Consider the following 144,179-nt stretch of genomic DNA (forward strand, 5'->3'; position numbering starts at 1 on the left):
CGCTGTGAACCTGTCCCTTCTGGGATGAAATCTCCAGAGATGCATTCCACATAAATGTAGTACACTGCAGAGAAGCAGCAGGGTGTAGTGGAAAGCATGTGGGGTTGGAACCAAACAGACTTGGACTGCTGTGCTTTGAAACATTATGTTCACCAAAAAGACTTGCCCAAGAATGCTCATAGCAGCTTTATTTATAATAGTTGAGGTGGAATAATCCAGGCGTCCATCGGGGAGAAGGGCTTAACTTTGGTATATTCACCTGTGCTATACTATTCAGCAAAAGACAAAATGAGCTAACAATGTACACAAAAACATGAATCTGAAATCACACTCAGTGAAAGAAGTTTTACCCAAGAGTGAATACTCAACTTCACAGTTCTATTATGTGAAGATTTAGAACAGGCAAAGGCAGTTTAGGTGGAAAACAATCAGAACATTGGTTGCTTCTAGAGGTCGGTAGGAATTGACACATGAGATACGAAGGAGCTTTCTGGGATGAACGTCATGTTCTGTAATGTAAGAGGGGTTTGGATGGTACATGTATGTGTATTTTCTGAACACATCTAATGGTATCCTTAGAATTTGTGCTATGCATTTTAGGTAAAACTTGCCTGAAAGAAAAAAAATAAACAAATATTGATCTCTAGTTAATGCTATTCATATGAAGTATTCCAGTTTGCTTTAAGATACATAAAAACTAATACAGATCAATGAATAGGTAGAAGCATCCGTAGGTAGGTAGATGGGTAAATGGGCAAGCACAGTAAAATATTACAGCAGCTAGGTTTTTCTCTGTGATTAAAAATTTTCATAAATCAAACAATAGAAAATGTCTTTTGATCTTGGATCTGTTTCATAAGCTTCTCAGTTTTGATTTCTGCAAAAGGAGGTCATAGTATTTACTTCATGAAGCAAAGCGCTTCCTTCACTGCTTTGTCAGTTTATAAGCCATGATGAGTGTTTTGGGATTTGATAGCATTGCCTATGAGCAGTGGTCTAAAATGGTATGTAGCTAAATTATTGGGGTTATGAGCAATGAGCTGTCTGTCTGCTGATGGCTGATTATATGTTCCTTGAGTGGAGAAATAGCTTTTAATGATGGTAGTGGCTCTCACTGCAGGGAAGAGTGTCATCCTGTGGTGGTACTTGCTTTAAAGATATGGGCAGAAAGGAGAGAGGCAAGACAAAGTATCATTAGTGATCATCATATGGGGTTTGATATTAAAAAATCTAAAGAGTTATTTGTTCACTAGAAGTTCCATTTGTGAGCACTCATTTATTTAAAAAATGCCTGATATTGTCCTAGGAACTGGGCATAGAGAGACAGATGAATATACAGACAGATAGAGGTATCTGTCCTCTTGGAACTCACATTCTAGTAACGATAAAGTTCACTGGATCTACAGGGATCAATTTGTTAGCTGAAGGGGTGGAAATGTGGGATACCGTTCCTCACCCATATTAAGGGTCATGGCTGACATGACTGTAACAAAAGTCAGAAAAGCATAATACATTTATTTAATCAAAGTTTTGCGTGACATAGAAGACCTCAGAAATAAGAACCAAAGACCCAGGTAAAACTGTCCATTTTTAAGCTTAGGTTTGATGAAGAGTGGACACTTCTATAAAATATGAATGGACAAAGGTGTGTGATCTCATCATAATAAAATGAAGGGGGAATCACAGCATAGCCTGTCCAGATTCCTTTTTGCCTCTCTGTGCAGCATTCCTTCCTCCTGAGTGTGGGGCAGGACCCTCTTCCTCTTCAAGGAAGAAGGGACAATGTGATCTTTTTAGGTTTTAAAGCTTGCTTTGGAGAAGAGCAATTCTAGTTTCAATGACCACCTCAAGGAACAGGAATTCTGATTTCTATCACTTGTTTTTTAGGAGGATGAGGGGTGGGAGACAGGAGGGTAGGAGAAGGTCAAAGAAACATTGCTTCTGAGTTCTTTCCTTTTGAACTTTCAGTTCAAAGTACCCAGCATGCCACTGTGCTAAGCTGGAGTATTCTGGTCTGACTCCCAACAAAGCCAGGAATATTTACCACGTATTTACTCTGTACCAGGCACTTGGAATGCCACAGTAAACCACATGGGCATGGTCCATACTTCATGGAGATTTTGACCTACCAAGAAAGGCAGAAGCAACCAAATCACTGCATATAACTATAATAAATTATAAGTATGCAAAATTCTGGGAAAGGAGTATAGGGTCCTGAAGGGACGCAGAGAAAATGTCCCTTTTTTTGTTTGGATGAAAGAAATGTCCTCCTCAACTTTTCTCTGAGTTAAGAGAATGCAGTGAGCTTAAGACAGCTAGTGGACCTTGTCGGGTCAACAATAGAAAAGGAACAGTATTAGTATCTGTGGACAATGTGGTCAGTCACATTTCCATATTCCTTTTGACTTCTGATTGATGTATGCCTGTGGAGAACCTATATAGTTCAGCTACAGAAAGCAAAAAAGAGAATTGTTGAATTGTTCCTAACCATGATTTGGTAATCTGGAATCAGGTTTATTTCGTGCCTACTCAATTGCTCTAACAAATACCCAACACTTCCACACTGCCAACAAGTTGCTAGAGACACAGGTTCCAAGGGTCATGAAACAAAGCAATTACATAACTCACCCATGGCAAGAACATTGTTCCCCCATACCACCACTAAGGTCACTGGTTCCAAGCAGTGAGAAGATGGAGAACTGATGAAACACATGGGTGTCTCACAGGTAAAACCTCCTGCTCCTACTATCATAACACACCTTGGAACAAATAAGTGCACTTGGCTCAGCATTGTTGATGTTGATGTTGTTCAGTGGGGACACCTGATATGTGGGATTTGAACTTCTACCCTGTTAATCAGAACAGGCCATGCTGGGAGGACTTCTGCTTTTCTGCACTATCAGCAGATGTGTCTGATTCCCTAAAGGATAAGAAATATATAGAAATATCTAGTGATGAGCAAAGAATTGAAAAAATGGTGCTAATGAAGAGCTTGGTTGTGATCCAGTCAAAATGAGGAAAGTAAGCAAAGACAGTCATCTTTTGCCTACACAAACATGGATTGGTTCCCTGTCCAGAGGAGTGACCAGAACTATCAATCACACTTCAGGGCATCTTCTTAGGGTCAAGAAGAGGCAAGTTACTCAGCCTCCATTTTCCCTTCTGTAATAGCAGCACCTGCCTCACACGTTATTTTTTATATTTTTAGAAGAATCATTTGAGTTGATGAACTTAGCATAATTTCTGGCACATAGGTGTTAGATATACTTTGGTTTTCATTCAGAATGATTTTCTAAGATAATCTCAGTTTCCTCTATAAAATTTTCAATAACTATGATTTGCTAAATGTATACTGGAAGGTAAAAAAAAATTCATAGCTCTATAAGACAGTGTGTGTGTGTGTGTGTGTGTATACATGAATAAGAAAACAACCCTCCCTCTCACACTCTGATTTGTTTCGGATTCTGTGACCATCGCACCCACACAATGGATTATTTCCACCAGCCTCCCTGAAGAACTGGAAGTTCCTCCTACCCAGGCAATCAAGCAACCTGACAGAAAATTCAGGGTTAGTGCCTCTCTTAAAGACAGTTACACATTAAAAAGCAACTTTGTTATAATCTCAGGATATAATAAGTCTAAAGAATCTATGAATTCTGAATTGGTAGCAAGATTTGATTTGTTGGACAGGCCTTGGAAAGAGGAATATAAAACATTTACCTAGACCCAACTCAGCTGAAACAACAAAGACGTTTTATGCTTTGTTTAAGCTGGTAAGTGTTATGATTCCTGGAACAACAGACTTGCTGAAAACTTGACACACTTTTCCTTCTGGTATGTCTTTGCATAAATTGTTCCTCTTCTGCAAGATTAAATGATAAAATCTGAGTTATTGTGTCCCCACTCTCAGCTTGCATTTAAATCTGTTCCTTTTCTCTGCCTCTTTTCAAAGGTGCAAGCATACAAGAGCTAGCCCTAGCTAATGGCCAAACACTGTGTCCGAGTCCGGTCCCAGAGTCTTTTAACCTCTTGCTTCCAAGTCCGCATCTAAAGGCAAAAACAACCCTGGAGACACGGCCCTCCCCCTGGCTGTGATAGGCTGCTTGGAATAGCAACAGCCTGTGTCACCGAAAAGGGCAAAGCCTTCGGAAATAGAAACAAAGTTGGTCACAAATCACATTGGCTTTGCCCGAAGTTTTTTTTTTTTTTTTTTCCCCCCTCACTCTTCTTTAGCATGCTACCATGGGACAAGTGACCACTCCTGTCAGCGGGGGAGGTCGGGGTGGTCTGCTGGCGAGGGAGAGGCTGTAACTTCTGCGTGACCATGGTACCTGTTGAAAACACAGAGGGCCCCAAACTGCTGAACCAGAAGGGGAGAGAGGCGGAGACCGATGGCAGCTACGGAGCCTGCGGCGGCCGGCGTCCTGCCTGCCGGGGAGGTAAAGCGAGACGGCCGGGCTCGGGTGACAGACCAGAGGGGGCAAACTGTCCGTTAGTGTGCGTGTAGGTGTGCGCGCGTGTGTATGTGTGTGTGTGCGCGCGCGCGCGCTGGGTGCGTGGAGAAAGGGGACAGTGTCCGGTGGGACGCGGAGTGACCCAAAGCTGTAATGCGAGGATGGAAGTCTTTTTAGGACTTTCCGTGGTAAAATATGGAAACAATGAGTTACATACCCGCTGCTGGTATGAAGGGTCCCATCAGTTGTGTTTACATAACCCAATGTATCAATCTTTTTCATTTTGGAAAGTTTGGTCAACGACTTTGTTTGTAAATGTACACACACACACACACACATTTTTCATTTATTGTTGCAAAAAGACAATACATAACAAGTGAACATTATAAGCACCTTTTTTAAAAAAATCAGTTTTTCAAAGTAGGGTTCATAAAAATTATTTGTTATGTAATCAATGAACACAACTTTCTTTTAAAATTCCTAGCATAATTGTACTGAACTTGTTATCCCAAGCCTGAACCCCCTTCTTAGCTTGTTCCTGCTTTCTTTGAAACTAGCCTTTCAAACTGAGGTTTGTTGAATACATTTTCCTTCCCAAGGTGAAATTGGAAAAGTTTTAATTCATTTCAGTGGTCTTTGCTAATCCAAATTCTTTCCTTTACATACACATTTATGATTTCCACAAATACACTACACACTCTGGCCACCTCTTCCTATTTATTTAGTTTGCAAAGAAATAGAGACAAGTTGTACTATGAAATAAAATCACTGACAAGTAATTCTGTCCCTTCCTACTGCTTTCCTCAGCTCTTCTCCTCCTAGCCATGTATGATAGTCCCAAATTACATATGGAAATGTCATAAATAACCTAACATGCTAAATGACACAAGACATTTGCCCGTCACCCTGAAATAAGTCTACATTCGCTGTTTGCATTATGGGTTTGCCTGATTTTGTTGTAGCGTCCACATACCCTCCCACCAAGGTGAAGTGGCACCTCCTCGGGAATGAAGAAACTGTCATTCTTCCTTGTCTTGTTCCATGCTCAGTTTCCTCTTGCTTTCTCACTTCTAGTCAAACAAGAAGGGAGAGCTGGGGCCATTTTTCAAAATGGCCTCACCCTCTTAAGCAAAGCTGTTCCTTCCCTAAGGGTTTGCTAGCTAATTCAAAGTTCCCTGAGAGCAGGCAAGAAAAAATTTGTATTGGGGTGGTGGGGGTAAAGAGAAAGAGTTGCACAGTTCTTTTCTCTGAATCCCCAAGAAACTGAACTGCAGTGTAGACAGCAGAGCAAGCCGAGGTGATGGTGACATCCGCAGGGTTAGCTAAGTGGAGTCAGTGATAACATCACAAAGATGAAAAGAAATTCTTTCCAGGAGGGGCCTTTACAGTAACCATGAAAAACTGACTATTTAATTTTGCTATGATTTTTGAAAGCATGGTAGACCTTAACAGCTGATGTTGTACAAGTTTGCAGTTATCCCCAAGGAATGCAATATATATTTATGCTTATAAAGGTTGTCTCCATGCTCATGATTTAACTTCAAGTGCAATTGTAGACAAGTGATAAATGAATATTGTAAATTATTATTCAAGTTTAATTTAAAGTGAACCTTCATTATATAGAAGAGAAAGCCTGTTTCCCTAAAATCTCAAATGAATACAGCTTTGATTTATGCTATATGTAGTTTAGATTTAGATGAATACAGAACCTTTATAATTACTTTTGTAAATTTTCCTAACTTGTCTTAAACATCTCTTGGCACCCGCAAGCAATTATACACATAGTTGTGTAAATGAATGCATATGCAGCCTTGCTATATGGTTTCGACAAGTCATTTAGTACTACTCATTAATATTGGGGTAATATCTTAGTATTTTATGAAGATGTTGAGGTTGGATGAAATAATATTTGTCAAATACTCCTTTTGGCTTCTTTGCATGTTAATCTTCCATAATTTCTTTCATCCGGGAAATTCAAAGGATTTAAAATATCCTCAGTTCATGAAAATCAAAGGGAGATCAGTCAAATAGAGACTGTTCCTCTGTCCTTTTGGGAACAGAGGAAGGGAAGAGAGAAGAGAAAGAGGTAACACTGGGGAATGATATTGGCTAAGTTATATTGTTCCATTGTGTACATGTACAAATATGTAACAATGAATCCCACCACTATGTACAACTATAATGCAAAATAAAAAAATGAAAAAATAAAATAAAATATGCTCAGTAATTATCATCATATTTCTGCATTTGAAGATAACAAGTTTTCTATATACCTAGATGTTTCAACCATGAAGAGGGATGAGTTACATAACCCAGGACAAGGTGATTAAATCATGTGAGATACTGAAAAACAAAACAAAATGAAAACCCTAAGCTCTGCAATCAAGTCCGTCTTAATATGATTACACATAATGAAACATTTTGGCAGGTTTTCGGTGGCCAACTCTCATTAATTGGAAAGAATGCTTTGTTCCAATGACTAGAAGCTAATGAACTTAAATTCATTTTCAAGCTCTAACTCAAAGTGGTACATTGTTAGTACAGTTTTCAGTGTTCATGGACCTGTTCTAATTGATCTTTGAGCACAGGGTCAAGTTCAATTTGAAATCCTGGTACTCAGAGCAGAAGAAAGATACAGGGGAAGCCAAAAACTACACAGCAGAGAATCTCACACCTGGGGAACGTGGGGCCAAATGATGGGCCATTAGCCCAAGTTCACGCAGAGGCAGTGTGAAATTGACCTGGTGGCTCCTGGCCCAGGAATTTTGATGTCTTCTAAGGAGTGTGAGTTCCCTTAAGTCTCCTTTTGCCCCCATTAGCAATGCCTTTTCCTCTCCCATCTGTCCCAAAATCAAAAACACAAGAGCAATATTTACTGTATAGTCAAAGTCCTCAGCACTGCAAAAAACCCCCTGGAATCTAGAACACCCAGAACTGGGCTCCTGGGCCCACCTGAAAGGGCTGCCCTTTTTCCCTCAGAAAAATGCCTCAGTCAGGAACTTCAGAAATAACAGAAGGAAACTCATAAGCAGTTGTTCTCAAAAACCCTGTGGATTCCTGTTGGAAGCTGAGAGGTGATCAGTATGTAAGATGTGGCTGTAGGTTGGCTCCTACTCAGTGCTGTTCTCTTAGGTTTAGCTTAAACTGGGCCTCCTTAAATTCAGTCCAGCCTGGCTTTCTCAGAGTTCCCTGGGCAGCCCAGAGGAAGTCTTCTTGTCAAGAAATGGAGGAGACTTCTGGGAACAAACTCATCCCCAGGGAAGAGAAAGTAAGGCCAACCAGCTCGCCTGACAATAGAGCTTTGGCTGTGGGAAGCAGTACTCTAACAACAGGTCAGTTAACTTGGGCAGAGTCAGCCTGGGGCCAGGGCCTCTCCAAGTTTGTGAGATGTTGGGTCATTCCCATTTTCCCAGGCTTTCTATATATTAAAAACTCAAGTGCCAAAACTTGTGGAAAAAAATTGTTAATTCTTTTAAAAATGTGGGATTAACAAATGGGTGACCGATAATGACAACAACAACAAATTGTTGCGTGTGTTATGATATTCCCAAGAAAATGACAGGATGTATAGACATATTAACTTGTGAAGAGCTAGGGCTTCGTGTGTCTGGTAATGAGACCAGATTTAAAGATAAACATCTCCCTCTTCCGTCCAGTCAGCACCTCTCTGAGACTGTATATTTAAACTTGGAAATCACATCAAAAGTCTAAATTTGAGACGTTGCACGACTAGGAGGCTTGAGCAAATGACCCTGAAGGCTCTAAACAAACATGGTGGGATTCCTTTCACCACAAACTCCCGGTGGTTTTTGGCACATGCAGCAAGAGCAGCGTTCTTGTTGTTCTCTAAGGACACGTCACCTAGAGAGGCAGAGATGTTGTCCCTTGCCACAGACCCCTCCCAATGACAGCAACGGGAGGCAAACAGGCCTTGGCAGGGCCTGGCAAACATGGATGCGGCCAGCCCAGGAACAGCCAGCCAAGCCCTGGGGCCCACCTGCACAGGCTGAGCCTCAGCCGGCACACACCAGCGTGCCTGAACTGGTTCTCGCAGCCAGTGTCCATTCTGATCGCCAGCGGCCTCTGTCCCAGTCGTTGAATAGTTTCAACACCACCCTGTTCTCTACCAGGTGGGCAGCAGTAGCAGAAGCAGCCGAGGTCCTAGGAAAGGAGTGGCTGATAGGACCCTGAGGTGGACCCACCAGTAGAATTCCTGTGTATTCTCAAGGGGGGTATTTTTTGGTGTTCTATCTTACATCAACTCATAGAAACAGAACTCATAATAGAGTGACTCCACCGTGGGACACCCTGAGGGAACAAAACATAATGTGTATATATGAAAGACGAATCTGCCAATTTTAAAATATAGCTTTTACTTGCTGTAGACGTGTGGGATTTTTCATTCAAGAATAGCTAGTCTTTGAATCATAATTTTATAGGTAGCATTTTCTCAATAGAAAGAACCCAAGTACTATTTAGCCTCAGAGTTAAAAGAAAGTTCTGAGGGCTCCGAAGGGACCCTCCATTAGGGTGCAGTTAGCCCTGATTGCTACGAGTCACAGCTGTTTACCCAGAGTGTGTGAGCAAGAACTGGTTTTATATGACTTTTAAGTTGAGCGGAGTTGAAGCTTTCTAGTTCATGCTTTTTCCCCTCATGAACATTCTCTGCCAGAAGGGTGAATTATTGAATAATTTAAAAGATGCCGCATTATGATGGTGAGAAAGGAAAAGTTGGACGGCTCCTTCCCAAGGGACTATTTGACCAAATACCACACAGGACAATTTCTCATCCTATCTTCTCTCAAAAAAGAACCCAATCTCAGTTAAAATCACAGAAATGAAAACCTCTCAAAATACTTCCCAGTTGAAATGGAGTCAAATAACCTTCATAGTAAATCATACATTTATGTGGGTAATTTCTGTTTTCTTTTCTTTTCTTTCTGCTTGTTGGCACTATTTTCTTTTCCATGTTGTAGCACACTCATTTATGTACTGCTAAATGGCTAGGCATGGGCAATATGCTAATTATTCTGTACAATTCGTGTAAATGTGATTGTAAAATAATTGATCACATCAATCTAAATTTAGCAGCTTCCATTGTTTTTGAACAATGACTCACTTTTCAATGACTCTGCCAAAGTATCAGGGAGAAAAATACAGTCCTTTGTTTGACTTACAGAAATATTTTTTTTTCCTTACGTAAATCTAGTTTAACTTTGAACTGTTCAATTGTGATTTCCTTGGAAGTAATTATTTTTCAAACGATGCATGACTCAGGTCTGCCTGGCACTTTGCAGCTGTTAGCAACGTCTATATCATTATATACAAAATGTTTCCACACTTTGTAGAAGTTGGATTTGGGAGCTATGTGTTAAGCTCATTTAGAAACTTGGCTTGAGATTACATCTCAGCTTCAGAGGTGCAAGACTTTTTAAGAATGGGGATAAGGTGCAATTTGGATCAATTTGTATAATGACAGAGCAGCCCTACACTAATACAATGCTGATTTTTCATTTCTACTAAGAAACTGAAAATATAGAAATCACAAGTCAAAATCACATGAAGAAACTTTTATGATGCAAGTCCAGTCATGTAGGTACTGCCAATTTCAAAAACAAAGGAATTCAAGAATTTATGAAAAGGCACAATTGTTACGCTGGAAACAAGGTATCATTTTATTTCCTTTGCTATCAACAAGAGAGACTGTTTCAAAGTTTTACTTTTATATTATGAAGATTTTAGCACATGGATTCAGATTAAACAAACTTTCATTAAATGATTGTGAACCAAGTGCTTCCGTTACTATTTTTCCTTCTTATCTTTATTAAGGAGTCCATGAGGTAGTACTACCCCACCTCACAGATGGGAATAGAGGCTGGTGGTAGCTGACATTTACCAAGTGCTGACTGCCTTCTTCCATGCATTCTTCTAGCTCATTCATTCTCACAACTCTACAAATTATATAATACAGTTATCTTTGTCGTACTAGTGAGGATGCAAAGGAATAGAAAGTTTAAGGTCTTTCTGGACCTGTCAAATTCTAGCCGGCAACTATGGGCACTCTGATTCAGACTCTTCACCTTTCAGCCTAGAAACCTGCTAGAGAAAAAGCAACGTGACTTGTCCCATGCAGAACTGATAGTAGGTGACAGCATGGGGATCTGAACTTCAGTATTCTAAATCCACTCCAGGGTTTTGCCCTCTTGACTGAAAATATCAGTTTGTACTCTTTACTTCCGATATGTCTAATCTGGGAATTTGGGAACCAGTTACACTCATTTCAGAACTGATTGCATTCTATTTTAGCTAGTTCCCTAATTTTTTCATGTGGCCGTTTTTTCTGTAAAATTTTAAGTTCCAGGATAAAATATATATTATTGTACCTATCAGATCTCAGAGCTGACTCATTGTGCTTAGAAAGATCTGTGTAATCCATAGTAAATTGGAATTATGCCCCCTGTATCTCCAGCCTATAGATGAACGGCATCAGATCCAGATGTGACCCAGGAAACACCTCAACACAGTGCTCATCCCGACACCAAGGCTGGCTGTGGGGACCATCTGCATAAGCCTTGTACATACATGCACATAGGACATACCCTATTTTTACATGAACAAACGAGTGAAGAAGAGCTGGTTAACCTGAACTAAAAAGCATTTTAATTCATCAAACATTTATGAAGCAACTGTGTGAGAGGCACAGTTGAATGTTTCAGAGTAAGAAGGATATTGAGGACATTATCCCCATCTACAGATTTTACCAACCCATCAGAAAGATAAAAATCTACATAGCTACAGTCATGCACCGCATAATGATGCTTTAATCAACAATGGACTCATACATGACCGTAGTCCCATAAGATTATACTGTACCTTTAACATACCTTTTCTATGTTTAGATACATAAACACCATTGAGTGACAATTGCTTACAGTATTCAGTACGGTAACATGCTACACAATTGTGTAGCCTAGGAGCAATGGGATATACCATATTAACTACATATGGAGTAGGCTAGATCATCTAAGCTTGTGTAATTAAACTCCACAATGTTTGTAGGAACAATGAAATTGCCTAACAACATACTTCTGAGAATATATCCCTGTTGTTAAGCAAATACAGAGAGTCTACTAGCAATCAGATATGATGCTGGGCCTCGGAGTCCAATAGTAAATAAGAGACATCCATGCAATGCAGATGCTGATTGAAAACTCAGAAAGGGAGGCAAGGGGTCAGGAGGTGGTCAAACACATAATACCACGATAATGCACAGAGGAATGAGTTTGACCTGTTTCTGAAGCCTCTTGGAAGACAATGTGACTAAGTTGAGTCAAGAAGGCATAATGCCACATAATACGGTCACCTCATACTAGACAAAGGTGCCAAAAACATACACTGGAGAAAATATAGCCTCTTCAACAAATGTTCTTGGAAAACTGGATATCCACATGTAATAGAATGCAAGTTAACTTCTGTCTCTCACCCTGCACAAAAATCAACTCTAAGTGGATCTAAGACCTAGGAATTAGACCAGAGACCCTGCACCCACTAGAAGAAAATGTAGACCAAACACTTTAACATATCGGCTCAGGAACTGACTTTCTTAACAAGACTTAGAGCACAAGAAATAAAATTAAAAATCAATAAATGGGATGGCACCAAACTTAAGATCTTCTTCACAGCAAAAGAAACGATGAAAAGTGTAAAGAAAGGCCACAGAATGGGAGAAAACCTTTGCTACCTGCACCTCAGATAGGGCATTAATTTCCAGGATATAAAAAGAACTCAAGAAACTTAAACCAAAATAATAATAATAATAATAATAATAATAATAATAATAATAATAATCCAATCAATAAAGGGCAAAGGAACTGAACAGACACTTCACTGAAGAAATATGAATGCTCAACAAATATGTGAAAAACAGTTCATCATCTCTAGCAATTAGAGGAATGCAAATTAAGACTACATTGAGATTCCATCTCACTCCAGTCAGAATGAGAACAATTGAGAATACAAGTAACAATAAATGTTGGCAACAATGTGGGGGAAAGGGTTTGCTCATACATTGTTGGCGGAACTGCAGGCAGTACAAAGATTCCTCAAAAAACTAGGAATGGAACCACCATTTGATCCAGTTATCCCACTCTATGGCATAAAACAAAAGGACTTAAAGTCAGCATACTATAGTTATGTGGCCACATCAGTGTTTTCAGCAGCTCAATTCACAATAGCTAAGCTATAGAACCAACCTAGGTGCCCTTCAACAGATGAATGGATAAAGAAATTGTGCTATATATATACAGAATGAAATATTACTCAGCCATAAAGAATGACTTTATGACATTTGCCAGTAAATGCATGAATCTGGAGACTATTAGGCTAAGTAAAATAAGCCAGTCCCAAAAAACCAAAGAGCAAATGTTTTCACTGATATATGAAAATTAAACCACAATAAAGGTGGGGGGAGGGGAAGAACAGAAGTTCAGTAGGTTAGACAGAGGGGAATGAAGGGAAGGGAGGGGGATAGGAATACAAAAGACAGTAGAATGAATTGGACATAATTTTCCTGTGTACATATATGAAAATACCTAAGTGAATCCCATTGTGTACACCTGCAAGAATGGGGTCCTAATTAGAATAAGATCTATTCCATGCTTGTATACCTTTGTCAAAATGGATTCTCCTGTCATGTTTAACTAAAAAGAATCAATAACAATAATTAAATAGATAAAGGATCAAAAAATAAATAAAAGATAGAAGGTGTAACTGAGGCCAACAGGTCTACAGAATATCTAAGCATAGAAAACAGCATAGATACAAGTTTGGAGAAGGGAGAAGGCCAGGTTTGGGGAAGTGGAACATCTTGGTAGGGCGGGAGCACAGAGGCTAAAGAGGATGACCAGGAATCTGGAGCTGCACACAGGGACCCTGCTGGGAAACCAGGGTGGTGACGTGTGAGTAGGAATTCCTGGGAAGGTGACCATATTCATTTAGAGAAATCAAGAAAGCTGCTGCAAGTGATGGTGTAGTGACAGAATCGAGTTTTCTTTGAAAACCCCACCAACGTGTCTCCAAATTCTCCAGCTAGAAGAGGTCACCATTCTTTCAATATCCAAATAAAAATGGCTGCAGCTTCCATGTAGTGAAACCCACACACACCTCTATACCTTCTCCGTCCCTGCCATCCCATCTTGCCCAGTACACCTGCTGTGCTGGTTCTTCCGATGCTTCCTGCACCCTCTTTTGCTTTCCCTGGATTCTTGTCTTCACTTCCAGCCACTGGTCTTTTCCCTTATCCCCACTCTAAACCATAAATAGATTACAGGCCTTAGCCCTTCACATTCCCAAACCCAATCTTATAAACCCTTTGCTGATTGATACTAGTGATTTGAAAAGGGCTTTCCTGCCATGTACTAATAGGTGGGCCCATTCTTTCAAATTCTCTTGTTGAATCCACTCTAGGAAACTTCTCTTAAACTCACTTTTCTAAAATCAGCAGGTCTTTTACTACATTGCTTCCTAGGCCTCTCTCTCCATCCTCATCCACACAACTGGACAACTTACCTGACCTTTTTTTCCAGTTCTCCTGTTTCTGAGCTCTCTTAACCTTTCTTTACTGATATCAGTCCCATTCTCTCTCTCTCTCTCTCTCTCTCTCTCTCTCTCTCTCTCTCTCTCTCTCTCTCTCTCTCCAAAATTCTCCCTCTATATTATGTAAAGCACCTCAGCCTTTTCTCCCTCTCCCTTCTTGTTACCCATCTATCATGAACATGCCCTGTGAGCTTCTGCCTTCTTATCCATGTGAACATTCAAGCCTTAACTGTAATAAATACAGTGCCCTTCCTAAAAGGACCTCTATCTATAGGATTTGCAGTTTTATTTATGTTCTTTCCATTTTATCTCCATGATTGAAGAATTTTAAAAACACAGGGGCAGTGATTCTCAACCATTTTTGAGAAAAAGAAAAGTGATTTTAAATAGAAAAACAACTTCAAATTCTCACATTATTGTCTTTGCAGTTTTATAGTTACCAACTAGAAAATAAATTTAGAATGACAGCTATTGTGTATTCCCTAACACACTGATTTTTTAAAGAAGTTTTCATCACCTCTATATACATTTGAAATTTTGAAATACAAAAAAAAAAAAAAAAAAAGTTACCACTTCTTCCAGTATTGAAGAATCATCCATGGAGATACTTTATAAGCTGCAGTGGATGTTTGAACGTCCATGGCTCACCGAAGCTCACACACATGAAGACTCTCCTTCCTAGAGGCATCAGAGGTCTCTAGGTAGGATGGCTGCTGGTTCTTTATCCTGATTCAACTTCTCTTAACCAGTTCTTGAAAGTCTCTACCAGAATTGCAATAGAGTTAAAGGTCAGAAATATTTGTCAGAGTTCACACTTAACACTAAATGAAATGCAGATGTGACCCTAAGTACAAGATCAGACAGTAAAGTGTTAGAGATCCCATAGTGCATCCCCATCTGACAGGTGCAGAGCTTTGACCACCCAGGAAGAGGGAAGACAGATCTATGGACTCTTTTTTTGGGTACCATGGATTGAACCCAGGAATGCTTAACCACTGAGCCACACCCCCAGCCCTTTTTATATTTTATTTTGAGACAGGGTCTAGCTAAGTTGCTTAGGGCCTTACCAAGTTGCTGAGTCTGGCTTTGAACTTGTGATCCTCCTACTTCAGCCTCCTGAGCTTCCAACGGTTGGAAGGTTTTGCCCTACAGCTCAATTTTTCCCATCCCATCCTGTCATTATTACTTTTTTTCTGTGTCTCTTCAGAGGGTAGCAATTTTCAGGATCTCAAAAACTTGGGACTAGATAGGAAAGAATTTGGCTCATTGCATTTTGGAATATAAAATCAGTCAAGAGGGATCAAGTCCAGAAGAGCCACTGGAATAGTGTATTCTATGAGTTGTAATTCTTCATATAGCGATTTTCACAAGCAAAGAACTGTAGATGGCTTTCAATGATCCAGGAATGATATCCCCTAGTCATAATCAGACTAACAGTAGTTCCCCAAATAACAGTTTCTTTCTTGGTGCAGCAGATTCACAATAGAAAAATAACTTTAGGAATCAGAAATTTGGCCTTCAGTTGTGCACATCAGTTTTGCCTCTAGTTTCAGATCCATGACCAACTGCAACCAGGCAAACAGAGTCAGGTGTGTCAGACATTTGCTATGCAACAGCCATTCCAATTCCTTTCTGATTTTCTGCCTTTCCTATCTTGGTAACTAAAAGATTCAATATGTGCTTCCCAGTGCCTCTTGCAGCCAAGTTTGACCAGTGATCTTCTGGGTATGCCAATGAGACATTAGGGTAAATCTTCCAGGATCCTTCTGGAAAGGCCCTCCGTGATACAAGTAGAGAGGTACCTGCTCTGAGCCTTCTTCTATCACCTCCTGCTTTTGACTCTGGTGGTGTGAGAACCTTACTTCTGGAGCTGTGGCAGCCACTTGCAAATAAGGTAACAAGTGGGGGGACAAAAGAAATCCTCTGCAGAGGAGACAGAAATAGAAGGGTGGGTAAATATGACTCCATAGAGACACCAAATCCAAGGTGGTCTTTTGTGAATTCAAAAAATGCCATTATGTAAGTCCCTATTTTCCAGGTTTGGGGGTTCTTATAGTCAAAAACATCATATCTGACTTGAGGGTAAAGAGATTGCCACAGATCTGGTTTATTGATGAGTGCTTTTCAAGTAAAATAGAAAAGGTTGCATTTTCAGATGTTCTGAATATAATTTTTTTAAAAAAGATTCTTTGCTTTCTTTCTCCCTGTGAAAAAAAGATGTAGGACATCTGTGTTAGTCTATTTTTTCGTTATTATAATGAAATCCTGAGGACTGAGCTACCCTACCACTGCGCTTCATCCCCAGCCCTCATTATTTTTTATTTTGAGACAGGGTCTGGCTGAGTTGCCCAGGTTGATCAGAAACTTGCAATCCTTCTGCCTCAGACTCTCCAGTTGCTCCAGCAAACTTTATTTTTAAAAAGGTTCATAGGTCACGGTTTTAGAGACATTGGATTTGTCTCTGATGAGGACCAAAATGCAACCACCGGTGGGAAGAAGAGATCGCATCTCTAAACAGAAAGGCAGAAAGGTCAGGCCCAAGCTTCTCTAACTACTCACTCCCACCAGAACTCGTCCCAGGAGCCTTCATTCCCTTCCGAGGGCAGCACCCCATGACCTGACATCTCCCATTAGGGCCCACTTTGATCAAGTTCCCGCCACCTCCCATATCACTACACTGGAACCAGAACTCTGACACATGAGCCCCTGAGGGACAAACCACATCCACACCATAGCAACCTCTGATGATGAAGAGTAAACTAAGGTGAAGGTCGAGCTGACTGAGAACCGAGATGCCGACAGAACGAACAAGACAGGTGGGGGAGAATAAAATCGCAGAAGCAGAATAACTGTCCAAAATCTGTGCTGTGGAGGATAAATATGAGAAACTATTCTAGGGTATAGGTGAAAAGGACAAGAAGATAGATATAAAAAAGAAACAGAACATATAAATAATTACGCCTAAACAACTGGACCAAAAATACAAAAAAAAAAAAAAAGAAAATTAGAAGACTTTTTTTTTTTTTTTTTTTCCTGAGCAGAACTCAACAAGCACCAGAAGAATTTAGAGGAAATAAGCACCCAAACTTATCCTGATGAAATTGTGAATGGAAGAAAGAAAAAAATCAAAGGAAAGAAAGAAAGCAAAGAACAAAAGTCATACAGGTAGTCATGCAGGGAGAGAGATAGAGGGGGGAAATCAACAACAAAGCCAAAGGCAGGCAAGTACTAATACATCAACTGAAACAGCGAGATCCCTCCTATCAATAGAATTGGAAAATTATTAATTTTATGAAAGTATGTCTGTGAAAGCACTTCAAATCAAACTTGGGATTGGAAAAAAAAAGGGAAAAAGAAAAAGAAAGAAAGAAAGAAAGAAAGAAAGAAAGAAAGAAAGAAAGAAAGAAAGAAAGAAAGAAAGAAAGAAAGAAAGAAAGAAAGAAAGAAAGAAAGAAGAAAAAAGAAAGAAGAAAAAAGAAAGAAAGAAAAGAAGGAACGAAGGAAGGAAGGAAAGAAGAAAGAAGGGGGAGGGAAGGGAGAGGAGAGGAGAGGAGAGGAAAGGGGAAAAGAAAAGAAAGCTGCCTATCTTTTTTGTTTGTTTGTTTCTGGAATGTCAAACAATAGTTGGTGTTGAGGGAAGCCAAATTTCTGTTGGCCTGAGTTTCACTGTGTGCTGTAGGGAGGATTAGGGTTCAGAGAAGGGGTTGGGAATAATGGCTAGATAAAGGCTAGAGCCTATATTTATCACCACATGGGGCACAATATGTGGTGCAGGGCCCAAAGGCAGTGTCTTGGACTGTTGGTGGGCTGCAAACCCCATAGCATTCTCTCCATGGACTGTTCTCTGGGAGTTTGTGTTAGAGCAGTCTTAAGCCAGAACACCTCATTCATGGGCTTTCCTAGAGCCTCTTCTGAGCATGGCCTGTGACATAGACTCCTGCTCTCAAGGTGATCCTAACCTAAGGCAGGAGACAGAAATAGCTAAATATAATCCAAGTTGCTGTGATACAAATGCAAGAGAGAGGAGAGATCAATGCTAACCCAAGAAGGGAAATCTGGAAGGTTTTGTAGAGGTGGACATATTCGAGCTAGATCTTCAAAGACGAATCAGGTTTCACCAGGCTGTGAAGGAAGCTGGAAGACACTGAGATGTGAATGGGGTGGCAAGGGGCAGCATAATGAGAAGCACAAGTGAAAGAAGAAGAAATTTCTGGAAATAGTAAATGGTGCAGCTGGGCCAAAGAATTGGTGTGTATATAATGATGTGGAGTTAGAAAACCTGGATCCTGAAAGGGAACTGCTAAACACTGAATTTCATCAAAGTAAAGCCCACCATTACATAATGCTGTGTACTGACCTTAGTCTGACAATACAACTGTGGGAGGCGGGGGCCTAGGATCAGTACCCAGGAGTGCTGTTCCTCTTCATTCAGTTATTAACTCAACAAACAATGACTATTTTCCTTGTGCCAGATGATTGCAGGTGAGAACACAGATATGACTAAAGCAGGGTTTTACCTTCAAGGAACTTTGAGTCTGATAGTGAAGCAAACAAGTCCTTCAGTGAGTGCCTTACCACGGGACAGGCCCTCTGAAAACAGTCTGTGTACAGAGGGAACATGAAGGGGCTGGGAGCAGCTCAGCAGAACATAGCGGGGCAGGGCCAGGAAGTGACTGAAGGGTGGTCTTCCAGGGGGAGGTGGTGCTTGAGATCACTACTGAAAGATGAGTTGACATGAAAGGTATTCAGGAAGAAAGAGCCAAGAAAGGGGAGACCACAGCAGCAAGACTCTTTGGGACAACTGCAAGGTTTTTTTTTTTTTTTTTTTTTTTTTTTTTTTAACAAAACATGAAGGAGAGGGGTTCTTTTAAATTTGTGAAGCATTCACACTTGATCAAACTGTATGTATAATTATCTGGCTACCTGCCAAAGCAACCTGTGAGCCTGCTCTTCAGCCTGCTGCAGGATTTAGTCAGGTGGCAAGTATTTATTGTGTGCCCATTATGTACATATGCCGTGGAAGGCATATGGGGGAGAAAGGGAAGGAGAAAAGTAAGCAGAAACTCAAATATTGTGGAAAATGGAGCGTTTCGTGATGAGTGTGTTTCCAGTTGGAGTTCCATCTGACTCACCTTGAGCAGGGACAATGCAGCTATTGTGGAAGCCAGAGCTGCAGTCTCACGGCTGGTGCCTGCCGCCCTCTGTGCTTGAGCTTGCATAAAGCCTCTTCTTTGGGAGCACATCTTCATATTACCTTAGTGAAGCCAGGTCACTACCTCCAGAGGCACGTTGGAGACCTTCCTATTGCTGCTGCTGGTCATCCAGCCAAGTGGCCAGGAGACACACATACAGAATGAGTAGAAACAATAGTCTATGGGCACCAGACAGCTTTGACTTTTGTGATGTCCATGGATAACTGAGAATCCCTTATGGCACTTTAGGGGAGAACAGGGATGTAACCAAAGGGACCCTGGGAAGCAAGGCCATGAGCAAAGTGGTTGGCATGTCGAATGTCACTGTACCATCCAGGGCAGACCACTTGACTTCAGGACTGGGAAGTTTTTGAAAATCAATGCCCATTTTACCCTCTTCTTTAGTCCTGGCTGTTCCTTCTCAGTGCATCCAGGTACCCTAAACTCTTAATGTTTAGGCAACACAAACCCCACCTTCCTGCCATCATTTCAGACCACATCCTATCTTTTCTGTTCACTGCCAGATCTTTTGGAATAGTTCTGTCTCTACTTTCTGGCATCCACAGAATGACATCTTGCTTCTGTCATCATCATTAACCAAAAAGTAGACACTCTTCTTGTTTTTTGTGGGAAGTAGCAACAGCTTCTGACACCTCAAGACTTTATCTGTAGCTCTGATGAAGTCTTGAGGTGTCAGAGGCTGCAGTCTTGGGATTGGGTGACCTTACACACTGAATTAGAAACGCTGAAAGGGCAGCTAGAGGGTTGTAAGTAGAATATCAGCAGTTTTAAGTCTCCGTAGTAAGGTGTCTTCCGTAGTAAGAAGTCTAGTCTGAGGCAGCACCCCGTAAAGCATGGACTAGGGAAGACAAATAAAATTCAGACTACTAAAACCTTAGCTTAATTCTGTAGCATATAACAGCATGTTGGTAAACTCTCCACATGGGACTAAGGTCATAGAATGTCCCAGTTGAAGTGTGTAACCTCACAGGTCTAGAGATAGATAAAAGAGAAAGATGGATAAGGGAGAGTAATATGTTATATAAAATTGAAGGTAAAATGTTTCATACTAATTCATGTGGAAAGACCTTTATTATGTCTCTGAATGGATATACTCAGTATTAAGTTCAGGGACTCTGACAAACTGGGATGGCTTCCAGACCCTTTGCACACATCCGCATTTGCCAGTGTCCTACAAGCCCTGGCTAAACAACTAGGCAAATGATCTAAGTCCAGAAAGCAGAAGTAAAAAGCCAGATCCCTCTTCTCTCTGGAGGCATCTTCCCCAGACTTCAGGAAGCAGGCTTTGTGACCCCCTACTCCTTTAACGCACTTCCTCTAACCCTGTCCAAGATAGGATAACAGAGCATCAAAGGAAGGAATCCTTGAACCCTAAGGAGTCTTTTTTTTTTTTTTTTTTTCCATTGAAAGAAATGCTATTTCTCAACTAATAAAAGGAAAAGCAAGGAAGGGGAAGGAGGACAAGGTGGCAAGGACAATTTTCTACTACACAAGCAGTTCTGGGATTCATCTCCCTATATCCTTAATTCAATGGTCCCGGTCCTGACTGTCCTTGGTCACTCTAGATGTCCTTCTAGTGCCTCACTCAGTGTGTCTCCCAAGGGTTTCAAGCTCTAGAATTTCTCCAATCAGAATATCAGAGACCAATTACCAATTGCCAAAGACACACAGGAATCACACACCAAACATAGGTAAAACGAATAGCAAGTAAAGGTAAGAATAATACAATATTCTTTTCCAAATGTGAAGGCTCCACCTACTTATTCTGTAGTAGAGGAATTGTTGATGATGGTTTTAAGACTATAGAAGAAAAAGAATATGTGGAAATTGACAGCCTGAATCATATGGAATGACCTGAAAGTACTCTATATAAGAGAGTGCTTTAAAGTCATTTTGCATATAAAAATAAAACAATATATGATAAATAATAGATAATGGAAATATCACCAGATACTTAAGTTTCTTGGGAGCAAGGACCATATCTGTTTAATACCACTACATATATACATATTTCAGCACCTAGGAAAGTGCCTGCTATGTAGTGGTGCTAAATACTTATTTTCTCATTAGCTAGAGAAATTGCTGATTTAATTTTAATTTAATGCTCTAATTCTCATAAATTGGTTTATTTAATAAGAATGGTTGCATTCTTATTTGTTCCTCCATCTAAATAGTCAGTGTTTTCTTTCTTTCTTTTTCCCCTTTTGGTTTCTATTTATGGATTTTTGGAATCTCCCAATTACCATATCCTACCAGTATCCTGTAGATCCTGGAATACTTTGGAAATTTGCAATGAGAAGAGCTTTAGATCACCTTCATTTGATCTGGTTATTTAAGGAGAGCTGAATAACATTTCCAAACTATACCCTCCTCTCCTCCAAAAAGGCAGGGTTAAATGGCTTTGCTGACTGTCTGCCCCAAGTAATTGTTTTTGGCCCATGTGCTGCTTCTTCCCCACCTCCTTTGCTGGATCCTTCTCTTTTAATGTTAAAGTTTCCCAAGTTCCAGTCCTAATCCTACTTATTCTTTTCCACTATTCTAAGTGATCTCTCCCATTCTCTTGTTTCTGACTCCCAAATACATATATCTAGCTTTGATCTGTCTTTGCAACTCCAAAACAGTATATCCAGTCCACTACTGAACATTTGTACCCAAATATCTTCCAGGTAAAAAAAGTAAGGCATTTTAGTAAGTCCAAAGTGTAACTTGCTTTTTGTTCCTCTTTTCATCACACACAGTCAGTTCTTCCCTGTGTTGGTCCCACGTGGTATATAATTCTGTACACAGCATGTCAAATACTGTGAATATCACCTCAAAGCACAGAGCCATGTTGGGTCCCAACACACTCTCCCACCTCTAATTCATGATCAGTTGTTGTCATTTTTAGCTCACAGAGAATGCTTGCCTTTGTCTACTTGTCTCCAGTTCCACTTTGAACACCCAGGTCTAACCCGTCATCTCCTTTTATGAAAACCAAGGCAACATACTTCTCTGTGCTCTCAGACTTGCTCCTTGAAGAGCTAGTTTCCAAGCAGCAGCACAAAGGAAAACAAGAAATCCATAGTGTAAAACGTTTTGAAACCAACAACAGGTGTCGGTCAAGCCTATACTTGAAATACAATGAAAAGGTGTCACTGTGACCTGCAAGGCCTACATGAAATATTCCCTCCCAACCTATCCAAGTTCACTCTCTGCCTACTCTCAGCTATCTCTCCAACCCCACCTTGAGCCCCACACACGCTGGGCTGACCATCCACAGTTACTAAGACATGACCAGAGTTTTCCTGTCCTGCACCCTGGAAACTGCCCTCTCCTGAGCTAATAGGCTCTTCCCTTTGCCACTTTAAAAAATTTTGATTTTTATTTTGACATGTAACAAGCACCTGTGCACCTACTACCAGCAATTAATAACTGTTCACCTTTTGACATTTTCCCTAGAATTTTAACATTATAAAAGAAAGTTCTCCCTGATTCATTCTCCTTCCTTCTCACTGAGTGAGTAGTGGATATGGCTGTTTCCCTACCCCGCACCCATGTCCCCACTCCTTCCTTCCAACACAACCTGGACTTTGTGAAGGTTTTTACACTCTTTCCATCCACCTCCATTCCCTCCTTGACATCCTCAGGTGTATCAGCAGAAGCCAGTTACAGCCTCATCATGGCCAGGGAGGCAGGAGGGCAAGTGTCCTGGAGGTTAGTTTCATTTGGTCCCCATTAAACTGAAGGGAATTTGTGGCCCTTCTAGAGGCTCATACCCAGCCCATCTTGCCCTCAGAAGTTTATCTTTAGAGAACTGGAGAGGAACCAGAAGAGCCAGGCTATCTGACTTTCTAATCCAATGCCAAGGCACAAGCTAAGCAGTATCCTTGTTTGTTCAGTCTTTATCATCAGTCATCTGCTTATCTCACATGACTGTCTGCTCTTAACTAAAAACAACATCAATATCACAGATTGAAGGAAACTGGACTTCCTGAATATCTCCATGTCTTTCCTCCTCAACAAGAAAGAAAAAAAAAAAAAAATCCTTCTATAACTCATCATTGGTTTGTGTGTGATTTTCTTTTCTTTTTTTTTTATTGTAAACAAATGGGATACATGTTGTTTCTCTGTTTGTACATGGCGTAAAGGCATACCATTTGTGTAATCATAAATTTACATAGAACAATGTTGTTTGATTCATTCTGTTATTTTTTCCCTTCCCCCCACCCCTCCCACCCCTCTTTTTCCTCTATACAGTGCTTCCTTCCTCCATACTTGCCCCCCTCCCTAACCCTAACTCTAACCCTAATACTAACCCTTCCCACCCCCCATTATGTGTCATCCTCCACTTATTAGCGATATCATTCGTCCTTTGGCTTTTTGAGATTGGCTTATCTCACTTAGCATGATATTCTCCAATTTCATCCATTTGCCTGCAAATGCCATAATTTTATCATTCTTTATGGCTGAGTAATATTCCATTGTATATATATACCACAGTTTCTTTATCCACTCATCGATTGAAGGGCATCTAGGTTGGTTCCACAGTTTGGCTATTGTGAATTGAGCAGCTATGAACATTGATGTGGCTGTATCTCTGTAGTATGCTGATTTTAAGTCCTTTGGGTGTAGACCAAGGAGTGGGATAGCTGGGTCAAATGGAGGGTCCATTCCAAGTTTTCTAAGGAATCTCCACACTGCTTTCCAGAGTGGCTGCACTAGTTTGCAACCCCACCAGCAATGTATGAGTGTACCTTTCTCCCCACATCCTCGCCAACACCTGTTGTTGCTCGTATTCTTGATAATCGCCATTCTAATTGGGGTGAGATGGAATCTTAGGGTGGTTTGGATTTGCATTTCTCTTATTACTAGAGATGTTGAACATTTTTCCATATGTTTGTTGATTGCTTGTACATCTTCTTCTGTGAAGTGTCTATTCATTTCCTTAGCCCATTTGTCGATTGGATTATTTGAATTCTTGGAGAAGAGTTTTTTGAGTTCTTTATAGATTCTGGAGATTAGTGCTCTATCTGAAGTATGATTGGCAAAGATATTCTCCCACTCTGTAGGCTCTTTCTTCACATTGCTGATAGTTTCCTTTGCTGAGAGAAAGCTTTTTAGTTTGAATCTATCCCAGTTATTGATTCTTGCTTTTATTTCTTGTGCTATGGGAGTCCTGTTAAGGAAGTCTGGTCCTAGGCCGACATGTTGAAGATCTGGACCTACTTTTTCTTCTATAATCTGCAGGGTCTCTGGTTCCGAGGTCCTTAATCCATTTTGAGTTGAGTTTCGTGCATGGTGAGAGATATGGGTTTAGTTTCATTCTGTTGCATATGGATTTCCAATTCTCCCAGCACCATTTGTTGAAGAGGCTATCTTTTCTCCATTGCATATTTTTGGCCCCTTTGTCTAGTATGAGAAAATTGTATTTATTTGGGTTTGTGTCCGTGTCCTCTATTCTGTACCATTGATCTACCTTTCTATTTTGGTACCAATACCATGCCGTTTTTGTTACTATTGCTTTGTAGTAGAGTTGAAGATCTGGTATTGCAATACCCCCTGTTTCACTCTTCCTGCTAAGGATTGCTTTAGCTATTCTGGGTTTCTTATTCTTCCAGATGAATTCATAATTGCCTTGCTCTATTTCTGTAAGGTACGTCATTGGGATTTTAATTGGAATTGCATTGAATTTGTATAGCACTTTAGGTAGTATGGCCATTTTGACAATATTAATTCTTCCTATCCAAGAACATGGAAGATCTTTCCATCTTCTAAGGTGTTCTTTAATTTCTTTCTTTAGTGTTGTATAGTTCTCATTGTAGAGGTCTTTCACCTCTTTTGTGAGATTGATTCCCAAGTATTTTATTTTTTTCGAGGCTATTGTGAATGGGGTAGTTTTCCTAATTTCTCTTTCTGAAGGTTCATCACTTATGTATAAAAATGCATTGGATTTATGGGCATTGATCTTGTAACCTGCTACTTTACTGAATTTACTTATGAGTTCTAAGAGTTTTCTGGTGGAATTTCCAGGTTCCTCTAAATATATAATCATGTCATCAGTGAACAGGGATAGTTTGAGTTCTTCTTTTCCAATTCGTATCCCTTTAATTTCTTTGGTTTGTCTCATTGCTCTGGCCAGAGTCTCAAGAACGATGTTGAATAGAAGTGGTGAAAGAGGGCATCCCTGCCTTGTTCCAGTTTTTAGGGAGAATACTTTCAGTTTTTCACCATTTAGAATGATAGTAGCCATGAGCTTAGCATAAATGGCCTTTACAATGTTAAGGAATGTTCCCACTATCCCTATTTTTTCTAGTGTTTTGAGCATGAAGGGGTGCTGTATTTTATCAAATGTTTTTCTGCATCTATTGAAATAATCATGTGATTCTTGACTTTAAGTCTATTAATATGGTGTATTACGTTTATTGATTTCCTGATGTTGAACCAACCTTGCATCCCTGGGATGAAACCCACTTGATCATGGTGCACTATCTTTTTAATATGTTTTTGTATGTGATTTGCTAAAATTTTGTTGAGAATTTTTGCGTCGATGTTCATTAAGGATATTGGTCTGAAATTTTCTTTCCTTGATGAGTCTCTGTCTGGTTTAGGTATCAGGGTGATATTGGTTTCATAGAATGAGTTTGGGAGGGTTCCCTCCTCTTCTATTTTATGGAATACATTGAGAAGTATTGGAATGAGCTCTTCTTTAAAGGTTTTGTAGAACTTGGCTGAGAACCCATCAGGTCCCGGACTTTTCTTTGTTGGTAGGCTTTTGATGACTTCTTCTATTTCAGTACTTGAATTTGGTCTATTTAAATTGTGTATGTCCTGCTCATTCAGTTTAGGCAATTCATATGTCTCTAGAAACCTGTTGATGTCTTCGAAATTTTCTATTTTGTTGGAGTATAGATTTTCAAAATAGCTTCTAATTATGTTTTGTATTTCAATCCTGTCTGTTGTGATATTTCCTTGTTCATTCCGAATTTTAGTGATTTGGGTTTTCTCTCGTCTTCTCTTTGTCAGTGTGGCTAAAGGTTTATCAATTTTGTTTATTTTTTCGAAGAACCAACTATTTATTTTGTCAATTTTTTGTATTGTTTCTTTTGTTTCAATTTCATTGATTTCAGCTCTGAGTTTAACTATTTCCTGTCTTCTACTACTTTTGGTGCTGTTCTGTTCTTCTTTTTCTAGGGCTTTGAGCTGTAGTGTTAGGTCGTTTATTTGTTGAGTTTTACTTCTTTTATTAAATGCGCTCCATGAAATAAATTTCCCTTTTAAGTACTGCTTTCATAGTGTCCTAGAGATTTTGATATGATGTTTCTTTGTTCTCATTTACCTCTAAGAATTTTTTAATTTCCTTCCTAATATCTTCTGTTATCCATTCATCATATAATAGCATATTGTTTAATCTCCAGATGTTGGAATAGTTTCTGTGTTTTACTCTTTCATTTATTTCTAACTTCAATCCATTATGATCTGATAGAATACATGCTAGTGTCTCTATCTTCTTGTATTTGCTAACATTAGCTTTGTGGCATAATATATGGTCTATTTTAGAGAAGGATCCATGTGCTGCTGAGAAGAAAGTGTATTCGCTCTTGGTTGGATGGTATATTCTATAAATGTCCATTAAGTCTAAATTATTGATTGTGTTATTGAGATCTATGGTTTCTTTGTTCAATTTTTGTCTGGACGATCTGTCCAGTGGTGAGAGAGGTGTGTTAAAATCACCTAGTATTATTGTGTTATGGTCTATTTGGTTTCTGAAATTGAGAAGGATTTGTTTGACATACATGGATGAGCCACTGTTTGGGGCATAGATGTTTATGATTGTTATATCTTGCTGATTTATGCTTCCCTTAAGCAGTATGAAACGACCTTCTTCATCCCTTCTGACTAACTTTGGCTTGAAGTCCACATTATCGGAAATGAGGATGGATACTCCAGCTTTTTTGCTGAGTCCGTGTGCATGGTATGTTTTTCCCCATCTTTTCACCTTTAGTCTATGGGTATCTTTTTCTATGAGGTGAGTCTCTTGTAGGCAACATATTGTTGGAACTTTCTTTTTAATCCAATCTGCCAGTCTATGTCTTTTGATTGATGAATTCAGGCCATTAACATTCAGGGTTATTATAGAGATATGATTTGGTTTCCCAGTCATTTGGTTCATTTTTTAAATTTTATTTATTTATTTGTTTGACACAACTTGTTTCCTCCTTTATTTGACAATTCCTTTAGGATAATTCCTCCCTTTTCTGATTTGCTTCTTTGTTTTTCATCTCTTCCTCATGGAATATTTTGCTGAGAATGTTCTGTAATGCTGGCTTTCTTTTTGTAAATTCTTTTAGCTTTTGTTTATCATGGAAGGATTTTATTTCATCATCAAATTTGAAGGTAAGTTTTGCTGGGTATAAGATTCTTGGTTGGCATCCATTTTCTTTCAGGGCTTGAAAAATGTTGTTCCAGGCCCTTCTAGCTTTTAGGGTCTGGATTGAAAAATCTGCTGAAATCCGTATTGGATTCCCCCTGAATGTAATTTGGTTCTTTTCTCTCACAGCCTTTAAAATTCTGTCTTTATTTTGTATGTTAGGCATTTTCATTATAATGTGCCTTGGTGTGGGTCTGTTGTAATTTTGTGTATTTGGAGTCCTATAAGCCTCTTGAACTTGATTTTCCATTTCATTCTTCAGATTTGGGAAATTTTCTGATATTAATTCATGGAATAGATTGTTCATTCCTTTGGTTTGTTTCTCTAAGCCTTCCTCAATCCCAATAATTCTTAAATTTGGCCTTTTCATTATATCCCATAGTTCTTGTAGATTCTGTTCATGATTTCTTACCATTTTCTCTGTTTGTTCAACTTTGTTTTCAAGGTTAAATATTTTGTCTTCAATGTCTGAGGTTCTGTCTTCTAAGTGTTCTATCCTACTGGATATGCTTTCTATGGAGTTCTTAATTTGGTTTATTGTTTCCTTCATGTCAAGGATTTCTGTTTGGTTTTTTTTCAATATCTCTAACTCTTTATTGAAATGATCTTTTGCTTCCTGTATTTGCTCTTTTAATTGTCGATTGGTGCGATCATTCAATGCCTGCATTTGCTCTTTCATCTCATCATTCAGTGAGTGCATTTGCTCTTTCATCTCATCGTTTGCTTCTCTGATCATTTTAATTATGAACATTCTGAACTCCTTTTCTGTCATTTCTTCTGCCATGCTGTCATTGGGTTTTATTGATGTAACATCTAGATTTGTTTGCAGCATTTTCTTTCCTTGTTTTCTCATATTGTTCAGGTATCAGTGGACCGCTGAGATATTGCAGATTTCCTCTATTGACTTACAATGTCCCTGAAGATTTCTATATATATCCTCCCTTAGCCTTCAGTAGCCTGAAGTCTTGGAGGAAGTTGATAATGCGGCGCTCCACAAGGAAGCTGCCTCTCTAGGAGTGGTGGCCTTCAGGTGGGGTATAATCCCTGCTAGTGGGCAGAGGTGCCTCCACTTGTTGACCAATGGTCATCCAAAGGGGACCTAGGCTGCGGGCTGAGGCAAGGCCTGTTTGGGCCTGAGTCTCTGGTTTTACCGTCCTTGTGGGGAAACCTCACCCGGCAGGCAAGACTTACCCGGTGGGGAGGTGTCACTGGTCAATTCCCTCCTAGAGGTTCCCCTCAATTTACAGCTACCGCCTGGGCTGGGCTGCCTTCCTCTGTAAAGTTCCCAGGGGCCCGGCCCTACCTCCTGGGCCTGGGAGCCTCACCCTTCGCAGATGAATCTCCTTAGGCTGCCCCTCCTCAGAGAATCTGCCCGCAGGCCTGGAACCTTCGCTCCGCCCCTAAGCCTGTCTCTGTGCGACTCTTCCACCCAGAAGCCTCCTAGATCCTGGGACTCTGCTCTGCTTCTAATCGCCTGGCTATGCGGCCCCTCCTCTGAGAAGCCACCTGGGGCCCCGTACAATCGCTCTGAGACCCAGAGACCCGTCACACGCCTCTTCCTCCAGACAGCCGCCCAGTATTCCGGTGCGGTCACTAGGAGTCCAAGAAACTCACTTCGTGCCTCCTCCTCCCACCAACCACCCGTAGCCCTGGGCAATCAATCACTCCGAGTCGAAGTGACCCTCCCCGTTCCTCCTCCTTCTCCAGATAACCCCTCGGGTGTTCAGGAGCGGTCGTTCTGAGTGGCTCTGAATCCACGTGATCTGCTGCACGCGTCCTCTTGGCAACTGCCCAGAGCTCTGGTGCGGCCACTCGAGACCAATTGACCCACCACGCTTCCCCTCCAGGCAGCCCCCCTGTGTTCAGGTGCTGTCACTTTAAGTCCAAACAACTCACCACTCGCCTTCTCCTCTGAGCAGCCGCCTGGAGCACTAATGCAGTCACTGGGAGTCCAAATGCCCCGCCGTGCTCCTCCTCCTCCTCCTCCTCCTCCTCCGGGCAGGCCCCGGTGTTCAGAAGTGGTCTGAGTCCAAACAGCTCGCCACGCAGCCCCTCCTCTGGCAACCGCCTGTAGCTCTGGTGCAGTCACTCCGAATCCAAGTGGCCACGCTCCTCCTCCTCCTCCTCAGGGCAGGCCCCGGTGTCCTGAGTCCACACAGCTCTCCTCGCCACTCCTCCCCTGGGCAGCCGCCGGAGCCCCAGTGGTTGCTCTGAGTCCCAGTGCTGTGCTGAGCGGCCTCCTTTACGACGCTCCCAGTTGTCCGAGTTCACTGCTCCAGCGGCGGGAGGGGTGTCTCGCCGGCAGCTCTACTTCACAAAGTTTCCTGCGTTCCGGGACCACCGTCCCATCCGGGACGCCTTCCCAAGGGGTGAGAGTCACCCGGCTGCTTTGAGTTGGTCCCAAGTGTCTCAATATCTCCTCTTTTGAATCCTGAGTCCTGGAGCAACATGAAATGCAGCCACCCTCTAGGCCGCCATCTTGAAACCGCCTGTGTGTGATTTTCTATAGTTGTGTTTAAACTCAATGTTTATAAGGCTAAATCTCCTTTAAAAACACACAATATTTAAAATTACAACTCGGAACCAACCTCTGTTTTTTTCTTCTCCTGTAGGTTGCAGCCTGTTTACTTTCCTGACATCTGTCACCGCAGCTCTCAGTGGCCTCCTGGTGGGTTATGAACTTGGACTCATCTCTGGGGCTCTTCTTCAGATCAGAGCACTACTAGCCCTGACCTGCCATGAGCAGGAAATGGTTGTGAGCTCCCTCCTCATTGGGGCTTTCCTCGCCTCTCTCATTGGAGGGGTCCTGATAGACAGGTATGGAAGAAGGATTGCAATCATCTTGTCATCCTGTCTACTTGGACTTGGAAGCTTGGTCTTGATACTCAGTTTGTCCTATACAATTCTTATACTGGGACGCATCGCTATAGGGGTTTCCATTTCCCTCTCTTCCATTGCCACTTGCGTGTACATTGCAGAGATTGCTCCCCAAAACAGAAGAGGCCTTCTTGTGTCACTGAATGAGCTGATGATCGTCATTGGCATTCTTTTCGCCTATATTTCAAATTACGCATTCGCCAATGTTTCCCATGGATGGAAGTATATGTTTGGTCTTGTTATTCCCTTGGGAATTTTGCAAGCAGTTGCGATGTACTTTCTTCCTCCAAGCCCACGATTTCTGGTGATGAAAGGACAAGAAGAAGTTGCTAGCAAAGTTCTTGGAAGGTTAAGAGCGATATCAGACACAACTGAGGAACTCACCGTGATTAAATCTTCCTTGAAAGATGAATATCAGTATAGTTTTTGGGATCTGTTTCGTTCAAAGGACAACATGAGGACCCGAATCATGATAGGTCTAACACTGGTATTTTTTGTACAAGTCACTGGCCAGCCGAACATCTTATTCTATGCATCAACTGTTTTGAAGTCTGTTGGCTTTCAAAGCAATGAGGCAGCCAGTCTCGCCTCCACTGGGGTTGGGGTCGTCAAGGTCGTCAGCACCATCCCAGCCACCCTTCTTGTGGACCACGTTGGCAGCAAAACCTTCCTCTGCATTGGCTCCTCTGTAATGGCAGCTTCATTGCTGACCATGGGCATCGTGAATCTCAACATCCACATGAACTTCACCAACATCTGCAGAAACCACAGTCCTATCAACCAGTCCTTGGACGAGTCTGTTTTTTATGGAACAAGAAATCTGTCAGACAGCAACAATACTCTCAGAGAGCACTTTAAAGGGGTCACTTCCCTTAGCAGGAGCTCGCTTATGCCCATGCCAAATGACATGGATAAGAGAGAGGAGGTCCCTTCTATACCCTTACCAAATGCTGGACTAAGCCAAACTGAACATCAGATAGTCACCGATCCTGCTGATGTCCCAGCATTTTTGAAATGGCTGTCGTTAGCCAGCTTGCTTGTTTATATTGCTGCTTTTTCCATTGGTCTAGGACCAAGTAAGTACTTTATTCTTTATCCCTTTTCTCTCTTGCCTTATGAATGTCAGCGTGCTGCTTTTAACGAGTGAGAACATTGTACTGCTATAATATGTTGCTACATCTGAGTACTAGAAGCAAGACAAGGATAATAATGGCAATCTGATGTTTCTGCTGATGTGGGCAGTATTCTTGGTTTATGCCGCTTTTGAAAAGCCCAGGGCTAGTATTCAACTAAAGGATAAGTTATATGAGGATACTTTAATACAACTGATTGAGTATGAATCAGTCCTGGAAAGAGACTTATTGCCCAAGCATATTATATTGTTTTATGAAAGCAAAGTTTACTGAGATTATATTTTCCTCCATATCATTTCTGAGCTTCTTTATGGATGTAAGAAAAAGAAATCAATTGCTTATATTTTCTTAATGACATGATGACAAATATATTCAAGTAATAATGAAGCAGAGAGGAATCGTGAGTATAGAAGAGGATGCATTCTTTCTTTGAGTAAATTTTATTTGCTAGATAATCTTTCAGGGCACTTCACTTTTGTCTATTAAGCAGAATAATGGAAGTCTAGTTAAGTCCATTCAACACAATATAAGCAGCCTACAGGGAACTTTTTCTGTTTTCTGTTTTCTAGATACAGTCTGTTCCGAGGAGAAAGTCCAAACACTTCTTGAGTAAACTCTTTTAGAGATGGATTTCTAGAATAGGTTGTTTGTGGCAATTCTGTAGACTTTTAGTTTCACATCTAAAGTTTAAACTCTCCAGTAGTGTGGTTGAGAAAGGTCTTTTCTCACTAGGAAAAAAGTGCTTAAATACTGAAGGAAGCTTTTCTATTCTACCCTTACCTCCATCCTTTCATCTCCTCTTTCTCTCTCCACCCCCTCCTCCCTCATTCCTCTCCCTCCCTTCCCCCCTTTTCCTCAGTCTCTCTCTATTACAGAGTTAGTTTTGAAACTTATTTACAAGAATCACGGAGGCAAACAAATTGGCTAAAACAAAGATAAATGTTGGAAGTTCCAGATAAATAAGAAGAAGTAGCCTGTGTTGAAGAAGGTATTATGGCAAATGTAGGTCTCTGGCATCGGGTGCTGGACAGGCTTTCTAGAGGAAGGACAAGTAAGGGCTTGCTCTATCCATCCAATGCTAACTCATTAACTGCATTCAGAAGATATGTTTGAGTGTCTAATCTTTTTAAGAATCAAAAACCATGCAAAATGCTAGGGAAATGGTGATGAGCAAGCGAGGCCTCCTTCCTGTCCTCATGGACATTCCAGGTGCACTATATCCAGTTGGGTTTTTCCAATCAGCAACAATTGGGGTTGGCCTGCTCAGACTTGGGCATTAGACTTGCATGTGCTAATATGGCCTCTCTGGTCCCAGTTCCACCTCTTCATTGTTCAACTTCTACTCCCACTTCTAAAACTTCAGCTGCTATATATTGGTTTAATCAAATTCTGAGAGAATGAGGAATAATTCTGATAGACCCTGATTTTTGCTATGTCAAGTCAGTGCCAATTCACATCTAATGAACAATGGCAAGGTTTAATTCTGGGTTCTAAAACATGGGTGACCAAAAACTGACCCATCCTCTGGCTCTGAGTGGACATATTTCCCATAGAAGGCTATGTGGGGCAGACAGACTAACATTAGCAGGCCATTATCCTTGAATTGCACTGACATGTTCCTGAACCTTGGTCCTTCTTGTTAAGACTCATTAGTAATAAATACCTTTAATGAACACTTTCTGAAAACACATTTCTACCATTATTAGGATTCAATATCTTGGGTGTATGTCTGTGTGATATTTGTGTGGCTACTCTGATGTTTTAAGCTAACGACCTCTCATCAAGCATCTTCTTTACATTTTTTTTTTTTTTTTGGGTGCTGGGGATCAAACCCAGGGCCTTATGCTTGCAAGTCAAGCACTCTACTGACTGAGCTATCTCCCCAGCCCCTTCTTTACATTTTTTAGAAGTGCTTCATAGTCTATCAGAAAGTCAGTCTTACACAAAGGAACAACTTGATCTTATTTGTGAAAGTTTCCTATATGAGCAAGTAAGTTGGGCTCATTGAGGAACTTCAGGTAGTAGTTATCAATCTGTTGATTTCCTTTATCAGAATTATTTTTTCCATATATGTTCATTATGAAACTAAAAATAGTTCCTTTGCATAACAATTTTATTGACCCAATTTTTTTGAACCTTTCAGATTGAAAAAGTTTGTGTCATGGCACATATTATATATATGAGAGATATTGATCTTAAATTTCCAGAATCAAACTGTTCATGGTTAGAGTCCTTTCAACCTCATGCCACCCTTCTCTCTTTGACTTTTGGATAATTTTGAAAAATGCAGCAAATTCTGCAGCTTTTAACATATAGATTGATAGCACATCGCATTAAATCATGAATTCACTTTTTCAGGAAACACAGTTTGGTTTTGGAAACAATTACTAGAGAATGTTTGTTACTTATCTTCCAGGATTCCTTAAACAGAATTCTATTCTAATTTTTAAAAATATAATTTAAGCTTAGAGTCAACCAGTATTTACTGACTCCTATTACATCAAATACTGTGATAGATAGTTTTCACATTTTGGAGTACTTCATTTGGCCTTCGTAACTAGTTTGTGAAGAAATAATATTCACTGAATTTTATGAACAATAACACCGAACCTCAAAAAAATCAAGTGACTTGCTAGAATAGATGAAAACATTTACAGTATTTTGAAGTTGAACATTAATTCCCTAGTCCAAGACAAGAATAGACAGCAAATGTTAATGTGCTAATCACCTTTCCATAACTGTGATAAAATACCTAGAAAAATCAATTTAAAAGGAGCAAAGATTTATTTTGGCTCATGGTTTTGGAAGTCTTAGCCCATGGTTGCTTGGCTCTGTTACCTTTGAACCTGTGGCATGGAAGGTGCACAACAGCAGAAATGTGTGGTAGAGGAAACGCCCACAATATGGTGGCCAGAAAGCAGAGAGAAAGGCAGAAAGGCACCTGGATCTCAATATTGCCTTCAAGGGCACACCCTGAATGACTTAATTTCCTTCCACTAGGCTCCACCTCCTAAAGGTTCCACCACCTCCCAGTGGGACCCAGGCTGGCATCTAAGCCTTTAACACAGGGGCCTAGACATTCCAGATCCAAACTTGATCAGTTACTTATTTTTAGTTCAGTCCTTTCCTGGAAGAGACATTTCAAGTAAGAATGAATAAAAGTAGTTCATCATTGTACACACCCCAGGCTTTTACATGGGCCCGCTGTACTCTTTGCAAGATAGAAACCCAGCCTCTTTTTCTGCAGCTGTGATAGCTGAGTATGCATTTTTTTTAAGGTTGAACTATAGGAAAAGAGAGGAGTATAAAGGTAAGAAGAGCAGGATGTACACTTATTTGGATAACTAAACCCGATTTAAAAAATGTAGAATGTAAGTATTGCTAAAAATTAGGCTCAGGTGATATAAAACAAAAACCCAAATAACAATGGCTTAAGCATGTTAGAAGTTTCTTTCTCTATCACTTACCAGCTGGAGCTTGGGTAGTTCTGGGTGCTGATAAATGCCCAGTGTGAAGCACCTGAAGTTCTAGTTTCCCCAGATCTTATGTTAACATTGGTTCCTAGTCTTAATGTTTATCTTAAAATATTAAGATGAATTTTAATATGTTGTTATCCTTTAGTTGTAACTAATGTCCACTTGAGAATAAGTACAATATACTAAGTGAAGTCAATTCAAGGGAGGTTGGGTAGGGAAAAGCCTGGCTAACCGTAATTGCACCAGAAGCAGAACTACTGTGGGTAATATGGGTAAGGATTTCTCATAGGGATTAGATATCACATAATTGTGGAAGAAGTCAAGGAAGCAAGGTCTGGAACAGGACAGCTAGGGGAAAAGCAACAGCTCACTGATCAGGGCCACGAAGGAAAGCTGGTGAAGATGTCCTTGGAAGACTGTTGCCTATGTATCTGATTGCAGCCTGGAGTCTCTGCAGGACAGAGGAAAAACAGAATTCAAAGCAGAGGGAAGCAAAAGCACATAATCTGCTACAACAAACTATAGAGTCCATAAGAAGAGACTGCAGTCTCCATCTGTCTTTCCCCATACCAGGTCCCAGGTACAGGCCAGCTGCAAAAAAAAAAAAAAAAAAAAAAAAAAAAAATGGCCACCTTTCTCCAAGAAATCTGACAATGTACCTCCCTGGCCTGGGACTTAGAGAAGTTGTAGGAGGAGATCTGGACACACCCCCTCTTCCCCCACATTGACAAGGGGTAGCCCTTCATCAGCAACATGGTGTGCAGACCATAATCATTGCTAGGGGCAACCCAAGCAAGCCCAGGGCTGATGTGAAACTGATACAAGATTCTCTTCTCAACCCTCATCCAGAACTGCACAGGAAGGGAATTCTGAGAAATGTAGGCCATCTTAGCTGAAGTGACACAGTACAAAACCACCACAATAATAAACTAAAATCTCAAAAAGAATAGATGTGAATATGGAAAAATACATTTCAAAAGGCCAAGGGACCTGAATTCTGTCTTCAGTTTCTGTGGTCAACATTTCTAAAAAATTTAAATGTTAATTATTAAAATGCATGATTAGCTTCCATTCCATCCACTTCTCAAAAAAAAAAAAAAATTAAGGTCATTTTTTAATGTCTCTTGGTTGTTGTTTCTTTATAAAACTGGAAAACACTTTTCAGCTAATGCATCATAAAGGCTTTCATGTTTGTTTTCTCAGGAACATTAATTATCTCCCTTGAGCTGATGAGTCTCACTTATCTCTAGTTCTGTCATCTCACATGACTTCCAGTTCCTTTTTTCCCCAATGGGTATGTCTTTTCCACTTTGATGCTTCACTGTCAGCTGAACACAACAAGCCTGAAGTGGAATTTTTTTTTTTCTTATACCAGGTCTCTTACCATTTCCCTTCCTTTTGCATGGGTAACCACTCCTCTAGCTACTTGGGATGATACTTTGGTGCCTTTACTCAATTTATTCTGTGACCACCTGTTCTTGAATTTTTCCTCACAAGTAGCCCCCATATTTATTGTTTCTTTCCTATTTCTAACATCCTTTCTGAGCCTTGTGTTCTCATTCCTAGATTACTGGGAGGCTCTTCCAGTAGTCCTCTTCCATTCCAGAACCTTCCAATACCTATCCATCCTCTATTTCTGTTTTCCTTAAATACCATTTTCCTCATGTTGCCCATGTTCCCAAATCTTCTATTCCTTCCTACTTTTACCATAAGTCAAGTCCCTTCAAGGTGAACAGATTAGAAATTATTTAGTCTAACATTTTCCTTTCATATAAAAGAAGTAAAATGCTATAAGAGGTAAAGGTCACATAGATGTAGGACTAGAACTTCAGCCCTGGTGGGCTAATTCCATGCTCTCTACCACTCTGTCATCCATCTTTGAGAGAACAACTCTGTTTTTCAAGGTCCTTCATCATCTCACCCAATCTTTTAGGGCATCTGTGCACTATTACATTGTAGTCTGTGAAGCTGTGCCCCAGGTCCTCCATTCACAGAGAATTACATCAGGACTCCACATAGCACACACAGCAAATATGCCGTAGGCAATACTCTGCCCACTTAGGCTTCTTCATTTCCCTCTGCTCCACCCACAGGCCAAAAGACACACAGCACTTCTGGCCTCTTACTTCCCCCTCTACTCTACCCATATCTTTTCTCTCCTTGAATCTTAATAAAAACCTTATGTCCTCTATGAATCCACTCCTTTTCTTACAGATCTTAATTCATATGAGCTAGTGTATTTCTAGCACAGAGTCATTCAGTTTTAGGTGATAAAAAGACCAAGTTAAAAATCAAAAAACCTGGATTCTAGTCCCAGCTTTTACTGACTGTATGACCTTTAAGTCATTCCTCTTCTCTAAGCTGTTTCCAATCCATGAAATGGGTGTAAAAATGCCTGCCATATCTGCCAGAGCACAGGTGGGTCAAATGAGCCAAAGTATGTGGGAGTGCTTTGATGCTGTAGAGTAGAATATCAGTGTTACAGTGTAGTAACTCAGCTTAGTTCTTAATAACATCATGTATCTCTCATGTTTGTTTTTTTTTTTTTTTTGGTGGGGAGGGGGTTATTAATTAGATTAGAGTTACTGGATTACTTTTTGAAGGAATGAACCACATCTCATGTTTTTCTTTCTGCCTTTAAATAACCATTATATAAGTCTGTTTAAAAATGATGCTGGTTACATTGGACTGCTAAGGGTGAGTAGCGAAAGACTTTGAAAATGGCCATGCAGATGCAAAAAAGATCTCTGTGTGCTCTTTTACTTGTGTCAAATTCTCAAATGGGTGGATGAAGGCCCCAGTGAGCTAGAAAGGCTAGACTGCCAAGAACGTCCTGTTGCTGCCAGAGACCATCACAAGGATTTTGCAGAACAATCTATCACTTGGACATGATTTTTAAAATCTTTTTTTCTGTTTTTGTCTATAAGAAAAGGTACAGGGGAGATAGTGCTCAGAACCAACGAATGGAAGCCAGTTGGGCATTTCTTTATTAAGTCATAAATAGCTATTTGGACACAGAGTATCTGAGAGTCATCCTAGAATTTTTTGTGTGCTTTGTTTTTTGCTAAAAAATGGTGAGAGGCTTTTGGTCTAACATTTTGAGACTGTCATAGACCAAAAGTAAAGCTAGCGAGATGGATACTATTGAAATGACAGGTAATTTGGATGTGAGAAAGGGAGTTACTACCCCATCTCCTGGTTTGTCTAACTCATACTTGCAGTACCAAGGACCGACCTGGATGTTCCCACGTGTGGTTGGGTCATGTCATCAGAGACAGACATCTGAATCACCCTCGCTAAAGAGAACAATAATTTCTCATCATGACTTGGGACTACAGATTTTCCTAGTGTTTTTAGGAGGAACTGAATAATTGTCCTTTCTCCCCGCTTTGCTAAGAGTTAGTCATTTATGTCTACATTCATGTTGTAATTTTTCTTTTCTAGAGAAAATGTGCCATAGGACTTCCATTTCAATTCTCAGAATTGTATTTTAGGTTATTGGTATGAACTAGTTGGAATTTAAACAAGATTTTTATTAGGAGCAGGATTTTTGTACCAGATTTCAAATGCATTATAAAGCTTATTAACCTGATGTGATTATTGCTCAGGTATTTCATTTAGAGAGTTTATTGCTTGTAATCCAAACAAATCTCTTGTATAAATAGAGGTTTAAAGGGTAAAGTATGTGCCGTTCTCACATAACAGCAAAGGGAAGATTAAACCAACCTTATTAAACCTTCTTAAATATGGGTTGGCTTAGAACAACATTCCTTCATTGTATTAGATCACAGCATGGCTTTCTTCTGCCAGGAAAGTGTTTCTATTTTGAGGCTGAAGTATATGTACTACAACATTTTACTTTCTGGTCCTTTGTTTCTCTAACTGTAAAACAATAAAGTTGCCCTGGAATCTAGAATTTGGAAGGGAGGCATAAATGTAGTATCAAGTAATTTTATGTACTTCATTTTATATGTTTAAAATATTTTAAGAAGGAGTCCATTGGCATCCCTAGTTTGCTGAAGGGGTTTATGACACACAAGAGGTAACAACTCCTGTCCTCCATTACTCTGTAATTAATTTTAAAAATTTTCCATTAAATAAAATCAGTATATGTAATCCACTGCCATTATTAGAGGTTTGTTGAAATATTCTGTAGTCCATACTTCATCTTTCACTTCAACATGTGTTCAACATCTTAACCTGACTTTTCACTCTGTTTCTGTGTGGTCTTAAACATCATTTTAGCCCCTTTTAACAACTGGAAATTTTTCAGCATAAAATCACTGATTCTTGACATTCTGAGGAAATAGAGAATGTGAGGATTTCTCTTCTCTTCTCCTCACACTTCAGAAGTAAGACAAGATGAGCCAAGACTCAAGGCCTGATGTTATTATCTCATGAGTTCATTCGAGGTGATGCTTGTGTAGAGACCCAGCCTTCCTTAAAATAGCCACTATAACTCAGAAAACTGTGTGTGACAGTTTTTTCCCCCACAGTGATTATTAGGAGCTCTTAAATCCAATTATTCATGTATCTATAAGTTGGTTAGTTAACCTCTTCTTCCATCTCATGATTGGCATATTTTCATTATGAGCAGATAGAAAAAATTTTCCCAAGTTTCCAAATTAAGTTACATAATGAGGTTGTAGCCATCATCTTTCAACTACCTTTGATTTGCATATTCAAGTGGAACCTCACACTGAAGACTGAATGTCAGTGACATCAAATAATCCCTCCCAATCTCTTCTAACAACTCTGAAGACTAAAACAGGCGGCAGTAAGAATCTTGGAGTGACTAAGAAAAGAGCCGAGGGAGAAAGTGTGTGGATTCATTGATCGACTCTCTCATCTGGCAGGTGTGTACTGCTCACCTGTGCCACACATGATGACATAAATGGTCCCAAGGGCTAGAGGTTCAGGAATGAATGGGAGAGACCCACACCTTGTCCTCATGGAGTTAGTGGTGAGGACGGGCAATAAGCAAGGAACGAATCCATATAGAATACTACTTCAAGAAAGAGGAGTGTTAAAATTTTGGTGGAAACGAGTGAAAAATAAGATAGTTTAAGAGAAGAGTATGCTTGGAAGAGGGTTAGTTCAGATATAATGGACACTGAAGATATTTCTGAGGTGTTGCCAAAAATGCATGCAGACCTGTGAGATGGAGATTTAAGCAGGGATAACAGCAGATCAAGTGTTACAATTATCAGGACACAACTAAGACTCTCACGTCTCATTTCTCTCTCAGAGCTTCAGTTTCCTTTCGGAGAAGATGAGAGCAAGAATCCTTACCTCACCACATAATTGTGGAATTAAATAAAGCAATCTGTATAAAGTACCCTAAACTTAGTGCCTCGTGGGCTTAAACATCTGGGCATGGTCTAGACCTGAGGAGAATAGTTTTGATGATGTCAGCACTGACCTCAGTGGGCATTTTGCTACCTGTGTGTCCATTCCATGCACAGTATTGATTTATGATGCCTTAATCCTCCTCACATTTCTCTATAAATTATTCAAGTTGGGTCAAGACGCAAAATGGATGTATGGCTTTAAGAAACATATTTTAGGGGCTGGGGAGATAGCTCAGTCGGTAGAGTGCTTGCCTTGTAAGCACAAGGCCCTGGGTTCGATCCCCAGCACCAAAAAAAAAAAAAAAAAAAAAAAAAAAAAACCATATTTTAATCCTGGATCACCTATGGTCAAGAGAGCTTTCTGGGAAACCAGACAAGTTTTACAGGAAATCATGAAGCTTTGGTGAAAAGTAAAATTGTTATTTCAAGAAACACCCAAATGTTCACTCTTCTACATTGGTGTGACCAATGTAGACTGTATGTTCTGTGCTCATGTAAATTCTGCCCTGTTCACTGTGGCTTTCCCAAGCCTAACATAGAAACCGGCCCATGATATATACTTGTTTGGTGGATGAGTAAAAAAAAAAAAAAAAAATTCAGAACTCTTTCAATTTCTGTGAGTAAAGGAGAGCTCTCTAGTCTAGGGTTAATATATCCAGATCTTCTCTGGTATAAATCAGATCCAGTATCTAGGGAATGAGAGGTGAATGTGAATCCCATGCATATTTGGCCAAAAATTATATCCAAATAATGTTACTTAACTGAGGATGCAGGGCCATCTCTAATATTTGATGACTAAAGAAAGTTTTTGTCTTAAATTTACTGAAATTAAGGCCACTTTAAAAATTTATGGTGTTCGATAAAATGTTCATATCCAAGTTTTTCCATTTTGTTCTCCAAGTATGAAACACAGACTTCCATGAAAAGAAAAAAGATTAAGTTTAGATATAGAATGGGATAATTATCCCCACCTTGATTTATCAATTGAATGCATTTAAATTTGACTCTTTACAAAAAAGATTTGAGGTAATTCCTTTTTGGTTTTCCTAAGGGAAATATGTAAAAATCTAAATCTAACTTTGGAAGGGAGATGTTTTTGCCTACCTAATTAGCAGTAGATTTTATACAAATATTTCATTGGATTAGCATTGGTTTAAAAATCAGATTAAATTCCTCCAATGTGAATGAGCAATCCAAAGTTAATAATAGTAATGAATCGTTTTTGAAGACAAATCATACCACAGTTGCAAAATAATCAAACTGGCAATAAGTATAAAGGGGCTGAGATTTTGCCCCACTTGAAAACTATCAAGTTAGCCTGTTGAGCTTTCATGACTGTTGATAAAAGATACAAGACTCCTTAGTCAGAGTCAAAGGGCAGTTTATTATTCAAGCTATAGCAATTTCCAAAATGTCAGTATTTGTGCTAGACCCCAATCCCCACATGTCAACGTGAAGAGGGCTAGATGATACCCGCACATATTAAAGGGTTGTGAAAGAGAGGAACCTCAAGCTTCGAGAACACAAATCTTTTATAAGACAATAAGCCAGCTGACTTCTTCATCGGAGGCAGATGTTATCTTTACTTTTCTGGACAGAAAACAAAGCTGTCCTTTCCTCCAGAGCAAGACACTATCGAACAGTCTTAGAAAGACAGTCTGGAACAAAAGTGGTCAGTGCCTTTGCTCACAAGTCATGTGGAAATAGCAGAGACCTATTCAGAATTGTCTCCCAACCCAAATATCTGAAAACCCAGACGTCCTCTTTTGTGTCTTAAACAAGAGACTAGAAATTTTAGATTCAAAGATTGTAGAGTCTAGCTTTTTGTTTGTTTTATTTTATGGAGTGGAACCAGTCTTTTGGAGGATGGATATCAGCAGGAAGTATAAGAGGAGTCATCTGCCATAACATTTAAATTTAGGTTTTATATTTAAATAAACTCTGGCACTTCAAAAAATTGTTCATGTGATGTTTGCACAGCTAAAAATTACAACAATTGCGGGGAGGTGGAACAGCAGGTTCTAATTTGGAAGCTCACTTAACTGCTTCACTACAAGTCATACTGAGTTAAGACAAAGAGGCTTACCTTCCAGAAGCCTGTCAAGTGTTTCAAAAGAGATTTTGATATTCTTCACACTTTCTCCTAGGCTGCAGACCTCAACACTCAGAATCATCACTGTCAAAGACTTTTAAGGAGCTCACCTTTCTTTTCTACCATTCTTATGGGATAATTATATACCTTTAGAGAAAAAAAGGCATTTTGCAAACATTGTCATTTGTTACCAAATATAGCCATTACACAATAGTATTCAGATATTAGATTTGGGTTAAGTGTTCCAACCTTTAAGATCTTTAAAATACTTTTTTTCTTTGAGATCTTAAGTTTCAATTATGACCAACATTCACATAATCATTTTCCTCTTTTCTCAACTAACTAGGTTAAAAGTCACTTTGAGTGACTGCAATGGGGAACTGTTTGGTTCTCTGGCATTTTTCATTAATGCAAAGTATGTTTAAAAAAGCATCCACAGAGTTCTACACTAACTTTGCATCTAAACCACAGAATAAAAACCTAAAGGAAATACGTACATTTAACTAATGAAATCCTTTCTCCTGTTGGGAATTAAGAGGATGCAATAGTAGTACCTCACAGAATCAAAAATTTTAACACCGCGATTTTGCAGCATACACAGAGCCAAGCACGACTCCTATTGATCCCATGACCATCAGCAACAGCTCACAGAGGACTTTAGTGTTTAACTTTCCTCTCTGACTTACTCCCATTATAGTCCTCTGTCCTTGAAAATTATAAATATTGGACAGTACAGACACTGAAGAAACAGACTAAGGTTTTAACATTAATGATAACCATGAGCAGTCATTTGTCATTAGTTTCTTTACTTCAGTAACTCAAAGGAAATCAATTGCCAGAGCTTCAAGTTCAAAAACAACATGTAAAGTTCTTTATCCCCTTCTCCCAAGTTGTAACAATTCTCCCACTTAAAATCAGGCTCATTTATTACCCATCAGAAATCTTATTATGACACATATCACAAGTTATAAAAACCCAAGAATACTAATCAAAGTGACACCTGGAAATATTGGTGTAGGTGTTAAGAAATGACTCTAATGACTAGATAATGATCCTTTCAGAAGCCAAGGTATTTCCAATGATTTGCTTTTAACAAAAAATAAAGGATGACCTGATCAAGTTACTAGCTGTTATATCGTCCAGAGTAACTTTTGTCGTTAATTCAAATAATCGAGTGGCTTTGTTATGATAAGATCCCTTAAACTCATCATCTATTTTACTTATTCTTGAGAATAATAAATTTCATCTATTTAAAAAGTGGAACTGAAACATGTTACTCTAGAAATAAGTGACACTTACCCACAGATACATAATAAAAAAAAATTCCCATCCATCTCATTGAGTATTTAGAATAAATTTTCATTTTCATATTTAATAATTATTTCTAAAATCTATGATACTTATATAATTTTGATTCATCTTGTATTAAATATTGTTTTAATAACTTAATTCAAAAAAAACCTGAGAATCTTTTAGAGTAAATGAAACTAAACCTAAAATTCCAATTTAAGGTCATTGTATGTGTGTTTGTGTGTGTGTGTAGAAGCATGATAGGTTGATAAATTGAAAACTTTCAGGCTAAAAAAGGCATTAGTAACTAGAATACAATATTAAGTTCAAGTGAAAAAGAAACTTTGTAAAATTTATGCTAATATTTTGTTCCTGTATTTTTTTGGATAGATGATGGTGATGGGTATTAAAGAGTTATCATATTTAAATTCCACCAGAAACATTTAAAAGAGAGACACAACTATTTTTCTTTAAATGTAAGAATCTAAATACAGTAGAAATTGCATCCTTTGTCACTATTTAAATTCATGGTGAAAAAAATGTTAGATATTAGCTTATGAGTGGGGGAAAAAAAAACAACAACTTAGGTTTCCAAATTGTTTTAACAGCAACACAAGCAAGAAAATTGGAAGCCCACTGACAAAGTTCTTTCCTATTCTCATCTAGTACCTGATCCCAAACAGGTTCCATTTTTAACTCTGGCATTTCTTTTATAAATTGAGGGTTACTTCACTTAGTCCAATTTTCCCTAAAATACTATTTGAAAGATCTTTTCAGTTATTTTGATTTGAAATCATTAGGGCAAAACGTTGGGGAACACTTTGTCACCTTTCTTAGCTTGTGACTTAAATAATCCAAGATACTGTTCTTGAATAAAGTATTTCTTTCACAAAAATCCACAAGTGGCACAACCGAGGGAGACCAAGAATAGTGAGACTATAAAAAAGAAAAGCAGAAAAAAAGAATCTGCTACATGATTGCTGATGTTGGAGTTGGTGGCCTATCATGGAGTCTACTTTTTCAATAATTTTTCCACTTAGGGAACTTATGAGGCCAGAATTTAAACATCTGGTTGGAAGGGATGGCATGCTCCTACTCACAATCACATTTTAAGTACCCATTTGCAGAGGGAGAGTTGGGCATGCTACACACTGCTTGCAAAGGCAATGAAAACCATAGGCTCTGACTTCATTCCTACAGAGCACAGGACATAGCTTCCCTGGCAAATCAAATTGCTAAACACTCTGCAGCTTTAGCGTAGAACTGATTCCAGAGTTGCTAGGAGTTCTCTGGCAAGAGTTTCGAGACCTCGATGAGTCTTTCAAACTCTGGGTGAGCACGCCAGGTGGTTCAGGAAGAACCCCAGCCAAATGGAAAATGTGTCTGGGGAGAACTGCAGGATTTCAATCTGAAAGTGTAGAGGGTTAAATGACCATGTCTATAGGGCCTATAGACATGAAAACTAGGGCCTATAGGGGAAGTGTGGAAATATGCAGGGTAGCTTACATATAGTGGGGCTGTTATCTCTATTGAGTGTCCCTGTTAATCCAAGTCTGTGCCCCCCAACTGAACACAGAGGGATTTCAACATATTTTTCCTTCATGATCTTTTTATGACACTCTGTGTAGCCATAAATGCTTTATCTGTTGATTTCATCTAGAACAGGCAAGTTCTTATAGGCAGTCCTCATGACTTAATATCATGTGAAATATGAGATCCATTTCTGTGAACAATTACCCCTCCCCAGTGGCCCATGCTAGTCCAAATTTTCCTCAATCAGGTCTGTAGCATACAGCAGACCTTAAGAACATGTTGACTCTGACATTTATGGGAGTGCAAATTGCTGAGTGACCCTGGAATGATGAGGTTGAAGGAGAAATTACAGGAGTCCAGGAGAACTGTTTATGAGCCACAGCTGCTGTGCTCACTGCGTAGGAGTTCACTAAATCTGTCGTGAGTTGTCTGCGATCCCCCTCCAAGCCAATAGGACAATGTATCCTCTGTTGGCTTATCATTGGGGTAGGGAATAAAGAGGATGTTCAGAGGGAGCTACATTTCCTTATTGTGGCAATGAAAAGGGAGCCCTCCCTTGTAGCAAGAACTTGATTTTACTTGGGGAGAAATTGAGTCACCTTCTTGGGAAAAAACAAAAGTGATTTTAAGAAAATTTCCACCTGTTATTATAAAAAATCATCATATTAAATCTCAATGTGGTGGTTTATACCTCTATGTTCTTTACTTATGAAAAGAAACAGAGTTTCTCCATTTCTTCTGCTTTGGGCATTCACAGCATCTTTCTGGAGAACCCTGAAGATGGTAAGATTCTTGCACTGTCTTGCTCCCAAGTCTGCCATGGAAAGACTTCTTACCACAAATGCCACTTTCAGATTTTTATTTTACTCTCTCTGATCTGAAAACTTGCAATTTTATGACTTTGAAATCATTATTAAATCAATATTCTCCTTTTAATTCGAAAGCCACCATCTTGGGATGACTGAAGCATTCCCTTGTCAATTGTTGCAACATCCAGTTGAATAGTATATCAACAAAGGCATTCATTTTTTAATTTTTCCCATTAGATCACAAGAAGAAGTAGATATTTTCAGCAATGATATATTTATTTGGGGACATGTCAGGTGCAGGGTTTGCTGAACAAGTTCCCATCAGAAGGCAGACTGGTTCATTACTCAGACTTCTTAAATCCCAAGGACTTGACTCAGCTGCTACATTGCAGGTATGCCTAGGACAGATTTCTAGTATGGTCTCAAGTTTTTTGAGGCAAGGAAACTCTGGCAGCTCAGACTGAGCACATACCACTTGTGCTCTCCACAAGCACCCTGTCTTCATGCTGGTGGGATCCATTACTTTCTATAACAGCAGGATCAGCTCATTCTTATCTGAGGCCAATGTGGTTCTAATGAGCCCAGCAATGTTTTTCCCACATGCCACAAAATAATTTCAAAAGGCCACCTTGATGAAAGGTGGAGTCAGACAGAATAGGGTTAGAGGGGTGTTCAGGTAGGGTTAGAATTTAGATCAAGAAAATCTGATCTAACTCCTGTACTAAAAGAAAATGAAAGGTTCCTCTCCCCTCCCCTCTCTCCATGGCTGCTACAGCATAAGGCCTTCAGGGAACCTCAGCTCCACCTGATCTGTGTCAAATACCCATGTCAGAAAGGGACATGGGTGTGGGGTGTTTGCGGCATAGATTATTTGGTTTAACAATTTGAATTTTATCTTGAATTTTTAATAATTTTATCTTGCCTTTGCCCAAGGACAGGTCCTCTATGCAAAACTTACTTTGAGTTATGCAGACAATCTACCCAGAACTGGATCCTCAATTTTGCAAAGCTCCAGATTGGGTTATCTATGCACTAAGCTCACTAAGAGAAAAGAAATTCCACCAGGGATATAATCTGCAGGAACCCAGTAAAGATCTTTGGGGGTGAAAAGGAGTATGGGAAGAGAGGTGAGGTGAGAGGGTGGAAACTATGGATTTTTTAAAAAAACTTCTCATTGATTAGAACAATAATTATGTCATTTTTGTTACAGTCATCTTCCATGTCTTTAAGGTGACCCTGTACAGATTCACTTGGAGAAGATAATCAAGAAAAAAAATTTTTCCAATTCAACTTATTTTTTCTTACTGTAAAACAGCAGATTTATGATGAATAGAACATGATCTTGACATAAGAGACCAATTGTTGAGGGAGAGGCACAGCTGACTGCTCAGTTCTGGCATGGGCAGTGTGGAGGTGCCGGCCAATGGGACACCTCCCTGGCTTCTAGCTTCTTCCAGGCTGGCATTATGCAGCTGGTCCTGGTACAAGCACTGGCTTAGTCGGCAGGGAGCCAGGGCTGGGCAGCTCAAAAGTCCTTCTTCCACAGAATCAAATGTGCTTATATTCATATTTATTTATTAATAAATATTTATTGTGCCACTATCAAGACCACATAGTGATTAAAGCACATGAATTCCAGAGACTGACTGCAGGGTTCAATGCCACCTCTGTCACTTGGGAGCTCTGTGACCTTGGCAAGTTATTAATTCTTCGAAGCCTCAATTTCTTCTGTGAAAGAGGAATAGTAATACTTCCTACTTATTCGAGGTTAGTGAGGATCAAATGACAATGTTGTTGGATGCTTGTAAAGTCAGCTCCTGGTAAGAACTTGTGCAGACTTTATTAGGCACGCTGGGCTGGGCTTTTGTACCTATTACATATCCTAGGCCGCTGGGCTGAGAGGAAGACAAGTTAATCTTCTTTTCTTTCTATGAGGTCAAGCAGACCTCATAATGCTTTCCGTCACTACAGAAGAAGAAGAAAAACAAAAGCGCTCTGATAGATTTTGGTGACAAGAAGAGTCTTTCTTCCAGAAATTCAAATATCTAGTCTGTTAGAATAAACAAATCTGGAAGTTCTATTGAATTTAGGGGTTCTCACCACCCAACTCACCCTGGGCCAGGAGGCTCAAGTGGGAGAAGGGAGCTAGCAGGTGTTCCCTTGCCCTTATAGCTCCATTTCCTACCCACTCCTTAGCTGTGACTACAGACTTCTCCCAGGTCCAGGGGAAAGGAAGGCATAGGAAAGGACACCATCCTGTAGCAACTACAGCTGGTATCTAGCCTTGAGGCTCCTGAACTGGGTGAATGTCCAAAATCAGCCCTTGGCTGCCCCAGGCAGCGCCCCTTCCTTTGCATTTCGCAAGCCTCGGGCCTAGACCAGTACCTCATGCTCCTGGGGCTCACTGTCAGCTCTCTCCGTTAGCTGGAGGTGAGGAGAAGGCACATTCCTTTTCTGGGCTGTCCTCTCCTGCTGACACAGGTATTGGCCCAGGCACAGAGAGATCAAGGAGCTGGCTCTCCATCACAACAGGTTTTCCCTAATCTTGCTGTCCCCTGTTACTTTCTTTCTCCAGTGCCCTGGGTGGTGCTCAGCGAGATCTTCCCCGGTGGGATCAGAGGACGGGCCATGGCTCTCACTTCCAGCATGAACTGGGGCATCAATCTCCTCATCTCTCTGACATTTTTGACTGTAACTGGTAAGAACTCTTTGTTTTCCTCTGATGATTTTTGTCCTCTTAGGACAAATGTTAGGGAAGCACATCCTTGTAAAAAAAATTTTATTGTGGAAAATTTCAAACACACTCAGAGGTAAAGAATGACAAAGAACCTTTTGTACCTATTACATATCCTAGGCCGTTCCCAGTCTTAATTCATTTATGACCCGCCCGCTCTTCCTCCTACCAAATTTAGTTGTACCTCACACATAATGTCATTTTTGTCTGTAAAATTTCAGCATGGACCTCAGAAAGAAAAAAAAATTACAAGAAATAAAACCACAATATAATTGAAAATGCTAATAATCGTCTCTCAGTATCAAATATCCAGTCTGTGTTCACATTTTACTAATTGTCTTATAATTACTTTTTATACTTTGACTGAATCACATTCAAATATATAAGCTACGATTAGTTGCTGTAAGTTTCATCTCCATTTTCCCCACCCTTCATTCCCACCTTATTTTTTATGAAGAAAATGAATCATTTGTTTCATAGAATTTTAGAGAGTCTGGAATTTGTAGATTGTTCTCTTATCACGTCTCTCTGTCCTTCGTGTTTCCTGTACATTACTATTTAGATCTAGATGGGTACTTAAGGAGGTCTAGATTTTCTGGTTTGTTTGCAAACTCCTTGGCAGGTGACAGGGTGTGTCCTACCTTCAGGAGGAATGTCAGGCCTGGGTATCTCCTACTTTGCCATGTTAGACTCCTGTGACCCACTATTTCCTAAACCCACTATTTTCACTGTATCATTCCTTCTAAATTTTTATCTGGAATACCTCTCTAAAAAGAAATTTCTCCTTATTAGTGATTTAGCTCCCTGAAGTGTGGATTATATAAGACAAGCAAGAGAAGCGCTTGAAATTATTTTTTAGTTCTCAAAATAATGAGGTGGTGCCCTAGCATCCTCTGGAATTCACCAGTGAGGCAGGTATTATCCCTGGCCTCCAACCACAAGTCCAGGCAGGACTAGGTCAGAAAGAGATCAGTGGGTTTTCCTTATTTCCTATATATTAAGGGGTCATTCAGTCCAGCTACAATAAAAAAAAATCCAAATTGGAAAATTTTGTTAAATAAATGACCCAGTTTCTTCATTTTGTATGTTTAAAGTCTGCATTCATATTTATGTGTATGTATGTATAGTTAATTTTCAAAAGTGGATATTTACTCAAAATGCACACACATATTTATATAGGTACATGTGTATACATAAATATATATACACACACATATACATACATGCACATACTTAGTATATTACTTTTGGAAGTAGCTTTTGAAATTGCTAGGCAGCATGATTTTGGTTTTTATGTAAAACTGTCAAATCCTTATGTCCTACATTTTTAGAAATAGGCCCCCAAGATCGAAGAAAATGACACCACTGGTTATTTGTACTGGCCACACCGCTCCTACTCAGATCGCCCACATAATTATGTGCCCTTCACCTTCTCTCTCTGTCACACACACACACACACACAGACAGACAGACACACACACACACACACACACACACACACACACACACTCATCTGCTGTTTGGTGTGGAGAAAGAAATATAAGAAAGAGTTGGAATGTCAAGGAATGGCATGAACCCTTGGGAAGGCCGGCTAATATATCGAATGAGCTAATGAAGATTTGAAGTTCTCCACATGGGCCTTTTAAAACAAATGTTAGGAAAAATATCCAATTTTTTTAAAAGCCTGGAATGATCTAAAATTTTTAGATGATATTTAATTGGGATGCTTGAAGATTTCTTCTTATTTTCAAAAGTCAATTTTCCAAGTGTGGGTTAGAAAGACCTAACAGATGTGAGGTTCTACCTGGCAACAAGCCCTCAGATACCAACGTTTTAATGAAATTTCATCTGAATCAGTAAGAGCAGGCTGTTCCACATAGAAAAACATATTCTACAGTGGGTACGACTCAGTTCTGAGTAAAGCATTCTGAAAGGTTACTTAAAAATTGCAGTGTGTTCACCAATGGAGGGTGACCTGGGTAACCAGGGCAGGTCACCTGTGCTCCCAGAAGAATGGAGGGGAGTTCAGGATGTTCAACTTGGACAAGAGGATCTCAGGGAAAGGACAGAGTGTACTCAAATGTTTGAATGACCATCAGGCAGAAGGGGTGTGTGTGTTGTACACACATCTTTGTGCAAAGTGCGCACACTTATACACATTTATACATAAATATACACATATGCATTTATACATTCATGTATATATATTTAGTATATCACCTTTGGCATTTACTTTTGGGAGTGTTGCTAATTAAGCATGACTTTGGTTTTTATTTAAGATTGTCAAATCATTCTGTCCTACAAAGCAGATTGACTAAAGGGCAGATTCAGGTGAGGAAGAACTTATGAGCAGAGCGAGATGGCTTTGGCCATCTCTCTGGCAGGGAGAAGCTTTGGGAAGAGTGAGCTCCTTGTTACTGAAAGTGCTCTCACAGAACTGGGGACAAGTTAAATGAGACAGCCTTTTGGGGTTTTCAATGCCCTATTCAAGTTCAGAGTTTCAGAGAGGGAGGGAGGACCAATTCTATAAGCATTTTAGTAAGCAATAAGTCAGGCAAAACCGTGTAGCAGCAACAGCCAAAGGGACCAAAGTGCTCTTCCTGCTCCTCCCACTCAGCAAAACTCGCTGGCATGTGGTCACTATGCTTAGATCCTTCCACACTGCAGTTACCGAAACGGCCTCAGTGTACAACCTCCTAATTTTCTTGCCTGACCAACTGTGATTTGTGGCTGCAGCTGTTAAGAGCTATTTGCAAATCGTATCTACAGTTGGTCTGAGCCTATGTATGTGCAGGAAGAGCCGACTACTATCTCATTACTCCTTGTGACACAGGACTTTAGGCTGCTGAGTCCGGGGTCAGCACAATGCAAATGGCTAGCACCGTGCAATGTGGTGGAGGTACACCTCATCACTTAATATTCCTTGATATTGGCCAGTGACAACAAAGGGACTGTCCCACTGGCTAGGAGTGGTTAAGGGAAAAACTAGGCTGGCAAAGTGAAACCCATCAGAATCTGAGGATCTTGCTTCTTGATGCATTTTTTAGCTGGTCGGTGCCTTTCATTGGACCCATTATCACATTTTTTCCTCCGGACCTGGAAAGAAGCATTCCAAATACACAACTGAATATTAAAAAGTGATGAAATATTGCATGAAGCAATTAATTCATATCACAATAAAATAGGCTGCACTCAATCTAAGAAAAGTTCATCTGTATAAGTATGTCACTAAAAATGTCCACCAAGTAGAAACCATAGTGCTTCAATGGCAGTGTCCAAGAGGGAAAACTGTGGAGTGTGAGAAGAGAAATTTCATTTTTTGCATGATATATTTCTGTATTGTTTGAGGGTCTGCTTTTGCCATGATCTTGCCCTCTAAGAAGATAGCATTGGGTTTAAATTGTGATAGTTACAAGATTGCTATTTACCAGAGAAAGCAGGGGTCATTTTTAAAAACAAATTTCTAGAGCTGACTACATTTTAAATTCGTGAATTCTATTTCCCTGAATACTACTGGCATGTGTGAAAATACATATGGGTTTATACACACTTTAAAAAGCATATATAAAATGGGATCCAAGCAACACAAAACACATTCCTAATCAATTTCTTTTGTTCCTTACAGATCTGATTGGCCTGCCCTGGGTGTGCTTTATATATACAATCATGAGTCTAGCCTCCCTGGTTTTTGTTATTGTGTTTATACCTGAAACAAAGGGATGCTCTTTGGAACAAATATCAATGGAGCTAGCAAAAGCGTAAGTATTTGTATGCATTGATCTTTGAACAATACATAAAAAGCCTTTAGTAAAAAATGCAGCTTTTGCTAGGCATAGGAGTACACGCCTGTAATCCCAGCAATTTGGGAGGCTGAGGCAGAAGGATCAAAAGTTTGAGGTCAGCCTCAACAATTCAGTGAGTCGCTAAGCAACTTAGGGAGACCCTGTCTCAAAATAAAACATAAAAAGGGCTGGGGATATGACTCAATGGTAAACCAACCCTGGCTTCTGTTCCCCAAACAAACAACAACAACAAACCCCCCAAAAGCAAAACCCACAACTTTTAGGTACTAAAGAGTAATTTCTGAAGCGTAATATCTGAAGTTCTTTCCAGATATTCCTTTGGTGTAAGACTCTCTCAGTGCATAGTATGGTTGCCCTGCCCTGCCATCAATGTGGGTGATTCAGTTATGGAAGTGGAAGAAGCATGTCTTTCCAGCAAATGAGGCTTTTTTTTTTTTTTTTTAAAAACAAGAATTGAACCAGGGACATTTAACCACTGAGCCACATCCCCAGCCCTTTTTTTATTTTGAGACGGGGTCTGACCTAAGTTGCTTAGGGTTTCGCTTTTAAAGCTCTGTTCAGTAAGGAGTAGAGAACTTCAACTGTCTCTCTAGCTTCCTGCAAAAAAAGGCTTTCTTTGTCTGGGATCTGGGGTAGGTGCTGGGAAACCATGTCCACCCTGGGGCAGGACCATGGCTTCAGCCCTTCATCTCTATCAGACTTACAGATCTTGGACCCTAAACACTTATGAAGTGAAGGCTATAATTAGCAGGAAAACTTTGGGGCCGAAACATCCATACTTGCTCAAAATGTGGCACATTCTAGATAATTTGGAGACAGAATGAGAGTTTCTTATGAGTAAAACTGGTTACGTGAATTTAACATGGAGGGACGTTTAAATAGTTTAATTCAGGAGTGGGCCATGGAAAACTCTCTTTTAGTAGCAGAACTCAAAGTTTTAACTGCCAAAATTGTTGCCCTGGGGGAAGAGGTGACACACAGTAGTAGGAATGAAGGGGAACTTGTTCCTCTCTTTAGGATTAAATCATTACACGTTCATATAGGGATATTTGTTATTGGGTATCAATATAATGGGAAAACCACATTGCTTTTACAGGTTGTGATTTTCTTTTAAAATATGATCAATACACTAGAGAGAAATATGATTACAGAAACTGTGGGCATACTGATCCTCTAGTTTTTATCTGAAGGAAGAATAAGCCTGATAGGTGAATCGATGGTGGGTCTATGTGTTGAAATTTTAAAAATATTTTCTTTTAGTAAGCAGAAAAACTTTTCTTAATTCAAACCATAAGTTAATTATCAAATGGTAGGGCTAAATTTTGATACAGATGAGGCTATTTAAAAAAATAAAAATAAAAATGATTCATTTACAGTGAGAATTACAGAAAGGTTCATGCATCTTCAGACAGAACAGCACATTGCCTGGTTTTATGCAAGCTGAAGTCAAATGATTAGCATAGGCTCTGGACAAGATTAATAAATATATGATTCTAATCATTACTGACCTCAGATCTCAGTAACGCATTGCTTCCACCTGGAAACTGGAAACACTCCTGACAGATTCAGGCCATTTCCAGTACTGAGATACCAGGACACTAGTGACTTGCAAATCCATCAATCTGCCTTCGCTTCTCCTCCCTCCCTCCCTCCTCTGGTTTCACATCAGTTACATGTTGCTACGTAACAAATCATTCTTCGCCTATTGCCTAACACAACAAGTTGCTGTTTCCCATGACTAATTGGCATGGCTGGGTGGTGCTCTGCCTGTTTCACTTGGATTCACTCATGGGCTGCAAGGGTGGGATGGTCAGCTGGACTGCAAGGCCCATGGTCCCATCTGGCTGTATCGAGTGGGTATGCGGTGGTAGGTGGTGGTGGGTGCTGGTGGTCAGTGGGGAACTTCAGTGCACCTGCACATGGCTTCCCATCTTTCAGGAAGTGAACGTGGTCTCCTCACATGCAACACTGCAAGGTGGTGGAGGTTGAACCTCCAGGGCCCTTGTAGATTCTGAAATTCGTGTATCGAGTCTGTTTTCTGTTGCCAATATGAGTCCCATGACCAGCTCAGATTGGGGGTACAGGTGGGTCTAGAAGTAAATTTTACTTTTTCATTTTATTTTTTTTAAGTACTGGGGATTGAATCCAGGACCTTGCATGTGCTAAGCAAATGCTCTTCTCCTGAGCCATATTCTCAGGCCTAGACTTCATCTTTTGATGGAATGAAGGACAAAGAATTTTTGACCACATCAAATCTACCACAGCTATTTTATTTATTTATAGGTACTGGGGATTGAATTTATGAGCACTCCAGCACTAAGCTACATCCCCAGTCCTTTTTACTTTTTTACTGTGAGACAAGTTCTCACCAAGTTGCCCAGGTTGGCCTCATACTTGTGATCTGCCTGTCTCAGTTTCCCAAATACTGGGATTACAGGGTAGGGCACCAGACCAAGTCTACATCTCTCTCTCTCTCTCTCTCTCTCTCTCTCTCTCTCTCTCTTTTTAATTCCCTCTTTCAGCTCCCATGAAACAATCTTCTTCCCTAGATTCCCTCCTACCTGACTCTTACCTCCTTATTTCTTCCTGTTCCTACATTGGCGCTCTCTGTCAATTCAAATCCTCAGCCTGAATCTCCAAGTAATGCAAAACCTGGAAAGCATTCCTTTCTCCCAGACTTTCAATATTTTCTAGTCACATTTTCTCCTATTTTGCCTTAGCTAGCACTTTTACAATTAGACCTCTTTAGGCTGATGAAGTTTTGGTTTCCAGGAATGCTCTTTACTCATTATATTTCTTACATAACCTTCATAGTATCTAGCTTCACAATGATTTCCAGCAGATGACTGAAAAGTATCTGCTGTTTGATAACTTGTAGATAAAGTCAATGCTGATTTCACTTATTCATTATGTGTGTCCACTGCACATGATGGACAGCAATATAATCCAAACAGGTTTCGATCTGTGAGTCACAGAATGTGATTTAGCCTATGGTCTAACACAGTCTCTGCGGTGGAAGGAAGAGTTCTGGGTTAAGATAAGTGAGACATACTGGTCATACCACATCATCACTCCTTTGTCCAGTACTTTATTTATTCATTCAACTCTTCGTTCATTATTTATTATGGACCAGGCATTGGACTAAGAAAGAATAGAAAATATAGGAGACAATCCATAGTTCCTTATTTGGGGAGGCAGACAAGAAGTCAGATCATTGCAGTCTACTGCATTGATTAGCACAAAGATAAGTCACTTATATTGAAGGAACTGGGACATCTCCCAAGATTCAGTGACTCATCCAGCATACAAGAGTGCCAGTCATTGATGCAAGACACAGAGGGGAAGAAAGAACAGGTCTGGGAGTTGGAATCTGATGGGGGTTCAAGGGTAATGTTGAGCTCAGTTTGTACAGATCACATTTGAGGTGACCATGGGACCTGGAGATGGAAGGGAAAGAATGAATGCAGGCCACATCAGGACTGGAGTTTCAGGAGAAATATCCACGTAGGAGATAGAAAATTGGTGTTCAACACATAGGTATGTAGGCATTAGGTACGCAGACAAGGGCGGAGTAAGGTACATTTTGTGGAGCCTAAGCTTTTGAGAGTCCTATTTAAGAAGAAATATTACAAACTATGAAATGCGAAATTGGGCATGACGGTGTGAGTCTTAGAAAATGCTGGGAGGGGAGAGGCCTGGAGCTCTCAGTGGCCTCATGGTCGGTCCATTTGATGTATACGAACTCTCGAATTACCCACTGACTGGCTTCAGAAGCAAAATTCCTTTAAAAACAGAGGTTTGTTAATATTCTTGCAAACAGCTGTTTTAGTCTGCTATTTCGCTGCTGTGACTAAAAGGATTCAACCAGAAGGAGAAGTTTATTTAGGGGCTCACGGATTCAGAGGTCTCCTTCCGTAGACAGCAGGTTCCATTCCTCAGGTCTCAGGGTGAGGCAGAACATCATGGTAGAAGAGTGGTGGAGGGAAGCAGCTCACACTGTGATCAGGAAGCAGAAAGACTCCACTGGCCAGATACAAATATACACCTAAAGCCACAATTCCCACCTTCTCCAGCCACATCCCACCACTTCAGTTACCACTCAGTTAATCCCTGTCAGGGAATTAATTCACTGATTGGATTAAGACTCTTGTCACCCAATCATTTCTCCTCTGAACCTTCTTGCATTGTCTCACGTGTGAGCTTTTGAGGGACACCTCACATACAAACTATTACCAACAGGCAGAGAGAAGGCAGTAATGAACTGCTAGTTGAACAAATTATTGTGTTTATTCAATGAACTGAATGAAACTAAGGGTCTATTACTATCACCCCTATTTTACTCTTTAAAAAGTCAAATTTGAAAGCATTTGTGCAAATTTGCACAACTGAAGATCAAGAGACTTTCAGATCTCTCTCATTTAGGCGAGACGGAATTTAAGAAATGCAATCTTTCCCTCTAGTGGGGTTCCAGAATGAGAGATTTTTCTTGAGAACATATGATTTGGATGTATAAAACTCAACAAAGCTTATGAATTCAGAATCTAGGGTGGGGAAAGAACTTGTCTAAAGGAATATATTTCTGACTTGTGAAATGTTTTTGAAAGAATCAAGTTTCTGTTCCTTTTGAGTCATGCAATTCCTCAAATACAGGCTCCCTCAAAGAAAGTTGTAAGTCGTAAATTGGGAGAGTACCAAAGTTGAAGTTATGGTGAGCCTAAATGAAACTCTCTGAAGTTTGGGTTGAAGGACAAAAATAGATAAGGACGTTGGTGTAGAGAAATATGAAAGGTAAGACAGAAACAGTTCTGCACTTTCAATTCTAGCCACAGTAGAATACTAGGTGTGTACCATGGGGAAGCCCAGTACTGAGGGCACAAAGGGAAAATAATTTACTTTTAGAAATCTTTGTTAACGCCTATTTATGCAGCACCAGAAAGCCCAGGGCTTTTCTTTGCTTGATGCAGTAGGTTAGCAAAAGCATTTAAAGTGAAGATGTAAGTAGAACAAATTATGTAAACTGACCAAAGCATGTACAAAGCATATCTCAAACAAGGTTCCCCTGGAGAGAAATGTCTATGCAAAATAAAATAAAATAACCAAAAAAAAAAAAAAAAAAAGTCATGGTATTGATAAACTTCAAATCAGCTAAGGAAATGTGGAGTGGTAGAAAGCCCATGGACCTAGTAGGAGCTGAAGGGAACTTGGAGACTTAGGAGGCACACTGCTGAGCTAAGGAAGTCTTTAGGAATTTAAACGTTAATAAAACAATGAATCAGCTTTTGAAATCCATGATGAGTTTTCCTAAGGAGTAAGAAAGGAAACTATTTATAATATTAGATTAACTTCAAATTTGATAGTACACATTACTTAATATTTTCCTCTCTCACATTTGCAGTTGGGTTCTTTTACCTCTGTTTCTACAAAGCTGAGAAAACAAATATTCTTCCAAGGATGTCAAGCTTCTCATAAAATAAACAGTGACTCAGCTGAGAGGTCAGATTTTCCCAACAATATAATTTGAAAGGCTTTTATTTTGAATATCTGCCCTACCAGCTACAAACTCAGAATGGGATATTTGCCATGTTTGCTTTTTCAACTGTGATTTTATTTAGTTTTCCCTCGATTTAAATGGAAACAAATAGAAAAAACAAACAAGTTAATGTTTTATAAATATATTAGTTCTAAGGCTTAAATCTTTTTTCACTTCTAACAGTCAGTGTGATGTGGGCCATTCTTTCATTCATTCATGAAACTTTATTTCCAACATTTATTGAGCATCTATTATGTGCTAGGTACTGATCTTAGGTACTATGACATTATCAGTTAGAAAAACTTCCACTAGAATGAAAAGAGTAAGTGGTTAGGGGACCCTTTGATTAATAATCTGAGAAGGTCATCCCGAGAGGTAACCTTTAAAATAAAGTCTGGGGGATAATCAAGACAAGGAAAGAGGAAAGAGAATTCAGGCAGAGACAGTAAGTGTAAAGGATAACTCAAAAACACACTTGGTCTGTTCCAGGAATGGAAAGAAATCCTGGAGGCTGTTGTCTTTAGGTGGAGACCAGTGAGTAGGGCTTGGCTGGCTGAGGAGGAGTTTAGGCTTCATTCTAAATGCAGTGGGAAGCTACTAAAGGGTTTTAAGTGGGACAGTGACAGGACCAGATGGACATTTTAAGACATGTCCCAATGAGCATCTGCAGCCACCCAGTTGAGCGGGGAAGCACACAAGCACAGTACTGGACTTATTTTCAGTCATAGCCACTGACCTCAAGTGGCCCTCAGTGCTGCCTGGCCATCACACATGGCCCTCGGTCATTCAGTCTGCCTCTGCCCTGGACAACTGCTCAAAACCACCTTTCTCTGGAAACCTGTGGACCTCCTCACGATCCACCTTCTTCTTAGGTCACTGAGAAAGTGGACATAATCATGAGGGAACTTCCACCACCTTCCACATCAACCCATGAGCCAGTATTTGCACCCACCCTGAGGCTTCTAAGTATCACCTCCATCACTCCGGAGAGGCTAACCCCAGCATGCCCTCCCCTCTCTCCCTTCTCCAGCACATTCTCCAACAGTTCTCCCTGCCCACCCCTGAGTCATCGGTGCTTTCGTCTCTTTTTCATTAGCACGGAAACCTGCTGATTCTTCCCTATCATTTTTTAAAAAGGTCTTCTAGTGCCACTTTTCTTTCCAGCTTTTATCCCCCACCCTGTTTTGTATTTAAGCAAAGTTCTTCTAAAGTTCTGTCATCCATTTGGCTCCAATGAGAATTTTATGGACTCCACTCTCCTGGCTCTTTTTAACACCCTAATGTCCTGTCAGTGTTGGTTCTTCATCTTACGCTATCTTCATGACCACCCCAGCATTGGACTAAGGTAAGTCCATCCTCCTTCCAGAAATATCTGCTTCACTGCATTCAAGGACTCACCTTCTGGTTGAGTCCACACCAGTCCCTGACTCAGCTTCTGCTAGTGCCATCTTCTCTCTCAGAGTGGTGAACCCTGGAGCTTAGTCCTGCAACCACTTATCTTTCGATGATCTCAATGTTATGTACCATTTATATGCCAGTGACTCTAAGTTCACATCTCTAGCTCGGATCCGCTCCTGAATTTGAGGCTTGTCCATTTATCTCTGACTCAAATCACTTTCCAAATGTCTAACAGATAAGCTTAGCATGTCCTAAAGTAAACCCGTGGTTTTCCAAACTTACTCTAGTCAGTTGTCAAAGTTTTCCTTCTAACTTGCTCTGTTCACAAGCCTTGGGGTCTCCCCTGAATCAATAGATCTCGCACCCCATGTTCAATCTACCAGGAATTTGTCTTGGCTCTTACTTAAGAGTTCTCCACTGCTACCACCCTGATCTGAGTTACCATGAACTCCCTTCTGTATTACTGCAGTAGCCAACTACCTGATCCTTTTCCTCCCTTGCCCCCCTCCTATCTGTTCTTTACCTAGCAGCCAGAGTGATCCCTTTAGCCCCCATCTAGCATAAAAGCATCACCTCAGCCTCAAAGCCCTACTTCCCACCACTCCCCGCCTCCTTTACCCTCACAGACACTCTGGTCTTGTAGCTACACCTCAGGCTCACCAGGCATGCTCAAGACTCAGGGGCTTTATACTTGTCTTCTGTCTAGTTTCCTTTGCCCTAGATATCCACCTGTCTCACTGTCCCACTTCCCAATTTTTCTGTTACTTTATTTAAAATCACTATTTTGTTCCCAGTTCTGCACCAACTTTCCTACTTAAGTTTTAACCCACACTAAAGCACTCTTTGACTTATCTCTTCTCATTACATTTAGATTTATTAAAGACAGATTATTTTATATATTTTGTTCACTGTTGTTACCCAGTCCCTGGAACAATCCTTTGGCATTCAGCTGAAGCTCTCTGTTGGATGAACGAATGAACTGGTTACAGGCGTAGGCAATGGAGTAGTCAGCATGACACATCAAGTTTTAGTCTGAGAAAATGGATGCATGATGGGATTAGGGAAGCCTCAAGAGGCCTAGGCTGCAGGGTGCAGGAGATGAGAGTATTTTGGATATACTAATTGGAAATGTTCATTAGATGTGGAGTAGAGATATAGATTAATAAGCAGTTGGATATGCAAGTTTGAAACTCTGGAGACCCTTTAGAGTAAATATGGGAGGCCATTAGCTTGTAAGTGGTATTGAAGTCATAAAACCAGATACCATCCAGTCAGAGAGCAGAGAGAAGGGAATGAGGCCCAAGACCAAGCCCCAGATCATGTCAACGCACACAAATCAAGCAGAGGGAATATCAAAAAGGCCTGGAAAGTAGTGAGGCTGGAGGAAAGCTAAGAATACAGGATCATAGAGGCCAAAAGACTTCTGTTGGAAGTGACAACACCAGGGAGGCCAAGTATAAACAGGGAGCTGATAATGGGCTTGTGAGGCTGTCAGTGGAGGGAGGACTGGTGACCAGAGGATGGAGAAAGAAGTGAAGACATCAGGTAGAGTCCATTCCCTGAAGTTCTGATGTGAAGGGGAGCAGAGGAATGGATGGTCACACCCTGAGCTGTCCTTACCAATCACTGCTACCATTCTCCAACACCCCACTCACTTTTGCACCCTGCCTCTCTGGCTTACTTTCTCAAAAACCTGCACTTTGGCAAATCTTCACTGCCTCCCAGAACTGGAAACTACCAGCCATGTTCTTACTTACTTCCTTTCTTACCCTGCTCAGGTCCCATGGATGGCCACCAGAGTCACTCCCTTTCCGGTCTCTTCCTCTTCCCTTACCCTCCCCCCTCCATCATTCAGGCAAACTTCAGTTCCAATTAAACCAAACCTTAGCTTATTTTATCCCTTATCCCAGGAACTAAATGTGGCTGTAGAAAGCATACAATCATGGTGACCAGTCTTGTTCAAATTTACGGGAACAAATTTCAAGCAGGTCTTTAGGAATGCCCTGCAATCCCCCACAGCTCCCTGGTGTGCTGACTTCCCTATTTTACAAGATGATTACCTCACATCTACATTCTCTCATCAAGCCTCCAGAACTGCCTCCCACTCTCTCTTGGTGACTCTTTTAGTGTGCTGAGAAAATAGAAATAAAGAGACCACCTCATCATCTCTCTTGCCAGGAGATCTACTAATCTACCCTTGTCTGTGCCTGTTCTGCTGTGGTGCAAAGGCCCATGTTTCCACTTGTGCACTGACTCACTGCCATCCATCTCCCCTTCTATGGGATTATTTCCTTTTCATACACAAAGCTGCACCCTTCAAAAAAAAAAAAAAAGTGTCTCCCTAGACTTCAAATTCACAAGTACCAAATGATTTCTCTGCCCACACTTTGTAGTTCTCTGGAATTCTTCACATGGTTCCCTAATATCATTCCAGTTTCTGATCCAATGTTACCTCGTTAGTTTTTTGTACTGGGGATTTCACCCAGGGGCACTTAACCACTGCGCCACAAACCCAGCCATTTTTTAATTTTTATTTGGAGATAGGGTCTCACTAAGCTGTTTAGGGTCTTGTTAAGTTGCTGAGGTTGACTTTGAACTTAAGATCCTCCTGTCTCAACCTCTTAAGCCACTGGGATTAGAAGCACTTACCAACGTGCCCATTCTGAAGTTACCTCTTTCGAGATGCCACCTGTATGATACAATCTCCCACCCGCAACTAAGTCATTCTTTTTCCCTTTTCACTGTTTACTCTTCTCATCAGCACTTTTACTTAAATTATATGCTTACATGCTTTCCCCGGGAAAACCTAAGCATTGAAAACAGGAGTCTTCATCCAACTCCATCCTTACCACTTACCAGGGCACAGCCACTTGATAAAGTTTAAGTTCAGAAAAACATTTGAAAGGGCAGGGAGGTTCAAAGGTGGGCTCCCTCTTTGTAAAATAAAATACAAAAGCATATTTTTATGCTGGTGGGAAGAATCTTGTAGAAAAGAACTTATTAATGCAGGAGTGAGTGGATAACAAAGAAGGCAAAATACACAGATATAAATGCAGGTATAGTGGTGGAATCTGAGAAATGGAAAAAAGTGAGATAGATTTGGGATAAAATCTCCACTAGTTCTTTCTACACCTGGAAGCCTGGACTGCAGAGGGGTGGCTGTGGTCGTGTTCTGAGAACACACTTCACCTTACACCTTACCCTTTGCGTGAAATCGACCGAAGTTCTAGGGTATATACCGAATTTCATGATATAAGAGGCCTCACAATAAAACATTTTTGCATAGCTAAAACATTAAAACTCTAGGGTGATTTAAAAAATAACAGCATGCCTATTTTTTTCAAGTATGGAAACTAAGAGTGACATTTTCATGAGTGCCTTTCTCTTTCAGGAACTATGTGAAAAACAACATTTGTTTTATGAGTCATCACCAAGAAGAATTAATGCCAACACAGCTTCAAAAAAAACCCCAAGAGCAGCTCCTGGAGTGTAAAAAGCTGTGTGGAAGGGGACAACCAAAGCAGCCTTCTCCAGAGACCTAATGGCCTCAAGGCCTTAGGAATGTTGATACAGGATAAGCACACTACCAGTGGCTTAATCTGCCACCCCCAGGTTTTTATTCAGTGTCCTGAGCTATTTTTAAAGGGACACCTGAAATTATAGACACCCTTTAATTCCCTCTTCCCCAAAGGGAATCTCAAAAGGTAGATGAAATACAAGGCCCCAAGCAGTGTTTTTATTTTGAGCAAGGTATCAGGTGAAAGGAAATTCTGGCTGGTTCAATACTTTCTCCTTCACAGAGCAGGATTTGAAAGACTAAATCCTAATAATGAGATCAACCTTTGCCTTAAGCTATGTATGTATGAAGGCCAGTTGCAGCTTTATTATTCAGAAACACAGTGTTCTGGATCTGAGCTTACATTTTCCCCTACTGAGATACTATTTGCACTGGGTCTTGTGTAAAAAAAGAACCAGGACAAACAATGTAGAAAATCTAGTTGCACACGTGTTCTAGATCAGGATAGGCTCCGGCTAGGATTTGTGGTAATTCCTAGTTACAGTACCACAAGTACAAAGATTATGGGAGCTTATCTTATGAATTATGAAGTACAATTTAATGCAAAATATACTACTTTTATGACTTTCATGTTAATACTATAAAATATTAAAAGAAACAATTCTGTAATACTTGAGAAAAATAAGCATTTTCTATGTTTTTATTTTAATGATTACAGAGGACAATATTAAAATCTTGGGACCATATTTATTTAGAAGTAGCTATTAGTAAAATATCAGAAAAGGAATCAGTTCATTAGGTTATTTATCCAAATCTCTAAGCAATTAGGTTTAAGTTATTAGGGCAAGCCTATAGGTTCTCTCCTTGGAAGACTCTCATAGTTTTTAGTAATCCTTCACTTCCTGCAATTTCTCCCACATCTCAGGAATATCTCTACCTCAAGTTATGGCAGAGAGACTATAATTGATGCTGACTTTCCGACACACAGACAAAATAGATGACATTCAGAAATCAGGACAGTTTCCTCACTATGTTCTTTGTGAAGAAATAGAGACGGCCTACCAAACCAGCAAATTGGGTTTTTACCCAACCATCATGGATTGCTCTCCAGTTGAATTTAAGACTAGATAAGGTGAGAATTTAGAATGAAAGCAAATCCATAATAAAGAATCTAGAACCACTTAAGTAGAAATCCATTAGATTACTAATATAAACTATGGAAGACACACAAAAAACTTTTAACACATGAACAACCTAACTTGAAAAATAATTTTTAAAAATGATTAATCAATAGAAAAGAGAATCCTAATTGTCAAAACCCCTTGTTATTTAGCTTGAAATTTTCCTACTGGCCCCTAACAAACTGTTTGTCCCAGTTTGATATAAGGTACATTCTCTTATAAAAAAGTGGAAAAGACTAAGTCTGTATAAAAATAGCAAAACACTAATATTAGAGAGTCAGGAAAATGACTAAAGGTCCTGGTTCTGAGATATATTGTCTAAATTAAAAGTAGGCAGGAAGGAGCTAAAAGGAATGGGTATTGATTCTTTCATATGCAAATTTGTGTGCATTTTTTTGTTGTTTTGGGACAAGAAGGTAAAGTATGTTCTACAGAGGATCAGTTTAACTTATCATGAATTATATGCCAGGATTTTTAAAATCAAGACAGGTTATTTCATGTTATTATTATTTTTTTTCCAAGCATCACAGATTGTTTAAGGTATTTAAAAAAAAAAATTGTATCACAATTCCTTTTAAGTTCAAACACCACATATACTTATAGTTATTTCTTGGTTTTGCCATTCATTGCAAATGGGCAGAAAATAAACCAAGACTGTGTATTACTACTGACTTCAACTTTAGTATCTTAAACATTCTTTTATATTTTCCTTTTATCATCCTGAGTCTGTAACCAGACAATTTTGTCTTCAAACTAATTTTTACCCAATACCTGTCCCCTCCACCCACCAAAGTCTTTTGATTTTCAAAAATAAAAAAGGGGATAATACTTATAATTGTATGTATATATTCACAGCTTTTATTTATATAAAAAATGTACAGTACTTGTGGAAAGCCAGAAGACATCAGACACATTCACTTCTTCCCAGCTTTGTCATGCTTAGTGGATCATCCACAAACACTGCCAGGTGGTGAGCGCACAGTGACCTAAACCCAGACCTGGTCAGGCTAGCTTTCCTCCCAGATCAGATAAAGCATTTCTCTTTCTACTGATATGCAAAGTTTTCAAGTCATCATTTTAAAATCTCAAATTTTAAAAACAGTCTACCTATAATTCCTCAATCTAACTTTATTCTTTGTATTTATGAGTTTAGCTATCCTACTGATCTTGAAATGAAGCAAACACAAATGTTAAAAAAAAAAAAAAAAAAAAAAAAAAAAAAAAAAAAACCAGAATAAAAGTGTAAAACTCACTTGAATCTTTCATACGAAAGAAAGTCTAAAAGTTAGTTTTTGCCCCCTACATTTGAGGGAGTGACAGGGTATGGGAAAGCTCTGGAAGAAGATAAAAATAAACAGAAAATATATTGTTTAGTGCAGTGCTTAAGCTAGGTTTTCAAGATTTTATAATATGATATGGAAAATGTACTTGAACATGAAGGTTCAGATGTTGCAGAATTTTACAGATGTTTCAAGACATTTTGGTAATTCAGGCTTTCCGGAGACTGTTGGAATATTGATTTTACTAAATTCTACTGAAAAGCTAATTTGACTCTACATGGTTGTATTTCTAGGTAAAACCACTGTTGATTATGCTAAACTCCTAAACCTAGGTAGAAGAGTGCAATTGCAGATTGATCCTGCACTACCCTTCGAAGGCTCAGGGTGAGCCAGAAGCCACTGCTTCATAAACACTTACTTATGATACCTTTAAGAGTAGCAATCTCATACACAGAATTGTCACTCTTTAGTTCCATTAAATAAGACACAGTAAAGGGAAAGACATAACTTGCAAAATGGCTTTCAAGTTCAAGTTGAACTATATTATAATTATACTGTGGCACAGAGGCAGCTTGTGGGCACTTCTTGTTAAAACTGCACAATGTTATCAACTTTCTGACAGGACTCTTAATGTAGCCTTGAGCACCAAGAACCTTAATCACTTCCTTACAACTAGAGTCTCTCCAGAATAACAAAGGTACAGATGAGTTACCACCCATCACAGCTTCTTTCTCATATCCATCTAGTGGGAAAGAGGTTTCTCTTTTTAAAACTACAATTTCTTAACTTTTAAAAGTTACTTAACATTTTCTATCATATTAAATTAGCAACAAAAAACATTACCCTTTATAAAGTTCTACCTTGGTTCCCTGGAGTATATACAAGTATTTGTTTCTAATCCCCAAGAAAAAAAAATTCCTATTGTTATTTGGTAACAGAGCATGAAAAGATACTTTACACACACAGTGCATACACACACACACACACACACACACAAAATACACTTCAAAAAGAAGCTAATACACTTTAGCCAAAGCCTAAACTTGCATAGATTTAAAAAAAAAGAATTATGAATACAATTTTTGTTAAAATAGAAAATAGGAATAAATGTTACAGAATGGATATGAAGAGAGATCTTTTCCAAACTTTTATTTGTGCACATTCAATTGAAAAAGATAACTTTTACAGGTTCTTTGGTGCCCATATTCAGCATACAAAAATGTAAAAGACTATTCACAAATAAAACACATTAGCTCAAACTGGAAAAAATAACAATGACAACAATAAAACAATTTAAGGTAGTGCACATTGTGACAGCTCTGCTTATGGGGACATGAGAATTACTGCGAAAATAAATAGAATGTCCTTTTGTAAAAGCAGCAATGTCATGTCTTGTAAACTTCCTTCTTATATTACAGCAAAGTTTGAAATAAAATCCAAAGGGACTGGAGCTTACACTGTAGCCGTGAGTGAATAAAAGAGTCTATTTCCTCAATTACTGTTGGTCCAGTTTTCCTTTTGCTTTGAGTCCAATGTGCAGCAGGTTTTAAAAGGTGCTCAGTTAGAGATTCTAACCAATTAAGTGATGAATTATAAAATTTCTTTCCTGCTTTCAAACACATATGGGTATATTTGTTCCACAGCAGCAGCCACAGCCTTTACATTGGGCCCTGAAACAAACACAACAGAAAAAGGATGAGAAGAGCTGAGAAGCTAGGAAATACTCATTTTTCAGAGTTAAAAATATTCACCTGCTTTAGAATTTCAAGTTCATTGTTTAAAAAACAAAAGCACAGGGGCTGGGGATGTGGCTCAGCGGTAGAGTGCCCGCCTAGCACGCTTGAGGCCCTGGGTTTGATCCTCAGCACCACATTGAAAAATCAAAACGAAACAAAACAAAAAAAGCACATACATCATCATACATATAATCAAAATAAGAACCAAGAGAATAAAAAAAATTTTAACAAGAACCAAGAAAACACAATTTTTTGTGTGCACAATTAAAAGAAATCTGGAATACCAAATGATGCTGTTCATTTTGTTTTACGGTACCAGTATGAAAAGTATATAAAAAAAACTACCCTGTAATGAAGGAGAATAAAAAGCACAAAAGTATGCACAGAAAAGAATAACACACAGGTCTAGATACACACTGTATTTTTGACTTTTGGTTAGACTACAAGTGAGACTCAGAGGAATATGGAAGAACACAGCAAAGTAAAAGAAAGCTGCTATAAAAATATTGGCTTTTTTACACTATATGGTCTAAAATTCCTCACAGATTTACTATTACTTGCTATTTACCTTTATTACTAATTTGGTCCCTGTAACCTCAGAGTTCATTTAAATTAATTAGTGGGGAAGGTAGTGAGGTAATGCTACATATGAATTAATCTGTACAGCTCAGTAACAACGTTTTAAAAATAAAATCTTCTAAAAAGAAACAAACAAAATATATTTTGACAAAATTTTGAATAAAAATGGTTTCACTAAGTATACTGACTTATTTTGAAAAATTCTGAATATTTATAGATCCACTCATTTTAAACTCTGAAGGTTCTGAACATGTCTTATATTAGCCTGCTCCTTCCCGACTCACCTTGACCCCTCCACATAGTATAGTTCCTCATGGAAACCACTCAGAATGTGTTCACTGAATTGTTACCATTTCATAGGCTATTCCAGGTTGTTCATCTATAATGCATGGTAATTAACCAGTTCAATTGTATTCAATTTGTTATTATGTTGTTTAACTGTCCATCAACTCAATAAACAGATTTTTATTATATACTCAGGACTTAACAAAACATTCTGGAGCTTCTTGGAAGTTCAGACTCCAAAGTATGAAAGGGAACAGACTTGTTCCCCACCACCCCATTTTTAGATTGATACAGGGTCCTGGCTTTGAAAGTCCCCAAGAAAGAAGGAAAAACCCACTAATGGGTCAAAACTAAAACTTATCTGTTGAGAGTCTAAGTTTTTATTCTTCTCTAAAAACTGAAGGAATAAAAAGCCATCTTCCAAGACAAAAGAAATTTTCTTCAACTCAATTTTGCTTGACATGACCTACTTGGCTCCCATACAACGCGTCTGCAGAATTCATAATTACAGCACCTTTAAAAATCATTTTGCCTGCTAATGCTGCCCTTTGACATGTTTGCCAGTCTCCTGAAACTACCCCTTCCAAATACTTACAAGAGTCAAAAGATATAACAAATAGGTACCAATTATATTTGGATACTCTAATTATGTAAAACCTCTATGAAGTTCAGAAACTAGGTTTCTCTTGGGTATTTTAAATGTAAGATATCATAAATTAAAAAAAAAAATACTATGAAGATATATTAGAATGTTCTCAATAGCTCCAATCTGAAAAATACTGAAACACCTATGGAGAGTACATTCACACATTGGATTCTATATGAGAATGAATGATCTACAAACAATATGGGTGAATCTAAGATAATTAAGAATGAACTTAGACACAAAATAAGACAGTACATATAAATGCACAAATAGTTCAAAAGCAGGCAAGAAGACTTATCTATAATGTTTAAAGTCAGAAGACTTACTGTCCTTGAAGGATAGAAGTAATGACAGAAAGGGACAAATTAGACATTATTCCTATCTTGGTATACACACCTCTTATATTATTTGGTCTGCAAATTGACAAGTTTGGTTTCAACATCATATATTACCTGTTACTGTGATACTTCCTGTTGAAAAAATCTGTAATGTAGCTCTTAGAGACTTTATCCGATAGCACACAGCAGGATGAAGTTCAGGTTCGTAACTATATTTTAAAAAACGCCATTATTAATATGAATATTTCTAGTTTGACAGGTAATCTCAAATTTTTAAGTTATCTTGATTCTTCAAAGACCTACCTGGCATGAGGTCTATTGTTCTTTGTGAATTCTGGCAAACGGATTTCAAAGGGCATGTTACAAACTGCCAAAACGTTAACAACTTTAAAATCTGTAAATATTACCTTTAGGAGAGAAATAAAACTCAGTGAATTATTTTGGAACAACAACAACAACAACAAAAAAACTGCTCATCATGGCAGTCTTTATTAAACTTTCTACTCTTATACAGAGAACCAAACAGGATGAAAGAGAAACAAACATCCTGAGCATGAATATAGTATTATAAGTTGTATAAATTGTTCACTATTAAAAGCTGTAATTCAACAAAAGCAAAAAGCTCAAAAACTTCATTAAAAAAATTATAAAATCTGAGGTATCTGCATGATTAAAATGGCACATCTGGGGGTCTTCTGAATTGTGTATAATTTAATTTTGTTAATTTAAATGAAATATTTAAAACTAAGAAAGGAACAGGAATAGTAAGAAAACAAATTAAAGCAGAGTACTCCTTCTTAAAGGAGTCGAAATGGAAAAGCTGTCACTTTAAATAGTCAGTTAAGGGAGAGACTGTTCACTGGATTCCCAAGGTCAGATGTTTTTCTTATATTCATTAAGGTAAAAAGACATTTCCTTGAATGTAACTAGAGGTGTATTTTCCTTTTGGAGCTAGAATGATACACTGTTTTTAACTAGCTGGGTATGCTCTCAATGTTTCTAATGATATTCTAAGAAAAGCAGTTCCCAGGCTGAAAATGTTCTCTTCACATTAATAACGTCAGCCACTCCTACCAACATCTTGAATTGTTTCATCTCCTTATCTTTTCCAACATTCCTCCTAAAACCACAATTTTGGATACACTCACTCTCCTCCAACTCAGTACTTGCACAAAACAGTAGAAAGCCAGAAAAGCACCAAGTGGCCTCATCATCACATGGGCTTCACATCTGGGCTTCTACTGCCACTCTCCTCAAGTGCCAACATCCCCCAGCCCCTGCCACCGCTCCCCATCAGTTCACTTCCTTCCATGTCTAAGACTGAAGTCATCAGAAAGAAACTTAACTCCCCATCACTATTTCTACACATGTATCCAAATCCCAGAGTATGGCCCACATCTTCAAGGACTATCTCCCTTTTCTCTTCCACATACTCATCATTTGCAAGTGACCTAGCAGGTTCATAATAAATAATAACTTAACTCAAAGTTAAGTCTGTACAAATATTTGAAAAGGCTGACAGCAGTAGTCACTTTACAGATGTAAAAGCCCGCCAACCAGTGTGTCCATGTCACCAGGGCTTTGCAGGTCTCAGCTCATCATCCTAACCTGGCATTCTTGAGCCGATAAAAATGATTCATTGGTTTATTTGTGAGAGGTGAAAAAACCTGAAGTTGACAATTAACTTGTAAGGGAACAAGTTTCTTTAAAGGAAAGGAGTTTGGGAAAGAGCCAGGATCTTTTCCAAATACCCATATGGCCAAGTTTTGCTACTAAATTTTCATATTGAAGGGCAGTATAAAAAACTCAGAAAAAGGTCAATCATAATAATTCTACTGGTAATCTCTTTAATCTATTAAAATCAAAATTTTTCATTTTACAAAAATAAATTCTTGAATATTTGCAGTTTTGTGTATTTTTTGAAAATGTTACCTGAAAACCTAATTTCTGCAGACTGCGGGCTAAACGTCTGGCACCAAATTTAGCTTCTTCTTCACTATGTTTTAAGGAAAGAAAAAGACCGAGTTACACAGGAAAAAACACTTTACACTGAGGAACATAACCAACTTTACACAGGATTTTGTTTTTAAGTCTATGAAAAGTACCCTATCCATGGGGGGAAAAAGTAAAAAATAAAAAACCTAAGAACCCAAGTAACATTTACCTTGTTGCTCCAGTGCAAATAATTTTTCCTGAGGACCAAATTGTAGCTGTAATTCTAGGTTTTCTAAGCTTCATTAATACTTTCTGGAAAAAAAAATAATGTGATTACCTAATGATCGTTAATTTTCATACATTGCTCTATTCTGTGTAGCCATGTCAATGTCTAAGTATTGCTCCAAGTTTATACAAAGTTAACTTCTCTCCAAATCACCCAAAATGGAATCTAGTTCAATATTGAAGACAGAACACAATTAATCCCACTAAATGTATGTTTAATTAATTAAAAAACAAGGCCTATATAAATTTCTCACTATGTACTTGGTAGCAACAAACTATAAGAACATAAACATTTTAACTCTTTCTACTGTGTCACATCAATGAAACTTGCACATGCCAAATCTGTTTGCCCACCAGGAGCTTTGGAGCAGCTGTTACTTTCATCTGGAGTATTCTTCTCTCAATATTCTCACTTCATTCTGATCTCTCATCATATATCACTTCCAAACTATCTCTGATCAATCTATGGAAACACTCATCCCTTCACTGTTCTCTAATTCATAGCCCTGGCTTTATTCTGCTTCATTACCCATTACTACATAATATTGCACTCTAGAGTTGAGATGCCTATTACATACTCAAGTTCCACATGGAAATCTTCAGTACAGGAAAAATGTTGGAGCTGGAAATATGATTTGAGATTCCTTACATGTGAAAGGCATTTAAAGGTATGGGCTAAAACAAAATTACCTACAGAGTCAGAATAAATAGGTCAAGGATTAAGATCTAAGATAACATGTGAATTTAAATTTTCATTGCAACTTTTCATTCATGGAAATATTTATTACATGCCATATGTATAAGAAAGAAAGAAATGTTTACTGGATAAAATAACATAAATGAATTGGGAAGGTTCCTTAAAAACTTTTGTTAACATTTTGAGTTCTTTGTCATAGGCAATTTTATTAAACTAGAATATTACTAAATTTGGAGAGACTTAAAATTCTCAAAGATCAAGGTAACAATGAATTAAAATATCTTATAAAATTTCATACACAACCAAGAAACAATGGATTGAGTTTATACTGCATTTAAATATCTCTTATCACTAGCTTGCCCATTAACTCAGACTTTTCAGTCAACCTTCCTAGAAAAAAATTCTCCTCTTCATGTTGTGCTAAAATACTAGGGCAGTGTTTGGCATTTTCCTTTCTAAACTTTTTAGAAGACAAATTTATTCCTTTTTTTTAAGGAAAAAAATCATATCACTGATGAACTAGAAAATCTTTAATTGTAGTTTATAGACCATTTGAACTGAATTGAATTCATTCTAATTTGGTTTCTAGTACTAAGAACTAACGATAATTTACTTAGCTACACCAGCACAAAGTTTTTAGAGCTTCAAGAGAGCCTTCAGATACAGTCTTAATTTTCATAATATATATGTAAGATTAATTTATCTTATCAACCTTTGGTTTACGAAAATCAAATATCCATTGTCACTTATATTGTTAATCTCAAAACCCTTAAGTTTTTCTTACTACTTATTAATACTAATGGCTTTTATTTTAAATATTACAAGTTGAACAAAAACTATATAATGCCCAGGACCCTATTATTTTTAGCAACTTGTTATGAAAGAAAATTATCTATCTTGGCCAAGTAAAGAACAGTATGACAGTTAACATCTTATGAAAAGTATATATTAGGACACCATTCAAATATAATTAAATTTAAGTACATTTGAAAAATAAAGGTCCCTTTCTTCAGTTCAAAGACATTGAGAAATCTGCCTGTTAAACAAGCTGTAAGATCACTTAAGGAAACACATCTTCCTCCCTGTATACATCTCATCCACACATGCCCACTCCCCCAGTCCTAGACTGGATTCTGGGATTGAAATGCAGGAGAATCACAGTGATTATTTGCCACCTTGGCAGTAAAGTCTTCTGAAATTTATGGCCCTTTTGTAGATTAAAAGGAGTTACATGAATACATAGACAAAGATATGTACACATCTATACAGGTATAGATGTATACATTTACCAAAAATCCTGATTAAAATATATACAGGAATCATGATTTCTCATTTTATAAGTAAAAGGTGCTTTGCACATAAATTACAAACCAGAAAGATTTTCAATGTAGTGATGGGTGACTGGTAACCAATCTTTAGAATTATTTTTGAGGATAATTTTTAGCAGTTCAAATAATGCTTTCTTAAAGACTGCTACTTTTCTGAGTGGAACATATGTCAGCAGAGTCAGATAAACGTCTAATAAAAACATATATCGGATTATTTTTTAAAAATTGAGAGAATAACACATCTAACCAATCAATTCTTTGCTAGGTAATTTTCCAAAATCTGCTACCTCCATGAGAGGAGGGGCCATTGTCTTCAGGGCTCAACGCCCTCTGGGGTACAACTAGCATACAGTAAGGTATTCATAAGCTATCTGTAGTGCTGGGCGCAATGGCACATGCTTATAATCCCAGCAGCTCAGGACACTGAGGCAGGATGGTAGCAAGTTCAAAGCCAGATTTAGATAAAGTGAGGCCCTAAGCAACTCAGTGAGACCCCATCTCTAAATAAAATACAAAATAGGGCTGGGGATGAGGCTCAGTGGTTAAGTGCCCCTAAGTTCAATCTGCAGTACAAAAACAAACAGACAAACAACCTCATAAACTATCTGTAGTATCATTCACAGAAGTATAAAATTAGGTTATGATACTATATATACAAAATTCAGATACTTACCCCAACATCACGCTTATAAATTACATTTGCTCCCTCCAAAGCAATCTTCCTTAAGTTCAAATGGCATCTTGTTCTAAAAACACAGACTACATTTGTAATTAGAATGTCCAATGCAACATCACTATCTGCATCCATTGGGGTAGTTTAAAACTTAGCTTCTGGCTTCGAAGATCACATCCTGAGAAACAAAACAAAATAAGCCATTAAACTCCAATGTTTTATTCATTTATTTTTCACAAATAGCCCTAGAATAAAAATGTAAGAAATAAATGTATTTTTCAAATGTTACTAAAATCATATCATGTCCCACTAAAAATGTCATTTGTTTAAAAAAATTAGCATGCCATTTAATGTACTTCAAAAACTAAACCAAACTTTCATTCCTTAAATTAATAAGTAAACTTTGCATGCCAATAATTTGCCAGACTTATATCCTGGTACTTGCGTTTATAACCACTATGTTCCAGATGTACCACAATTCTGGCAAGTCCCAAAACGTTCCAGGTTCAAGGACTGGACATTATAGTCCCAATGTCTAAACATGAGTAGTGGTATTACTACTTCATACAACTTGGTGGGTCTACATATTCACCTATCTTTGACTCTATTTCAGGCAGTGTAACTGACTTATTTAAAGCATAAATATTATTAATAACATCTAATAGATTTTCTCCTTTACTAGCCATTCATTAATTCTTCACTCAATGAATACTTCCTGTATGATGAGGACACTGGAAGGAAAAAAATGAATAAGGCGAATTCTTTTATCCTTAAGGAGCTCATGTACTTGTGTATAAGGGAAGCTCTAACAAATAGTTATGCAATACCAATATTTGTTTTCCAAGACTCCTATGATAACAGCATTTATACAAATAAATAAGCAAGCCCTAATTCTTGCAAAGCACATGATCTATAACCAGCTAAAAGATGCTCTTTGGGTTTCAGCATTTAAAAAAATAAAACAATGGCTATTTGCATTTCCTAACTCTTGCCTTCCACACACACAAATCAGTAAACAGTAATAATATACCATGATTATCTTTATGATTCCTTGTAGACAAATTATGAAAAGCTAATATTTTATAGAAGGATTCAAATTACTATATGACTAAAACAATGAACATGCCAAGAGCCCAAACAGAAAATTTCCTTTTTTTGCCTTTTAGTTTATAATAAAACAAAGAAGACAGACCAAGACTTTTTACATCTCTATAAAACCATACTTAATTTTGTATATCAACTGTACCCCAACTTCACTAGATTTGCTAACTCTACCATTCTCATATCCGTTTATTCTGCATGTAATTTTGTTTTTGTTCCTTATGTGTGTCTGAGCTACCCCAAGTCATTTCTATGTATAAGAGGTGGGGAGGGGTGGCAGGAGACGGTTGTGCCTTAGTGGTCTCGTGTGCAACATGGAATAGTGCCTACCGGAATGGTGTGAGCATTGTACAAAAACTGAATGAGAGGGCTGGGGTGTCGCACAGTGGTAGAATGCTTGCCCAAAACCATGAGGCCCTGGGTTTGATCCCCAGTACTGAAAAAAAAAATTTTTTTAATAATAACGTATGAAAAGTAGGAAACACATCTGGGAAATAACAAGACAGCAAATGACAGTGGCTGTTGATGAAAGTTCAGATCAACAGGCAGATCAGAGGTTTCTTCACATCACTTCACATAATTATACTATAGCCAATTTATTAAGCCATCTGATCACCAGTAGGCTTTTTCCTACAAAGACTATGAAATAACTGTGAGGCAGAGGCTCCAAGGTGCTTATTCTAACATCACTTCTACCCTTCCTTCATAATGACCAGAACCCAGATGTCTAGCTGGGTACACTGTGACAGAAATAAAATACTTGAGAACTTAGGCTCCCTGGCAACAGACACAGTCAAGTGGCCACAAGACTAGGTTCTGGTTCATGATATATAAAATGAAATGGTTACTGTTTCCTGGGATGTCTGCTTAGAACCACAAGCTGAGCCATCAAGGACTCCTTTGCGTTTCTGTCCTTTATTCTTACTGCCCTAGAATTTGGACATGAGAGCTAAAGCTAAATGAGACAATGAGATGAAACAGAAGAAGGCTGGTCCTAATGCTGTGGCTCTTATTATTTCTGTACTTCCTAACTCTAGATCTCATATGTGTGAGAGAAAAATCAATTGCCCTCATTTTGAATTTTTGTTATACGTAGCCCAATCTAATCCTAACTGCTACAGGGTGCGGGAGGAGAAGCTACGAAAACCAAATACTTAAGGAGAAACTTTGAACGAAGAATAAATGAAGAAGCCGACTCTTTCTCGACAGACTTAAAAAAATATATCAAACAGGTTAAAATGAACTGAATCAAATTTATTACTTGGAGTTTTAAAATTACTGAATTGCCTGAGGGGAATAATACAAGGACATGTGTAGGATAAAAAGGCCAGGAAAGAAGAGATAAAATATCTGTGAATGCAAAGAAGTCTTGAAATTTATCAAGATTGACAATGGTTTCTACATGCCAGCAACTTAAATTCTAAAAATTAGGTCATGGGAATAGTTCATTCTAAATTATAAAGTGGTTATATTTTAGATGAGTAAACTGGCAAACAGGTTCAGACTGTACTATGGCTTTAATAAGAAGTTTCTATAATCAAAGAAACAGGAAAAGCAGTACTTAAAAAAGAAAGAGGCTGTCATCATAAGAGCACAGTACTGGATATTAACAAAGATTCACTTCTTAAACATACAGCCTTTTAAAAGAGGATAACTAGAATGGCAATTCAGTGAAACAGACAAATTTCAATTTCTACAAAGCATCTGAGGGCCTACTATATCTCTTCCAGTTTTAAGTGTAAATAATACATCAGGGGGTTAAAAATGTCTACATGAATATTTGTAGTTCAAAATGCTTAGGTTGCTCCTGAAAATATATACATATAATTTTGCTTAAATTAAAACAACAAAACAGCTATAGGAAGATTAATTCCTACTTGGAAGAAATATTCCAAATTGCTTCTATTATAGTACCTATGATTTGGCATCTAGATTATCCATTTTTCTATACAAATTCTAAGCTTCTCGAGGTCAAATACCATGTCTGGAATGTCTATAAATGTCCATGGCTCAACACTGCATCTGGCAAAGAGTAAATGTTCAATTATTATTTGGAAACGAATGCTATAAAATCCAATATTTCAACACCACATCTATATTAAATTTCTCATATACCTAGAATTCTGTTTATTCTAGGAATGGAAAAAAAAAAAAAAAAAAAAACTTGTTAGCAAGGCTGAAAACATTACTTCCAAACCTCGTATTTTCATATGAATGTGAAAGAACCTTCTTCTTCCTTATAAGCCCTTTAACACAATATCCATGAAAATGTGTATAGTTTTTTACTAGTTTGTATAGCTCCAAAAGGAACATTCAATCAACTCTACAGAAAATGAGGTATTTGGAGATGACTTTTGAACTCACAAAACTATTAAGCCTGCTAACTTTAGTATTACTGCAGGAAATATTCTAGTATCACTTATTTGCTTTTTTGTTCCCCTAAATCTTGCTAAAAGGCTTTACTACTTTCTTCAAAGAACAAAACTATAGGCATTTGATCCTGTTTAATTCTCTGCCTAACTTCTTATGCTGGAAAGCAAACTGAATTCTTACTACTTTATTTTATTTTTCTCTTTTCTTGCATGAATATTTAAGGGTATTACAACCCAGTGCTTTAAGTATTACTAAAGTTGGATATACAGTGTTTTCATTGATCCCTTGCTTCTGATTATATCTAAATTCTATTATTATTTTTCTTGGATTAAGTTAATTTTTAGAAGTTTTGTGTGCACATGTATGTGAGCACACACACACACACACATTAAACTTATGAGTAATTGAGGAGGTGCTGACAAAAGAATAAGATACCATTTATTCATACTAGTAAACAGCAAATCGTGCTGACAAGGTGTGAGTAAGCCAAAATTCTCTTACAATTTGGAAAAAAGAAATTTTTCTACTTGAGTATTCAAATAATTTAAAATGTCCATATACATATGTGGAACTGCAGTCAAGCTTTGTAATAAACATACATCTTGAGAAATAACTGAACTGAGCAATTTATACACGATTATACACAGAAATTTTGCTAATAATATAGACAACCTACAAGTCAATTTAAAAGGAACTGGTTAAATAAAGTATAAATCTCATATAATATACTGCTAAACATAGTTCATAAAGAATAAAACTGTATGGGCTTAGACAGATCCATAATGTTTGTTAGAGTAAAAAAATATTACCTAAGTCTAATGAATTCATTTTCGTTTGTGTATCTAGGTATGAATTTCTATACTTGTATCTGCCAAAATGTTAACAATTATTCGACTCAGAATTGTCACATCAGTGTCTATTATTATTATTCAACTTTTTTTTAGAATCTGATAAAAAAACAAAACAACAACAAGTATGTTAGGTTTACCATAAGGAAAAATAAAGTTATTTCCATTTATATATAACCATCAACAGGACTGGGGAGATAGCTCAGTTGGTAGAGTGCTTGCGTTGCAAGCACAAGTCCCTGGGTTCGATCCCTAGCACCGCAAAAAAAAAAAAAAAAAAAAAAAAAAAAAAAAAATCAACAATTTGCTCACTGCCATGGTCTAATATTAAGACATGGTTTGATCAAACATTTTTTCCTGATTCTTGAATAAATGCCCAGTATGAATTGGATTTGTTAAATGTTTCCTTCTAGCAAAAAGTCCAGTTCAAAACTCCAGCTAGCCTACCTTCAGGAAATGTTGTATTCCTAGATTTTTATGAAAATGCATTACAGAAATTTTAACAGCTTATTCCTTGCTCAATGGCTTTATGGACAAGAATATATTATCTGTATTTTAGATTCTCTGACTTTTGAGTGGTATTACAAAACTTTACTCCAGCAACTACCACAAACAGGACGTTCAACTATCACCTGGAAAACACTGCCATCTCCTGGTTCATAAGATCAATTTCATCAAAGACTACCACATTTAAAACTCCACCCGGGTTAAGATTTAAACTTTGAAAAGTCAAAATAAACAGTATCATAAAAACAAAGCAAAAATAACGTTAAAATCTAATTGAAAACCAAAACATTAAAACTAAAACTGATTCTAAAAAAGTAGAATCTCACTATTTGATGTGTATTCAAGTTGCACTGAGGATATTGAGGGACAGGCCTCAAAGGTTTAATCACAAAATTACCATCTGAAATTGGAGAAATGGCAGATCAACTGGCAAATGCAGCATGAACACACATGATCACTATTCTAAAAGTATGATATGCCATCCAAACTAATTTCAGATTCTCTATAAATTTCCCGAAATAACACAGCATATCAGAAAAGGGACAGTCCCTCAACTGTCAAGTAACAATGATGACCAAGATAGGGAAAAAAAAGAACGCTTTGTCTTTTAGAGCGTGTTCTTTCACATCTGCTTGACTGTACAGTATAAACCCTACAAAAGGCAGCTCTTACCTAGAGTTTACATTTAACTGTGCAACAATGCATCAGTTACTTAACCTCTAAGTCTTCATTTACTCTTCTGTAAATTGGTGATACAATCATCTACATCTCCAGGTTACTTTAAATATGATTATCAATTTCAAGTACACAGCATAGCACCAAATGTGCATTAAATAGTAGCTACTACTGCTTGATGGATCCACAGTTGAATACTGAAACTAAACAATATTGTTTAATGAACTGATGCCAGAGCAACAGATGAGAAACAAAACAAAATAAAATAGATCACAAAAGGTTTGGCAGGGGTCAGCACACTACAGCCAATGGGCCAGTGTCTGTTTTGTTAAAGTTTATTGGAACACAGCCATGCGCATGTGTTCTATACAGACTATGTGGCACAGCTGAGCGGTTCTGACAACAATCAAATCACCCACAAGCCTAAAATGTTTACTGTGGCCGTTTAAGAAAAAGTTTGCAGCTAGTCCACAGCAGATGGATTCTCAACTAATTCTACCAGATCTTTAAAGAACAACTAATACCAATACTCCTCAAATTACTCTAGGAAACTGAAAGGAATGGAACACTTTCAAATTCCTTCTATGAAGCCAGTGGCACCCTCACATCAAAACCAGATATGGAAACATCAAAGAAAGAAAGCAATAAACCAATATTCCTGATAAATGAAGATGCAAAAATCCTTAATAAAATACTAGCAAATCATGCTAAACAACATTAAGAAGACTGTGCATCATGACTAACTTGGTTTTATTTCAGGGCTGCAAAGATGGTTTAAGATATGCAAATCAATAAATATAATTGACCACATAAATAGGATAAAAATCACATATTTATTTCAATAGATGCTGAAAAAGACTTTGATAAAATTCAGCACACATTTATAATAAAAACACTGAAGAAATTAGAACAGGAGGAACTCAACATGATAAAGCCTCTATATGAAAAACCCAAAACCAACATCATAGTAAATAGAAAATAGCTAAAAGCATTTCCTTTAAAATCTGGAACAAGACAAGAATGTCCACTCTTACCACTTCTCGTTCTTGAAACCACAGCCACAGCAATCAGGTAAGAGAATAAAATTAAAGGGATACAAATAGAAAAAGAAATAGGTAAATTATCTCTATTTGCTGATGACATGATTCTATATATAGAAGACCTGAAAGACTCCACCAAAGACTGCCAGAGTTCATAAAGTAGCAGGTTATAAACTCAACATACAAAAATCAATAGCTTTCTTACACAGCAACAATGAATCTGCTAAGAAATCAAGAAAACAATTCCAGTCATAATAGTCTCAAAACAAAAGAAAACCAAAAATAAACCCTAGAAATAAATCTAACCAACAGGCAAAAGCCCTCTACAATGAAAACTTCAGAACACTGATGAGTGAAACGGAAGAAGATATAAAAGACCTCCCATGTTCATGGATATTGAATATTGTTAAAATTCAATTCAGAATATTGTTAAAAAGGCCATATTACCATCAATCCCCATCAAAATACCAATGGCATTCTTCACAGAACTAGAAAAAAAGTCCTAAAATTCATTAAGAATGAAAGACCCTAAACAGTCAAAACAATTCTAAGTAAAAAAAGCAATTCTGGAGACATCACAATACCTGACTTCAAATAATACTAAAGAGCTTTAGTGACAAATAAACTAAACAGACATTTCTTAAAAGAAGAAATACAAATGACCAACAAGTATATGAAAAAAATGTTCAACATTTTTAGCAATCAGGAAAATGCAAATCAAAACTACACTTGAGATTTCATTTCACTCCAGTTAGAATGGCAACCATCAAGAATACGAACGATAGTAAAAGAGGATGGGGAAAACAGCACTTTTACACTATTGGTCGACGGTAAATCAGTACAATCACTATGGAAATCAGTATGGAGACTCTTCAAAAGACTAAGAATGGAAGCACCATATGACTTAATTATACCCCTCCTTGGTGTTTGTCTTATAGAATTAAGGTCATCATACTATAATGATACATGATGTCCATGTTTATAGCAGCACAGGAAATAGCTCAGGTTCCTGATCTGGATAAAGAAAATGTGGTATATATACACAATGGAGTTTTATTCAGTCATAAAGAAAGAAGTTATGTCATTTGCAAGAAAATGGATGGAACCTGAGAACATTAAGTTAAATGAGCCAAACTCAAAAATTCAAGGGTTGTATGTTGTCTCTCATATGTGAAAGCTAGAGAGGAAAAAGGAAAAGGTGGGAGAAATCTCATGAAAATCAAGAGCAGAGGAAAGGGACTTGGAACAGGAAGGAGGAGATTAGAAAAGAGAAATACCAGGGAATGATATTGGCCAAATTATATTGTTACATTGTATGCATGTACAAATATGCAACAATAAATCCCACCATTATTTAAAAGTATAATGCACCAACCCCTAAATCTTGGGCAAACCACCATGTTCAGTCAATCTTAATCCAGTCTATACTCAAAGAGAGGGAATTATACAAGGATATTAATACCCAAAGGTGAGGATCACTGGGGGCCATCTTGGAGGCTGCCTACCACAGTCATCTTTTTAAGATTTAGTTCTCTTCATTTCTGAAAAGCAAGGCCTTTGTGGGTCATATATCACAACGTATGCCTCAGTTTTTTTTTTTAATGATATCATGAATCATGTTGAAGTGAACTGAATAACTATATAAACCAACTTAAAAAAAAGCATAATACCATGTACGGCCAGAGGAATGAGAAATTATACTCCCATTAGTGTACAATGTGTCAAAATGCATTCTACTGTCATCTATAACCAATTAAAATAAATAAAATTTTTTTAAAAGTATAACGCACCAATAAAAAAATGGAAATAAAAAAGAAATAGGGCTGGTCACTGGGAACTATCAATAAAATAATATTTAGCACTGATAAAAAAAAAATTTTGCCAAATAAGTTAAAGGTTTTTAGTTGTATTCATCTTGCTATGCTACTGCTCCTTGGTCCATCTAACTTTATCCCTCTATTGACCTTTTGAACCTGAATGCATGATGAAACGGAAGTGGGAAGTTCGGCATTGAGATGATAATTTATCTAAACTAAGGGAAAGAATTACACAATGTACCACCCTTATTACACAAAATATTTAATAAAGGCTTAAGTAAAACCCTCAATACACTAAGTTAAAAGAAAGTTAATCTTCACTACATGGCTCCACCTACTATTTATGATACTTGATTTAGATATCAAGTCTAAAGATTGGTAAACAGGTACCATTAATGTGAATAACCTGCATCACAATAATTGTTGATTTCTTAAAATCTATTGAAAGGCATAATGCTGTTTTCATGGAAATTAACAACTCAGGGCTGCCAAAACTATTTAAAAAAAAAAACCAAAACAGTAAATAGGGGCATATTTTATGTTTCAGTCAATGAAAAATTACAATGGAGCCTATAAGATGGTGAGAGAAGATTTAAATAATGCTGATTTTCTGAATCAGTCCTTAAAGAAAGATATGTTCAGTAGCTTATGTTCTCATGAAACAGTTTTGTTTAAAAAACTGAAATATTCTGAAATATAAGCATTCATAATTTAATACCCATCCTATTTTAATAATGTTTAAGCAGCAGCCTACTTAAGAATTTAACTGCTTCAACACAGAAACAAACATATCTATAAAAATAGTAAAGGCAAACTTTTGAGTGCCCAGAAGGGAAAACTCTGGGGCTAATCTGCCTTGTTTTAGGAGCTACCTTTTAGTATTAATAATCAAAATAACTTAAACGTATAGGCATTTTTATTAAACTTACGAGACTGTAGATTTGGGTTTTTGGCTGCCAGTGTTGCCTGTTGTAAAAATGTTATTTTGAATATATTTTCAATTGTTAGAGAAAAAAAATTTTGTAAATTTTTTTCATTTAATTGGAATGATTTTCAAGTTTCTACAAATGGGGTGTCAATTTAGACCATTAAGCTTTTATTGGTGAATAATGTATACATTCCCATTCCAAGAAATATAATGAGGAAAGTTGAAATAAATTCTTTAAAGTTTACTATATTACCAGCAGTTTCACAAAATTCTCTTGTATTTATTTATCAGTTGAAACAAATAAAAAAGATTTAGACACAATGAAAAAAGAAAAAGAAAACATGGAGGTGAAGACAAAAGACATGATCCTAAAAGAAGCTATGCAAACTATGTACTAGCTCTGAATGGCTCCTAATCCTGTTTGTAAAATGCAAACATCATTTACTGATGTTCTGGGGAATTAATAAGCACCTCACCAATTATAATATGCTCCATTAAAGTAATGTCCTACTAGTCAATGCTAATATTAATTCTACTATGGGTAACATGGGTACGATGTTCCTCAACTTACCATGGAGTTCAACCCTAGAAAACCCACCATAAATTAAAAATATCATAAATGGAAATGCATTTACTACACCTAATCTACTGAGCATATATATTAGGCAACACAGTTCACCACAAACACTGGAGGTTTACCCTCTCGATCAGATAGATGGCTGACTGGGAGCTGCCCAGCATCTGAAGAGAGTATCCTATTGTATATTGCCTCCCAGGGAAAAGATCAAAATTTGAAGTATGGTTTCTGCTGAATTAATATGAATTTTGTATTTCTATAAGCCAAACCGTGGTATACCAGGAACCTTCTGTATTTTACTGAATATGACTTTGAATTGGGAATTCAAACTCAAAGTTTGAAAAAGTTGGTTTACTGATTCCTTATTAGGTATAAGCAACATTTATTTTGCAGACTTAATATTTCAAATATATTGTCTTAATGTATGACTCAAAGAAGATAGCATGTCAATTCTGATTACATAATAAAGTCACTCAGAATTGTACCACAGTGATAATTACTGCTAAGTGTTAGTTTTCTAAGTTCATACAGGTACATGTTTTTAGGCTGTTAAATCCATTTATTTATCTGTGCAAATTACATAAGGATGGGGCTGGGGCTCAGTGGCAGAGTGCTTGCCTAGTATGTGAGGCACTGGGTGTGATCCATAGCACCACATAAAAATAAATAAAATAAAGACATGCTGTCCATACACAAAAAAAATTAAAAAAAGAAAAAGATTGGGATCATAAGTATATGCTCTCTTATCTAGCTACCAAAGGATTTTTATAAAAATCAATGATAACTTGAGATATGAAAATGCAACAACAAATTAGCTGATTTTCCCTGGATACTAATCAGGGGGAACTTCTCCAATATTACCAACCACTTACATTTCTTTGAGGGTAACTATCTCACACCCACTGTTCATTTTCCTTCTGAGATTTCTTACTGATTTATAAAAGCACTTATATATATAAAGAATATAATTTCTTCCTCTGGTTAAAAATGATTTATCTATACTCACATGTGGCTAACTCCTAGTTGTTCTATAGTTCAGCATTATCTTTGTTCAATCAATTCTGTAACAACAGGCTGGAAATCAAAGTGTTAGGCCCCATGCTACAGTATAGGGATCCAGCAATGAACAAAACCTGACAGAACAGCATGTATTCTCAGCACTGAGGGAAAAGTATAAACTGTTCAGTCCCAAAGGGTGGGGGGCAGTACAGCCAGTGTAGGGAGAATTAAAGGAGAAAATGGTTTAAAATTAGGCTGGAGAAGAAGGAGGGGTCAAATCGTGTCTTCTGTGCCATGTTAAGGATTTTCATTTATCTGAAGAACAATGGTAAGCTAAAAGAGAGGTAAAAAAAAAAAAAAAAAAAAAAAAATTGCACATGTATTCACAGTTAAAAATTATAGCAACACCCCTTTTGTAATAGGACTGGAAGATAAGAACAGGTAAGGGTATAGTGTAGCAGCCATAAGAAATGACAGCAGCATGAATGAGAGTGGCGGTACTGGTTGAAGATGAGGAGAAACAGAAGACAGACTTTTTCAGGAAACTTAGTGAACAGTGCTTTGCGTTTGATATGGTGATGAAGAAAAGGGACAGGGAGGATGACTTCAGGTTTATGACTTAAGCTACTATTTATTGATGGAAAACACTGGAGGGAGGGCATGTCTGCAGGGAAGACAAGGAAAGGAGGAGGGTAACAACTGTTTAGATATTCTGAATTGAAGGAAGTAGTGAGACATCTAAGAAGAGATATACAATCATCAAAGAAGAATCAACTAACTGTTCAGGACCGGTCTAGGTCTCATTAGAAATGAAAACTTGGAAATCCTAGAATAGAAAATAATTAAAATTATCAGGATAATTGTTTGTAACAAATCAAAGGGACTGAGAAATCTGATACCCAAGACTAAGCCAGTGTCTCTTCCGAGTCCCATTACCACGTCACTATGCATACCCTTACCACAGCAATTTTCCACTCTAAGCTCAATATCCCCATCTGTAAAATAAGGCAGATAACAGAGCCTATCAGAGTGGCTATGAAAGTTAAGCAAAATTTCATATGAAGTGCACAGCACAGTCCTTGCACATGGTAAGTATTCAAATTTAGCCATTCTTACTGTTACTATTATTATCCTTTCTTCATCTTCCAAGGACAGAGAAGTGTTCAAAAATGGTAAGGATTTCTAGTTATTCATTGTAGTTCTCAAGCTTTGGAACACAAAAACAGATTGCATTCCTTTAAATTTAAAAGCAAGGGGTAAGAAAAAGAATACAATTCTGATGAATCTGGTAAGTGAAATTACTACTGAAAAAATATCTAAATTTAGACATGAATTTAAAAAAAATGAACAACGACGAAACCATTTCAAATCAAAACAAATAGTTGATTGTAAGGTTTTTTTGGGGGGGAGGTGATATATGAGGAAGATGGTGATGAAAATAGAGAAAGATGACTAAGTACTGCATATTATATTTTGCTAAATTTCACTTAGGTACCTGTATAAGCAGGAATATTAGAAGTACAACAGATTTGGACATTAAGTTTGCAAATTAAGTTTAAGTTGTTCACTTCATTTAAATTGCAAGGCATCAGTTTTTGTTAAGTCTCACACATGTCCCCATTTTTACTTGACTGCCATTTAAAAACTCGGAAATTTATCTCTTTACAGAGAAGTTTGATATTTGCCCTAAGTTACCCATAAGAGGAGAGTAAAATTTATGAAGTTAATTTAGTCATTAAACTAATAAAATATAATTTTAAAAGATTATTTTTATTTACAAGCATAATTGTTAATCCACTGGGTAGCTAATGGACAGAACACACCCTCTCCACACTTCTGGTCGGTGTTAGGGCTGGTGTACCTTAAGATCAAACTTCTCTGTATTCAGATTTTTATTACAAGGGTTTTGAATGCAGGTTCAAATTTGAACCACTGGTAACTCAACAAGAACTTAAGAGAAAGCACAGCAAGGTGAAAACACAAGTGAAATTTCCCATTTGGGCAGTTTTCTTTCAACTGCTTTTACAGGGTTACCTTTAATATAAAATATGCTTTAGTGTAGACAATTCCTTTCAAGGTCTATCTCATACATCCATGTTAATTTAAGAAAGAAATTACAAAATTAGTTACTTAGGAAAATAGTATAGAATTCAAACTTTTCTGGTTAAAAACAGCAAAGAGTAAAAATATAACATACAAAAAGCACACACAGGATTATAGAATATTCTTTCCCCTGTAAGCGCCTTTAAGAACTTCTTATTTGAGAGTTGAAGGTTATGTTACTTTAAAAATGACACATATAAAGAATGTGGTAAGAGATCAAAAGAAAGCCAAAATTTTTAAAATTTATAGTCTGGACAAAGACTAAGCATTGATTTAAAGTAGTACAACAGTAAGGTAAGAAATTTAGTGGATAATATTCAAACAAAAGGAAGGGTTCTTACACAAGATAACTGCAAGAGTGATAAGGAAGTTTTTCAATTCAAGTTACATTAGCTAAATTGCCTTTATTATAAACAATTACCCAAGTCAGACTGACTTTATAAGAAAAAGATTTATTTAGCTCACAGTTTTAGAGGTTTAAGGGCATGGTACTGGCATTAGTTCTGGTGATGGCCTCCTTGATGGCAGGGTCCCCAGGCAACACAGAGCATTATCACATGGTGAGACAGGGGGCACACATTTATGTCTGTGTCTGTCTCTGTCCTGTTCCTTATAAAGCCACCGTTATTCAGTCATGGAGGCTCCACCCTACCTTATCTAAACCTAATTACTTTCCAAGGTATCTCACCCTGAACACCACAGAGAGAGGAGAGGAGAAATTTTTCACCCTCAATACCATCATTAACATAAAACTTTGGGGATTAAACTCCTGCATGAGTTGAGGGTGGGAGCCACATTCAAACAACAGTAGGAACACTGGTTCTTAACTGTTAAGGAAGAAAAAAAAAAGAAACAAAATAAAGATTATGAAGAAGCTCCCCTCACTCAGCAACACCAAGATATTAACTAAATTTGATAGGGCTCTAATTTTTAAACCCATTTTAAGATGTTTTTAATGGGGAGCCACTTGAGAATCTACTGGGCTGAAACCTCATAATAGGTAATCAAAGGAATTTTCCTTTTAGTAAGTCCCTTAAAATGGGTTATATTCTTATATCAGTAGTGTTTATCATAGAAAAAACATCGTGATTTCTACCCTGTTTACCATGCTTTGTTTCCTGAACTGATTTATGCTGTAAACTGGCACGATCTGCCTTCTGTCTCTTCACAGTATGAAATGTAAAAACGAATGGGTTGTTGCTGAATCCAATGGACCAATGAGACTCCCTCCTACTGGACCTCTCCAGGTCATAAAGCACTGGGAACCTGATTCTCAAAATTCCCTTACCCTGCCCTCCCATCCCTGGTTTCTGAGGCACCTCCCTTGGCTTCACTGCCCATCTCAAAATATTTCTGCTCCTTAGAAAGAACATCTTAGCTGAAGACTAGGACAGTTTTCAGGAAGCTTGAAACAACTGTTCCTGAGGAACCCCCTTGAAATTGTATACAGATGAGTCTGCTTGTGTGCCTGAGGAGGCCAGTGTTCCTTACAATCTCAGACAGGTTTAAGATACCTGCATTGTACAAACCACTGCCTCCCATTCCTGTCCTCTTGAAGCTTTCCAACTTTCAACAACTACCCCTAAGCTTATGGTTGCCTATATTAGTTCTGACCTATCAGAGATTTGATTCCACTTTCCCAAATATCTATTAGTTCTATCTATTAAATTAAACCAATACATCCAAAACAAAACTCATTGATCTCCTTAGGAATACTTGTTTTGTCTCTCCTTAATTTTAGTGAATGGAGTCCTCATCCAACATTCACATGCCTGAATCAAAAATTTCAGAGTCCTATGCCCGGCGCTCAGAATCATCTTTTATCTTTCAATTTTCTCCTACGCCCAGTTTACTTTGAATCTAGCTTCTTTTCTGTATCCGAATCAAGTTTTTTTTAGGCTTTCTTGCATACCATTATGGCTACAACCCTATAACGGAACTCTTTGCTACAAGGAGTCTCCAAGATCTAGTCCATCTATCAAACAGCTATCCAAATAGCTACCAGCATTATCTTCCTATTTGTACCATACTCCTACTTAAAGAAATATCTCTTAGCTCTCTAAGAAGAACAAAACAGAATCTAATCTGCTTGGTTTGGAATGCAGTGTGCATCCCACTTCCAATTTTCCTTTTATAATCTAATCTTTCACTTCCAATATGCCTTAACATTCTCAACTTTTAACCATTCTGCTTGCAATGGCTAATTCTTTCATGATTTTACACCTGTCTGGAATACCCTTTCCCCACTCCTTCAACTAACAAACTCTTACTTTTAATTGCACTTTAATATGTAACTGATGTGAGCCAACGCCTGTGGAAATACAGCTCAGAACAAAATGATCAAGAAAGAAACCCTCATAGCAGTTATATTCCAGTGGGGGGGGGGGGCAATAAATAGGCCAGCAATTAAAATAATCAGAGAATATGATCTAGGAAACAATATGATAAAAGAAACTTTAGGAGGAATGATCTGGGAAAGGCATTTCAACCATCTTAGAGATGAGAAATGATTCTTAAAATGAGACCTTGATGGATAAGAAGGAGCCAGTCAATCAACACTTGGAGAAGAGCACCTCAAAAGAGGACTTGAAATGAAAACTGCTGTCTGTGTTATAACAACCTATTAGGCCACAGGGACCAAACTCTCTGAAGAGAATGGCTTTGTTTGTTTTATTATTTATTTATGGTACTGTGGACGGAACCCAAGGTACTGTAACACTATGCTACATCCCTAGTCCTTTTTATTTCCTTATTTTATTCTGAAACGGGATCTTGCTAAATTGTCCATACTGGTCTCGATCTTGCAATCCTCCTGTTTCAGCTTCCTGAATCACCTGGATTACAGATTTGTGCCACAATACCCAGCTGAGAACTGCTTAATTGAAACATGTGTCTTTAACTAGATCTTGACTCAGTAACTAGCACTTAGTTCTAAACTCAATAAAAAATTGCCAAATTAAATAAATACTTTAAGGGCAAATAAAGGAAAGAATTGTGGGGCTGGAGGATAAGTAGAAAATGCAGACATTTCTCATGACATCAATAAGAATTTTAAAGATTAATGTTAACAGTACACCTGACATAGTGGCACTTTACCTGTAATTCCAGCTACTCTGGAGGCTGAGACAGGAGGATCTGAAGTTTGAGGCCAGACTAAGCAACTTAGTGAAACTCTATCTCAAAAATAAGAAGGGCTGGGGATGCAACTCAGTGGTAAAGTACTTTCATAGATGCTCAAGGGCCTGAGTTTAATCCCCAGTACTGTGGGGGAGGGAGGAGATTTACCTTGTAAAAAGGAATAAATCAAAAGGCAGGCATATGCATTCTTAATTAAATGCTCATCCAAGTAGTTTCACACTATGCAATGAAGTGGAATACGCAGCCCCAAACTACTCAAATTCTCAATTTCTCTTACGTTGAGCTCCCCTGAACCAAACAAGTTATTACTTGTTTTAGTTTGGACTTCCAAATTCTAAAGGGCAGCTGTATTCCAGGAACTTTCACAAATACAGAAATACATTTCTGATGCAAGAAAATATTACTTTAAATAAAATACACATATGGACCTTCAGCACTTTTTATATTCCATTTCCCTCCCCCTAAAAGTCAGTCTCTCCTTTTATTTCACCCCCAAGGGTCCAACTTATTCATATCTTAAGGTTATTCCAAGATAGCTGGAGCCATCATACTATGACTACCCTGCTGGTCACTTTCAGGATATCAACCATTTAATTACACAGGAATTCATGATAAAGTCATTACTTTTTTATTTAAAAAAGTAAGAGTGAAATTATAACACAAGACAAAGATATGTGATTCAGACATCTGAAACACTTCCAATTTTGGCAAAAACCAAAAGTCTAAAAAGGGTAAATCAAGAGGCACACCTTCTTAATGTACACACAGATTAATGCAGTCATGTATTACTTGTCAGGATACATCCTGAGAAATGTGTCAACAGGTGATTCTGTCACTGTACAAACACAATGTATGTTCACAAACACAGATAAAATAGCTTCTGCTATACACCCAGGTTATATTGTACATATAGCTTGTTGCTCCTAGTCTACAAAAACCCACACAGCTTGTTACTGTCTGAATACCGTAGTTAATGACAACACAATGTACTTAAACATATATAAATATAGAAAGGATACAGTAAAAATATGTGGTAACAGCAATTTTTCAATTCCATTATGATCTTATAAGACCAGACTTATATACGCAGTCCTTCATTGACCAAAATGTCGTTAAACCTAACTATAATTATCCAAGTAGTTTTACACTACACACTTAAGTGGACGTTTCAAGATCACTGGCCAGCCAGAGGTTTTCTTTGTTATACTGACCTAAAGATTTATGGTAGCAATATGCTGCTGAGAAGATGATAAATTATTCATATAGCTATTTAATCTACTGAGCCATGTCATATCCTTTACCTCACATCCTCCAAGAATACAGGACAAAATACCTTGGAGATTAGCACATAAAATCTGTGTTGAGAAAGTTTAAAGAATTGGTGGCTGCCTTTAACAAGGCTGTGCCTCCTGTGACCACCCTAACCTGTAACCCAAAGATCCCCAATTGGGGTCAACCCATGATCACATCAAGGGATCTCAGCATAACGTCACTAGGCTGTACAGGCATACAGGTAATAGGATGCTCAAGAAATGTACTATAGCTATGCCACAAGCAGGTGAGAGAAAAATGGCTGTGGCAAAACCTAAGTATCTGACGAAAAGGATGGAGTGATTCTTGTTCCACAAAAGCTTCAGGTTTACCAGGAGTCTCAGCTGAGGTTCAAATGATGATTTGTTCTGTAAATGTTGACTACTGCCATAAATCAAATATTCATCTTCATATTTGCACTTTTGGGTTACATATTGGCTTTATTATCTTGATGTCTGAAGGACAGCAAGCAACATCTGTCCCTGAAAATGAGTGTGGTAGAAATAACAGCAGGGAAATATTAACAGGGAAGTTTTATTATAGACAACAGTATTGATATCCTGGAGACTTGCTTTATTAAAAGTTTCCCAACACAGTCCTCAGGGTACCCAAAATTAAAGAAGCTCTATCTCTACCTCTATAATTATTTTTTTTTTTGACAAAATAGCTGAGATCATTTTTTCTCTTAGTATTTTCCAGATCTATAATCAGTAATGGTAACATTATATCAATACTAAACTTATTATTGCCAATTTAGTTGTTCAATTAAATCAATGGTCTCAACTAGCATTCATTTTCTTTAAATAGAAAAACAAAAGTCACACCCCTAAATACAAATTTGCTTTAAAAAAAAAAAAAAAAAAAAAAAAAAAGAATAAGACTAAACAACATGGAAAAAGGAATTATAAAACATCACCTTTACACATTTAAAGCACAGTACATTTAATATATTTCATATAAACTTCTATAATGTACATTATATAAAAATGTATTTCAACTAAAAAATAACACCTGGATATTACACAAAACAGGAGTCTAAAATTCATTTTGTTTTGTTTGTTTTTAAGGATTTTTAGTCATAGATGGACACAATACCTTTATTTATTTTATTTTTATGTAGTACTGAGGATCAAACCCAGTACCTCACATATGCTAGGCAAGTGCGCTACTGCTGAGCTATAATTCCAGCCCTAAAATTCATTGTTTAACAAGAAACATTTATTTTTTTAGTCAGCAGTTGCAAACATTCTTACAATTAAACCAAAACACTTGAACTTAACTTATAAAAATTCACTATCTCAACAGCAACCTAAACAAAGCTGGAATTACCAAATTATTTAGGAAGTCTCAATATTTGGTTTTAGCTTTACCATAAATAAGTAATTCTATAATCCTACAAAATGATTCTTGAACAACTAGGGCAAAGCAGCATTTTCAGCTACTTCTAAAATTACAAGAAAGCTACTATTTAGAACATTTACAGTCACACAGAACACTCAAGTTAAATGGCCTGACACAAGCTTCAGGTTTACCATCAATTAAAGATGTACAAGTAAAAAATAGTGTCTTCTAAAGACTATTTCCGCTAAATGAAACCAATGGAGTCTATTCCTTTTATTCAGAAGTACCATACAGCTAAACAACTCGTCAAGTCCACAGGGAAATAGTATTTCAATAGCTGCAACCTGGTGCGTCTGGCCTTTGTTGGCTTTCCTTACCAAAGAAACATAGATGTCTCTCTTTACTTAGCCCATCTGCCACAAGTGATAACCAGATGCCTGTGTGACTATTCAAAAATATAAGAAAGTACTCCCCCCTCCCAAAACCTAACAGCAGAGATGAGTCCAATGGTTCATAATCAAAAAGAAAAGAACTTCAATGCTTCAGAAGAAAGCCTATGAACAAAAGAAAACTTTCAAGTGATCTAATGGCTCACCTTTAACACACTACCTAATATCACTGCTGACAGAAACTGCTAATATTTTTTTCAAATCTAACCAAAGTTCTAAGTGCTTTACATTTAATTCTCACAGCAACCCTGTGAGATAATACTAATATTAACTCCACAGTGCAGATGAGGAAACTGGGGCTCAGATGAGGAAACTGGAGCTCAGGACAGTGACTCCACTTGCCCAAGACCACATAATACTACTAAAAAGCCATGATGCAGAACACAGGCAACTTGTAGCCATAGTCCATACTCTTAAATGTTATAACAACCCTAATTCCATTTATCAGGAGCAAGAGTAACACCTGAATTTTTGGAGCTATTTAAGTAATAGAAGCGAAAGTTTTACTTTAAGATGTTCTAAGTCGTCAGTTAATGAGTTACACAAACCACACCAAGGGCCAATGTCTACAGATAAATACCTAAGGTGCTCAGCACAATTCAAGACTAACATTACCCACACATGTCCTGAGAAAATTCTGTCCCTATGATCATCTGATTTTCAGTATTCTTTCTTAATGAATAATGCTCCATGGTAAAAATAACAAACAGCCAGACTTTTGTGCTGCATTTTTTTGATGAAATTTTAAAGTTCTGTTATCAACTCCCACATGAAGGTAGATCTGAACCATGCCAAAATCACCTTGGTAATTTTTAACATTTAATAGGACCTGGCAGCATAATTTCTAACATAAAACCAGCCATGTAAACCAAAACACCCTTTAGTAACAACAAATAAGAACAGATAAGTAAAACTTCTGATGTGACCTGATACCTTTCCGTTAACGACACTTCTGGGATCTTATTTTTTCACAACCATACATATATCCACACTCCATCTCTCTCCTAAAGAAAAGCCTGTGTAATAAAACAAAAATTTGTCTGAGTAGCCTCAAAAGAACTTCGATATGTATATAGACTTTCATCATTTGAAATATGCCAAAGTGTAGTCACATGATGACAGCAAATCCTGTATCTGCTCAAGTTGCAGCAGCCAACCATTCTTTTTATTGTTTCAACTGGTTAAAACAAAGCCCTAGTCATGTTTTAGAGATTTTGGCTGCTTATTAACTTGCATCCTTATAGCCACAAAAAAGCTGAAATTTTAGGCATCAAGAATTAGATGCCAAAAAGGTTCTCTTCATCAACTAAATGAGTGACTGAAATAAAATAAAAAAAGAAAAAAAAAAAACAAACATATGTTGGTAATAACATATTAATCTTCAAGATACAGAAGAATATGGACATACACTATGATGGTGACTCAGAACTGACCCTCCAGAAACTTCTGTTTAGCAGGCAAGATGATATCCATACACCAATAACTACAGTACTAGGCAGTGTGTAACAAAGTATTAAAAATTCAAATTTGTGTCTAGTGTTTCGTTACCCATGTTTGTCATTTCTCTGGGATAAGTACACAACAAGCACCTGAAGGGAAACATCTTTCATCCAGCTTTGCACACCTGAAGTGGCAGAAAGCATATAAAAATGGTGCAATAAAATGGATATAAATTTCAGGAAATCTTTATTAGTTCAAATGTTACAATATAGCTAAATTTTCAAGAACTATGAAGTTTTGGTTCAGAGGCTCTATGGAAACATTTTATAATAAATTCTTCTAAAATCAATTTAAACTTAATTTTTCACAGCAGTAATTTCATCACATGGTCTATGATGCAACAGAAGGAAATCAATCACCAGGTTATTACTGGCCTTCTTTATCTTAAAAACAGAATTCACCCACTCAACTAGACTGTACAGTATTTGCTGATTTAAGTAATGATAAGAAATGACATGCTCCAAAAATATTCAGCTATGTTTTGTTATTTATTTTACTTTATAAAAAATTCTGCATATTCTATACATAGATACATCCTCAAAATTTTTGGTGTGACAATTTCCCATGTGAAGAAAAATGTGCAGAATTCACTTAAGTAGTACCCTCAAATTTGGCAAAATGTAACTTTAGTCAAATATTCCATGCAAAACGATCAGAAAACATTAGTATTAATTTTTTAGAAGAATTAAAACACAGCAGGCTCTAACCTTTTACCTTCAAAAGAGTGACTATATCTACAACTACAATATTACCACTTGGACTTCTAAGAGCTCTTTTAGTTTGAAAATTTCAAACATTTTCCTGTTCCTTATTTCAATATAATCTTTTGATTCTTGATATAATTTTCTTACCTGTTGTATTTACAATAGTTATTAAAAATGAATAAAGGTTATCTGATATGATCACACCATTTCTCCAAATAAAGGGGAAAAACTCAGAAGGAAAATACATCAAATGAAGTAACATTAAGGAAAAGTATATACAGGCCACAGGCACATACTGAAATTTTTGTTTAAAAAAAAAAAACAAAAAAAAAACAAAAAAATACAGTCTAAAAAATCGTTTCTGCTTGGAACACAATTTAGGAGAGAAACTAGACAACACCAAAAGATGGGACTGTTGGGGCAGACAGCAATAAAAGAAGAAATTGTATTATTAATAAAGGTGGAAGCTTAGGTGTTGATCCCCACTCACACTCAAAAGGGACAGAGGACTCAGCAAATGAAGTCCAGGGGAAGTGAGTCTGATGGTAGTCCTGAGGTCAAGGGAGTTCATTAAGTCTCACATATGCTATGAAATAAATCCTGGGAGTCAATATCCACAAACTCAAGTGAGGTCATTCAGAATACCATTCATAGAACAGTCATATGAAAAGACTAAACAATAGTATGTGAGTCATTAATCCAAATATCATAATATTGACTTTTTCTTCTTGGAGTCTTAAAATGCAATTCATTTCCCAATGTTCATGCTTCTCACCCCTGTTAAAGGAAACCACCCGCCTCTTCACATATTAAATTACTTCAACTAGAGACATTGGATCTCAAATTCAGATTAAATATAAACACTTAAAATGAAATATTGGACTCAAAACTCCTATTCCGGCTATCCCTCCTTTAGGCAAGCCCATAATAGCAGGCCATTACAATTTCTGATACTAATATAGTGAGTACAAAGCATGAAAACAAGTGGGACTGTGAATAAAGATGACACTATTTTGCTTAAGAGAAGTCAGTCTTAAATAAAAGAAATGGAGGACAAAACATAAGCTGTGTTGGATATAATTGCCTCTGTATCAATTTCATTTTCATCACTAATCTTCAGTTTTACATAAAGAACTTTGTTCCCACTGACCACAAAAATGTTATTATTGCAGTATGTATATGTGACCTTTCCAATGCGCCACATAAAAGCCTCATTTACTGACCTAAAATGGTTTAGGAAAGTATAAAACCATTAAGTAGTTTGTGATGAAAGGCTAAAAAGAGCATAAACTAATGAATATTTAATTGGGTATATCAAACTGAAAAATTCTTTCAATCCGACAGTGCTAAAAGTGACTTTTGAATTTGAATGAACTGCCATTTTCTGAGACTTTGAAAGAGACAGAAAATGTTCTTAACCCTAAACACAGAAGCTCACACTAGTTACTGCCAGTGTCGCGTTGGATCTGCAGGTGACAGATGCAGAGTTCACAGATGTGGACTGGCTGCAGTTTGAGTCTTATTGCAATGAACACACCGACAGAGCCTGCAGATGCACATCGCCGCAGAAGGACAGCTTTTTAAAAAACCGTCATTCCCTATTCGATTTATCTTCAAGGCTCTTATTGGTTATTGCTAAGCTTTCATCCCTACTCTCCATCCCTACCCGATCCTACCCACAATTTGGTTCCAGATCCTTCTTCAAGCCTAATTTTTGGTTCAATAATAATAATGATAATAAACTGGGGCTGTTAACACTGGCGGCACCAGGCGCCCACGAAGCCGCTATCTGGGAGCCTTGCGGCCGCTGCAAAGGCCGCTTGAAGTTTTCCGGGAAGCAACGGACCCCAAGCATCTTTGCACGTTCCCTCTAATCCCAGGTTGAGGGTTCCACAGAGACAGACGGGGAACTCCCTTCCCGGTCTTTCCCAGTGGTGGCTTACCCCACGTCCGACTCCATAAAGATCCTACTCAGGGACGCCCCACCCCCACCCCGTTATCCCTAATGAGATGCCCCCAAATCATTCCCGGTCCTCCAAAGAACTGGTCCCTCCCTCGGCCACCCGGCCAGTTTCCCCCACCTCGCTCCTCTCCTCCAGTCCCCGCCCCCGCACACTCCACCCGCAGCGGGGCCCAGGCTCTGTACACGCCCGCCCGGCGACTAGACGCCCCGCGGCCGGCGCTCGGGCCGCCCAGTGGCCCGCCTCCCCCCGCCCAGGATAGCCGACGGGGTTACCGTGGGAAGACTGGGCGGCCGCAGAGGACGCGGCGGCAGCGCTGCTGCCGGTTGCGTCGGATGCGAAGGAGAAGCTGGAGCACAAGAATGAAGATGAGGCGGGCGCGCTCCCCAGTCTCCATGGAACTCCCGCCCCGGCCCGTTGCTAGGAGCCCCCGAGGCTCGGGCTCCGTCTTTCGTGCTTTGTTGTTCCGGGTACAGGGCGGCCCCTGCTTCCCCGCGACAATAAATAGACCAGACGCGGAGGAGCATAGAGACGGCGCGCGGGGGCTAGAGCGCCACCGGACAGGGCGCTCCGGGGCTCCTCGCTAGCCACTCATTTCCGGCTCTCTCTGCTCCCGTCACTTTCCCCCGCCCCTGCCCTCTTTCCCTTTTCCTCCTTCCTGGTCCCAGAGTCCGGCCCCTCCTCCCCTCGGGTTTGGCTAGGCTGGTGTGTGGCGGGGCTTTGGAGGATCTTGGGGCCGGACTTTTTTTTTTGGAGAATCGCTTGAAAAGATTCCAAAACAATCTGTATCCCTTGTATATTTTTAGTTGATTTCTAAACATGTGTTATTTCTGGGTACAGCATACTACAAATGAACTTTAAATTTTTGTCAAACCTCAGAACTTTCTCATTCGTTTCATTTATACAAACTGTCTTTCGCACCTTTGATAAAAGTAGTCCTTAACGACTAAACGACTCTGTCGCTATTTTAGTCAAACGCGCAAATTTTACGGCGTCGCGATAAAGCTCTTACTGAGAAATTCGAATCCTAGTCCTAAAAGAAAGCAGCAGGGGATGAGAGAAGGAGAGCGAGAGAGAAAAATGGACGGATAACGAGGGAGCTTATGCCGCTTCTGTCGCCTGTGCCTTCGGTAGTCCTTACTGAACTTGGGTTTGCGGTCAGAGCTCTCCCTCGGGCGGGGGCGCTTCGGAGGCTTTGCGCCGGGTAGCCAGATGCAGCGGTGTAGGAGGGAGAGGCGCTGCCGGCTGGGACCGGCCCGGCGCGGAAGCGCGGCTCCGGCGGACGGGACTGGGAGGGTGCTCCCACGAAAGCTGGGCGCCTGGGGACCGAGACCTTCCCGCGGCTCTGCGCCCAGGTAGCCCTGCAGCGACCCCCGGGCGCACACTCGCCGGTTTGAACGGTCGCGCCGGGGCCCGAGTGGGATCTCGGGGCTCCTCGGGGGTGGCGGAGAGGCGCTGCCCACGGGAACAAGACTCATAACGGCCCCGGGAGCGCCGCCGCGCGGAACCCCGCTCCCAGGCGGGCGCGGGTCTCTGCTCCGCCAGCTGGGCTGCAGCCTTTGATTCCGGTTGAGCCAATGGGCAGCCCTGATTTAATTATTAAAAGGCCGTGCATGAGATGGATTTATAGGTTCCTGGCCAAGGATGCAAATGGAAATGCCCCTGTCCATTTGAAGAAAGCACAGGCAGAATTCTGAGGGGAGTATGCAACTGTTGGGGTGTTTAATTATTTATCGGATCTCCAAGGATACCTCTTGATCTTTTGCTTTCCACCGAGTGTGAAAAGCACTTTAAAGCTCTGTGGACAGGTGGGATTTGTTCCAATATCTATATAATTTTATTTTTGAGGAATATTAAATAATTGTATCTCGTCTCAGATATAATGAAGAAAATAAGAAACTGGCTTAGAAAATAATGTTTGTATGGTACATTTCAGCCGATTTCTAAAAGAACGGGAGTGGGAGGGAAGTGCGTAGAATGTACCAGGCAAAGTGAACAGGATATGTGAGAGCTTGCTGTGCTGGGAAATCAGCATGGTTAGGGCATCTGGAAAACGGGAGAGGGAAGAATGACAGCAGATGAATCCGAAGAGACTTTAGGACCTTGAACTGTCTACCCTGTAGGCCATACAAGGAGTTTGGGTTTTCTTCCAAGTGGTAGGAAAAGTGAGGTTGTACACTAGAGAAAAACATGACCTGATTTACTAAGGCAAAGGCAGGAGCTGCGGAATGCTCTATTCTTGTAACTAACTATTGCCACTGCTGAAAAGTCAATTTTACAATGGTGACCTATTCTAAAGCCCCGAGGAAGCACTCTGCTTTAAGGAAACCAGCAACAAAATGCGTAGAACCAAGCATGTAAATTACTTTTGATTCCCTTTTGTCATGGATAAGTCAACAATTTTCCTCTCTACCATAGTTCCTCATTATGGAATTGGATGTGGTTTCACTGCAAGCACTATTTTTCGTTAATAATAGACTTTTTGAGTGCTTATATGCTATCACATTATCCCAACATGGTTCCTCTGATCAGGAAATTCACTTTGAATGAAAGAAGTAAGACAATGAGATACAATTCATGGGACCCATTGCTTTTATAATGTGCCCCATTATTCACGTTCCAGCTAGGAAACAATGCACTCTAAAGTAGAATACACTGTATATGTTTTGATCCAAGGCTCTAGATTAATACAGAAGTTGACACCTGGAAATGGAGAGATGGACTGTCTGTTTCTAACATACAGAACTGACTTAGTCAAGGTGCATTTGGAATGGTGAGGAGCCATTCATCCCAGGTTAGAAAAATAGCAAAATATTATTGGTTATATCAGTGCTGTTGAAAATGTGATGTACAGACCAAAGCCAGTCTGCAAACCATAATAAGCTATGAAATGGATATAGAAATTAAGAGGAATATTTTGAAAATTTTAATAATTTGATATTACAGTGGCATCTAAGTAAGTGGTTTTCTATTTATGAAAGCATTTGTGGTTGGTTGGTAACCAGAACACCAAAAACAAATGGATCCTTTACCATAGGCAGTCTGAGAGGCACTGGTACATCATTTTGTTATACCCAGTTAGGATCTAGCTTTAGGTAACATGATCAAACAAAAACAAAAACAACAAGAACAACAAAAACCAGGTTGTTGTGCTATTGGGATAAGTTGACTGCTTCTTGTCTCTCTTAGTGCAAAGAAGCGTGTAATTCAGCATGGCCTTTCTGAAAGAGACAGGCAATAGTTAGTAAAAATCATACAGCATTGTTGGGAAGGTTCTTGCTGCCAGTTAGTTATCCTATACTGATAAGGATCAGATATCTATTCTGCCAGTTGGAATAACTAAAATTTCTGCCTCACATAAAGTTATTACATTAAGTATGAGCATAGAGACTCAAGAGAGTACAGTTCCTCAAGATTCTCCCCAAATATCTTGTTATGTCCTTTTACCATAAAGATAATTCTTCCCATTACGCCACTTGAGTGGTGAACAACTTAAGGATAGAGTCTGGTGCTATGACCTGGCTTTATGACACAAGCCTCTTTCCTCCCCTCGGATAGAATCCATGAGAGAAGTCATTGAACTAAGATCTCTGGGAGATTATCAGAGTTGCCAGTCTAGTTTCTAAGAAGTAGAAATAGGAAGGACAGGGTCCATATTCAAAGTTCATCTCTCAGTGAGATTTTTGATAAGATGCTAATGGATTTCCCCAAATTACTTACTGGCAGCCAAGTGAACTTTTGAGGTATGACAGGTCTTCAACCTGGCAAATGGGACTTACTGTTGAGCTTTCTCAAAGGCAATGTCCCAGTCTTCAGACCTGCTACGGCCATCTCAGGAGATTCCTTCTCACTACATATCTAGACAGTGTCTTCAAGACAAGGGAAATCTTAGAACTTTGATGGAATGACCAAAGATCTTGGTTCTCTGCTGGTGAAGTGCAGTCCTCCTTTTATTGTGCTTGCCCAGCAGGATGTGACACATCCTCACCACCACTGCATGTTGTTTTTCCTTCTCCATTTTCTTATTGGTTTTTGTCTAGTTCCCCACTACTTTGTCATAATTTTGTGCACTAGTGATAATTTTACTATTTATCATTTAGCCAGATCTGCACCTGATCAAGATTGATAGCGTTCAAAGCTCCCAAATTTGGGGCAGGATTAAGTAGCTGAATGTGACTGAATTTTCTACTAATACTGTAGCAGGGTGGTTGCATATATTTGCAATGGCAAATGGAATAGTTGATATACATTAAGAGGAACTGTAGATGTAGGGGAAAAGTGTGTGTGTGCATATGTGTGTGTGCACACACGTGTGTCCTTGTGCGTGTGTTCATACACGCATTGAGCAGCCAAAGAGTGAAATGTAGGGAACACTTTTTTTTTTTTTTTTTATTAGCCTAGAACTCCTCTCCTATTGGGAAGAGTGCTCTTCTCCCTTATTTTGAGGAAGTACTTCCCTCTGCCTAGCCCCAATATGACTACAGTAGACTTGGTGATTTTAGAAAAATAGGTTTCTTACCTAAGTTGGGCCAATTACATAGTACCCATGCTGTAATTGACTTATTGCTTCTCACTTCCAAATTCACTATTTCTGTTCTGTGAAGATGGATCTGGACTCTAAGTTCTGTTGGTAAAGAATGCTGGCTAGACATTGAAATAGGAAAGCTTTTTCTCCCTGGTTCTAGCATGTCCTTCTGACGGGCTCCTGCAATAAAGAAGGCCTGTCTAGATTCTACCTTCTGTGGCACAAGTGGTTTTTCCAGCCCTATTCAGAGGTCTGAAGGATAGTGGTAAAGGAAAATTCTCTAAGTAGGTATAATTCAGAGTATTTGTCCAGCACCTCAAGAGTGAGAGAACCAGAATTGGCAGTTGCTAATGACTTGTTTACAAGGTTAAGGACTTAGGAGGAATGAGAATAGAAAGTAATTGAAAAGGAAGTCTGGGGAAAAGGTAGATTCTTTGAATGGTAGCAAACTGTTAAGATATTTATGTCATATCTGAACACACACCAAAGGTATCCTCTGTGGAGGAGACTGTTAATAACCAGGTGGACAGAATGGCATACCCTGAAAATCTCAGTCGGTATCTTTGCCCAGTCACTCCACTGCTGCTTAGTGGACCTGTGATCAAAGTGGTCATGGTGGTAGGAATGAAGTTATGCTTGTGCTTAACAATCTGGATGTCCCCTTACCAAGGCTCACCTTGCCAACACTACTGCCAAGTGCTTAATCCCTCAGGAGGAGAGAACCACAGTGAGTCCCTAATATGTCACCATTCCCAGGGGCAATGAACTAGCCATCTGGTAGCAGGTTGATTACATTGGATTTCTTCCATCATGGAACAAAGATTCGTCCTTACTGAAATAATCACATATTCTGGAAATTGCTTTGCCTTTATTGCTCATAATGTTTCTGCCAGCATGACTCTCGGTGAACTCACTAAATGCCTGGTCTACTCTCAATGCATTCTACACAACATTGCCTCTGATCAGGGAACTCATTGTACAGCAAACTAAGTGCCTGCAAAATTAATTGGGCTGACCAAATACACCACCATTGGGAAGCAGCTGGCTTCACCGAACAGTGAAATAACTTATGGACAATTTAGTTATGGTCCCAGCTGGGAAAGAGTACCCTAAAAAAAATAGGATTCTGTCTTACATGACATGTTTTGAGTTCATGAAGCACTCTTTCCCATAGCTAAGATACATCTGCATCAAGATGCAGCAGTGAGAGTGACTCATCTCACAATATCACCTAATAACCACCTCTCAGAATTTTTTCTTCATTACCTGGGAACTTCGCTGCTGGTATAGAGACCTTAGACCCCAAGGGGAGAGTGCTTCCATCAGGAGACGCAACAATGATTCCATGAGACTGAATGACAGACTACCACCTGGCCATTTGGGTTCTTTATACCTCTAAAGCAAAAGGAAAAGACAAAAGGTTATCTATCTGATGGAATGATTGATCCTGATTACCGAGAAGAAATTGGCTTTCTTCGGTGCAGTGGAGGAAAGAACAGCAGTCTGGAACCCATGGGATCCTCTTAGTATTTCCTAACGTTAAGGTCAATGAAAAATGACAGTGACCAAAAATAAAAAGGTATTTGACGACTTGGCCACTTCAAAACTGACCACTTTTTTTGGGTCCCTTTAACAGGTGAGGAAACCCAAGCAGCTCACATTCTGACTGAGGGTAGGGAAAATAAAGAGTAGAGAAAAATAAAACCATAAATAGCAATTTTAGACTTGTGAGACAAGGACTGTAAAAACAAAGACTGCAGTGTTTTTCCATATTTGCTATTGACTTGTTCTGGGTGTCAATTTGTATTTACTAACCATTTTCTTTCTCATCACTCCTCCCCATTTTTATTTATATCCAAGTTGTTGGTAGGTGTATTAATTACCCAGAGTTCCTATAACAAAGTACTATAAATTTCGTGGATTTTAATAGCAGAAATGTATTTTCTTACAGTTCTGGGAACTCCAGAATCCAGATATTTATAGGTTAGTTCCTTTCACAAGCAGCAAAGGAAAATGTGTCCCATGCCTTTCTCCTAGTTTCTGGTAGCTGCCTGGCAATCTGCATTCCTTGGATTATGACATATCACTCCATTCTCTCCCTGCACCTCAATATCATTTTTGTCTCAACCTCCCCTTTTTTTTCTCGTGAATATCAGTCATTGACTTCAGGTCCCACTCTTCAGTGCAGGATGACTTCAACACTGAATTACCTTTACAAAGACCTATTTCCAAAAAAGGTTCCAATCACAGGCACTTGGGGCTAGGACGTAGACATAATTTTTTAAAAATTGAGATATAATTATTTATTGAGATATAATTCACACATCAACAATGAATCCACTTAAAGTGTGCAGTCTAACGATTTTTAGTTTGTTCACAAAGTTGTTAAAAAATCACCACAATCAATTTTAGAGCATTTTTATTATCAAAAAACAAAAAAAGAAACTCCATGTCTATGAGTTATTTCTCATTTTTTTTTTTCCTGCCTCCAACTATCCTCTCCCTCTTATACCCTGGCCACTAGCTGATACTTTTAGACATATTTTTCAAGGTCACAATGCATCTCTCCACAGAAATTAACTTTACAATTAGTCTTCAGGTAACAGAATATTTGGAGGAACTGTGAGTGAATTTGAGGATTAATTAATATATCCAGTGATGGATACACTAACTCCTAGGACTCTAAATTTCCTCATTTTGGGGAAAGGGTAAACTTCACTTGTAAAAAAGACAACTATAACTATTAATAAAAAAAGTCTAGCATTGTTTTGGTGTAGAAAGGGGCATATAAAAACTGAGAAATCAGGCAGTTTGTGTAACATGAAGTGTATGTAACTGCTGTGTTATGAGCAACTTCTCCAACATCTGACTCCTGCAACCCACACAACTCCTGCAGCAGTGCCCCCAACCTCCATCCCTTCCAGGAGTGTGCCTCTGGAGAGAAACCTCCCTGCCAGCTGCTTTCCCAAGCACCCAGAGCGTTGATCGCCAGTGAATTTTGTCTACAAAGCATCATAGATTCTGTCATTCAGGGAACCATGATCAATAAGACCAGAAGATCAGCCACAATGGTGCAGGTTGGGGTGAGGCAGATGAGGGAAGCTTTGCCCTGGATCCTCCATCTCAGCCCTAGGGATTGTGCCTGCTCCTTATATGTGCTACTTTTATATTACTTAGAGTTTTCTTTATTTCTTACTAGCCAACCCATTAATACTTCCAACACCCTGGTAGAGATTAACATTTTTTACATCACTGTCTCTGCTTAAATTACTGTGTGGTTTATCTTTCCTTATTGAATTCAGTACTTCATCTTCCTGAACTACTATGAATGGATGGAAAGAAGGTATGTGATCAGGCCAGCACAAGGAGTAGTGTTATGGTTTGGATTTGGAATGTCTCCCCAAAGCTCATGTCTTGAAAGCATGGTTCCAGATGCAACAAGAGTCTGAGGCAGGGATTTTATGCAATGATTGGCTTCTGAGGGCTCTGTCCCCATTAGTGGATAAATTCACTCTAATGGATTAATTCGCTGATAGTTGGATGGACTACTGGGAGGTGGAACCTATTTGGAGAAAGTAGTTATTTTAGTCAGCTTTTTCACTGCTGTGACAAAAAGGACCCAACCAGAACAACTATAGAGGAGGAAAGGTTTATTTAGGGCCTCCTGGTTTCAGAGGTCCCAGTCCATAAGAGACTAGCTTCATTCCTCAGGGTTCAAGGTGAGGCAGAACATCATGGTGGAATAGTGCAGCAGAGGGAACCAGGTCACATGATGATCAGAAAGCAGAGAGAGAGAGAGAACTCCATTTGCCAGATACAATATATACCCCAAAGCCATGACCCAATTCCCACCTCCTCCAGCCACACCCTACCATTTCAGTTATCACTCAGTTAATCCCTACCAAGGGATCAATTCACTGATTGTGTTAAGACTCTTACAACCCAATCATTTCTCCTTCAAACCTTTTTGCTTTGTCTCACACATGAGATTTTGGAGGACATCACATCTAAATCATAACAGTAGTTCGCTGGCAGGGAGGTGGCCACCTTCTTCCCTCTGACTTTCTCTGCTTCCCAGATGCCATGAGTTGAGCAGATTTCCTCCACCATACCCTACCACCATGTTGTTCTTCTCACCCAAGACCCAGAGGAATAGAATCAGTCAATCACAGACTGAAACCTCTGAAACTGTGAGCCAAAATAAACTTTTCCTCCTCTAAGTGGTTCTTGTCAGTTATTTTGGTCACAGCAATGAAAAACTGGCTAACACAGGTAGTCTACTACAGTATTTATTAAGGTGCACCTGGGAGAAAGGGCAATTTCCTTTTCCGATAGTGGAACTGGGAGGGTATAAATTCAAAGCAATGAGTTGACATTTCCTCCTCTGTGAGGATGAGGATGATACTGGCAGATAACAAAGTTGGCATAGACAGAGTAGAAGTAGAATTAAAGATATAAAGAAAAGAGAAACAAGTATTAAAACTACTGACTTAAATGGAAAGACTTACTTTACTTAGTGTAAAGATGTCAGTTCTTCTCAAACGTAGCTATAAATGTAATCCAAATTAATAGCCAATGACAATTTTTATGAAATTAATCAGATTCTAAATTTTATTTGGAAAATAAAATGCAAAAGCATAACACATAAAATTTTGCAAAAGAAGAACATCAATATTGCCAGACAGAAAAACACACCAAAAAGCAATAGTAATTAAAACAGTTTAGTGCTGGAAGAAGACTGGAGAAGAATGAGTGGGAAAGATCCATTTATTTTAAAAGAATTTAGCAAAGGATAAAGGTGACATTTTAATTCTGCTGGGAAAAGATATATTATTAACAAATGACATTAAGTCAACTGACTATTCATTTGATAAAATACATATGTAGTAAGGTCTTATTTCCTAATAAAAGTACATTCCACATGAATTACAGATACCCTCTGTCTTTGGTCATAGGCCCCACTGAATGAGTTCTTCATAACATTTTCAAATGTATGAGTTTCAAAGATCCTCAACTGTGTTAGGTTTTATTGTCAAATCTGTATCTATGATCCATATAATTTATTTATAAATGATTATCCAACTTCTTTTTCTACACAAATAATACAGGAACACATTTTCTTTGTAGAAACACAGAACTCACACGCACAAAGTGAAATCTCCTTGAATCCCCTTCCTCCTACCATCTCATTGCTCTTCTCAGAATTAATGCACTGTATGACATCTACTTTATATCCAGAAATTCTCCACTGTTCTAGTTTTCTGATGGCCCCCAGACTGGCATTTAGTGCTTCTATAAATTAGTTTTTATTTTTTTATTTCTTCTATTAATTTAATTGGATTTTGGAAATATAAATAGGTAAATATGTGTTGTTAGGCCAAAACCTCAGTTGGGCATTTTAACCATTCAATTTATAACTAAAGTTAAGATAAATAATAACATTATTTTGAAATGTACAAAGTTTAGAAAATTATTCTGATATATATTTTACTCTTTAATGTTGGGAATATAACCACTTTATTTCTACTCTGGAAATTGTATCACACATACTTTGCAACTCAATTAAGTTGGGGAAAAGGGTTGCAGGTTGATGCAAGAAGAGCCTTAAGATTTGTACTATTTGGAAAGTGAAGTTAAGGTATGATTGACTTTAGAATTTGTTCTTAGGTAAGAGTACCAAAACAATTATTATCACGAGAGAATCGAATAATGTAAAAATTCCTTTCTAGTAAAAAGAAAAAAATGAAATAATAAAACAAATAAATGAGTAAACAAATTCAAAGTAGGATAAAACAAAGCATAGAAAAGTAGAACAAGTAGAAGCACAAAGTTAGAAAGTAGAAACAAGTTCTAAATTTTTAGCAATTATAATATGCAGAAATTCATTAAACTGACTCAAAAAGTCAGAAAGCGCAATAATGAATCAACCCAATTATATTATGTGTACAAACATATATATATATATTTTGGGAACTGGGGATTGAACTCAGGGGCACTCAACCACTAAGCCCTATTTTTGTATTTTATTTGGAGACAGGGTCTCACTGAGTTGCTTGGTGTCTTGCTTTTTCTAAGGCTGGCTTTGAACTCTGGATCCTCCTGCCTTAGCCTCCTTAGCCACTGGGATTACAGACGTGCACCACTGTGTCTGGTCTATAAAGAATATATTGAGTTCACCAGTTAAATAACAGAGATGTTCTGGTGGATTAAAAAAATACATAAATACTTGAAGAAAGAAACTGAAGAAGATACAAGAAGATGGAAAGACCTCCCACATTCATGGATAGCCAGAATTAATATTGTTAAAGTGATCATACCATCAAAAGCAATATACAGATTCAATGCAATCCCCATCAAAACATCAATGACATTCTTCACAGAACTTGAAAAAAAATCCTAAAATTCATTTAGAAGAATAAAAGACCCAGAATCGTCAAAATAATTCTAAGTCAAAAAAAGCAACTCTAGAGACATCACAATACCTGACTTCAATTTATACCACAGAGCTATAGTAACAAAAACTGCATAGCACTGGCATGAAAACAGATACACAGACCAATGATACAGAATAGAAAATACAGAGACAACCCCCCTCCCCAGATACAGTCACCTAATCCTTGACAAAGTTGCCAGAAACATACACTGAAGAAAAAACAGCTATTCAAGCATAATAGTGGGAAGACTGGTTATCCACATGTAGCAGATTAAGACAAATGTTTATCTCTTACCCTGCACAAAAATCAACTAAAAATGAAAAAATACCTAGGAATTAGACCAGATACTGTGCAACTCCTTGAAGAAAATGTAGGGTCAAGACTCCAGCATGTGAGTACAGGCAACAACTTTCTCAATAGGAACTCTGAAACTCAGAAAATAATGCCAAAGTTAATAAATGGGATGGCATCGATTAAAAAGCTTCTGCAGAGCAAAGAAAACATTTAAGAGCGTGAAAAGAGAACCTACAGAATGGGAAAAAGTTTTTGATAGTTACTCTTGTGACAGAGCATTAATATCTAGATTAATAAAAGAACTCAAAAACAACACACACACACACAACCCCACAAATAACACAATTAATAAATGGGCATGTGAACTAGACTGACACTTCTCAAAAGAAAAAATACAAATTCCAACAAATATACAAAAGAATGTTCAACAATCAATTTTCAATTGATAATGCAAATGAAAACTGTCCTGAGATTTCATTTCACTTCAGTCAAACTGGCAGTCTTCAAGAATACAAACAATAATAAACGCTGGAGAGGATTTGGAGAAAAGCAAACACTTCCACACTGTTGGTGAGATTGTCAATTAGTACAACCACTATGGATATCAGTATGGAGGTTCCTCAAAAGGCTAGAAATGGAAACACCATATGACTACACCACTCCTCAGTATTTATGCTAAAGAATTAAAGTCATCAATGCTTACAGTGATACATGCATACCCATGTTTATAGCAGCACAGTGCACTATAGTCAAAGGATGTCGACAGAGAAGTAGATAAAGAAAATGTGGTATGTACACATAACGGAGTCATAAAGAGAAATGAAATTATGTCATCTGCAGGAAAATGAATGGAACTTGAGAATTAATCAAAATGAATCAAACTCACAAAGTCAAGGTTTGTATGTTTTATCTACTGTGTGGGAGCTAGAGAGGAAAAAGGAAAAGGTGCATGGCAGGGTGTCATGAAAATCAAAAGGAGATAAGTAGAGACAAGGGACCAGAGGGGAGAAGAGGGCAGGAAAGCGGAAAATACTGGGGAATTATATTGGCCAAATTGTATTGTTATATTGTGTGCATATACACAATATACATAACAACAAATTCTATCTACCATTATGTAAAACTATAATTCACCAATTAAAAATATGGAAACATAAATAAATTTATTGCAAACCTATGTATGTGTAAACTAGGCTCAGTGGCACATGCCTGTAATCCCAGATGCTCAGGAGCCTGAAGTACGAGGATCTCAAGTTCGAGGCCAGCCTGGTCAACATAGTGAGAGCTTGCCTCAAAATAAAATAAAAACTATGTATGAAAGCACCCAGAAACCACTCCAAAAGTGGGAACTCACTCAAGAGATTTTATTAAGCGGACAGGCAGAGTGTCTGCCTGTAGGGAGAGAGAGAGAAAAAAAAAATGAGAGAGAGAGAGAAAGAGGGAGAGTGAGCAAGAGAGTGAGTGTGAGTGAAGAGGAGACAGAGAGAGACACAGAGAGAGAGAGAAAGAATGGCAGTGGAGCCATTCTTAAAGTAGTGGAATTTCTCAGGCTGATAACAATGGACCAAGGACTGACGAGATTATTCGCAGACCAACAAGCGGACCAATGGCTGGCTAAGATGTCCACAGAATGGCGATGTGGGTTGTAAAATGGTGTGTGTTGGGCACACCAGAATACTGGCAGCAGCTGATGCCAATAATGTACATAAAATTATTTTTACAAAAATTTTAGTGCCTCATCAACATTAAGTAAATATTTAAATTCTTAAATGTGTATGCTTGAAAATTTTATAGAAGCCACATTACAAAATACAGTGCTGTCAAATATATTTTTAAGTTATTGAGAACTAAAAATAAATAAAAATAATAAAATAAAATAAAAAGGAGCTCTAGTGTATTTTAAATACTCTTTATATTTTATAAAGAATTTAAAGTTGGAAAATTAAAAAAAAATTTAAGGAGATTCCAGGAAAATACTAACCATAAAAGCTAGAGGCCATATTAACATCACACAAAATGAAAGCAGAAACTAACAGATAAACAATGAGAAACTGACTAATAGAATGGATATGCCAATAAGCCTCTGAATAAAACAGATAAAAATTAGTAAAGATAGAAGATTTAACTGACCAATTAATAAGTGTATTATTTACTTTAAAAAGGAAAACTCTAAAAATTCACAAGAGTCCAACTTAAGAAGCTCAGTAAAATTGGAGAAAATTTCAAAACAGTAGAAAAAGACACCATGAAGATAAAGATAGAAATTAGATAAACATAAAATAAGTGGATTATTCCATTGACTTTTGGACAAAAAGCAATAAAAGAGACAAGATTTGAGGCAGCCTGAACAAGAAAAATAAGAAATAAAGCTCAAACAAAAGGAATTAGGAATGAAAAAGGGGGCAATGTTAACTTTCAATACAGAAAAGACTACACAGATGCAAAAGGTAACACCGTGGACAATGTTGTGCCAATATTTGTAAACATTTTGCTGAAACAAAAATGACAGCACAAGTGAGTCAGGAAAAAAGGAATGGACCTCTGGATTTTGGAACTGACCAACCCTGCTGATGAAAACTATGAAAAATGCTGGAGGTGGAGATGGGAATCTGAAAAACTTAAAAGCAAATACTGAAAAGAGAATAAGGAACTATGAGACCCCAAATTAAGAACAAAGAAGGAAGAAAAGAAAATGGGCATTGGAAAGTGTTCAGGCCCTGGGAACCTTTGCCCTGACCTGAGATTTCAAACCTTCCTTTTGATATCTAATTGCCCAGAGATGATACAAAGTAGCAAGTTGAGTGGGAGGCCCTTCAAACCCTAAGGTGGGTGGACATAAAAGGGCTGTACCCTGAGGTTACTTGAAGTAAACAACTCCTCCTGTCCTTTGTCCTTGTTTCCATTACCTTGGCATTCAATGAATTTCAAACTTTAAATTTAGATTAAGGTGATCTCAGACTAATAGTGTTCCTAGAGGCAGAGCAGAAACAAAGAGCCCTCTCTGGGAGGCAGATTCCTGCTAGGCTTCTAATTATTCCTGCAAATGTGTTTCCACATACTAATAACAGCACATAGTCAGGTTTAAACAGGCACAGGAGACCAGAAGGCAACAAGAACAAGAACCAACAGGAACAACAGACAATAGAAACAGAACCACAAATACTTAATATTTACACCTAACAGATTATAAGCAATGAAACAACTATGATTATTTAATAAAAGAAAAGCTAAATTAAACTGATGCAAAATGTAAGATACAAGGAATAAAGAGCAAAGAAAAGTTGTCAGTAAATGAGTAAATCTAACACACACTGAAATTGCATGTATAAAAGAACACACAATGGCATGGCATCTAAAAATAGAAAATTAATATATAATAGCATATACCCTGAGGAGGAGTAAATGGAATCGAACATTCTAAGCTGCTTTACTGTTAGGAAGAAAGGTAAAGGTTACATGTGCATGTTTAGCAGGATAATTGCTAAAAGAATAGAAACAAGATTTAACTAAATCTCATTTCCCACCAGTAAAGGGGTAAGATTAAATGACAAACAATCCATTGAAAAGAAGCAAAAAAGGAAAGAGAAGTATATAACAAACAGGGAGAACAAAACACACACACACACACAGAATAAATTAAATCCCAGTTATGTGGAAAATTACATTAAATCTATATGAACTAAATGCTCTGGGTAAAAGTGAAACTTACCAAACATGAATAAGAAAATTTTCTGTATTCCCAGACTCTGGAGACTGAGGCAGGAGGATCCCAAATTCAAGGCCAGTCTCAGCAATTTAGCAAAGACCTAAGCAACTTAGACCCTAAGAATAATAAATTAATTAATTAAAAAATAGATTAATTCAAAATCAGCTACATATAGCTTGTAAGACACATCTGAACATGAAGCTAAAGAAAGATTGAAAGCAAAAGTATGAAAAAGTCCAAGACAATATGGCTTGCAAATCCTAACCAAAGCAAAGTTAATATAGCTAGATGAGATGGTTTTTATGTTTTTTTAAAATATATTTTTTAGTTGTCAATGAACCTTTATTTTATTTATATGCAGCACTGAGGATCGAGCCCAGTGCATCATGCATGCTAGGCAAGCGCTCTTCCACTGAGCTACAACCCCAGCCTGACAAGATGGTTTTTAAAAGCAAAAGCATCACCAGAAATAATAAAGTTCACTTTATAATGAAATGTCAGGCTGGGCCTGGTGGTGCAAGCCTGGAATCCTATTGACTCAGGGGGTGGGGTTTGAGGCAGAGGATCACAAGTTTGAGGCCAGCCTCAGCAACTTAAAGAGGACCTACACAACTTACTGAGATCCTGTCTCAAAACGTAAAATAAAAAGAAATGGGGATGTGGCTCTGTGGTTAAGCTCCCCTGGGTTTAAATCCTGGTACCAGTGAATAAATAAATAAATAAATAATCAGATCACTAGGAAGATTGACAATTTTAAATTTCTGTGTACCTATTAAAATAGCCTCAAAATATATAAAACAAAAATGAGGGAATTACAAGGTAGAAAATACAAATTCTTAAAACTCCTGGAGGATGTTTATACCTTTCTTAGAACTTGATTAATCTGTTATTTAAAATAAAATATTCAAGAAGTAGAAGATTAACACAACACAAAGAAAACATTTGACCTCACACACACACACACACACACACACACACACACACACACACACACACACACACCTTTTGGGAACAAACCACCCAATATTTTTGAGCACATATAGAACATATACAAAAATTGACTAAACATTGCACCATAAAACAATTTCAAAAAAATTTCAATGAACCGACAACATTCAAACATGTTTCCCTGGACACAATACTTACATTAGATCCAATAACCCTAAAATAATATGGAATTCTTATATATTTGAAGATTAAGGAAGTTTCATTTGAAATAATTCATGGATCAGTGAGAAAATCATAATAGAAATTAGAAAAATTTTTAAACTGAATTACATTAAATATGCTATTGGTAAATTTTGTGACCTAGCTCACCTAGTAGTACTTAAAGAGAAGTTTAAAATCTTTCATGCATGCATATCAATAAAGAAAGAATGAAATTATCGTATTTTATCAGCAATAAGAAATTAAAGTAAGCTTACATGACATGAAGAGATAGAAATATTAAGTATTAGAACATAAATTAATAAAATGAAAATAGCCATAACAGAAAATTAGTAGGCCCCAAAATTGGTTCTGTAAAATAACTATTAAAATAATAAATATCTACTTAATTAAGATCGAGAAAAAGAGAAGGTAGAAATAATTTTTATGAGGAATAAAAAAAGGAAGCATCATTATAGATACTCTGGTCATTAGAAAACAATAAGTATATGGTAAACTTCATACAAATAAATTTGAAGATATAGAAGACAAGAAAAAATTCCTAGGAAAATTTTTTTTCCATAATTAAAATCAAATCAATTGTCAAAAAAAATTTTATGAAGAAAATTCCAGGTTCATATGACTTACATGGGTAACTCTACCAAACACGCAAAGAAGAAAAATAATTGTTATCTGACATAAAGAATAGAAAAATAAGAAATACTTCCAGATTCACTTTATGAAACTGGAATGTCTTGGTGTGAAAGCATAACAAAAGAAGTGTGAGATATGAAAATTAGCAGCCTGTCATAATCATTATGTAAAATTCTTGAGCAAAACAGTGGAGAGGTGATAATCTTGTCAACAACCCGTGCTAGAATAATTTGGTAGCCAAATGCAAAAGGAAAAAACAAAGTTCAATCCAATCCATATCTCCATACCTTGTACTATATATAAAATCAATTCAAATGGATCCTAGATCTGAAACTATGAAACTTCTAGAAGAAACATCTAGAAGAAAACTTTTCTAATATGGAATTGGGTTAATATTCCTTATATATGACATTTAAATAATATCCATTAATTTTAAACTAATACATGAGACTTTATCAAAATGAAATTTTCTACTCTTTGAAAAACACTCTGAAGGGACTGGAAAGATAAGCCATAAATTTGGAGAAAATATTGCCAATCCTATATCTTTTAAAGACTTCTAAGAACTCCATTATAAGAAAACAACTCAATAAAACAGTAAACAAAAGACTTTAATAGACATTTCACTGAGGATACACAGATAGTGAATAAGCACGTGAAAAGATGCTCAAAGAATTCGTGAGCAAAGAAGTGGGAATGTAACCACAATGAGATGCTGCTGCACAGCTGAAATTTCAAGAAACAGATCATGCCAAGTGGTGACAAGGAGGTGCAAGAACTGAATCTCATATACTGTTGGAGGAATGTAAAGTAGTAATGCCACTTTTGAAAACCATTTGGCAGTATATTAAACAGTTAAATCTATACCTCTCATCTAATACAGCTATTCCACTCCTAAAAATGAAAATGTAGGCTTATACCAAGATTGCATGGCAGCTTTATTTGTAACAGACAAAGCCAGAAAACAATCCAGATAGTCACAAGCAGGTGAATGGGTAAAGGAACAGCATCTCCACGAAGTAGAGTACTACTTGGAAGTAAACAGGAACAAACAATTGACACAGGCAAGAGCAACACCGATGAATCTCAAAATAATTATAATTATGCTGAGAAAAAAAAAAAAGTCAGCCTAACTAAGAACATGCTGCATGATTCCATTTATATAAAATTCTAGGAAATGCAAACTAATACATAGTAACAGAAAGCAGATTAGTGATTCCCCAGGCTTGAAAGAAGGGAGTGGGAAGAAGAAAGAGATTCTAAAACCCCATGTGAGAACTTTTTGGAGTGATGAAAATGTTTCTTATCTTGATTGTGGTGGTGGTTTTATCAGTGCAGACATATGTTGAAATTTATTAAATTATATTCTTTAAATATGTGTGGTTTATTATGTGTCAGTTATACCTCAATAAAGCTCTTAATATATTAGCCAATATAAAAAGGGTAATGTACCATGACCAAGTGTGTTTAACCCAGGAATATAAAGTTGCTTTCACATGATAAAATAATTTCTGCATTAAATGAATAGATTAAAGAAGAAAGTGAGATGACTATTTTAGTAGATGCAGAAAAGCACTAGACAAATTTTAACATGCATTCATGATTTAAAACAGCTCTTATAGGGTCAGGAATAAAACAAAACTTCCTTAAACTGATAAAGAGTATTTACAAATAATAACATATCAAATGGTGAAATGCCAAAGACTTTGCCTCTAAAAATAGGATTAACAATAACTGGGGGGACACCACTGCCACTGCCATCACCATCTCCAGACACTGGACAAGGTACCTGCAGGTTTGGTTACACCTGAGGTCTTCCTGCTAGATGGGCTAATAGCCACCATCTTGCTGCAGAGGTAGGAGAACCAGGTTCTTCCGTTTCCCAAGTCCTGAAGCACATGGGGATGGACCCAGGGATGGATACAGCAGGTTGGAAGGTTGGAAGGGGGTGTGATGGCATCTTGCTCTCAGCTCCTCTGGCACTCATGAAGTTCCCAGAGCCCACTTGGCCCCAGCACCAGCCCCCTCTCCAACTCCCTCCCCAGTTCTGCATCCAAAGATCGCCTGCTCCCGCCAGGTCTGGCGTCAGTCCAGAAACCCAGGAGGCCCTCCAGCTCCCCAATGCCCAGTCTCCCAATCCCTCCCTCACCACTAACCCAGCCCAGTGCTGACAGCTTCATGGCTGGCCTGTAGCACTCAGTACCTGGTCCTGATCCACCAGATACGAGAATAGCTCTCCACGATGAGCACAGGCCTCAGTGCTTAGCCCTCAGAACCACTTGGGAGAGAAGTGCCTGACTGGGAGTTTGGAAGGCTGGGGGCTGGAGACATGGAGTTTGGAGACTAAATCAGAGACCAGGAATTGCAGGGTCCACAGGCTACATAAAAGGCTAAGATCAGACTCCTACATAACACAAGAGGAACTCAAAGGAGATTCCTGGGGTGCAGTCTTCCAACGTGGACCTGTAAGTGCTATATCCGCCTCCAGAAGTTCCACCTCCAGGACTAACTCTGTGACTCTAGCAACCCTCCCTCCCCTGCGGATGGGGCTTCCAGCAAACTTCAGACAGCCCACCCATTGGCTGAGAAGGGAAACTGAGAAAATTTTGAACTCCAATGGAAACAATTGTTCAATATTCCTTTAAGATATTTTTCTTTTCTTTTCCCTCTCTCATATCCCCAACATTTTTGAAATCAAGTATCATTCACACATCAATTTATTGAGGACTAGGATGTCTGAATAGTATATTACAGTTTTGTTGTGTATTATTTTTGTTATTTTTCTTTTTCTTTTTTAATTTTCCTACTTGCTATATATTTTCCATTCACTTATCTGTTTCCCTGGATTCTCGTTCTCTCTTTTCTCTGCTAACAGCCAACTTCTATTGATTCTTCTTTCACTTCTTTTACTTCTACCTTCTCTCTTCCTTCCCCATACACATCACATCCTGCACCACTTCTGTTCTCTCTTTGTCCATCATTACAAATTGTAAATTTATAAAGTAAATATTTTCAAAGTATCATTTCTGTTTATATTGCAGACAGTAATTGAACACATCATTTCTGTTTATTGCAACAAAACTATAGACATCTTAATAGGAGCTATTTGGTTTAAGGTTGCATATTGTTTGCATCAGGTGCTATTAATATTGATCTCCTCCTTAAAGGCAAGGTACTGGAAACCTTCATGGACACTATAAGCATACATGGTAGAAACTGTACTACCTCAGATCCATGCTGCTAGATGGGAATACACATAAACAACTTGAAAAAACAAGGGAACAAAGTTCCACAAACAAACTAAGATGCTCCAATGATAGAATCCATTGACAACACAGTAGAAGAAATGTCAGAGAAGGAGTTCAGAATGTACATAGTTAAACTGATCTGTGACATAAAGGATGATGTAAGGACATAAAGGACAATGTAAGGAATGAAATCAGAGATAAATTTCATGAGGGGAAAGATCACTTCAATGAAGAGATGACGATTATGAAAAGAAATCAAGCAGAAATCCTCTAAATGAATCAATAAACCAAATTAAAAATTCAATGGAAAGCATCACCAACAAACTAGACCACTTGGAATACAGAACCTCCGACAATGAAGACAAAATATATAATCTTGAAAATAAAGTTGACCATGTAGAGAAGATGGTAAGAAATCATGAACAGAACTTCCAAGAATGATGGGATAACATGAAAAGACCAAATTAAAGATTTTTTGGGATAGAGGAAGGCATGGAGATACAAACCACAGGAATGCACAGTATTTTCAATGAAATAATATCAGACATTTTTCCAACCCTGAATAATGAAATGAAAAATCAAAATACAACTGACTTACAGGACTCCAAATGTATAAAATGCCAAGAGACCCACACTAAGTCACTTTATAATGAAAGTGCCTAGCATGCAGAACAAGGATAGAATTTTAAAAGCTGCAAGAGAAAAATATCAGATTACATATAGGGGGAAACAAATTCAGATCTCAGCAGATTTCTCAACCCAGACCCTCAAAGCTAGGAGGTCCTAGGACAACATATACCAAGTTCTAAAAGAAAATGGAGGGCTGGGGAGATAGCTCAGTCGGTAGAGTGCTTGCCTTGCAAGCACAAGGCCCTGGGTTCTATCCCCAGCACTGCAAAAAAAAAAAAAAAAAAAAAAAAAAAAAAAAAAAAAAAAAAAAAAAAAAAAGAAAATGGATAACCAGAATTTTATATCCAGCAAAATTAAGTTTCAAATTTGAAGATGAAATAAAACCTTCCATGCTAAACAAAAGTTAAAAGAATTCACAACCAGAAAACCTGCACTACAGAGCATTCTCAGCAGAATATTACATAAGGAAGAAATGAAAAAAAAAGTGAAAACCAGCAAAGGGAAGAACTATAATAAAGGAATAGTCAATCAAAGGAGAAACTAAGTCAGATTAAAAACCAGAAATAAACCAAAATGACGAAGAATACAAATCATATCTCAATAATAACCCTGAATGTTAATGGCCTAAATTCATCAATCAAAAGACATAGACTGGCAGATTGTATTTAAAAAACAAGACCCAACAATATGCTATCTCCAAGAGACTCACCTCATAGGCAAAGACATCCACAGACTGAAGGTGAAAGGATGGGAAAAAACATATCACTCACATAGATCACGTAAACAAGCAGGGACTTCCATCCTCATATCAGATAAAATAGTCTTCAAACCAAAATTAGAATGGACAAAGAAGGATATTTCACACTGCTTAAGGGACTAACACAATGATAAGACAACAATAGTAAATATTTATACCCCAAACAATGGAGCGTCTATGTACATCAAACAAACCCCTCTCAATTTCATGAATCAAATAGACTACAACACAATTATACTAAGTGACTTTAGCACTTCGTGACTTTCTCACTTCCTGGTAGATCTTCCAAACAAAAACTCAACAAAGAAACTATAGAACTAAATAATACAATCAATAATTCAGACTTAATGGACATATATAGAATATTTCATTCATCAACGAGCAAATACACTTTCTTCTCAGAAGCACATGGATCCTTCTCTAAAAAGCAACTCCTAGCAAATACAAAAAACAGATACTACCCTGTGTTCTAACAGATCATAATGGAATTAAATTAGAAATCAATCATAAAATAAAACATAGAAGCTACTCCAATACCTGGAGACTAAATAATATGCTATTAAATGATGAATGGATAGCAGAAGAAATCAGGGAGGAAATAAAAAGATACTTAGAGGTAAATGAGAACACTGATACAATATATCAAAATTTCTGAGACTCTATTAAGGTAGTGCTCAGAGGAAAGTTCACTGCATTGAGCTCATTCTTAAAAGAATAGAAGGTAATGAATAAATGACCGAACTTTACATTTCAAAAGCCTAAAAAAGAAGAACAAATCAAAACCAAAAGCAGTAGAAAACAAGAAATAATTAAAATCAGAGCTGAAATCAATGAAATTGAAACAAAAAAAGTCAAAAAAATTGACAAAACAAAAAGTCGGTTGTTTGATAAAATAAATAAAATTGATAAACTCTTAGTCACATTAATGAAGAGAGAAAACTCAAATTACTAAAATTCATCATGAAAAAGGAAATATCACAACAGACACTACTGAAATACAGATGATAATTAGAAACTATTTTGAAAATTTATACTCCAATAAAATAGAAAATCTTGAAGACAACAACAAATCTCTAGAGACATATTACCTACCCAAACCGAATCAGGAGGCCATACACAATTTAAACAGATCAATTTCAACCAGTGAAATAGACAATGTCATTAAAAACCTACCAACTAAGAAAAACCCAGAACCAGACATATTCTCAGCCAAGTCCTACAAGACCTTCAATGAAGAATTAACACCAATACTCCTCAAAGTATTCCCTTAAATAGAAGAGGAGGGAACCCTTTCAAACTAATTCTAAGAGACTAGTATCACTCTGACCCCAAAATCAAAGACACATCAAAGAAAGAATACTTCAGACCAATATCCCTAATGAACATAGATGAAAAATTGTTCAATGAAGTTCTGGCAAATTGCATACAAAAACATTTAAATGATAGTGCACCATGATCAAGAACAGTTCATCCCAGGGATGCAAGGTTGGTTCAATATATAGAAATCAATAAACATAATACATCACATCAATAGACTTAAAGAGAAGAAACATACGAGCATCTCGATAGATGCAGAAAAAGCATTTTACAAAATACAGCACCCCTTCATGCTCAAAACACTAGAAAAAATAGGGATGGTAGGAACATACCTCAACATCATAAAGGCCATCTATGATAAGCTGAAGGCCATCATCATTCTAAATGGAGAGAAATCGAAAGCATTCCTACTAAGAACTAGAACAAGACAGGGATGCCCTCTTTCACCACTTCTATTCAACATTGTCCTTGAAACTCTATCCAGAGCAATAAGATAGACCAAAGAAATTAAAGGGATACAAATAGGAAAAGAGTATAGTTTAAGGTCTGATATTGTGATGCCTCCGGCTTCACTTTTCTTGCTAAGAATTGCTTTGGCTATTCTGGGTCTCTTATTTTTCCAAATGAATTTCATGATTAATTTTTCTATTTCTATAAGGAATGTCATTGGGATTTTAATAGGAATTGCATTAAATCTGGTATAATGCTTTTGGAAGTATGACCATTTTGACAATATTAATTCTACCTATCCAAGAGCATGGGAGATCTTTCCACCTTCTAAGAATTTCTTTCTTTAGTGTTCTGTAATTTTCATTGTAGAAGTCTTTCACCTCTTTTGTTAGATTGATTCCCAAGTATTTAATTTTTTTGAGGCTATTGTGAATGGGGTAGTTTTCCTAATTTCTCTTGCAGTGAGTTCATCACTGATGTACAGGAACACTTTTGACTTATGGGTGTTGATTTTATATCATCCTACTTTGCTGAATTTATTTATTAATTCTAGAAGTTTTCTGGTGGGATTTTTTTGGATATTTTAAATATAGACTCATGTCATCAGCAAATAGCGATAGTTTGAGTTCTTTAAGGTTGAGTAATATTCCATTGTGTATAAACTTCTTCTAAGCAAAGGAAACAATCAATAATGTGAAGAAAGAGTCTACAGAATGGGAGAAAATCTTTACCACATGCACCTCAGATAGAGCATTAATCTCCAGGATATATGAAGAACTCAAAAAACTTAATGCCAAAAACACAAATAACCCAATCAATAAATGGGCAAAAGAATTGAACAGATGCTTCACAGAAGAAATATGAATGGCCAAAAATACATGAAAAAATGTTCAATATCCCTAGCAATTAGAAGAATGCAAATTAAGACTACAGTGAGATTTCATCCAGTCTGAATGACAATTATTAAGAATACAAGTAAAATAAATGTTGTCAAGGATGTGGGAGAAAAGGTACACTTATACATTTCTGGTAGGACTGCAAATTGGTGCAACCACTCTGGAAAGCAGTATGGAGATTCCTCAGAAAACTTTGAATGGACCCACCATTTGACTCAGTAATCACACTCCTCAGTATGTACCCAAAGGTCTTAAAATCAGCATATACAGTGGTGCAGCCACATCAATGTTTATGGCAGCTCAATTAATAATAGCCAAACTACAGAATCAACTTAGGTGCCCTTCAACAGATGAATGGATAAAGAAAATGTGGTACTTATACACAATGGAATATTACTCACCCAGAATAATGAATGAAATTATGGCATTTGCCAGTAGGTGGATGGAACTCAGACTATCATGTTAAGTGAAATAAGTCAATCCCCAAAAAACCAAAGGCTGAAAGTTCTAATATGTGGATGCTAACTCACAACAAGGGAGTGTGGAAAGGGGAAGAATAGAAGTTCATTAGATTAGACAAAGGGGAATGATGGGAAGGGAGGGGGGTAATGGGAATAGAAGAGACAGTAGAATGACTAGAACATGACTTTCCTATGCTCATGTATGAATACATAATCAGTGTAACACCACATCATGGACAATCACAAGAACGGGCAGTTATACTCCATATATGTATAATATGTCAAAATGTACTCTATTGTTATGTAGATCTGAAAAGAACAAATAAAAAAGGATTAAAACAAGGACACTTGCAATTAAACTTCTATTTTGTTTCAACAAGTTCTTTACTGGAGCCCTAGCCAGAGTCAATATAGGAAAAAAATAGATTGATGATATAAGGATTTTAAAAAAACGAATATTTTTAGCAAAGGATATGGTTCTCTACAGAAAAAATTCAAAAATATTTACAGACAAATCATTAAAATAAAAAGATTGTTGAATTAAAAATTAGTTGTGTTCCTATATATTAGCTAACACAGAGGAAATAGAGATTTAATACTAATGACTATTTAATACTAACTACTTTAAATAGAGATTTAATACAGGAGAGCAGATGATCATGAGATCATTGATAGATTGGGACTTCCAGAATGAATCTCAGAAAAACACAGAAGTGATCCTCCAAAGATGACCACAATAAATAAATTAGAGAATCAGGAGATTATCACTGTCATTCAGGAATACATCACTGTTTCAATCCATTCAGGTTGCTCTAACAAAACACTATAAATTGCTTGAGATTATAGAAATTTGTTTCTCACAGTTCTGGGGGCCCAGAAATCCAAGATCCAGACTCTGGCAGATTTGGTGCCTGGTGAGAACTCACTTCCTGGTTCATTGAAGGTACCTTCTCCTCTTTTCGTCACAGGACAAGACAGCTCTCTGGGGCTTCTTTTGTAAGGGCACTGATCCAATTCACAAGGGTTCTATCCTCATGACTTAATCACCTCCCTAAGATGCCAGCTCCTAACACCAACACATTGGTAATTAGGTTTCAACCTATGAATTTGGGTGGGGTAATGTGAGTGAGGACACACACACACACACACACACGCACACACATTTCCACTTCACATACAGCATTCACCAAAGCTGCAGTCCAGGAATCTGACATCTGCAAGCCACTTCTTCAACTGCCTCTCAACACCTGTGAAAATGAGACTGGATCCTAAAACAGGGCTGGGGATAAATTCCATGCCTTGATGATTTTGCCTACTTGCTTTCCAACGCTGAGGCAATGGAAGATAACTTCATCCTTACTATTGCCTTCCAGAGTAATTGGTGTGAAAATTAATTCACAAAGATAAAACTAGCTTCAGGAGGATCTGCAAGAAGTTGATTTTAGCTTTCCAGCCTGTGCTGGAAGTGATGGTGACAACACAGGACATGACAGGAAGAACCAGGAATGAGAACCGAATAAATCAACAAAACCCATTCAACAATGGTTGAGAGATTGTAGTATGAAACTATCTAATATTGGCAGAATCCACAAAGCAAATAAAGTACCACGTGTATAATAAGATACATGGCCCTTATGTAAAAATTATGTTGTTGAATTACATTAAAGAAGATTTATATAAATTCAGAGGTATATACCATTTCAATAGATAGGTCAACTCAAAATATCTAATAAAGGTAATTTCTCCCCAAATTAAGCTATAGATGTAATGGAATTCCAGTTCAGATCTCAATAGAACTTTTAGAGAAATTTGACAAACATCCCTGGAGAAGAATAAGATTCTGGAGAAAAGGTGAGACTTATTTTTTCATTGCACTGGATTCATTGCAAAACTATATGATCAAAGGGTCAGGTGTTAGTGTAGGATTCAATTCATTAGTGAAACAGACTCAGGAGCCCAGGATCAGACTCACTCATATATGGACACTTGACATATATCAGGGATTATATTGTGATTCCAGTGGGAGAAAGGGTGAATTGTTTAGCAAATTGTGCTAGAAAAATACTTATTTATATAAAATATAAAATAGGATACCTACTTTGCAACCTGTGGAAAAATAAACTCGTTTAATTAAATACTTAAATCTGAAGAACGAAATTGTTTTATTTGTTCTAATTAGTTATACATGACAGTGGAATGCATTTCAACTCATTGTATACAAATGGAGCACAATTTTTAATTTCTCTGGTTGTACATGATGCAGAGTCACACCATTTGTATAATCACACATGTACATAGGGTAAAAATGTCTGTCTCATTCCATCATCTTTCCTACCCCACTCCCCTCCGCCCCCCCCCCCCCCGCCCTATCCAAAGTTCCTCCATTTTTCCCTTGCTGCCCCCACTATAGATCAACATCCATTTATCAGAGAAAACATTTGGCCTTTGGTTTTGGGGGATTGACTTACTTAGCTTAGCATGATATTTTCCAACTCCATCCATTTACCTGCAAATGCCATAATTTCATTCTTCTTTAAGACTGAGTAATATTTTGTTGTGAATATATACTACAATTTTTTTTATCCATTCATCTGTTGAAGGGCATCTTGGTTGGTTCCACAGTTTAGCTATTGTGAATTGAGCTGCTATAAATATTGATGAGGCTGTGTCACTGAAAACAAAATTTAAAAAAAATATATACATATAAAAGAATATGATCTTAGGATGGGGAATATTTCTTAAAGAAGATGCAAAGCACTTATAAAACAAATCATACAATAAACACACTTTACTGTCATTTATATCTAAAAAGAACAAATTTAAAAATAATAAAAATCCACAATCCTGTGATGTAAAAAAAAATTAATATCCTTTATTCATGAAAAAACACCTTAGATAAAGTAAAAAGACAAGCTACAAATGGGAAGATTGTATTTGTAACTTATATAAATGCAAAGATGGTGTAGGGGTCAGTTCATATGAACAACTTCTATAAATCAGTAAGAAAAAGACAGAAAGCAGTAGCAAAATAGACAAAAGACATTAAGAGGCATTACCCTGAAGAAACATCATATTATGAATAAATGGATGAATTAAAATAGGGAAAGATGCTCACTCTCACATCTTTAGCAACACTAAGGATAACTCTTGCACCAAGATATAATATACAAAAATGTCCGTAGCCACTTGTAAATGATAGTAAAAATGTGTAAGCAACCCAAAAGTTTCTTGAAAGTAGAATGAATAAATTATGTTTATACAAAGAAATATCATGCAGCAGTAGAAATGAATAAACCAAAACTAGAGGCAAATACATGGATTAATGTTGGCAATGTATTACTGAGTGTTATGAACAACTTGAAAGTCTCTATAGATACTAGCCCAAGACAAGCAAAACCAGACATATATGAAAAACCTCTTCTGAAGAAAAGATAAATAAAACTTAATAAAATTGATTTTTTTTTTTTTAAAAAAAGGGAAAGATATTAGAATCAGAAAATTCAGGGTAGGGCTTACCTTTGGAGGATGCAGGGAGATGGGATGGGTACCAAGTCAAACTTGATCGTCTGTGATGTCTTCCATGTTGTATCATTTGTCAAGCCTGCATTCCCAGCATCTGCATTAAAGGTAAGACGAGGGTACCTGCTGTCATTCTTTTCTTTTGTTTGTTTTAGAAGTTATAGCCTATACAGTGAGATAAGAAAAAGAAATAATGGTAATAAAGGCAGAGTAAAGTTATTTTTATTTCCACATGATGGTATTGTTTGGAAAACCTATTATAATCATTTAAAAATATCCATTAAAACTAACAAAACTTCAATAAAATTCTTGGTAATATCTGCTACTTGTTGAGTACTTTGCTTTTTTTCTTTGCTGAAAACTCTGCTTAACCCTTTTTTTTTTTCATTGTCTCAATTACTCCACAAAAACAGCCCCATGTGCTATATATTAACTCTGCAAAGACGAGGAAAAGGTTTAGGTTGAATAATTTGCTTAAGTGGCAGGACAGAGGTTTAAAGTTAACTGGTCTGATTTCAAAGCTTAGGCTCTGAAACACTGTGGTACATTGCCTCCAAATAAATATTGACACAGGTATTTTTATCACACACAAAAAATCAATGATCAGAAAATTTGTTCAAGGAAAAATACTTTGATTTTTTTTTGTCAAACATTATTGATCTAGAATAGGATCTTTCTTATTCAAAATAGACCAAATATATATTTAAGGTGAACAGGATTTTAACTACTGAACAGTTTTGTAGAAGACAAAATTCTCTGTCTCTTCTTTTTTAACATCATGGGGATGCTATCTTTCTGTTGATTAGTTTTTCTTCAGAGGAACTACAGTATTATTCATCTGGTATTGGTATTCCACCTGGAAACTTTGCTTTGATTGAATAGAGTTGGTTTTGTATTTCTCCTCTAAGCAGCTGTTAGAGTTACTTCCATTAGGAGTTGATTTTTTTTTTTTTTTTTTCTAGCTTTCATCTGAGGTGGTATTTTTATTCAGGAAGTATTGATTTTAGCACATTTTATAGGGCATGGTAATGGAACCCTTGACGTGCTTTTCAATTCATTTTTTTTATGCCTCCAATTATTTATTATTCAATACTCTCCTTACTCAAGTCCTTCAAGCACATCTTCACAAGTTATACGATTCCCACCTACTCTTTTTTTTTTTATAATTTATTTATTTTGATTCATTGTAAACAAATGGGGTACAACTTGTTTCTCTGGTTGTACATGAAGTAGTCATACCATTTGTGTAATCATACATATACACACAGGGTGATGTTTGTCTTAATCTGTTATTTTTTCCCTTCCCCCCACCCCTCCCACCCCTTATTCCTCATTTTTAACTTCTGTCACTGTCTTCCTTAATTCTTTTTGTCCTGGAGATCTTGGAACTTTAAAGAGATTTGCCAAGCTTAATGTTTTCCTACCTTCCATTTGGAAAATGCTGGAACAGCCTCACTACCCACCCCCCATTTCCCTTCTCTCTGGAGTAGGCCTCTAGAACTTGCTGGGGAACTCTCCCCGCTACTATAGTCTTCTCACTTCTCAGTTCAAGCTCAGTAGGTCCATGTTTTGGGTCAAGTCAGGTTTGGAATCATAGGTTAGAGCTAGAAGGGACTTTAGAGGTCATCTAATTCACTTTTATAAACAAGGAAACACAGGTATTAACTCATTTATTTCTACAAATTTCTTCCAAAATGTGGTTCTGCAGCAGCTGAGTTTTTTAAATTATGTTTTAGTGCATCATAATTATGAATAATAGTGGAGTTCATTGTGACATAACCATGTATGCACATAACATAATTTTGCTCCATTTCATTTCCCAGTACTTCCCTTACTCTCCATCTCTTTCCTCTACTGGTCTCCTTTCTATTTATTTTTTTAAATTGGTGCATTATAATTATACATAAAAATGGAATTTTTTGTGATATATTCCTACATGCACATGGCATAATTTGTCAGTTAGTTGGTTTTTGAGGGTTTTGCTTTTTTCTCTTCCAAAACCCCAAACTCAGCAATAAGGATCCCTAAGGCGGAGTAGAAAAGCAAACAAGAAACAAGGCTGCCCCCTTGTGGTGTGATATGTGAATAGAAAGGAAGGATTTCTGCAGAAAAATTTGGTAAGTGGGGACATTATGAAGGATAAATTCTCATAAACTATAATATTAATTTGCAAGAATTATTTTTGTAATTGTCATCATTACATATTGAAATTTATGAGAACATGGATTTCTCTTTATGCTACATCTGAAACTCCTGGCACAACCATTAGACCTAGGTATGGAGCTACCTTAAGTTCCAGGAAGATTTTATAATCAAGGTGTTCATGGATTGAGAGGTCTGTGGAAGGCCCTTCCAAACATACTTTTATCTAAAAATAGGTATAGGGATTTATAATTTTCTTTTATAAAATCAAATTAAGTAAAAAATATTATAGCCTTTTAAATTCTTTAAATTCATGTTTTCATTTATATCTTTTGTCCCACAAAGAATTAAATAGAATTTAACAAATACTAAGCAAAAAAAATTAAGTATTAAATGTTTAAATAGGTAAGTTTTGTCTTAGTTTGAATGTCACGGAAATGTGTGCTGAAATCTATTTTTTGCTAGATGTAAAGTGGAGGTACCAGAGGACTCACTGCTTTATAAAGTAGTTCACAAAGACTTGTCCTGTGGATGAGATGCTTCTAGAAAGCAGACCCAGGGTTAGAAGCAAGGCAATAAAAAAAATCAGTCGTCCTAGACAATTGCAATCTCTGCCTTACTCTGTTAGAACTGGACTGCCCCTGCAAGATAGCTCAACATCCCTAAAGGATGCTAATCATCTCAAAGGGGTAATTTCCTTTATTAATTGAAAGTAGCTAGCTGGGCATGGTGGCACACACCTGCAATTCCAGCTGATCCGGAGTCTGAGGCAGGAGGATAGACAGTTCAAAGTCAGTCTCAGCAACGTAGTAAGGCCCTAAGCAACTTAGCAAGACCTCGTCTCTAAATAAAATGGCTGAGGATCTGGCTTAGTGGTTAAGCGCCCTGGGTTCAATTCCCAGTAACCACCCCCCACCCCAAATAGCAAGCAGCTGAAAAACACATTATGTCGTTATGTATTTTAAAAATATTTCAAATCATAAAAATTAGTCTCTTTCAAACAAAGAAAACCATACAAGAGAGTGAGGAGCAAAGGGTTACTGCATGGGCCCTGACCTCAGGCCATGGCCAAGAAGCCTAGCCGGGAGTCAGGCTTCAAATTTCAGTGCCACCACTTAGGTGATAATTATGGTCAATTTATTTAACCTTTCCAGTCTTCAGTTTTCTGAACTGGAAAATGGGACAATAATACCTGTGTTGTGGCAAGGATTGTGCAGCAAAAGGCATACGTGGCACTTAGCACTTGCCTAGCATTTATTTAGAGCTCCATAAATTTAAATTAAGAGAACCACTCAGCAGTAGCAATGCGTATACAACTACTCTAAGGGGGCTCACAATGAAGCTATCAGGTTTCATAAAGAAAAATTTAACTTGTCTTGCACTTTAAGGAAGTTACAGAAGATGTTTGTTGTCCAAAAATAGCTGACTGCCAGCAGGATTTCTCAAGGGCAGGACCTTAGCAGAAGCGCCATATTTTCCATTTATAACCTGGAATTTCTTTAACAGATCACAAAAACCTGCGTTCTTAGTTCTTTTTTTTTTTTTTTTTTTTTTTTTTTTTGCGGTGCTAGGGATCGAACCCAGGGCCTTGTGCTTGCAAGGCAAGCACTCTACTGACTGAGCTATCTCCCCAGCCCCCCCAAACCTGCTTCCTTGATGAGAACTTCATCCTGAGTTAGAGAATAGAGCACTGGTTTTCTAGTCATGTGGTCCCAAGTTCAAATTTTTTAGATCCATCATTTACCATCTATGCATCCTTGAATTTCAGTATCCTTATAAGTGACATAAGAAAAGCAAGAGCTTATGTATACTGCTTACGAAAAGTATGGCACTCATTATATTACCTTCCATCAGGACGATAATCTATGTAAGCAATCAATCCTAGAACAAATCTCAGTAAATGATTTTTGTTCCCTTAGAATTCTTTGATGATGCAGTGGTGGTGTCTAGAGAAACCCTGGGATTTAGGAGCCTGGAAAATTAACTTACAAACCATTTTGTCTGATAAACAGAAAAACAAGAATGCAGGAAGAAAATGGTTTGGCAGGGTTTCAGTTATCAATTTGTTACCTCTCAACTTCAAAAACACCCTCCATTGCTCAACTCCAAATCCACTGTCCTGGGACTGGACTTGACAAGCAACTCTCCCCTGCAGTCGGCTCCGTGATAACTTTGTCAGTAGAGGGCGCTGGAGCGACGCTGCAGGGCAGGGACTCCTCTTTCCGTTTCACCCACTGCAAGCGAGGCCTATGATAGTGTGGTAACCAGTTGCATCTTGGGGCCAGAACGCAGTACCTCCCCGGAGGGAATCTCCACTCAGCATCTGCTCCAGTGGCTTTACAAGAACTTCTCAAGTGTGGCATCCATCCCTTGTGGTGGCTTTCCCTGAACAACAGAGGGCACATTCCCAGAGATCCCCCAGCAGCCACGTTTCCTGGTTGGCCAGCTTCTGCCTGCCTGCACTCCAGGAGGATGTGTCCTGCTTGCTATATCCAGTTGAAGTTCCTAGTTTACCACTATCTGCTGAGACCTGCTGTGGGCCAGTTCTGGCTGGAATCAACCCAGGAAAATTCTCCAGTGAGGTCTGAACCCTGGTCTTGGGAAAGGGGCCTCTCTTCCAAATTGTTCTCTTGGCAGGTATACTTTTTCAGTCCTAAGATTCTCCCTTTTCAGTTAATCCTCTGCTGTTGTTTATTTTTAAATGAAAAAATTCCTTGTTCAAATTACAGTATGGTTTCTACCCTCTGACACTGAGTATAAAGGTGAGTGTTTCTTTTATCCAACTTCTGTGAAAACCCAATGAACTTTATTCAGTATTAAAGCACTTTTCTTGTGACCACATTTCTTCTGCCCCTCATATTCCTGGGAATTTCTGAATATATGATAGAGACTTTGTTTCTTTATATGAATCACATCTTTGTGAAACAACCCATCCTGGGTTCAGAAGTTAACTTCACTGAATAGTCAAGTTGATATTGACAGGAATCTTCAGGTGTTGTCTCTTCCAGTTGCTAGTTGATTATTTGCCTGATTTGTTCTGTTCTGCTGTTAGGGAACAGGCCGATGAGGATGGTGGGAAAACAAGGTTAAGAGAATAATTCTATAAAGGGCCCACTGTGCTGACCCCCACATGCTTTCTTTTCCGAGAAGCAATTTACCTGCAGCCCTGCCTGGCTTCAGTGAACAGGATATGTCACATTCCTCAGCAAACTGCCTGTTCACTGCAGGAGAAATGCAGGCCCAAAATAATGTTGATAAGAGGAACCCAAGTTACCCTGAGGGGGAGACTATTGTCACTAAATCCTGACACCTTGGGAGATAAAGATAGTTCCTCCTAACCATAAAATGTGTAAGAACATGTGGTTCAGACTTCAATTAGAACCAGTCAGCATGGGCCAAGGTGACCTAGATTGCCGTGGCAGTGGGTATTTAAAAGTCTGATGTCATCTTGCTATTAGTCAAAATTCAAGAGGTGGACCTGGCGGGACTCTCTGGAAACTTCTCTGGAATCACCAATAAAACTGGAGGGCAGGAGAGGCAACTTGTCCCTCTCCTCTCTGAGAGGATCCACTCTCTCCCTTGATACTGTCCCCTTTCTCTTTTCCTATCCATTCAATAAACTAATTCCTGTTACCATGAGTGACATGTCTGAAATCTTTCTGACTTGATCTCAAGAATCAGGGTTTGAAGGGGTGTCTTTGTGCTACCTCAGTTTCTTGGAAGGCCCCAGCTCTGTAGCACTAGCATCTAGCTTATTCACTCTGCAGCTTACACTTTCTGGCTGAAGTGATTGGGAAGGGCTTCCTGGAGGACATGGCATTTAAGTTGGTCCTCGAAGGAAGGATGGGATTTTACAAAACTGCAGTGTAACTTCAATCATTGGAATCATTGAGACAGAAGGAAAGAAGTAGAAATATACTCATTTATCTAGAACAAACTTATAGTTTGAATGTGAAGTTTCCCTCAAGAGCTCCTGTTAATATAGGAATATTCAGAAGTGAAATGATTAGATTTGTGAGAGCTATAACCCAATCAGTCCATTCTAGTTATGGACTGACTGGGCAGTAACCATAGGCAGATGTGATGTGGGTCACTGGGGAGGAGATGGGTCACTGGGGGCATGACCTAGAAGGTTCGTCTTCCTGGTGGCTACTCCACCACATGCTTCCTGACACTGTCATGAGTTCAGCAACTTTCCTCTGCTGGGTCCTTCCCCCATGATATTCTTTCTCGCTTTGGGTCCAGAGCAGTGGGGTCAATCATACGTGGACTGGGGCCTCTGAAACCCACGAGCCCAATTTAAACTCTAAGTTGTTTTTTCCAGTGGGAACAGAGCAATGATAAAGCTAACGAAAACAAATACATTGGATACAGAAAACATAGAAATAGAGTTGGGAAGAATGTAAAGTCAGATCGTGAAAAGCTTGGAATGCAAGGCAGATAAATATGGGGAAGTATCATGAGTTCTTGAAGATTTGACTTTAATGTAGCACAGATTGAATTGCAGCATGATCCTAAGATCTAAGCAAAGACAATAATGAGGAAACTCTTACAGTCATCAAAATATGAGGCAATCTGGACCCACAATAGCAATTAAATTAGGGGAATGGAAAAGAACAGATGTATAAAAACAGTGAAAAGGAATAGCACATTAGATCTTGAATAGGTGGATATAAGAAATGGGACCCTGGCAATTTTGGGCTCCAGTCCTTGTGTGGCAGCAGAAGCAGGGAGTCAGAGGAAGAAAGAGGGAGTGCTGATTTTCCAGTCTGGTTGTAATGTGCTGCAGAATGAAAAGTCCCTGCCATCAACAGAGCTAGCATGCCGATGTCATCCAAACATGCTATCTTCTTGTTTATCCACTTTCCTGTTGCCTCTTAAAAATGGGTTTGCTGGGGGAAGGTATTTTCCTGAATGAAAATTTGGCAGACCCCATAATTTCGGTACTAACTCTGAGATAGTAGACAGCTCTAAAGTGTCACACAGTATCACTTCAGTAATTAAAAGTTCCATGGGCTGGGGATGTAGCTCAGTTGGTAGAGTGCTTGCCTTGCATGCACAAGGCCCTGGGTTCAATCCCCAGCACCACAAAAGGAAAAAAAAAAAAAAAATTAGAACAGTAATTAAAAGTTCCAGCTAAAGATATTAATAGAAAGTCTAAACTATATTATGTGTTAAACATCAACAGATTGGTCTGAGGCTGGAAGTGGAATAGGCCCATGTAGTTGGCTTCTTTCTCCTCTCTTCTCCTTCCTCTTTTCTTCTCTCTCCCCTCTTATTTCCAGCCCTACCAGTTTCTGGACCCAAATTTGAAACAGGACGGGTTGGGTCTGGAGGTTCAGAAAGAGACAGGAAGGATCTTACAAGAACAGGGCATCATTTTATTTTGGCTTCATGTTCTCTGGACCTGCAGATATTTAATAGCTCAAACATCTTTTTCTCTTTGGGCACTGTCCCTTGTCCCAAACAGATGCAAACTTCACTTCAGAAGGCCACTGGAGACTCTATGTGATGACTTTAACTCACTACTTGGGTCTCTCTGTCTCCAGGTAGAGCATGGACTGGGCCCTAGGTGACTGAGTGCCTGCTCTCTTTCTCTGGTGAATGACAAGCTCTGGTTTAGATCCCAGCGTAGTATTTCTATCCTGGCTCTGCCATTGAGGAAGATGTCACTGGGGTCTCCAGTGGGAGTCAACTCCTTCTTTTCTGCAGCAGTAACATCTGATGGCCTCTGAGTAGCCCTTGGGATCCCCCCCTACCCATGATACAGGGACTGTTCTTTCTCCCTTGGTATAGGGTAGGATGGAGGGGTAAACTGCTTATCCCTACCCCACCACACAAAATGTCTTCTTCTAAATATCCTATAAACATTTCCTTTCTCTTTACACTTTCCTGTCTCTTGAGTTGACTGAGGACTTCAAGGGTTAAGAAGTCAATTTTTGGACCATTTTAATAGATAATTCACAAGGGGTTCTGCTCTGAATTGTACATCTGTTATATGCACTGTTTCAGTAGAAATTTTCCTGGGAATAAATATTCTTTCACTCAAATGCTAATCCCAATGGTAATTTTTTTTCCTGAATTTCATTTGCAAAGCACAAATTAAATCGACATTCTAATGTATTGAATTAAAATTACATATATTAAAATTAAATATGATGATTAAAATTTACATATATAAATTTATGTATTTTATAAACTATGTATATAAATGTGTAAGCTATATGTATTTATAAACTAGATTTATATAGTATTTCATTCTTTATTATAAAAAATGTTTGAACAGCTGACAGATTTGATATATTGATTTCTCATTGCTGCTGAAACACACCTCACTAATTTAGTGGCTTACAACAACAAAAATTATTATCTTACAGTTCTGGAAGACATAGTTTTGAGCTGGTTTTAAAAATCTAGGTGTCAGCAGGGCTGCATTCTTTCTTGCAGCTCTGGTGAAGAATTTGTTTCCTTATCTTTTCTGGCCTTTAAAGGCTGTAAGCATTTTGAACGGTGGCTCTTTCTATTTCTATCATTTTACTGAATTGCTTTCGTACTTTTCACATTTGCCAGTGGCTGGTTGGTCAAGTCTTTCTGTAACAGACTCCTTGCCTCCCTCCTCCACATTTAAGGACTCTTGGGAATGCATTGGTCCCACCTGGGTAATTCAGGATATTTGCACCATCTTAAGGTTAGTTATGGCTGATTAGTTAACTTAATTCTCTTTTGTCTTGTGTCTCAAAGGTCAGAGAAGCCAAATCAATTTGAGATGTATATGAAGAAATTCATTATGAGGTGATTCAAGATGGCAGATTAGAGAGAGGCTGAACCTGGGATTCAAGGAGAGGGAGTACTGCTTTTCAGTGAGGTGGGTAAAAGAGGATTTCACTAAACTGCAATACTGGACAGTCAGAGCATCTAAGAGATTTATTGTGAGGAATTAGCTTATGTGACTGTGGGGACTGGCTAGGCAAATGTGAAATGCAAGCTTTCCTGGTCATTGGAGGACTGGCACAGAGCAAAGATGTGATGCACTCACCAGGCATGCTTTTATACCTGAGGTCACCAATAGGCAGTGCTTTGTTTCTTCAGTTCTCAGAGGATAAAGGAGCCAGTAGGGGGCAGAGCAGTCAAGTGCAAGAAGCTCCAACTCCGGGGCCAGTGGACTGGGTTTAGTGTCCCAGTTCTGGCATTTAGTGGGATGGTGTCAGGCAAATAATTTTTTTTTTTTTGGATTGATTTATTTTTTAAATCAGTGCATTATAGGTGTACACAGAAGTGGAATTCATTGTGATATGCTCATACATGCACATGACATTGTTTTATTTCATTCTACTATTCCTGCCCTTTCCCGTTCCCCCATTCCCCTTCTAGTACTTCACTGTTCTCCCATCTATTTTCCTGGGATTCACCCCCCACCCCCGCCATTTTAAAACACCTTATTTCTCTCTACTTCCAAATATAAGACAAAACATTCCACTCTTGACTTTCTGCTTCTGTCTTATTTCATTTGGCATAATGTTCTCCAGTTCCAGCCATTACCAGTAAATGATATAATTTCATTCTTCTTTATGGCTGATAAAACTCCATTTTGTATATATATATTTCTCTTTATCCAATCATCTATTGAGTGATACCTAGGCTGGTTCCATGATTTGGCCATTGTGAATTGTGCTACTTTAAACATTAGTCTGCATATATTGCTATAGTATGCTGATTTTAGTTCCTTTGGGTAAATACCAAGGAGTAGAAGAGTTAGATCATATGGTAGGTCTCAGGCAAGTCATTTAGCATTTCCAAAAATTCTTATCACTTAAAAAAGTCAAATCTTTTGTTTTGCAACATTTGTAGCATTTGCACTTTTATAAAATAAAGAAGACAAACTTATAAAATGTTGAAAGGCATCAAAGACATAAATAAATGGAGAGACATACCATCTTGTAATTTTCAGAATGTAAATCCTATGCATATTTTGTTAAATTTACTCATAATTATTTTTGAGCAATTATCAATGGCATTGTATTTTTCATTTTAGCAACCATATATTCATTGCTAGTAAATGGAAATATAAGTGGTTTTTGTGTATATTTACCTTGTATCCTGTGATCTTGCTGAACTCTCTTATTGGTGCTGGAAACTTTTATTTATTTGTTTGTGATCTTCTACACAGTCAATCAAGTAATCTGTAAATAAGGACAGTTTTATTTCTTTCTTTACAATGTGTATGGTGTTTATCTCCTTTTTCTTGCCTTATTGCATTGGCTAAATTGTCTAGCACTATTTTGAATTAAAGTGATAATAGATAATATCTTTGCCTTGTTTCTGATACTGAGGAAAACATTCAGTCTTTCTTTCTAAAAATAATTTATTTATATATTTTCAATTATTTTAATTGTACAAATTTATGGGGTACACAGTGATAATTCAATACATGTATATATTATATAATGATCCAATAAGGATCATTAACATTTTCATCTCCTTAAACATTTTGGTTTTAAATTTTTAGACTAATGTAATAATTATGCATTTTTATGGTATACAGTATGATATTTCAACACATGTGTACAATGCGTACTGATCAAATCAGTGTAATCAGCATTTCTATAGCCTTTTTATTACTTTGTGTTTGGAGTCTTTGAGATCCTCTCTTCTAGTTATTCATAACATATATAATAGGTAACCGTGTGCTATAGTTTCACCCCACTGCACTGTGGAATGCTACAATTTAGTACTTCTCTTTAGCTGTGTTTGTGTACCCCTGATCCAGTCTTTGATTATCCCCTCTCCCATCTACACTTTCCAGCCTCTAGTAATAACTATCAAACATTCCCAATCAACTTTTTAAAAATATCCATATTTCTGAAATACCTACAAAGAGAGAACATGCTGTGTCTTTCTGAATCTGACTTCTTCCAGACTCATCATTTCATCTAAGTTTTGAAATTTATGTGTGTCAAATGGTTTGTAGTATTTCCTTTTCACTCTTTTGGTCTTTACAGGTTCAATTTGTGAATTACAGGTAATTTATGAATTACTTCTGTGTAATTCACAATAATGGTAACTTGTATCTTCTTTATTTTGCTAGAAGATTGTTAATTGTATTAAACTTCCCAAGGAAAGTTTAGTTCATTGATTTTTTTTTTGTTATTTTCTGTTTTAAATTTCATCAATTTCTACTCTGTTATGGTTTGAATGTCTCTCCAAAATTTTTAAAAAATGGTTTAATTGCCATTATAATAATGTTAAGAGGTTGCACTATGAAAAGATGGCTAGGTCATGAGGGCCATTCTCATGAATGAATTAATGCCATTATTACAAGAGTGGGTTCATCACTGAGGAAGTGGTTTCCCTGTAAAATAATTAGTTCAACCCTCCCCCTTCTCATGGACCCTCTTGCTCTTCTGCCTTCTGTCGTGGGATGTCACAGGAAGAAGGCCTTTAAGCAAATGCCTTGCCAGCCTGTGAATCTTGGTCTTCTCAGCCTCTAGAACCAGAACCATAAGCCAATAAAATTCCCAGTCTGTGGTATTCTCTCAAGGCATTACAATCCAGACTGACTGTTCTTATCTTTATAGTTTCTTCCTTCTGCTTGCTGTAGGTTTGTTTTTCTTGATTCCTGAGACGTGTTTATTGATTTAAAATTATTCCTCTTTTCTAATATAGGCATTTAGAGTTATATTTTTTTTACTGCTTTAGCTATATTTCACAACATTTAAAATTTTTTATTTATTCTTTTTAGTTATACATGACAGTAGAATCTATTTTGATATATTTATGCAAACGTGGAGTAGATCTTATTCTAATTGGGATCCCAGTCTTGTGGATGTACATGATGGTGAGATTCACTGTGGTGTATTCATATAGGTACATAAGAAAATTATGTCAGATTCATTCCACTGTCTTTCCAATTCCTATCCCCTTCCATCCCTCTATTCTCCTTTGTCAAACCCACTGAACTTCAATTCTTCCCTTCTCCCACCTTGTTGTGTGTCAGCATCTACACATCAGAGAGAACATTTATCTTCTTTTTTGGGGATTTTTTTTTTGTGTGTAGCATAAATACTGTCCATATTTACTGGCAAATGTCATAAAGTTTTTCTTCTTTATGACTAAGTAATACTCAATTGTATTCCACAATTTTTCATACATTGTATTTTCACTTTTATTGATTTCAATGTATTTTTTAATTTCTTTTCCTCTTTGTGTTAGTTGTTCACTGCTCCAGCCAAAATACTTGACATGAACAATTTACAGTAGAAAAGTGTATTTTGTGCTCATGGTTTCAGAGGTCTCAGTCCATGTCCTGCCAGCTCCATTGGTTAGGATCTGAGGTGAGGCAGAACATCAGGGCATAGTGGAGGAAAACTAATCAGTTACCTCCAGGAAGCAGGAAGAGAAAAGAGAGAAGAGAGGAATGGGGATGGGGGGACGGAGAGAGAGAGAGAGAGAGAGAGAGAGAGAGAGAGAGAGAGAGAGAGGGGAGAAAGAGATAAGAGAAGGAACACATTCTATACAATTTCAATTTTCTTTAATTTTTGAGATTTGTTATATAGGCCAGGATATGGTCATGAGAACTTGTAAAATGTACATTCTTCTGTTGTTGAATGGAATATTTCGTAAATGTTCATTTAACCTTTTCGTGGGGTTCTTCTATGTCTTTGTTTATTTGCTATTTAGTTATTCAGGTATTTGTTGAATTTAGAATGCTGAATTCTACAACTATTATTGTGGGTTTGCCTATTTATCCTTTTAGTTCTAGCTGTACATATTGTCCAGTTCTTTTTTTTTTTTTTTTTTTTTTTTTGGCGGTGCTGGGGATTGAACCCAGGGCCTTGTGCTTGCAAGGCAAGCATTCTACCAACTGAGCCCAGTTCTCCCCAGCCCAGTTCTGGTGCTTTATTCATATATATTTCAGATTTTTTGTTTTCTGGATGAATTTGCTATTCTATCATTTTATAATATCTCTATCACTAGTAAGTTACTTTGTTCTAAAATTTACCTTTTATATATTAGTTATAGTAATTTATAAAAAAAATGTTTGTATGACATAGTTTCATCATTTTAAAAAACTACCTAAATTGCTATATTTAAAGTGGGTTTCCTTTAGACAGCAGGTAGTTGAGTCATTTGGTAGTTAGCATTCCATGACTATGACAAAATACCTGAGATAACCAAGGTATTAAGAAGTAATATTTTAGTTCACAGTTTTACAGGTTTTAGTCCATGATCATTTGATACCATCATTTTGGACCAATGGCAAGCCAGAACACCATGCAGAGAGCATGTGATGGAGCAAAGTTGCTTACCTCGTGGCACTCAGGAAGTAAATAAATGTGGGTAGTGAATCCCAATATCTCCTTCAAGGGCATGCCTTCATTGGTCTTACATTCTTCTATAAGTCTCCACCTCATAAAGGTTGCTCCACTTCTTAATAGGATCATGGTCTGGCAACCAAGTCTCAGTGCATGCCTTTGGAGACATTTTGGGTTCAAATCATAACAGGTTACAATTTCAAATCCATTCTGAACCATGCATGAGACACTGTGTTTGATTCCCAGTACTACAGTAAAATAAAATAAAATAAAACAAAACAAAATAAATTCACTCTGGCATCTAGTAATCTGACTTTTATTTGGTATATCTAGACTATTTACATTTAATGTAATTAGTGACATGTAACAGGTTGTTTACCATTTTTGTTTTTTTTCTCCTCTGTTTTGATTCTTTTTTCTCTTTTATTTTTCTTGCCTTCTTCTAGGTTTCTTGAATATTTTCAGAATTTTATTTATCTATAATGTGTTTTTGACTTCATCTCAATGAGACCCTGTCTCAGATAAAATACAAAAAGGGGCTGGAGATGTGGCTCAGTGGTTAAATGCCTGTGGGTTCAATTCCCAGTACCGAAAAAAAAAAAAAGAAAGAAAAGAAAATTTCAGCCATTATTTCTATAGGCATTTTTCAATCCTGCCTTCTTTTCCCTCTCCTTGTAGGACTCTGATGACATTAACAACAGAATTATATATATATATATATATATATATATATATATATATATAAAATTCCACAGATCCCTGAAGCTCTGATCATTTTTTTCAGTGTATTTTCTCTCTTTTGTTCAAAATATCAATTGTCTTATTTTCCAGTTCACTAATTCTTTCCTCTGTCATCATCATTGCCTTCCATTCTGCCATTATGCCCACCCACAAAGCTTTTAATTTGGGTTTTTGAATTTTTCAGTTATAAAATTTCCATTTATTTCTATTATTTTTCTCTTCTAGTCTTTCACTTCCTCCTCCTTCTTCCCCTCTTCTTCTTCTTCTCTCGCTCTCTCTTTGGTACTAGGGATTGAACTCAGGGGTGCTTAACCACTGAGCCACATCCTCAGCCCTTTTGTTATATTTTATTTAGTGACAGACTCTTGCTAAGTTGCTTAGGTCCTCACTAAGTTCCTGAGGCTTGCTTTGAACTTGAGATCCTCCTGCCTCAGCTTCCCAAGCCTCTGGGATTACAGGTGTGCCCCACTGGGTCCAGCCCCTCCTCTCTTTTTATAGCTCTTCTTTGCTGAGCTTTTCCAATTCTTTGTTGAGGATTTATATTTTTTGTTTGTTTTAAGTGTGTTTGCAATTGCCCTTTGAAGTATTTTTATCATCACTGCTTTGAAATATTTATCAGATGTTTTCAGCAGCTCTGTTATGTCAATTTTGACATCTATTGATTGCATTTCTTCATTAATTTTGAGGTCCTCCTTCTTCTTGGTATAGTGATATTTTACTTTAACCTGAACATTTTTGTGTTACGAGATGCTCAATTCTACTTAAACTTGTTCTATCTGGATTTCTCAACATTACTCTGTCAGAGTAAAGGGATAGCCACCTTACTGCTTCCAAGCAGAGGTAAAAGTCCAGGTATCCTACTTCGCCTCTTAGAGGGCCTGAGATTGGGATGTTCCTCGTTACAACTGGGTCAGAGTGAAAATTCTGGTTGCTCTGTTATCTGCACTACAATGCAGTGGGGATAGTCTTATTATTGCTAAAGGTCTTGACTCTCCACTAAACCTCCCACAGCACTACCCTAGCAGGGAGGGGGAAGGCTAACTTATTGTTAGGTGGAGATGGAAGCCCAATCTCTGCACATGGTCCTCACTGGCATCGTATGGGGTCTTTTCCATGTTGTTCTTTGGGTCTTGAAGTCCCTAGCTAGTTCAGAGGAGGGTCGTGCTCAGTTTCTCATTCTCTCTGGAGAGAATGATCTCTTCCATATCCTCACACTGCCATGCATTTTGGCTCTCTCCTCTCCATTCACTTCCACTGAAAGTGATGTTTTCCTTGAGGTTGTCACTATGCTCCCTGAACTCCAGTTTCCCTTGGGGACTCTCAGGTTATCAGATATGTATTTTTAACTCCCATCATAAGCAGAGTTCAAATTATCCTCACAAGTTTTCTGAGTTCCATGTAAACCAAGGAGTACTATTGGACCTCTGTTCTACATGTCCTTCAATACTTTCCAACAGTAAAGTTAATCAAGAGGCAAGTGTGACCAGACCATATGGAGGGCACCTAACGAAACAACCACAGTGGAAACTCTCTCTCTATTTTCATATTTTTTGGCCAAAACTATGTAAGTTACCAAAACATGTTTTGAAAACTACCTAGAAAAACAAAATCAATAAGATTTAGAAAACTTAAAGTTGATCTTATGATAGGCATTTTTTTTTATGGTGGGAGAGTCTATGAATGGATAAAACCTTTCTGTAAACAATTTAGCAATATTAATTATAAAAAATCATTTCTAGAAATCCATCCTAAAGAAAATAACCTCAGGCAATTAAAGACGCAAGGATATATAAGGAGGTTAAATGCAGTCTTACTTATAGGAAATATTAAAAGCAATTTAAATGTTGAAATATAAATTGTGGTCTTTGCATTAAATAGAATATTTCCCAATGTTTAAAAGTCATGTTTCCCAAAATAATTGTATGTTGTGGCACAAAGGTGATACTGTAATGTTAAGTGACTGCCAAGTTTGAATTTTAAATGGTCCCCAGTGGTCTGTGTACTAAAGGATGGATCTTAAAAGTGGTACTATAATAGTAGGCAGTTGCTGGAATATTTAGGAGGGCCTTAGAGATGGAATGGAAGGGCAAAAAAAAATTGGAATCCAGTTAACTGCCTCCTCCAATAGCTGCACAGTTGTAACAGTTTTCATTATTTCATGTTCTCCTTCAGCTTTTGCCCAAGAAACAATCTTTTTTAAAGTTGCAAGTCAGCCCTAAAGGGATGATGATATGAATTAGTAGAGAAGAAAGAAACTCATTTGTCCTAACCCATCTTTCTCTCTATCTGTGCAATGGTTAAACATAGAGTTAAATTTAAATTCAGCCCAAGAAATGATCTAGGAAATTGCTGGGGGGAGGATGTAAAATGTGATGCTTTTGGCAACACAAATCAGAAGTCTAAAATTGGTCATGCTTTTTGGCCCAGAATTCTACTTCTAGAACATGTGAACAAGGATTCAAGATGAGGCTCATGGCAAAAGTGAAATTGGGCAGTCAGTCACAGCTATCTGAAAATCAAGGAATGACTGCATAAACTGTGGATTAAACAAGTGAAATATGACAAAATATTAAATGTTTCCAAAGTTTAAGTCCTCAGAGTGCCATGCCCTTGGACCATCATTCTTTTCTTCTCTGCCCCTTGCTGCCTTTCTGGTCAATGGTGAAGATGGGCCCCAGTTGTGATGCCATATATAACAAAATAGATGTAAATAAGTATGTTATTTTGAAATTTCCTCTTAATATTATATAACACATGGAAAAAGGAAATCATTCTAAAGAGAGATAGAGTCTTAAAGGACATCTTAAGAACAATCTTTTTTTTTTGTCCTGACCGTCAAGGTCGGGGAAAGTCCAAGACCACTGGCATTATAGTGATGGTACCCACCATCTCAGACTTTCTGCAACATCCATTTGAGACTTACTAGGGCATTTATCAGGCCAAATACCAGCAGTCTGCCTAAAAAAACCACAGGATTTTTCTCTAGAGTCATGGTTTCTTTTTTGTTTGTTTGTTGTTTGTTTACTTTTAATCCTGGAGAGAATTTAGAAATCTTACTGGTGAAGAAACCAAGTCATGGAGAGATTAAACGATTATCCTGGGATCAGAGTAACTAATTGACAGATCTTCCAAAATTCTGGCTTACCTATGAGCATTTGAAAATGTCACTTTCTTAAAATATTTATTCTAATAAGTTTGAATGTATCTGATGGGAAATACAAGAAAGAGAGTGAAATTCAGCATAATGTGGGTTAATTTGTAAAATTCAAATGTGAGGAAAAGGCAAAAGAGTCACTGAAGTCACTGAGTCTATTTTTCCGTAAGTGGAGGTAAGTTTCTGCTAAGGCATTCATCATACACTGAAATTTTTTACTTAGAGTATGTATTTGCAAAATTGCTGCTTGTATCTGTAGAACAATGATAGCTTACCTTGTATAGCTCATCTCCAAATGACACAAGATCTAATTTCAGCATTGGGAAAATAAAAGTCTGCAGTACAAAAGCAGAGAAGACCTGCTGAAGTCACTTTTCCAGACACTTGTCCATCACTACATAGTGGCTAGGCTCAGGTAGAGACAGGTGGAAGTGCACCTGCATTAGGCTAGCTTCGTAAATGAAAAGTAAAGGTTTTGTAGCCTAGGGGATGAAGTGTGGCAGGGACTTCAGCACATTGGATCTTCCAGAAATAGCAATACTTGGTGCTTTTCAGAACAGAAAGTTATCCTGTCCTTTCAGATCCTTGCATAGAAGATATTTAGTAGTTACTGGAAAGACTCAAACTGAAGGTCAAGAACATGTCACCTTACTCATTTATTTCCAGTGCACTAGATCATACATATAGTGGACACTCAATGATGATGCATGAGATGAAATGAGTTACTGTATATCATCTTTCTAACATGGACTTTCCCACATTTTCACATTTCTAAAATTGGGACATTACCTCAACATTTGTCTCTTTCTTTGCATTATTTATATCATTGGTAGTTCCCATGCTGGATTTGTTTGCAGTTAAGAATGTGTTTTTAAAGATTATTCTCCAATTATGTATTAGAAAAATATTATTTTGTATACAGGAAGGCATAGAAATAGAGAAGTAATGCATAATATTAAAAGCATGTATCATAGGGAATATCCTTAATTCTGTATTTTCTTATGAATTAACATCTAAGAGCTTTAAATGATATAATAAAGGAAGTAAACCTTAAGTACATGACCCTGTCTCATTTTGTCTCTGAGATATATATAAAGGACTGCCTATAACATACTGTATTAGTTTCCTGTGGCTGCTGTAACAAATAATCACAAACTTAGTGCTTTAAAATAATAAAAATTTGTTCTCTTTTATTAGTGGAAGTCAGAAGTTCAACATCAGTTTCACTGAGTCAAAACCCAGGTGTC

General features: G+C 37.8%; 2 protein-coding genes across 3 annotated transcripts; one reads left to right on the forward strand and one right to left on the reverse strand.

Moving 5' to 3' along the window:
- Positions 1-4,281: 4,281 nt before the first annotated feature.
- On the forward strand, positions 4,282-63,365 carry SLC2A12 (solute carrier family 2 member 12). The gene is made up of 5 exons (XM_079147112.1): positions 4,282-4,439; positions 30,281-31,621; positions 48,805-48,927; positions 52,589-52,721; positions 63,086-63,365. Exons 1-5 carry the CDS (start codon positions 4,325-4,327, stop codon positions 63,234-63,236), a joined length of 1,863 nt encoding a protein of 620 aa, XP_079003238.1. The 5' UTR covers positions 4,282-4,324; the 3' UTR covers positions 63,237-63,365.
- Positions 63,366-66,806: 3,441 nt separating this feature from the next.
- Positions 66,807-98,093, reverse strand: LOC306665530 (TATA box-binding protein-like 1). Of its 2 annotated transcripts, none has more exons than XM_079147118.1 (7): positions 97,822-98,093; positions 74,175-74,247; positions 71,421-71,503; positions 71,189-71,252; positions 69,560-69,663; positions 69,371-69,465; positions 66,807-67,342 (listed from the first exon to the last, which is right to left on the reverse strand). In XM_079147118.1, exons 1-7 carry the CDS (start codon positions 97,941-97,943, stop codon positions 67,263-67,265), a joined length of 621 nt encoding a protein of 206 aa, XP_079003244.1. In that variant the 5' UTR covers positions 97,944-98,093; the 3' UTR covers positions 66,807-67,262. The 2 variants fall into 2 exon arrangements, with proteins under 2 accessions (XP_079003244.1, XP_079003245.1); XM_079147119.1 differs by having other exon boundaries at positions 74,175-74,352; positions 97,822-97,960.
- Between the last annotated feature and the right edge of the window lie 46,086 nt (positions 98,094-144,179).

The sequence above is a fragment of the Sciurus vulgaris genome, assembly GCF_902686455.1.
Source record: "Sciurus vulgaris genome assembly, chromosome: 7".
Taxonomy (NCBI): Eukaryota; Metazoa; Chordata; class Mammalia; order Rodentia; family Sciuridae; genus Sciurus; species Sciurus vulgaris.

Coding starts and splice junctions, on each gene's coding strand:
- SLC2A12 (XM_079147112.1), top strand. CDS start 4,325: ATGGTACCTGTTGAAAACACAGAGGGCCCCAAACTGCTGAACCAGAAG. Junction 4,440..30,280: donor GCGTCCTGCCTGCCGGGGAG/GTAAAGCGAGAC, acceptor CTTCTCCTGTAG/GTTGCAGCCTGTTTACTTTC. Junction 48,928..52,588: donor GACATTTTTGACTGTAACTG/GTAAGAACTCTT, acceptor TGTTCCTTACAG/ATCTGATTGGCCTGCCCTGG.
- LOC306665530 (XM_079147118.1), bottom strand. CDS start 97,943: ATGGAGACTGGGGAGCGCGCCCGCCTCATCTTCATTCTTGTGCTCCAG. Junction 74,248..97,821: donor GGCCGCCCAGTCTTCCCACG/GTAACCCCGTCG, acceptor CTGTGTTTTTAG/AACAAGATGCCATTTGAACT. Junction 71,504..74,174: donor TTTATAAGCGTGATGTTGGG/GTAAGTATCTGA, acceptor TTTTTTTTCCAG/AAAGTATTAATGAAGCTTAG.